Below are 125,471 nucleotides of genomic sequence, written 5' to 3' on the forward strand. Positions count from 1 at the left end.
ATTGCCGGGGTTCGTGGAGTAACGCGCTAACCGCTGCGCCACCGCTCCCCGACCCACAAAGACACACACGCGTACGCACACGCACACGTGGAACACACACACGGAACACGTGTGCACACGTACGTGGAACACGTGTACACATACACGTGGAACACGTGTCCACACACACACGCCCACTGGGATGATATCTTTACGGGAATCATGACGCTCGTAGCGAGTTGAAATGGGTACGCCAGAGTCGTCACGGGAGTCGATCGGCGAAGTCGCGTTTGGTAGCGTAAAGCGTGGGCACCCCCCCTACCCCCCACTCCCCCCCCACTCCCCCCACCCCACCCCAGCGTGGAAGAGACGGCCCGACACGACTCAGCACGAGCGGGGCCTCCCCTCTAAGCGGACGCCCTCCCGGCAGCAGTGAAGCGGGCGAGGAATCGCAGCGCTGCGAGTCGCAAATTGAGCTCCGGCACCACCGCGCTCCCTGTGAATAAATACAAAGGTGGGGGGGGGGGCATGAGGGGCGGGTGTGGTACGAATCTGTGCCACAAGGGGCCGTGTTTTTTGTGGGTGGGAGATGTGGGGGGGGGGGGGGAAGAGGTGGTGGTGGTGGGGGGGAGCCACCTGTGTTTACGCAGCGCGAGAAGAGAAGAGGGAGGCGTTTTTTTTAATGCGCATGAAAATACCTCTCGCTCTCATCTCGTTCATGCTCACACCGCCACAGATCCGCGCGCGGTCCTCCCTGCGATGCACGCGCCACGAGCAGTGAGCGGGCCGACCACTCGCCACACATTCACACATTCACACGTGCACACCACGCACAGGCAGGGATCCACCATGTCCCCCCACACACCCATCCATCCCCCCGTGAAGCCTGTAACACACAAGCGGTGTTCGCGAAGGGGTGGGTGGCCATCGGCTTTGTCTCGTCAGTGCTGATGTTCTGCTACACACCCGGGTCCAGGTACTCATTTATGGCTGAGTAGTTCTAGGAGGGGCCCAGGACTGATTAAGATGCTGGGTTTGTTTTTGTGTCACTGGTGTTGGGCCTTGAGCGGGAATCGAAATCGGGTGACCGCTACCCCACACACAAACGTACTGACACACCATCAGCACCATCAGCATCATCATCAGCATCATCAGCACCATCAGCAGCATCATCATCAGCCGTGATCTGTCCACTGCTGCATACAAACCACGACACACCGACGTCATGCATACACACACACACACCTGTGGGTTGTATGTATACACTACTCGGTGTGTACACACACACCTGTGGGTTGTGTGTATACACTACTCGGTGTGTACACACACACACCTGTGGGCTGTGTGTATACACTACTCGGTGTGTACACACACACACCTGTGGGTTGTGTGTATACACTACTCGCTGTGTACACACACACTTGTGGGTTATATGTATACACTACTCGGTGTGTACACACACACACACCTGTGGGTTGTGTGTATACACTACTCGGTGTGTACACACACACACCTGTGGGTTGTGTGTATACACTACTCGCTGTGTACACACACACCTGTGGGTTGTATGTATACACTACTCGGTGTGTACACACACACACACCTGTGGGTTGTGTGTATACACTACTCGGTGTGTACACACACACACCTGTGGGCTGTATGTATACACTACTCGGTGCGTACACACACACACACCTGTGGGTTGTGTGTATACACTACTCGGTGTGTACACACACACACCTGTGGGCTGTGTGTATACACTACTCGGTGTGTACACACACACACCTGTGGGTTGTGTGTATACACTACTCGCTGTGTACACACACACTTGTGGGTTATATGTATACACTACTCGGTGTGTACACACACACACACACACCTGTGGGTTGTGTGTATACACTACTCGGTGCGTACACACACACACACCTGTGGGTTGTGTGTATACACTACTCGGTGTGTACACACACACACGTGTGGGTTGTGTGTATACACTACTCGGTGTGTACACACACACACGCTATCATCATTCACACTCCCTCTAACAAAGACAAAGGCCCCCCGAATAGCCTTCACGGGTCATTGGGTCAAGTGCTGTTAGCGAGCACCTTTCAAGACCGACACTCCACACAAGGTTGGTGGTGCTGGCAGCACCACAGCCGGCCGTATTTGTCTCCCCAGTGCTGACGCTTACACACCGGGTAGAGTACTCACTTGAGGCTGAGCCCACCTAGGGGAGGCCCAGGACGGGTTCAGATGTTCGTGACCGATATTGACCGTGAGCGGGAATCGAACTCGGGTTGCACATTGATACAAAGACAACCCCCCCTCCCGGTGTAGACTTAACAAACTGTTGGAGCAAGTGCTTTTAGCTAGCACCTATAAAGAGCTGCACATACACACAGCGCTCTAAACACAGCGCTATGAACACACACACAGGCGCTACACACACACAGCGCTATATACACACACATAGAGTTATTTAAACATACGCACCCAGCACTACGGGTTCATATAGTCGCCACTGATGTATCGCAATGTGCTAAGCATTAGGCTGCTGTACACCACACACATACAAACACACATACATACAAACACACACATACACACACAGAACAAAGACCCCCCGTATAGCCTTAACAGACTGTAGGGGCAAGTGCTGTTAGCGAGCACCTCCATACATACACACAAAAAGACAAAGATCCCCCGTATAGCCTTAACAGACTGTAGGGGCAAGTGCTGTTAGCGAGCATCTATGAAGGCCGGAACGGTACACGAGGGGGTGGATAGCCAGCACCACGCCCGACCGCCTTTGTCTCCCTAGTGGCGATATTTACACACCGCACCAGGTACTCACTTGAGGCCGAGTCGACCTAGGGGATGCCCGGGACCGGTTCAGGTAATCGTCACTGGTGTTGGCCGTGAGCGGGAAACGAACCCGGGTCGCCAGGTTCATAGCGCAGCGCGCTAACCGCTACACTACCGCTCCCCACACACACTTACACACACACATACACACACATACATACACATACATACACACATACACATATACACACACATACACATACACACATATACAACAACAACAACAACAACCGCCACACACACATACACACACACACACATACACACACATACATACACACATACATACACACACACACATACACACATATACACACATACACACACATACACACACACATACATACACACGCACTCTCGCGCGGTCCGCTCTGTCCCCCCTCCCCCCCAGGTGAGTGTCTCTGCACCTGGGCACGCCTCGCCTGCGGCGCACGTGAACAATACGGGGGGCTCACGACCCCCCACACCTGCGCCGCTACCCCCTGGCCCGTGATTGGCATTGTTTGGGGGATTTAAGGAATTATGGGGGTGGAGGCGTGGGTGGGGTGGGGGGCTACACAGGTGTGAGACGCGCAGGGGGGGGGGGGGGGCTAGGGGGAGACTCGGCATTGCAAACACGCGGAGTTCACGAGATTCGTGTTAACTTTGTGTGTCGGTTGAGATTTGGGGAATTATCATCATCATCATCGGCTTAAAGATTGTTCTCAACATCAGCAGCAGCATTGCCATCATCAGCATCATCACCAGCGTCATTCTCAACATCATTAGAAAGAACGTAATAAAATAATAATCATCAGCAGCAGCATTATCTCACCGACTCATAAGGAATTCCATCATCATCAGAAGGCTTTACATCATAATCCACATCAGCATGCCCTTTGTTATTGCAAAGCTGGGCGCATATAGAGAGCAGATGGTTGTTTGTTAAGAGAGGCTTGGACAGAGACTCAAGGTTTTGCCAATTACTTTTTCATCATTATCAACGTGAACATCATCAATTATCATAATCATTATCAATAACCATTATTATCAATGTATCATCATCAACAACCGTCAATGATCATTGTCTCCATCATCAATCATCATCATCTATAACACATCGTCACCCCAATGATATCTACCCCGAATGATTATACATCAAAATCAATCAATCAGTCATCCTCCCCCACAGCTCAACGCGATTTCATCCAAAGTCACCCCCCTCCCTTCCCTCTATCTGCCCCCCCGCCTCCCACCTCACCCCTCTCCTCCCCCACCCCTCCCCCCACCCCCGCCCCTACCACCCTCCCCCCTCCCGCCCCGAACCTCGAGGGTAGCGGAGCGCGGCCCCCTCCGCGAACCGGTCCCCGTGTCCCGAGGCAAGGACCGGCTGGAGCCGAGACACCTGGGGGATGTGGGGGGGGGGGTGGAGGGGGGTGAGAGGGGGGTGAGAGGGGGTTGGGGAGGTGAAGGGGGGGTGGAGGGGGGGTGAAGGGGGGTGGAGAGGGGGTGGAGGGGGGGTCACACCCCCCCCCTTCCACCCTGCCAGGTCTCCCGGATTGTAGGGGCGCATTGTGTCGTGTGAGGGCATGGCGTGCAGAGGGGATACCCACACACAATGACAAAGACAAAGGCCCCCTACCCCACCCACTCCACCCACCCCACCCACCCCACCTGGATGGCCTTTAACAGACTGTTGGGGCAAGTGCTGTTCGCGAGCAGCTATGAAGGCCGACACGGCACACGAGGGGTCGGTTGGCCAACACCACGCTCGGTCGCCTTTGTGTCTTTCCATGTTTTGCTACAGACCCCAGCGGGTCCTCATTGGAGTCGATCCAGCGGAGGCCGAGGGCACGGTTCCAATACTCGGGTTCGCCCGGGTTCGTAGTTCTGTGCGCTAACCAATGCACCACCGCTCCTCACACACAGTATACACACAGTGTACACTGTCATAAATTATAGACTTAACGGATTTTTGGGGCAAGTGCTGCTAGCGAGCACCTATGAAGGCTGACATAACACACGAGGGGGTGGGTAGCCAACACCACGCCCGGCCGCCTTTGTCTCCCCAGTGGCGATCTTTACACGTCACACCAGGTACTCATTTCACGCTGAGTCAACCTAGGGGAGGCCCAGGACCGATTCAGATATAATCGTCACTGGTGTTGGCCGTGGGCGGGAATCGAACCCGGGTTTGTAGCGCAGCGCCCTAAATACTGCGCCACTGCTGCCCACGAACAGGCACACACACACAGACACACACACACATACAGACACACACACAGACACACATATACATACACACACATACACACACATACACACACACATACACACAGTACTACACACACACAGTACTACACACACAGTACTACACACATACACAGTACTACACACACATACACACAGTACTACACACACGCACATACACACACAGTACTACACACACACAGTGCTACACACACACAGTACACAACACACACACAGTACTACACACACAGTACTACACACACAGTACTATACACACACAGTACTACACACACGCACATACACACCGTACTACACACACAGTACTAAACACACACACAGTACTACACACACACACAGTACTACACACACACATACACACAGACACACACACAGTACTACACACACGCACATACAACAACCGCCATTCGCTACTAAGTGGCGGTGACGTTATCACGACGCTTGTGCCAGACTATGTGCACCTTGAGGCCACGTGAAGTGTGGAACGACCGCTGGCACGAGGTCACGGGCAAACCCAGCAGGTGCCACGGGTCGACTGACTGAGATGACTGGCTGATGCACCACCTGTGCCCCCTACTGTGCCAACTTGCTGTGCTTTAGCCACCCGGCGCTCCCCTCGTTGTTGTGAGCGTCACTCCTCCCCCCTCCGTTGTTGTTGGAGGGCGAATGCCTCCAACTGCCTAGTAGCGTCCTTCACAAGCCTCCTCCACAGAGGCCGATCTTGACACCGCTGATACCAGTCATTGGGCAAGTCCACTCAGCTCCGCATCCTCCTGTACCACATAACTACATCTCTTCTCTAGCCCGTGCCGCGCCCGTTTAGCCACCTCTATCTGGCCGAACAAAAGCTGTTTAGGCATGCGGTAGCTGGGCATGCGAGCTACGTGACCCAGCCAACGCAGCCTTGCCTGCCGGAGAAGCTCACCGATGGGACTTTGTCCAGATCTTTCAAGGATTTGTGAGCTCCTCACACAATCCAGCCTGGTTAAACCCAGGATGGATCGTAGGCAGGCCAGTCTAAATGTTTCTAACCGGCGAAGATGTTCCATTAGGGGTGTCCACGTTTCGCAAGCGTAGAGAAGGGAGAGAATGACCGTGGTCGAGAAGACCTGAAGCGTCGTGCGGAGCAACAAACCAGGTAGCTTCCACACAGCGTACGCAACCGATGAAAATATGCCGCTCGACTAAATTGGAGCCGAAACGTGGACCCCCCCTAATGGAACATCTTCGCCGGTTAGAACCATTTAGGCTAGCCTGCCTACGATCCATACTGGGTTTAACCAGACTGGATTGTGTGAGGAGCTCACAAATCCTTGAAAGATCTGGGCAAGGTCCCATCGGTGAGCTCCTCCGGCAGGCAAGGCTGCGTTGGCTGGGTCATGTAGCCCGCATGCCCAGCCACCGCATGCCGAAACAGCTTTTGTTCGGCCGGATCGAGGAGGCTAAACGGGCGCGGCACGGGCTAGAGAAGAGATGGAGTGATGTGGTACAGGAGGACGTGGAGCTGAGTGGACTTGCCGATGACTGGTACCAGCGGTGTCAAGATCGGCCTCTGTGGAGGAGGCTCGTGAAGGACGCTACTGGTCAGTTGGAGGCAGTCGCCCTCCAACAACAACGGACGAGCGATGCTCACAACAACGAGCGGAGCGTCGGGTGGCTAAAGCACAGCAGGTTGGCACAGTAGGGGGCACAGGTGGTGCATCAGCCAGTCATCTCAGTCATCTTAGTCAGTCGACCCGTGGCACTTGGGTCTGCCCCGTGACCTCCTGCCAGCGGGCGTTCGACACTTCACGCACAAGTACTACACACACACAGTACTACACACACACAGTACTACACACACAGTACTACACACACACAGTACTACACACACACAGTACTACACACACACAGTACTACACACACACAGTACTACACACACACAGTACTACACACACACAGTACTACACACACACAGTACTACACACACGCACAGGCACACGACGTGCGCTCTCTCCGGTCTCTGAACCCGCGCGGATTTTCGGAATGAATTCTCTCCAAAGGGAAAAACAAAATCTTGCCAACTCAAGCAGAACTCCCAGCCACGTGGGGGGAGGGCGGGGGTGGGGGCTACAGAGGGGGGAGCGGTAGGGGAGGGGTGAGGGGGGGTCACAATTGGGCCTCTGGGGTGGGGAGGAGGGGTCACACGCCACCGTGACCCCGTGAAAGGTGAGGCTTAGGTCATGGCCGATAAAAAAAGGTCAGTTTCACCCAACTCACCTGACGCTCACCTGAAACTCAAATTAGAACTCACCTGACTCACCTGCGGACTCGCCAGAGACTCGCCTGCATCACCCTGCACGTGCGTGCGGACGCGTGCGAGCGAGCGCATGTGCACGTGCATATACGCGTGTTGATCAATGAGGCGACAGCAGTGAAGGCTGTGTCGTGCGGTACGTGTTGTGTCTGTGTTGGGGAAGAGGTTTAGCGCCGTTCGTGGGGAGCGGTGGGGTAAGCGGTTAGCGCGCTGCGCTGCGATGTAAACCCTCGCTACCCGAGTTCGATTCCCCGCTCACGGCCAACACCAGTGGACGATTATCTGAACCGGTCCTGGGCCTCACCCGAGGTCGACTCGGCCTCAAGCGAGAGTACCTGTTGCGACGTCTAAAACATCGCCACTGGGGAGATAAAGGCGGCCGGGCGTGGTTGCTGGCCGCCCACCCCCTCGTGCGTCATGCCAGGATTTATAGGTGCTCGCTAACAGCCGCTTGCCCCGAGTCTGTTAAGGCTATACGGGAGCCCTATGGTTTTTCTTTGTTACTGTGTGTGTATCTATGTACGTGTGTGTGTATGTACGTGTGTGTATATCTACGTGTGTGTGTATCTATGTACGTGTGTGTGTATCTACGTGTGTATCTATGTGCGTGTGTGTGTATCTACGTGTGTGTATCTATGTACGTGTGTGTGTATCTACGTGTGTGTATCTATGTACGTGTGTGTGTATGTACGTGTGTGTATCTACAGGGAGGGAAAAAAGTATTTGATCCCCTGCTGATTTTGTACGTTTGCCCACTGACAAAGAAATTATCAGTCTATAATTCTAATGGTAGGTTTATTTGAACAGTGAGAGACAGAATAACAGCAAAAAATCCAGAAAAACGCATGTCAAAAATGTTATACGTTGATTTGCATTTTAATGAGGGAAATAAGTATTTGACCCCTCTGCAAAACATGACTTAGTACTTGGTGGCAAAACCCTTGTTGGCAATCACAGAGGTCAGACGTTTCTTGTAGTTGGCCACCAGGTTTGCACACATCTCAGGAGGGATTTTGTCCCACTCCTCTTTGCAGATCTTCTCCAAGTCATTAAGGTTTCGAGGCTGACGTTTGACAACTCGAACCTTCAGCTCCCTCCATAGATTTTCTATGGGATTAAGGTCTGGAGACTGGCTAGGCCACTCCAGGACCTTAATGTGCTTCTTCTTGAGCCACTCCTTTATTGCCTTGGCCGTGTGTTTTGGGTCATTGTCATGCTGGGATACCCATCCACGACCCATTTTAAATGCCCTGGCTGAGGGAAGGAGGTTCTCACCCAAGATTTGACGGTACATGGCCCCGACCATCGTCCCTTTGATGCGATGAGATTGTCCTGTCCCCTTAGCAGAAAAACACCCCCAAAGCATAATGTTTCCACCTCCATGATTGACGGTGGGGATGGTGTTCTTGGGGTCATAGGCAGCATTCCTCCTCCTCCAAACACGGCGAGTTGAGTTGATGCCAAAGAGCTCCATTTTGGTCTCATTTGACCACAACACTTTCACCCAGTTGTCCTCTGAATCATTCGGATGTTCATTAGCAAACTTTAGACGGGCATGTATATGTGCTTTCTTGAGCAGGGGGACCTTGCGGGCGCTGCAGGATTTCAGCCCTTCACGGCGTAGTGTGTTACCAATTGTTTTCTTGGTGAATATGGTCCCAGCTGCCTTGAGATCATTGACAAGATCCTCCCGTGTAGTTTTGGGCTGATTCCTCACCGTTCTCATGATCATTGCAACTCCACGAGGTGAGATCTTGCATGGAGCCCCAGGCCGAGGGAGATTGACAGTTCTTTTGTGTTTCTTCCATTTGCAAATAATCGCACCAACTGTGTCACCTTCTCACCAAGCTGCTTGGCAATGGTCTTGTAGCCCATTCCAGCCTTGTGTAGGTCTACAATCTTGTTCCTGACATCCTTGGAGAGCTCTTTGGTCTTGGCCATGGTGGAGAGTTGGGAATCTGATTGATTGATTGCTTCTGTGGACAGGTGTCTTTTATACAGGTAACAAGCTGAGATTAGGAGCACTCCCTTTAAGAGTGTGCTCCTAATCTCAGCTCGTTACCTTATAAAAGACACCTGGGAGCCAGAAATCTTTCTGATTGAGAGGGGGTCAAATGCTTTTTTCCCTCATTAAAATGCAAATCAATTTATAACATTTTTGACATGCGTTTTTCTGGATTTTCTTGTTGTTATTCTGTCTCTCACTGTTCAAATAACCTACCATTAAAATTATAGACTGATCATTTCTTTGTCAGTGGGCAAGCGTACAAAATCAGCAGGGGATCAAATACTTTTTTCCCTCACTGTATGTACGTGTGTGTATCTGTGTGTGTATATATGTACGTGTGTGTGTATCTACGTACGTGTGTGTATCTATGTACGTCTATGTGTGTATCTATGTACGTGTGTGTATCTATGTACGTGTGTGTATCTATGTACGTGTGTGTATCTATGTACGTGGATGTGTGTGTATCTATGTTCGAACGCTCACTGCGGAGGAGAGGCTGCCACTCCTCTGTCGGGAGCTGGACCGGTACCGCCTGGATCTCTGTGGCATTCAGGAGGTCCGGTGGACCGGTTCTGGCTCCTGCCATCATGAGGGGTGGACAGTCCTCTACTCGGGGCAGCAGACTTCCAAACAACAGGGTGTGGCTCTTCTTTTGAACAAAAGAATGAAGGGGCGTGGGAGCGTGGCGGTAAGGTGTGGGAAGCTGTAAGCCCCAAGCTACTTTGGGCTCGCCGTCCCATCAACCGGAGGCGAGGAGTGGTGGTCGTGGTTACTTATGCCCCCACCAAAGACGAACATTCGTGGAGGGATGCAGGCAAAGCGGATGAGTCAGATACCTTCTATGACCTCCTGTCACAGGTGCTGGCTAAAGTGGCCCCTCGGGATAGAGTGATCTTGTTGGGTGACTTCAATGCCCGAGTTGGTCATGATGCTGGCACCTGGTCTGGAGTGATTGGAGGGCATGGGCCAATAAAGCTCAATAACAACGGTAGGAGGCTGCTAGATTTTTGTGCAGCCCATGAGCTTGTAATTACCAACACGCTGTTCCGGCATCGGCACATCCACACAACATCATGGATGCATGCCGGGTCCAAGCAAGAACATCTGCTGGACTACATTGTGACGGACCAGCGGATGCGAGCCCATGTCCTTGACACCAGGACCTACCGTGGAGCTGATCTGCCCTCTGACCATCGACTAGTCACCTGTAAGATGCACCTGCCATTCTTACACTCCGTGGTGGGTGTACACCCAGGACCCCATTCCAACCTAAAGTGGCCTGGTCTCAGTTATCTGATAAAAGTTGCAAGCGAGAATTTCATCATCGCTTGCGGCTGGGGTTGGCATCGTCCCTCACTCCTCCTGATGTCGAGGGTAAATGGGCGAGGTTTAGGACTGTGACTCATGCAGCTGCAATGGCTGCTTTGGGTACGCGGTCCAGACCTCATCAGAGACCCTGGCTGACAGAGGAGGTGTTCAGGATTGTTGAGAAAAAGCGACAGGCCCACCGTCATCGGCTACAGAATCCCACGTCAGAGAATGAGTCTGAGAACAGGAAACGCAGCGGGCAGAGATGATCTCCCAAGCGAAATGCTAAGGGAGGGTGGCGTTTGTGCACAGACTGCCATATATGACATCATAACAACAATCTGGACCACTGAACGGGTTCCGCAGGATTGGAAGGATGCCCTGGTGGTCCCCCTCTTTAAGAAGGGGGACCGCACAGACTCTAACAACTACAGGGGCATCTCACTCCTTAGTGTGCCGGGAACGGTCCTGGCAAGGATTATTCAACATCGTCTTGCCAGGCACGCTGAGGAGAGGCTTGCAGAGCCCCATTGCGGTTTCAGGAAAGGGCGGTCCTGCACAGATGCCATATTTTCTGTCCATCTGCTACAGCAGAGGTGTAGGGAATTCCAGCAAGACCTACATCTCTGCTTTATTGACCTGGTCAAGGAATATGATACCATCAGTAGGCCTGGGCTCTGGGTTGTTCTTCGTGCTTTCGGAGTACCTGACCCTCTGCTCACGATCATTAAGAACCTTCATGATGGTGAGCGGGCCCGGGTAAAACTACGTGGCCGGGAGTCAGAGCCATTCCCTGTACACCTTGGGGTGCGACAGGGATGTCCTCTGGCCCCCACATTATTTAACATCTATTTTGACCACGTAGTTCGTGAAGCCTTCAATAGCTGTACTGGGGGAATCTCTATTTGGTACAGATATAATGGGAGGCTGATAGATGCCCGGGTGCGGTCAAGGGATGGCTCCCTATTGCTCAACCACGTTATGTATGCCGATGATTTGGTAATAGCTGCTCATTCAGAAGAGGAGTTGGAGACGCTGCTTCTGAGACTGGAGCGTGCCACTAAGAGATGGGGCCTTACCATCAGCCCCACCAAAACTAAGCACCTGCCTGGGTATTTTGTACCATCGGACAATCCACCCCCACAACTCCCAATCGGTGATGGGGCAGTTGTGGAGAGAGTGGAGAGTTTCCCATACCTGGGCAGTGTGCTTATGACCGGCTCCAATTTAACAGCAGAGGTCTCACTCTGAATCAGTCGAGCGGCAACATATTTTCATCGGTTGTGTACGCTGTGTGGAAGATACCTGGTCTGTTGCTCCGCACTAAGCTTCAGGTCTTTTCGGCCACGGTCATTCCCTCCCTTCTCTACGCTTGCGAAACGTGGACCCCCCTAATGGAACATCTTCGCCGGTTAGAAATATTTAGGCTAGCCTGCCTACGATCCATCCCAGGTTTAACCAGGCTAGATTGTGTGAGGAGCTCACAAATCCTTGAAATATCTGGGCAAGGTCCCATCGGTGAGCTCCTCCGGCAGGCAAGGCTGCGATGGCTGGGTCATGTAGCCCGGATGCCCAGCCACCGCATGTCGAAACAGTATTTGTTCGGCCGGATCGAGGGGGCTAAACGGGCGCGTTACGGGCTAGAGAAGAGATGGAGTGATGTGGTACAGGAGGACGTGGAGCGGAGTGGACTTGCTGATGACTGGTACCAGCGGTGTCAAGATCGGCCTCTGTGGAGGAGGCTCGTGAAGGACGCTACTGGGCAGTTGGAGGTAGTCGCTCTCCAACAACAACGGAGGGCGGAGGAGCCACGCTCACAACAACGAGCGGAGCGCCGGGTGGCTAAAGCACAGCAGGTTGGCACAGTAGGGGGCACAAGTGGTGCATCACCCAGTCATCTCAGTCATCTTAGTCAGTCGACCCGTGGCACTTGGGTCTGCCCCGTGATCTGCCAGCGGGCGTTCGACACTTCACGTGGCCTCAAGGTGCACATGGCCTGGCACAAGCGTCGTGGTGACGTCAACGCCACTTAGTGGCGAATGGCGGTTGTTGCTGTGTGTATCTATGTACGTGTGTATCTATGTACGTGTGTATATCTATGTACGTGTGTATCTACGTACGTGTGTATCTATGTACGTGTGTGTGTATCTATGTACGTGTGTGTATCTATGTACGTGTGTGTATATCTATGTACGTGTGTGTATATCTATGTACGTGTGTGTATCAATGTACGTGTGTGTGTGTATCTATGTTCGTGTGTGTATCTATGTACGTGTGTGTATCTATGTACGTATGTGTGTGTATCAAAGTACGTGTGTGTATCAATGTACGTGTGTGTGTATAGCTATGTACGTGTGTGTGTATCTGTGTACGTGTGTGTATCAATGTACGTGTGTGTGTATCTATGTACGTGTGTGTATCTATGTACGTGTGTGTATCTATGTACGTGTATGTGTGTATCTATGTACGTGTGTGTATCTATGTACGTGTATGTGTGTATCTATGTACGTGTGTGTATCTATGTACGTGTGTGTATCAGTGTACGTGTGTGTGTATATCTATGTACGTGTGTGTGTGCGCGTGTGTGTGACCTCACCCGTCCGCGTGGATGTCAGAGGGAACACGTGTTCCCCTCCAGGGGTGGGGGAGACCCCGCTCGCTCCCTCCCCTCTACAAAGGCCCCCCCCACCCCCCACCGAGCCCCTCCCCTCACCCCCCGCCCCTTCCTCCCCACGTGTGCGCATGGCTAGCTCGAGAGGCAGAGAGCCGCGCTACCATCCCCACCATCCCCACCATCACCACCAACATCACCACCATCACCAGCATCACCACCAACATCACCACCAACATCACCACCATCACCACCAACATCACCACCAACATCACCACAATCATCACCACCATCAACAATCATCAACACCATCATTACCACCACCATCACCACCAACATCACCCAATTTCATCCCCACCATCACCACCAACATCACCACCATCACCACCAACATCACCAACATCACCAACATCCCCACCATCACCACCAACATCCCCACCATCACCACCAACATCCCCACCATCACCACCAACATCACCACCAACATCACCCAATTTCATCACCACCTTCACCACCAACATCACCATCACCACCAACATCCCCACCATCACCACCAACATCCCCACCATCACCACCAACATCACCACCAACATCACCCAATTTCATCACCACCTTCACCACCAACATCACCATCACCACCAACATCACCCAATTTCATCACCACCTTCACCACCAACATCATCACCACCATCACCACTACCACCACCATCACGACCACCATCATCCCCACCAACGTCACCACCACCATCAACCATCATCACCACAAAAATCACCACCATCATCGCCACCATCAACAATCATCAGCACCATCATTACCACCACCATCAACCATCATCACCACCAACATCACCACTATCAACACCACCATCATCGCCACCACCAACATCACCATCATCATCACCAACATCACCACCATCAACCATAATCACCACCACCACCACCACCACAAAAATCACCACCACCACCACCACCATCAAGCATCATCACCACCAACATCACCACCACCATCATCACCATCATCACCACTATCATTACCACCATCAACCATCATCACAACCAACATCACCACCAACATCACTACCATCACCACTACCATCACCACCACCAACATCACTACCATCATCACCACCAACATCACCATCATCACCACCATCACCACCAACATCACCACCATCACCACCATCATCACCATCATCACCACTACCATGACTACCACCAACATCACCACCATCATCACTAGTAGGAGTACAGTACAATGCGAGTACGGAACATACTTGCTGATGCGATAATTAATTATTCCTTTTCTTTTTTAAAATAATGTTTACCGTCTGTATTATTAGCGCTCTTACCGACACCCCAATTAAGCCCCCATACTGCTCATACGTCAGGAAAAACGCATCCCCATATACACAATGGTAGTGTGGATTCGATTATCGCTCACTTCTCCAGGAACGCATCTTGAGCGCAAAGCGAGGTCTGTCTGTATACTTGCGACAAGGTAGAGGGGTGAAGGCGCAGCCCCTGCAATAGCTCGCTCACGTCACTGCTTGCAGAAGAGCCTCCGCCACCGAAGCGAGATCTAGAGGGACACTTGGCCTACTCTTCCACGTTCACCAGACGCGTTGGAAGACGTGGCCGTAACCACACTTCATGCCCACCACTCGCAACCTGCCGATCGACTTAACCAGGGTGTGTGGTGTGGTTGAGGGGGGGGGGGGGGGGGTGCATTTGTGGGGAGCGGTGGCGCAGCGGTTAGCGCGTTGCGCTACGAACCCGGTGACCCCCAGTTCTATTCCCACTCACGGCCAACACCAGTGACGACTATCTGCACCAGTCCTGGGCCTCCCTTAGGTCGACTCAGCGTCAAACGAGTGCTAAGTACGGTGTCTAAACATCGCCCACTAGGGAGACAAAGGCGGCCGAGCGTGAAGCTGGCCACCCGCGCCCCCATGTGCCGCGACAGCCGTCATAAGTTGCTGCTCGCTAACAACACTTGCCCCAACAGTCTGTTGAGGCTATACGGGGGAGGGGGGGGGGGTTCTTTGTCTTTAAGACACGTGCCCCATTGCTTCACCCCTGCGACAGCTCCCGGCATCCCTCAGTTGTCGAGAGTGTGACCACGTGCACGAAACGCTCATTAGCTAAGCGACATTTTACACACGTGGCAAAGCGGGTTTGTTTAAAGCGGTTTTTTTTTAAATTTGTTTACAATATAGGTCACCGGTAATACAAAATAACCCACCCCCACCTCCACATGTTGTTGTTGTAACAACTCTTATCTAACAGGGTGGGGGGGGGGCTATCAGTAGTTGCGCTAACTGCTGCGCCACCGCTCCGCGGCTCTGTAAACACGACGGGCGATTGACGCGCCCCCAACCCCCTTCCTGGGGGGGGGGGGCGATTGACGCCCCCCCCAACCCCCTTCCTGGGGGGGGAGGGTGGGGGGGGGGCGATTCGCGAAAATTCGCACTCGCGCCGGGCACCGCAGCGGCGGAGTCTCCGTGGGGTCTGATTGATGGGGGGCTGACGATGGGGAGTAGGAGGGAGGGGGGTAGTGAGGGGTGGTGGGGGGGGGGCTAGCGGGGTGAAGGAATTGAAATCCTCTGGCCCATAAATGCTTCGTCAGCAGCGGCTCGGGGTGAAGAGGTCGCGGGAAGGGACCCTAGCAGGTGTTGGCATTGCCCCCCCCTCCTCCTCCTCCTCCTCCATACCCCCACCTCACTTACCCCTCCTACTCCCACCCCATCGCTTCCATGGGAATCGGAATTTCTCCTCTCACGTTCCTTTTTACCGTAAAATATAAATTACGTGGGGGTGGGGGGGGGGTGTTGTAGGGGGGAGGGGGGGCGCGGGGTGTGGGGGGCGGGGCTGTCCACGCGAGTGTGAACGTCCGGCGTGAGTGAGCGGCTCCCGGGAGAGGGACACAGCCCACCAGAGCGGTGGGCGCCGTGCTGGTGGTGAGCGCTGTTGGTGAAGGTCGCGGTGGAGTTCTTGGCGTACAGGCGACAGCGGCACCATCATTGTCATCACCATCATCATCATCATTATTGTCATCACCATCATTGTCATCACCATTATAATTGTCATCACCATCATCACCATTATTGTCATCACCATCATTGTCATCACCAGCATCATCACCATTATTATCATCACCATCATCATCATCACCATCATCATCATCACCATCATCACCATTATTATCATCACCATCATCATCACCATCATCATCACCATCATCATCACCATCATCACCATCATCATCACCATCATCATCACCATCATCACCAGCATCATCACCATCATCATCACCATCATCACCAGCATCATCACCATTATTATCATCACCATCATAATTGTCATCACCATCATCATCACCGGCATCATCACCATTATTGTCACCACCATCATCATTGCCATCACCATCATAATTGCCATCACTATCATCATCGCCAGCATCATCACCATCACTGTCATCACCACCATCATTATCGCTACCACCTCCATCATCATCGTTGTCATCACCACCATCATCACTATCAACCATCATCATCACATCACTATCATCATAGTCATCGCCACCACCACCATCATCATCATCCCAGCCGGATCGTTAACGGAGTACAGCAGCGGTTGTGCTCTGGATGTCCTGCGCCCGCCATGGGAACGTGGCCAGGAGTCGAACCCGGGCCTCGCGCTGTGTTTTTTTGTTGCTGGAGACCCCAGTTAGTACGGGGGACCAGTCAGCTTCCACGAGGGGGGTGGGAGGGGACCCCCATCTCAAATCTCAAACCCCCTCGCCACGGGACCACAGACCCCGGTTCGGGAATAACGGCGGGCAGGAACCCCTAATTTATTACTCTCATAAGGCGGGGGGAGGGGGCAGGGGGGAGGGGGCAGGGGGGAGGGGGCAGGGGGGAGAGTCCTGGGCAGCATCCCCCCCCCCCCCCGCCTTCTATGACCCCCGCATGGGGCAGCCCCGCCCGGTGTTGTCATGGGAACGCGGACAGCCACTGCCAAGCCCGAGGAGTGTGAGCAGGGAGAGAGGGAGCAGGGAGAGGGGAGCAGGGAGAGGGGAGCAGGGAGAGAGGGGAGAGGGAGCAGGGAGAGGGAGCAGGGGGCAGGGAGAGGGGAGCAGGGAGAGGGGAGCAGGGAGCAGGGAGAGGGGAGCAGGGAGAGGGGAGAGGGGAGCAGGGAGCAGGGAGCAGGGAGAGGGGAGAGGGGGCAGGGAGCAGGTCGCGGTTGTGGCATCAGGGGTAGGTGAAGTGGGGCCATGGAGGTTGGTTGAGCCGGGTTCAATTTCCAACCTCATCCTCACCTCCTCGCACAGCCCCGAGGCGATGCTGCGCCAGCTACAGCCGCGGGGGGCAAGGGGAGATTGTGAGTTACGTGGGGGGAGGGAGCGGGGCGACCCCTCCCCCCTCCCCCTACCGCCACCTCGAGTCACCCCGAGGCGCTCCCACCAATCCTTTCACTCTCCTCGTCTCACCTGCAACGAGGGACGAAGCGGGAGGCGGTGAGGAGGTGGAGGATGAAGATGAAGACGCAAAGACGAGAGGGGGAAACAAGAGGAGGAAGAGAGAGGGGGGGGGGGTGTAAGCGTGGAGAGGAGGAGTGAGACATGGGGAGCAGAAGTGAGACACACGGAGAAAAATGAAGACACGGGAAGAATAGAGACGTAGGGAGGAGGAAGTAGACACGGGGCGAAGGGACGTGGAGGGCGACACGGGGAGAAGGGAGACACGGACAGGAGAGCGATGCGGGGAGGTGCGGGAGGCACGTGGAGAAGAGAGACGTGGAGAGGAGAGTGACATGGAGAGAGACGTGGACAGAGAGAGAGACATGGAGAGGAGAGACATTGGGGGGTGGGAGCAGGGAGACACGGGGTAAAAGGAGATACGGGGCGGAGGAGGAGGGAGATACGGGGAGAAGGAATACACGAGGAGGAGATGGTGGAGGAGGAGGACGCGGGGACTATAGGGAGGGAGGCGGGGGGGGGTCGAGGGGAGGTTTCGTGGCTCGAGTTGCGCGGAGTCGGTGTCATGGTCCAATGTTTGACTCTTTCAAGTCGTCTTTTCTGCAGAGATTCCCGTGATTTATTCATAATCGGGATTGGACGTCCACTGTGACCGCGTTTTACTGCTCAGTCAAGGACGCGTGCAGGACACACACAAAGAACACAGACACACGCACACACACTATGCACAGACACAGATCCCCCGTATAGCCTTAACAGACTGTTGGGAAAGTGCTGTGAGCGAGCACCTTTTGGAGGCCAAAGAGGGACATTAAGGGGTAGAGTAGCTGGCATCACGCCCGGCCGCCTTTGTATCCCCAATGGTCATGTTTACACACGGCACCAGGATACTCATTTAAGGCTGAGTTGTTCTAGGGGGGAGACCCATGACCGGTTCAGATATTTGTCAGTGATGTTGGCCGTGAACGGGAGTCGAACTCCAGTCGCCGGGGCCGTAGCGCAGTGCGCTAAGCACACACACATTGAACAACACTCGCCTCCATTCGCAACTCAGTGGCGGTGGCGTCACCACAGCGCGTGTGCCAGGCTAGGTGCACCTTGGGGCCACGTGAAGTGTCGAAGACTCGCTGGCAGCAGGTCACAAGGCAGACCCAGGTGCCATCGGTCGACCGACTGAAACGACTGGCAGATGCACCACCTGTGCCCCCTACTGTGCCAGGCTAGGTGCACCACCTGCGCTCCCCACCGTGCCAACTCGATGCGTTTTATCCGTCAGGCGCCTCCGCTCGTTGTTGTGAGCGTCGCTCCTCCGCCCTCCGTTGTTGTTGGAGGGCGACTGCCTCCAACTGCCCAGCAGCAGCAGCAGCGTCCTTCACGAGCCTCCTCCACAGAGGCCGATCTTGACACCCACTGGTGCCGGTCATCAGCAAGTCCAATCAACTCCACATCCTTCTGTACCGCATCATTCCATCTCTTGTCTAAGCCGTGCCGCGCCCGTTTATCCTCCTCTATCCGACCAAAAGGAAGCTTCTTGGGTATGCAGTGGGTGGGCGTGCGGGCTACATGGCCCAGCCAAGGCAGCCTCTCCTGCTGGGGGAGCTCACAAATGGGACTATGTACAGATTTTTTTTTCGATTTAAAGCTTTCGTGACTGCAATGATTCATCTTCTTTGGTTCTTTCGGTAAAGTCACAATATTATTGTGTTATTTTATTTTATCAATTTATTATTTTATTCTCATTCTACGTATGTACAGATCGTTTCAATGATCTGTTAGCTCCTCACACAATCCAGCCTGGTTAAACCCAGGATGGATAGTAGGCAGGCCAGCCTGGATGTTTCAAGCCAGCGCGGATGTTCGTTCAGACGGGTCCACATTTTGCAGACTTAGAGAAGGGAGGGCATAACTGTGGCCGAGAAGACTCGAAGCTTTTTGTGGAGCGATAGGGCAGGTAGCTTCCACGCAGAACGTTACGCGGCTGATGAAAAGGCAATGCCGCTACACTGATTTTAAGTGAGACCTCTGCTGTAACTCTAGAGCTGGTCATAAGAACACTCATGATCAGCACACCACTCTGACCACAGCTGTCCCATCACTCATTTGGGAGTTGAGGGGGGCGTGGAGTATTTGATGACATAAATTACCCACACAGGTGCCTTGGTTTTCGTGGGGCCGATGGTAATGCCCGAACTTCTGAGTGGCATGCTCGAGGTTTGGCAGAAGAGTCTCCTCCAACTCCTTCTCAGCGTAGCGTTCGCCAGATCATCAGCAAATGTAACATTGTATCGATCGGCCTCCCGTTGTATCTGTACCAGATGTTAAATATCCTGTGGTGCAGCCATGGGAAGCTTCTCGAACGACGGCACGCTGAGAGACATCCCAGTGGCAATCAGCGTGGTCCCCGTTCGTAAAAAGGGTCACCAGGGCACTCTTCAAATCCTGCGAACTACGCCCTGTGGACTAGACGGTTGAAATAATGTTGCATAGGGCAGCCCGCATACGTTCGCCACACACCTCCCATTCGCACGGTTGGCTGCGTACGGTGCGAAAGAAGTTCAGCGTGTGAGGTCATCTCTGCCCGGCGCTTTACGTGGACTCGGACTCTGGATCGCTCGGCGCACTTTCTGAGCAGGTGGGACGTCAGCCAACCACGCAGAGCGGGTGGCTACTTCCTCAAATACTCCAGCCACGGGGCAACCGCACATTGCCCCATGATGTTATCTGGGCCGAAGGGCTTCCCCTCATCCAAGATCTCACAGAAATTCCCAGCAAAATCTGAAAACCTATTTGGAATGGTTATAAGGTGCGGGCGCCGCAAGTTGCCTTTTGACGGCATTAAAAATAAGTAATTTGTGATAGCGAGCTGCATCATGAAAGACAGAGATCACCCGTATAGCTTTAGACTTTGAGGGCAAGTGTTGTTTGCGAGCACCTATGAAGGCCAGTGGGGCACACGAGAGAGTGGACGGCCAGCACCACGCCAGGCCACCTTTTTATCGCCCCCGTCGCTGGCGTTCACACACCGCACCAGATTTACATTTGAAGCCGAGGCGACCTTGTCAGAGCCCAGCACCGGTTCAAATATCCGTCACAGGCGCTGGCCATGAACGGGAATCGAACTCGGCGTGCCGGGTTCGTAGCGCAGGGCGCTCCCCACCCACCCACCACGCGTTCCTCACCAGCACTCCGGCTATAAATTCTATGCGCGGTCATTACTGCGCGGAGGGGGTGGGGGTTATTGGGTGGGGGTTATTGGGGGGGGAAGTCCCTGAGCAATGGGGGTGTGGGGCTTGCGAGGAGACCCCCAAACCCCCCCCCCAGCACCCCCACCCCCACGACTACCCCCCCCCCCACCCAGCCCCTACGACCCCTGTGCCCCCCTTACTAAGAAGCAGCTCCTCGCGGCGGCTATGGGAGCCAGGCTCGGGAAGTAAAGAGCACAACGTGGCCACCACCACCACCACAACGACCCGCTAAATATAGGACCATTGTCCGAAACGTCGTTCACCAAAGACATTTTATCGTAAGTGCCACGCACGCACGCACGCGCACGTCGCGTGTGCGTGCGATCCCAGCGTGGCTCCGCTAAGACGTTCGCTAATCGTGGGCCCGGCGTCGGGAGAGTTCTGCAAGCATCTTCCTAGGGGAAGGGGGGGGGGGTGCGTCTTATAATCCGAGAATGTGGTACACAGCGGCCCCCCACCCCTAGAATTGTGGGAGTAGGCGGGGGTGGGGGGGTCCTGGAATCTGGGATCCATGGGAGTAAGGGTCACAAGGTGCCCTTTAACCCCCTAGACTCCCCCTCGAACCAGAACCGTGCACTGGGGTCATATCCCCTGCGCTCTCCGAGAAGAGGTGACACTTGTGGGGGGGGGGACGGATAGTGGGGGGCCCGGGGAAGGGGAGGGTGGGCGAAAGGGGGAGCTCCCAGGGAGTGGAAGCAGAGGGGCAGCAGGAGGAAGGGGGCATGAAAGAGGGAGACAGGGGGCAGGAGTCGGGGGGAGGGGGATGAGGAGGGGCGGGGATGTGGGGGTCCTGCCCCCGCCCCGCCCCCCCGCGCCTCGTTCTCTCCGAGGCCGCTTCTATTTTCACAGCTGCGCTCAAAGGCGAAGGGGAGGGGGCGCGGGGGATGGGGGGTGGAGGGGAGGGGCGCGGGAGGGGGGGGAGAAAAACACGTGCACGGATTCCTGAGCCCGAGAGGGAGAGCAGATTTACTCTCCTCCACCATTCTCCCTTTACTCTCACCTCACTCTCCCTCCACTCACCCTCCAATCTCCCTCCACGCTCAACTCGCTCTTCCGTGGTGCAAGGTGTGAACTCCTCCGTCGTTGTGAACAATGACCGTGCTGGTAGCGATGGAAGAGTGAGTGACAATGAAGGGACGGAGCGATGGAGTGAGTGCGTAAACCGAGTCAACACCCTGGGGTTTTGTTACCCCGATTTTTCTATCGGAATCGCTGTCGCCAGGCACAAAAAAAAAAATCCATTCCGAAATCTCGCAGTCGAGCAGTGTGAAGAGAACGACCCGCGGAAGCGGATATCACAGAGCCACGTCGGAGATCTCTCCTTCCAGTGGCCTCTGATCTTCCACAAGCCCAGCCAGAGAGAGTGGTGTTTGTCCCATGACAAAGCAAAAACTCAGAGCTGTAATTTGATCCAAATTAAATGCAAACTCAGATTTAATGTCACTCTTTTGTTAGCAGGGTCTTGCATTGAGGTTTAAAAAAAAATGTTTTCAGCCAAATAATGACGATTGTTGCTTATACGCGTGGGAGGAAACCGGAGCAGCCGGAGAAAAGTCACGCAGTCGAGGGGGCAACGCTATATCCCCCCGCATAAGATGGACACAGGTGACATTAGTCCGCACTCCGCCGTACCGCCTTTTCCTGGCGAGGCCAGGCGATGCGTGGCTCCTCCTCGACGCCCACGACAAGGAAGTCTCACGACACCTCATCCGTATGTGATTCACCAACCCTCGCTACCGACTCCACGGCCCTGCAGGCGATGCAGGTGACCACACGGCGTCTTCGCTGCAGGCGGCGACGCTGCCGGTGCGAGCGGCGCGAGAAGCGAACGCGCTCTCGTGCTGCAGGACGATGTTTTGGGGACCCGGTTTCATCCGGGGACCCGGTTTCATCCACGGACGGCCGCCTGGATTCGAACCCAGCGTCCCAGTGGTGGCGGCTCAGCGTCCCTGACCTCTGAGCCGCCTCTTCCCAAGCTGCTTCGCACTATACACATCACGTGGCAGCGAGTGCTGCCCCTTTGTACATCACGTGGCAGCGAGTGCTGCCCCTCTGTTCATCACGTGCATCCCCTGCCACCACTCTGTTGCAGCGCGCAGCAACACACGCCCGGGAGGAGCGAGAGGGAGATAGGGGGAGGAGGGAGAATAAGAGGTGGGGGGGGGTACGGGGGGAGTATGGGGTGGGTGGGTGGGGGGGGAGTATGGGGTGGGTGGGTGGGGGGGCAGCTCCACCAAGCAGGGGGTCAAGGCGCGTCGTGGTGGGGGAGGCGGTGATAATGAAACGGGCGGGATCTTGGCATCTGCATCTCCCTCACCACCCCGTGCCTCCGCAGGCGAACGCCATCAATCCGCCTCCTTAGCTGGGAATAGGAGCCCCCTGAGACCCCCTTGTTCCCACCTCCCCACCCCCAGCTTGCCCCCCCCCTCCTCCTCCCCCCCAACTCCACTCCCCCATGCACCCTTGACGCTTCTTAGCGCGATTCGAGCGAGAAGCGCCACGTGGTGAGCGCGCGCCATCCAACACGGCACTCTCTCACTCAACCCCCCAGCATCATCATCATCATCAGAAAGATCAACATCAGTAAGTGCATCAACATCATGGGCATCACCAGCAGCAGCATAAGCACCAAAACAATGCATCACTATCACCATTGGTAAGCTAATCATGAGCACGATGATCGCCAGCATCAGCAAGATCTTCGTCAGCCTTCGTGAGATTGTCATCGGCATTCGTAAGGTTGCCGCCAGCATGGGCGAAAGTCATTGATCAGATAGCGACGGCGCCATCTGAAGCAGCATCATGAGCACCATCCAACGAGATGGCGCTGTGCACCGAAGTCGCGCGTGCGATTGCACTCAATACTCAGTGACCCCCCCCCCGCCCCGGTCGGGTGAATTATGCTTCCTGATGCTGCTCGTGATAATGCTGACGCTGCTCGTGATAATGCTGACGCTGCTCGTGATAATGCTGACGCTGCTCGTGATAATGCTGACGCTGCTCGTGATAATGCTGACGCTGTTCGTGATAATGCTGACGCTGCTGCCGATGACGCCGACGTCACTGATGCCGTTTGGTTTCACTCGGGACTCCGGCAGGCACCTCACAGGAGAGAGAACTCGCGAACTCGGAAACCGAAAGTCAAACGCACGCAACACCGGCCGCCAATCTCCGCTCGGTGGCGGTCAGGTCACCGCAGCGCTTGTGCCAGGCCAGGTGCACTTTGAGGCTATCGGGTTAAGTGTGGAAGGTTTGGCTGCTCCTGGCGGGAGGTCACGGGACAGACGCGGGTGCCATGGGTTGACCGACTGCGATGCGTGACAGATTCACAAATATGCCAGCTAGCTGCGTTTGATCCGCCCGGCTAAAACGCATTCAAAGATCCCCCGTGTAGCCTTAACAGACGTTTGGGGCAAGTGCTGTTAGCGAGCGCCTATGAAGGCTGACACGAGACACGAGGGAGTCGGCTGGCCAACACTACGCCCGACCACCTTTGTCTCCCTTGTGGTGATGTTTACACACCGCTGTTAATTTGAGGCAGTCGACATCGGGGAGGCCCAAGACCTGTTCATAAAGTCGCTACTTGTGTTGGCCGTGAGCGGGAATCGAAGTCGAGTCGTACTCGCACCCCACTCACACACGGACCCCACTCGCACACGGACCCCACTCGCACACGGACACCACTCGCACACGGACACCACTCGCACACGGACACCACTCGCACACGGACACCACTCGCACACGGACACCACTCGCGCACGGACACCACTCGCGCACGGACCCCACTCACGCACGGACCCCACTCACGCACGGACCCCACTCACACACGGACCCCACTCACACACGGACCCCACTCACACACGGACCCCACTCACACACGGACACCACTCACACACGGACCCCACTCACACACGGACCCCACTCACACACGGACACCACTCACACACGGACACCACTCACACACTGACTCCACTCACACACGGACCCCACTCACACACGGACCCCACTCACACACGGACCCCACTCACACACGGACACCACTCACACACAGACACCACTCACACACGGACCCCACTCACACACGGACACCACTCACACACGGACCCCACTCACACACGGACCCCACTCACACACGGACCCCACTCACACACGGACCCCACTCACACACGGACCCCACTCACACACGGACACCACTCACACACGGACCCCACTCACACACGGACACCACTCACACACGGACACCACTCACACACGGACACCACTCACACACGGACACCACTCACACACGGACACCACTCACACCCCACTCAACAACCAAGCGAGGGGGTAGAATGGGTGTAGACATCGGAAGGGGGGGGGGGGCAAATGGGAGATGGTGCCGGTCTGGTGGAGCGAGGGATTGAGGGGCTGCGACGAGAAACGGCGCTAGAAAGGAATGGGAGGAGTGTGTGGAGGGAGAGATGGAGGGAAGGGAGTTAGGGATGGCGGGATGGGGGGAGAGCCAGATGGAGGGAAGGAGGAGGGAGTGAGGGATGGAGGGAAGGGGGGAATGAGGGATGGAGGGAGTGAGAGATGGAGTGAGATGGAGGGAAGGAGTGATGGAAAGAGATGGAGGGAAGGTGGGAGAAATGGAAGGAAAATGGGAGGGATGGAGGGAGAGATGGAGGGAAGGAGTGAAGGAAAGAGATGGAGGGAAGGGGGGAGGGAGAAATGGAAAAAAAGTGGGGAGTGAGGGATGGAGAGAGATGGAGGGAAGGGGGGAGTGAGATGAAGGGAAGGAGTGATGGTAAGAGATGGAGGGCAGGGGGGAGTGAGGGACGGAGGGAGAAATGGAGAGAAGGGGGAGTGAGGAAAGCAGCGAAGTGGGGGCGGGTGGGGGAGGTTAGAGGGAGAAATGAAAAGGTAGAGGAAGGGCCGAGGGCAGGGTGGATTAGGCGTGCGGGATGGAGTGCGGGAGGGATGGGGTGAAGGAGTGCGGAGGGGGGAAAGTAGGGAGGGGGGGGGGCTGAGGACCCGGGTGGGAGGGAGGGAGGGAGCGGGGTGGACTCGCACAAACACGCACGCACCTGTGTACACACCGCGCCGACCCGGCCGCTCCGTAATGAATAACAGCGCTGTGCACAGCTCGCCTTCCCCCCACCCCACCTTAGAGATTGCGGGGGGATCAATGGGGGGGGGGGGGGGCGCACCGCGTGGGTCCGGGACGAAGGAGAGCGAGGCAGGGAGGGGGGGGGGGGGTCCAGGTGTCCTGCTCCCGGTGTCATCAACACCCGCACCCATCGTCAACGGCGTCAACGCTGCACGCAGCAACCGCCATCAACGTAAACACCAGCACCGGAATAACACCACAACACCATGGGCATCATCACCACCACCGCCGCCGCCACCGCCTCCCAACGATTGTGATCAGCGTCCAAGAGTGGACCACGTGGCCAGTCGTTCTTAGCCTGGGGTGCGAGATGCCCTTCCTGAGAACCGAAGGGGTGCAAGGGCTGTAGCAAAGGTTCTAAGAATCCACTGCTCTAGGCCCTAGAGTTTTGCTCGAGCGGAGGCTATTCCGCCCGCAGTGGCACGAGTAGGGAGTTGCAGGGCCGCGCCTGTACCTTCACACCGCCCTCGGAACATCGCGCCCCCCCCCCCAATCCCCCGCACATGCACGCGCGCTGGGTAAACGCGCGGCGCCCGGGAGCGCACGAGAGAGTGACGAGCGGGGGGGGGTTAAGAGGAGAGAATGGAGATGAAGGTTGAGAAAGGGGAGAGATGGAGAGCTGCATGAGGAGAGTAGGATTAGACGGGGGGGGGATGAAAATAGGGGATGGGCGTTGGATCGGGATGAGAAGGGGGGGGGGGGGTGCAGAATGATATGTAGAAAGGTGAGAGGGAGTCAAACCTGGGCGATCAGGGTTCGCGGCTCCATGCACACGCGGGCGCGCGTTCGGCCACCGTAAACATCGCGGTGACACAAACACATGGGGGAGGGGAGGCGGCGGCGGCTTGACACGAGGGTGGCTTTCATGGGGGGGGGGGGGGGGGTAGGTTGGTCAGGGTGCGTTGGACGGAAGCAGAGAGGAGAGCAGAGACGGTGACTGCAGGTGCCCCACGTGATCCACGTGACTCCAGGCACGACCCACGTGATCCACGTGACTCCAGGCACGACCCACGTGATCCACGTGACTCCAGGCACGACCACTCCAGTACACCGCGTGCCTTTCCGTCATAATCCCCTATTGTAACCACCTCCCACCCTCCCCCACCCCCGATATTCCTCTAATCCTACGGCACACCCTGGGCACTGCGGACACCTGGCCGTGGCACGGCGTGACCCCGCCATGGCACAGCACCCCAGACACGGGCATCGCGGCCGCAAGCCGTCACGGTGAAAACTCCTCCCACGCGCTCCGCGGGACCCACACGAGGCTCCCGAGTGAGCCGGGAGTGAAGCCGCCCCCCCCCCCTCCCCTCCCGATCGACTCCCACCCAGACGGACGAGTTTGCGAGTGCGTGCGTGGAGAGTTCACCGTGGTGAGCGAGGTGAGCAGGAGACAATGTGGCAGCACCAACATCATCACCACCAACATCATCACCAACATCACCATCATCATCACCACCAACATCATCACCAACATCACCACCAACATCACAAGCCACGATCCACTGCTGAACAAAGCCCCCACCCCAAAGCTGGCACCATCGCTCTCGGTTTCAGGATGCAACAATCCGTGTAGCTCCTGCACACGAGGTGTTTTCAGCGCTCCATCTCCACGGTGCACCTCCTGTCCCCTCCACTGGCTGCCACTCTTTCGTGAAGTCTCGAGCGCCAGTCATCACCGTCACTGTCGTCATCATCGTCGCATTTATTTCATCGCGCGCAATTCACACAACACGGCTCTCTACGCGCGCAAGCCCGGGAGAAAATTGGGGGGGGCGACGCTACGAGTCGTCGATTCAAGTCGAATCGGGGTGGAACGCATCACGGGGGAACGCGAAGGCAATCGGAGCAAGCGGGAAATGAGGCGAGGAAAGAACCGAGTCGGGAAGGGGATCGCGGCCGAGCTGTGGCGATCCAACGAACGTCTCGGGGGGGAGGGGAGGGTGCGGTCACACAAAGGGTGCCCACACGGCACCCTGCACGCCACGCACACTGCACACACGCACGCACGCACACACGCACGCTGCACACACACGGACGCACGCTGCACACGCGGACGCACGCTGCACACACACACACGCTGCACACACACACGCACGCTGCACACACGGACGCACGCACGCACACACACGCACAAACACAAAGATCCTCCGTATAGACTTAACCAGACTATTGAGGCACGTGCTGTTAGCGAGCACCTATGAAGGCCTACACAGCACACGAGGGGTTGGGTGGCCAGCTTCGCGCCCGGCCGCCTTTGTCTCCCCAGTGGCGATGTTGACACACCGCACCAGGTACTCATTTGAGGCTGAGTGGACCTAGGGGAGGCCCGGGACCGGTTCAGATAATCGTCACTTGGTGTTGGCAGTGAGCGGGTATCGGACTCGGGTCGCCGGGTTCGTAGCGCAGCGTAGCGCTAACCGTTCCACAACCGCTCCCCACGCTTGCACGCACATGCCACCCACATGCCACGCACACACAGGCGGACACAGGCGGACACACACTTCCCCCGCTGGCGCCACCGTTCTAACGCACGACGCGGCACCCGGGCTCGTGCGTGGGGTGGGGGGGGGGCATGACAGTGCACCCGCTCACGGCAATTCGTTTGCTCACCCACTCGTTTGCACACCCAATTTTCCGATTACCCACTTGCTCACCCACCCGGATGAGGAGGTGAGTGCGTAAGGGCGAGAGTGAAGGTGAGCTGGTGACTGAGTAAGGGGTAGGGTGAGTAGATGAGGGTGAGTGGGTGAAAGCGAGTGGCTGAGTGGGTGAGAGTGAGTGGGAAAGTGTGAGTTTGTGAGTGAGTAAGGCTTATGGTGAGTGGACGAGCGCGAGTGGGTATGTGGTTGACAGTGAGCGAGTTGGTGACTCGGCGAGGGTGAGTTGGTAAGGATCAGGGGTGAGAGCGAGTCGGTGAGTGGGTAAGGGTGGGTGAGTGAATTGGTGAGTGGATGGATGAGTGAGCTGGTGAGTGGGTGAGTTGGTGAGTGGATGGGTGAGCGAGTTGGTGAGTGGGGCGGGTCTCAGGGCCCAACCTCCACCACGGGTCGCAGGTCCTCCAGGATCCCGCTCATCTCCTTCTCCAGCGTGAAGATGAGACCTGCGCACACACACACACACCACCGTCATCTCTCACAATCACCTATCCATTGCTGGATGAAGCCCCGAGTCGTCTCCATCCCTCACAGCAACAACCGTCATTCGTCACTAAGTGGCGGTTACGTCACCGCTTGTGCCAGGCTAGGTGGACTCGGAGGCCACGTGAAGTGTCGAAGGCTCGCAGCTGGCAGGAGGTCACGGGACAGCCCCAGGTGCCATGGGTTGAATATAACATGTGGGGCTTTCACAACCAATATTTAGATTCATAATAGATTTTGCAGTCCGGTCGTATAAATGAGATGTATGTTGTACACCCTCCTCCACCTGGGTTAACACTTAAGACGTAACCACACACACAGAGTGTGCAAAACCCTGCAACACCAAGGCTGGCACGGCACATGCGGGGGTGGTTGGCCTGCATCACAACCGGAGTCATTTGAGGCTGAGCCGACCTAAGGGAGGACCAGGACCAATTCGAATAATCGTCATTGTCGTTTTGACGTGAGCGGGAATCGAACTCGGGTCGCCGAGTTCGTAGCACTGCATGCTAACTGCTACAGTACCACTTCCAACACCCTGTGTACACCCGTACACACAAACAAATCCAAAGATCTCCCAGTATAGCCTTAACAGACCGTTGGGGCAAGTGCTGTTAGCTTGCACTTATGAAGGGCAGCACATGAGGGAGTGGGTGGCCAGTACCATGCCCGGCCGCCTTTGTCTCCCCAGTGGCGATGTTTAGACACCGCACCATGTACTTATTTGAGGCTGAATCGACCTAGGGGAGGCCCAGGACCAGTTGGGATAATCGTTACTGGTGTTGGCCGTGAGCGGGAATTGAACCCGGGTTCGTCAGGTTCATAGCGGGGCGCGCTAACCGTTACACTACCCGTAACACAAACACACTCATGCGCGCGCGTACACACACCCACTCACGGCACCTCCGCCCTTGTTTGATGGGGCCGGCATCAAACAGCGGCACCAGCAAAAACATCCGGGCTCCGCCACCATTACCACCCACACTTTCACCTGCACCTTGACAACAACCGCTCACAGCCACGATTTGGTTCAGCACCGGCCTGACCCCCCCCCCCCCCCCGATTCAAAAGGGGCCGGGGGTTGGTGGACAGACGGTGGGGAGGGGGGGGGGTAGTGATGGTGGCGAGTGGGGGGGGGGGTGGCAGCCGTGAGCTCGGAGTGAGAGGGAGGAAGACCACCACAGTGCTCCCGCATGGTTCCGTTGCGAGTAACAATCCTCGTCTTCCTCCGCCCGGCGTCACGCTCAGGCGGCCTCTGTCAATGGCCGGAGCGGAGTGAGGTGTGGTGTGGTGGGGGGGGGGGGGGGGCGGCCCAGCGGGCTTGCTCGCCCCAAACTGGTTTGGTGGTGGAGCTGCGCCAGGGCCACCCCGGAGCCGGCGCCCTCACCTGTGTTGGCGGCGCTGCTCGCCACGAAGCTCACCACCAGCGGCAGGCGGTTGAAGTGAACCACCTGGGCCACACACGCGGTGACGGCGGTAGGGTGGTGGGGGGGGGGGTGTCAGTTAGCAAGGAAAATAGGGACGTACGTACGCGCGCACGCACGTGTGTGAATGGACAAACGCGCGCTCCGTACGCGCGCGTTGACGCACGCGTGCGTGTGCGCAAAGACAATGATCCCCGCTGTGCAGCCCACACAGGATGTTGGGGCGAGCGCCGTTAGCGAGTGGCTATGAAGGCCCGGCACGGCACACGTGGGGCACGGGCGGCCAACACAGCACCTGCCCGGCCGCCTGTCGCTGTCTCCGCACCAGGTACTCGTTGAAGGCTGAGTCGACCTAGAGGAGGGCCCAGGACCAGTTAAAAAGAATCGCTATTTGGTATTGGAGACGAGCAGGAATTGAACTCTGGTTGCCAGGGTTCGTGCATGGTGTAGCGGTAAGCAGCGCTTGCACACACACGAACACGTGCGAACACACAAACACACGTGTGTGTAAACACGCGCGTGCGAACACATAAACACACGTGCACGGGGCAGGGTGTAAGTCTGTGAGGAGGGCAGACACAAAGACAAAGATCCCCCATGTAGCCTACATAGGCTGTTGGGCAAGTGCTGTTAGCAAGCACCTATTAAGGCCGGCACGGTACACCAGGGGGTGAGTGGCCAGCACCATGCCTGGCCACGTTTACACACCGCACCAGGTACTAATTTAATGCCGAGTCGACCTACAGGAGGCCCAGACTGACGTTGCCTGTGAGCGGGAATCGAACCTGGGTATCAGGGTTCGCAGCGCAGTGGTTAGCGCACTGCGCTACAAACCCGCTCCCCACATGCAGATACACGCACGCACTCTCTCACACATGCACGCTCACACACACACACGCACCTCGGTCACTGCCGGAAAGATCGCCGGAGGAAGGTCTCTCGCGGAGCGTGAAGGTAAACACGGCCTTCAAAGCGGCGCGCTCATTAAATCATTCGCGCGTGCGGCCCCCTGGGCCCATCGCCAAACACGCGGCCCACAGCCGGGCCGTGCGGCCCCCTGTCCCGCACACAAAAGACCTGTGTCTTGATGGCCTCTTACTTTCCCCGCACAGGTGCACTCACGTTAATTGGTAAGCTGCCCACACAGGCACGCCCGCCGCGATTACCAAGTTACCCACACAGGTGCACCCACTGTGATTAGCAAGCTGCCCACAGGCACAAACCACCGTGATTGGTAAGCTGTCCAAACAGGCACGCTCACCGATTGGAAAGCTGCCCACACAGGCACGCCCGCTGTCATTGGTAAGCTGCCCACACAGGTTCACCCACTATGATTAGTAAGCTGCCGGGAAAAAAAGTGTAAACAAAAAGTCTCTCCATAGGACAACCACTGTTGACTTCCCCACAAAGTGGTGATCATCGTATCAACCCGGAAGGGATGATGGGCTGAGTCAACTTCCCCAACCATAATTCGAACTCGCGACCATGCGAGCCGCTTGCTCTTCTGCTGAGCCACCTGTGCAGTGGTTAGTGCTGCATTCAGCACAAGACACTTGGTTGTAGAGCTGTCCAAAATAACTAAACACACACTTCAACCCCTTCACGCAAATGTCTCTACACATACAATATAAAATACATTTTGAAAAAGGGTACCACACATCCCATTGGCTACACAAGGCCTTCTGGGTGCTCATCATTTCAGCAGCATTGATTCGACACAAGCAAAACTCTGGACCGGCTTCAACCTTCGGTGTCTCATCAGGAATCAGGCTTGCTTGCTTGAACCGATGCTGGAAACCTGGCAGATGTTTATAGGCAAGGACCCTCTCTCTTTTTGATTTAAAGCTTTCGTGACTGCAGGGATTCATATGCTTTGTTCTTTCGGTAAAGTCACATAGAAGGGAAACAATAAAATAATAAAAAATATAAAACATAAAAATTATCACGACGTTTCGACTGCAACACAAGCAATCATCATCAGGTGTGAAAACCACTTTTTTTCAAAATTTTCCTGCTGTGGTTTTCACACCTGATGATGATTTGCTTGTGTTGCAGTCGAAACGTCGTGAGAATTTTAACGTTTTATATTTTTATTATTTTGTTTCCCTTCTACGTGACTTTACCGAAAGAACCAAGAATATGACCCTCTCTCTGTTAAGATGTGGGTCCCAGTTCGATGCACAACTCGACAGTGTACAACAAAAACTAATCACTAGCGTCGCTGCAGAGAGAACACCGTCGCTGCAGAGAGAACACCGTCGCTGACTGGGAAGCGTAGGGAGCCCTAGGCGGTCGATTTGTGGCGAATTTGGCGTTTGCTGGTGTTGTGTGAAGACTTCGACGTAAGTGCTGCCCCACAGGGAGATGGAGCGGGCAAAGTGTGGGGGCGAGAGGGGGAACTCGCGGATGACTCTACTGCCTCCTGGCAGCCACGTCTCCGCATTGCAGGCTCACGGCCCCACAGACTTCAGTGTGCATATGTGTGTGGGTTATAGCACGCTGCGCTACGAACCCGGCGGCTCGAGTTCGACTCCCGCTCACGGCCAACTCTGGTGACAATTATTGGAACTGGTCCTGGGCCTCCCCAAGGTCGACACATAGTCACATAGTCACTTTAAGATGTTTTCTTGTTAATGTTTTTGTTTGTTGCGGTTGCACCCGATTCAAGAGCCGAATGGCTCACAGGGCTATGCCAAATAAATGAAACTGAAAACTGAAACTGACTCAGCCTCAAATGAGTACCTGGTGCGATGTGTAGTAAACATCGCAACTGGGGTGACAAAGGCGGTCGGGCGTGGTGCTGGCCACCCACCCCCTCGTGTGTCGTGCTGGCCTTAATGGATGCTCAGTAACAGCACTTGCCCCAACAGTCTGTTCAATCTATACAGGGGATATGAGTCCTTTATGTATCTACAGGGAGCAGTGGTGCAGTATTTTGAGGACAAAGCCAAAGACCCCGCTTCTCGCCTTAACAGACTTTTGCAGCCAGTGCTGTTAGCGAGCACCTGTGAAGGCCGGCACGGAACACAATGGGGTGGGTGGCCAGCACCACGCCCCGGGCACCTTTGTCTACCCAGTGCCGATGTTTGACACGCCATATCAGGTTCTCATTTGAGGCCGAGTCGACTTAGGGGGTGAAAATCATCACTGGTGTTGGCCGTGAGCGGGAATCGAACGTAGGTCGCCGAGTTTGTAGCGGAAGCGTGCTAACTGCTACACTACCGCTCCCCATGGTTACACATCCAATACCCGCCATTTGCCACTAATTGACGGTGCTGTCACCACGGCGCATGTGCCAGGCGCACTTTGAGGCGACGTGAAGTGTCGAGGGCTCGCTGACAGGCGGTGACAGGACAGACCCAGTGTGGCACGTTCTGTTTACGTGACAAACCTCACTAATCGGCTGCGTCGGGTGGTGGCGGGTTTAACGACACATTTATACATTTACTCGATCTAACCCCAAAAAAAAAAACCTCTTATTACGGATGACCGAGATCGCTGGCAGATGCACCTGGCGCGCCCCCACTACTGTGCCAACATTACACCGCGCAGATGTGTGCGTCCTGCGTCGTGAAGGCACCTGGAAGGAGCTGTAGTAGCACACGATGCTCTTGTTCTTGGACAGGCCGAGCTTGCTGCCTTGATCCGTGGCGAGGGCGAACGTGCCCAGGAAGCTGGGACGCAGAGCCGTTTCTGGCGCGTTCTCCGTGGCCACTGAAGGGGCAACAAGGTGGGGCGGGGGGGGGGGGGAGCAAGGGGAGGGGGTAGAGAAGGCAGCCAATATTAAGGATTCATGATAGATTTTTGGGTGAGGACACGTAATGATTTGGCCAGTAGAGAAGGCAGCCAATATTACGGATTCATGATAGATTTTTGGGTGAGGACACGTAATGATTTGGCCAGTAGAGAAGGCAGCCAATATTAAGGATTCATGATAGATTTTTGGGTGAGGACACGTAATGATTTGGCCAGTAGAGAAGGCAGCCAATATTAAGGATTCATGATAGATTTTTGGGTGAGGACACTTAATGATTTGGCCAGTAGAGAAGGCAGCCAATATTAAGGATTCATGACAGATTGTTGGGTGAGGACACGTAATGATTTGGCCAGTAGAGAAGGCAGCCAATATTAAGGATTCATGATAGATTTTTGGGTGAGGACACGTAATGATTTGGCCAGTAGAGAAGGCAGCCAATATTAAGGATTCATGATAGATTTTTGGGTGAGGACACGTAATGATTTGGCCAGTAGAGAAGGCAGCCAATATTAAGGATTCATGATAGATTTTTGGGTGAGGACACGTAATGATTTGACCAGATTTCTGCAGTCAGACCCTTCACCACCCAACACGACATAGCCGAACAAATTAAGCTGTCACAAGAGTAAGAGTTGAATGCGCAAATTATTTGTTGATTCAGCTCACTCACCGGTGAGCTGAATAACAATTCTCACACCCCAATCTTGCGACGCGACACGATGTTTTAACTTCAAATTGTGCCTCGCATCTTCAGGATAATCTCGTGAGAATGTAATCCAGAAACCCACTGTAATATGTATGCGTTCCAAAGTTTCAGATTAATTTTTTTTTTCTAAATCAGCCCGAGGAGCGTGGTGAAGCACGATGAAGCATGGTCAAGAGTGGTGAAGCGCAGTGAAGCGTGATAAAGCGCGATGATGAGCGGTGAAGCGTGGTGAGGCACAGTGAAGCGTGGTGATGCACTGTGAAGCGTGGTGATGCACTGTGAAGCATGAAACGTGGAGAAGCGTGGTGAAGCGTGAAGCACTGTGAAGCCTGGTGAAGCGAAGTGAAGCGTGGTGAAGCGTGGTCAAGCGTGTTCATGCACGGTGAAGCATGAAACGTGGAGAAGCGCGGTGAAGCGTGAAGCACTGTGAAGCGTGAAGCACTGTGAAGCGAAGTGAAGCGCGCGGTGAAGAGCAGTGAAGCATGGTGAAGTGTGAAGCGTGGCGAGGCACTGTGAAGCGTGGTCATGCACGGTGAAACATGAAACGTGGAGAAGCGCGGTGAAGCGTGAAGCACTGTGAAGCATGGTGAAGCGAAGTGAAGCGCGGTGAAGAGCAGTGAAGCGTGTTGAAGCACAATGAAGCGCGGTGAAGCGTGAAGCACAGTGAAGCACAGTGAAGCACGGTGAAGTGTGAAGCGCGGTGAAGAGCAGTGAAGCGTGAAGCACAGTGAAGCACAGTGAGGCGTGGTGAAGTGTGAAGCGCGGTGAAGCGAAGTGAAGCGCGGTGAAGAGCAGTGAAGCGTGAAGCACAATGAAGCGCAGTGAAGCGTGAAGCACAGTGAAGCGCGGTGAAGCGAAGTGAAGCACGGTGAAGCGTGAAGCACGGTGAAGCACGGTGAAGCGTGGTGAAGCACGGTCAAGCGTGGTGAAGCACGGTGAAGCGTGGTGAAGCGTGGTGAAGCATGGTGAAGCGTGGTGAAGCGTGGTGAAGCCAAGTGAAGCGTGGCACCTTTGATGATGGGCACGCCGTCGCGATCCGAGATGACGATGGCGTGGAGCCCGTCCACCCTGAGCAGAGCAGAGCAGACACGGGACAGAGATCACATGACACACGGCGACCAACCACAGCTCACCGTAACCCATGCAAGCGCGTGATCACATGAATCGGAAGCCCAATCGCAGTTCAAATTATGATTTTGGTTGAAAATTCATGAATTTAGACCAATGTGAAGAAAGATTACTTTGTAGAAGGGAAAAAGGAAGATTTGACAAAGTTACTTACTTCACCAGTTGCTTATACAGGTACCTCTTGAGATCCTGTAACACAAAGATGTAGGGCAAATAAACCACGGCCTCCCGTTTACCAGGACACCTCAAAATCACACACACACATACCTACATATACCACAAGGGCACACACACACAACACACGCGCCAAAATACATGTAACACTACAAACATGCATCACACTCACACACCGCACACAGACGTCTGCAATTACCATGACAACACGTACACACCACACACACACTCACAGATATCTCCCCGGTTACCATGAACATACATTTTAGGTGGTACGCCATCCACCCTCCCCCCCACCCTTACCGTCCCCGTTTTCTGTTTCCAAGAAGTGAGGGCGCTTTGCATAGGAGGGGAGAGCGAGGTGAGCGGTAGAAGAGAGTGCACGGAGAGTAAGGGAATGCGTAGAGTGGAGAGACTGGTGGAGGGGCAGAATCAGAATCTGTATTTATATTGGAGGAATCCGATGAGCTATAAAGCTCTTTTTCACAGGCAGTCAGGGGAGAGTGAGGCCCTGTGATTGACGCCACCTGGGCGCCTCTGCCATGAGGGGATGAGTGCGCAAACACACGGCAGCACAGCAAGTAGCATCCATCGACCCCTGGGGGTCAGACGTGTGTGGCGGAAGTCGTCGTCTCTCACCTCCGCCATGGCGAGGCCGGACCACCAGAGGCTCGGCTCGGACTCGCAGAGGGTGGAGGGAGGAGGCCCCGGGAGAAACGTCTGCAGTGAGTGCAAGGATTATAATAAACCACAGTGAGAAAATATATAAACAGTTCTACCATATATCTCCGGATTATGAGACGCTCTGGAAAGTACACACACACACACGCAACACCCCAAGTTTTGATTATAAACAAAAGTGGCGCAGTGCGTTTTATAATCAGGAGACTAGTTTAGCCAATTTCTCATCATTGTGTAATCTCTGCGCGCCCTGGTCAAAGCCGAGGAGCTCACGATAAACTACTGGCGCACGATGGCACGAGATACGGCTCACCAGTCAGCAGTGACGGGGCCATGAACCGACTTGCCGTGCTAGAATGTAGCTCAACATGGGCTCTGTGATGGTACAGTGAATGTGGCGAATCCGTAACAATAACACTGTATGTACTCTGTTCTTTACTTACTCAGGATAACCTTACCGCGTAATGAGATTCCTGCTACATTATAAAGTGTGGGTTAACTCCAACCTTTTCCAAAAACTCCAGCGTGGAAGAGTAGGCCAATGTACCTTCTAGAGGGCTTTCTTGAGCTCTAGTCGAGGGCCCCTTCCGCCAGTAGTGGCGTGAGCGAGCTATTGCAGAGCTGCGCCTTTATACTTTTACCAAGAGACTCGGCGAGGTTCTCCTGGGTGAACAAGCGTCCTTATAGCAAGAGCCTGCTACCAATCGCGCACGTTAGACCAACTCCATTATTTGTAAGAGTTTAGCTTCGTATTGGGAGACTTCTGACTCACGGTTTCCCCTTCCCTCACCTCTCATTTTAACCTCGCTAACCCGCTTCCCCAGATCTACCTCCCTAAACCTCCGTCACCTCCACCTCCTCCATCCCCGGAGTCCCCCGTCTCACAACCGCCTTCAAACCCCCTCTCCTCCCCCCATGGGAGACCGACTCAGCCAGCGCCCCCCCCCCTCCACCCCACGCGCCGGGCCGGGCCCGCCTTTCTCGGTAGGGTCTCTAGGCAAGAGAGGTGGAGACCAGGCCGCAACCCGAAGATCCACGGGGAAGCGAGGGCCCCCCTCCCCACCTTGCCCCGCTCGTCCTATCGCCGCGACGTGAGCGAGTCGAGTGTCCCCGACGATGAGGTTGGCAGGGGAGATGAAGCGGGGAGCGGTACACTCACCCCGGGAGAGGGAGTAGACGAGGCGAGAGGAAGAGCCGAGGCGACCGCGAATGCAACACAAGCGACGGCACGTGACCCGACCGACTCACGTGGTCACAACCCGACCCACGTGACCCCAGCCTTCACAATGGTGTGGTGGGGGGGTGGTAGATTTCGTGATTATTTTAGGCGATTCAACCCACACAAAAAATAACATTTATTGCGGATAATATTGGTCGCGAAAGCCTACGTGATGAAACTAAACTTTTTTTTTAATTTCCCCAGGTAAGGCCCACCAAGGTTTTCGCTTTTTGTTCACAAGAGACCGATTACACTATTATGTAACACGATGTAATGTCCCTGGGTCGTGTTATTTACTAATTGCTTATGCCTCAAAAGTACAGACAATTGCTATTATTCCCCACAAACGTTGCTTTTGTGACCAGGACTTTATGTTAAGGAATGACACAAATTCACACGTTTTCTCATTGAAAATAGGTACATTGCAAAATATCACTGTTCTGGTCACAAAAGCAACGTTTATAACAAAAATAAGCTATTTTCTGTACTTTTGAGGCATAAGCAATTAGGAAATAACACTTATTACCCAGGAACAAATTAATAAATTTGTTATCGTGTTAATGGAGTGGATTATTAACTTTGCTTTTGTGTCCTGGTCAAAAAAGCAAAGTTTGTGGGGAATAGCCACTTTCTGTACTTTTCAGGCATAAGCAATTGGAAAATAACACTACCCAGGAACAAAACAAAAAAAATTGTTACAGTGTTATCACAAATAATAGCCATCGAAAACAAAAAGCGATGCAGAGAAAGAAAAAAAGAGTCCAAACCTTTAGGATGCACTTACCTGCTGGTGGTCCATTCCCACCTATTTTCATTCAGTTGTTGTTGATGCGTGGAGGGTTTAGTTCAGCACCTCCCTGGGTTGCACGGCAAAAGAATGAGCATCTCGCCATTGGCGACATACATTTCTGGATGTGAATGGGGCGTGGGGGGGGAGGCGTTTACTCAGCCCCATTGTCCCTCCTGGGGGGTCGATACAAAAAAAGAAACGAGTAACGCCTCACTTTTTGGTTATTTCGGTAAAGTCACGTAGAAAGAAAAAAATGTAATAGTACAATACGTCTCGATTGCAACACAAGCAATCATCATCAGGTACGAATGAATGAGAAAAAAACAAACCTAGTAAACTTATAAATATAATGCAATACAACACAGAGAGTCGGCGAACATAAGTCAACACCCTACCTGGTTGATTACGTTCTTCCAAAGATTGCTACATTTGAGAGACAAAACACAGACACGGAGGCATAATTCCTGCAGTCACGAAAGCTCAAAATTAAGTTTAAACCACCTCTACAAAAAGGATTTAAGTTAGTTTTATATCTCTGTGTTGTCTCTCTCTGCTTGTGTCTGTCTTTGTGTCTCCGTGGCTGTCTTGTCGCTCTCTCAAATATCACACTTAACTTTTAATTTAGCAATCTTTGGAAGAACGTAATCAACCAGGCTATGCGTTGAGTTGACCGACTGTGTTGCATTGCATTACTTTCCCAAATTTTACTAAGTTTTTTAATTAAGTTTATTTTCTCTGAGTCTCTGTGTTGTCTCTTTAGTAATTCCTACAGTCACGAAAGCTCCAAATCTCTCATTGACATGCTAATTTCTCTACCCCCCCCCTCTCTCTATTTAAAGCCTAGACACAGAGGCGTTGTTTCTCTGTGTGCCTATGTGTCTGTGTTGTCCCTCTGCTTAGGTGTCTGTCTATGTCTCCGTGTCTGTGTTTTGTCTCTCTCAAATGTAGCAATCTTTGGAAGAACGTTATCAACCAGGTAGGGTGTTTTGAATGTTATGTTAGCCGAATCTCTGTGTTGTATTGCATTATCTTTCTAAGTTTACTAGGTTTTTTTCCTCATTCATTCGTACCTGATGATGATCGCTTGTGTTGCAATCGAAACGTCGGATTCTATTATTTCATTTATTTTCTTTCTACGTGACTTTACCGAAAGAACCAAAAAGTTATTCCTGCAGTCACGAAAGCTCCAAATCATGAGCAACGCCTTGTAGTGGGAAGTCAAGTGGTTGTCCTCTGGATAGACTTCACCGCGTCACGGAAATGCAGAATTTACAGTTTCAGAGCTCTGAACAGTTGAGCAGCACCTCAATGCTCATCTTGAGCCATAAACGCAATAACTTTTGTTTAACTTAAGGGTTTGGTTTTAGCATTTTGTGCTAGGGGCATGGGGTGAGTGATTGGAGGCTTAGTGGTTAGGTATATTAGGGGTATGTAGTGGTTTAGGGTTAATCGTTGGGTGTTTATTGTGATTCGGGGTTCAGTGTTGGTAGTTTCGAGTTTGGGGACTAGAGCTGGTAGTTAGGATTAAGGTCAAGGGCGGTCTCGGCCGTTTCCCTAGCATCTTGAGATGCGGCTGCATTTAGACGCTTATACGGAAAAAATACAACCACATTTTGCCTTTTGTGAAGTCTCCATCCCTGAAGATTTATGAAGCAATTACATCATATTATCACACGAATCAATCAACTCGTGTATGCACGATGGAATCTCAATCGTCATGTTTTAATTGGTGAATCGATGCATCGACACTTGCCTAATCCAGCACCTGACACTTTTAGGAAATGTATTTCCCTTTATCCGGTCACTCAATTGTTCAGTCGCTTATTGCTACCTTAGCTACTATAATGGATCTCTGTACCCATTAAGTTCCAACACTTTCATTAATGAGTGTTTACCTTCCCAGCTGACCCTAACCACTCTGAAACTATTCTCCGACATTCCGATTTCCTGGTTTTTGACCTGAAGGTGCTTGACGCAGTTTCCAGCGAAACGTCACGTATCCAATTTCAAAATCTGGCAGCGAGAATTGTTCTCCCGCTCACTGGCGTGAAGGAAAGCAATCGAAATTGGCGCATTGTTAAAACGCTTGTCCACCACGCGACATTTTTTATTTGCTTTGAATTGTCGAGTGGTGGAGGGCTCCACACAAAAATCACGGCCAGATCGTAAATTATGAATCACCTGGGGGACTCGCTGGGCATCATCCCTTGACGTTATTGTTCCTGCGCCTTCTCCCAGCGTCGCTGTCAATTCCCACGTTGCCTTCCCTGTTTCACCTTCTTCCCCGATGCTGTCCCTCCACTCGCGTAATGCGTGTCGAGATGCGGACGCATACATTTTAGACGCGAGAGATTTAAATTTAAAACATCGGCATTTCCCAGCCAATGTTACGATTCTTAAATAAAACATTTATTGGTCAGACCACGTAACGATCTGGCCACAATTTGTTTTTGTCATGAAACCCTCCACCGGCCCGGCGAAGCCAAAGAAATCAAACTTGCATGGGTACAGGCGTTTAACACGTCGATTATAAACATTTCAGCTAATCGCTAAATTTGCAAGGACCTTGCCGAAAAAAATAACAAATGCTGCGTCGCTGCACGCTTGTACACGCGACAAATGAATTTGGTTGCCCAAGTTAGGTGGCGGAGGATTACACGACACACATTTGGCCATATCATTAGGCGACCTAACCCACATTATGAATTTTTCATCGTTGCTGCTGCTCCTGTGGGCGTCCCCGGGCACCGCTGTCGTGCGGCGTGTGGCACCATGCACGCGGTTCATCTGTAAAACTTTATTCTTAATTTATTTTGCAGGCAGTGCCGAACCGTACATTTTTCTTTTTTACAAAATCCTCATCGTCGTCCAAAGGTGTTCGCCTCTTTCCCAGCCCCCAACGCACCGCGGTCCCGCACAGACTCTCATTGCAACACTCCCCTCCCCCCCCAACATTAGAGCTTTCACATTATAACTTAAGTCTCTCTACATTCACGTAATATACAGTTTATATGTATATGCCATTATGTTACGAGTGGTGAGAGCGGTGAGAAGGGGGTAGCGGGCGGGTGCGTTGTTTGAGTTGGGGAGGGTGGGGGGCCGCTCCGAGCCAGGGGAAGGCGAGGTTTTCCACGTGGTTGGTGCGAGTGAGTTGGGTCCCCCCCGCACCACCGCCGGAGCCTGTAGTACACAGAGAAGCGCTTGCGGGAGCGCAAGGAGTGAGGAGTCAGGGGTGTTCCGTCGACGGCAAGCGAACGAGAGGAGAGGAGCACCGTCGATGGTGATTCGGATGCAATGGCGGGCCGCCGCCAATGAAATCCAGCCGCAGAACTTAAAAGATCGAAATTAACGATGGGAAAGATGGGCTAACAGCTTGGGGGTGAGGCTCACCAGCTAATGAAAGACATGCTCGCCTTAATCAAACAACCAACCAGACATTAGTACTAGTCCTACCCCTGACCCTTGCCATCTAGCCAACCAGGCAATAGTATTAACCTTCTGGCTCACCTTAACTCTACCCCTAACCAATTTCCAGACACAACACGAGCATTACACCCCTTCTCCTGACCAACCAAACACTAGCACCCGGCCTTTCATTCACGCTAACTCTCACCAACTATCCAACCAGACACTCGTACAAGGCCTCACAATGAGCCTCACTTTAACCCTAATCAATTTAGCCGACCAGACACCAACCCTAGTCCTGACCCTAGCCTCACCCCTGTTGCTTCATCGGGTGCCTTGACGTCGTGTTCACTTCTCTGCGTTGGCGATCTCAGCTTCTCTCATCAGTTCCATCCTCTACCTGGGTCGTGTGCCGCCCCCCGGGCTAAAGCCACAACCGTAAAATTACGCTGCTTCAGAAGGTACAATTAAAACGCATTAGACGTGAACAGACGCAACACGTGAGTCTTGATTAAAGTGACAAAGCCGCCACTCGGATACGACTGGGGACTAAACACACACGCATTCGCAATAAACTTGTGTACACCTATCCACAGTTATGGTATTGTACAATAATATTTCAACACAAATATTTTCCAGTATTTTTAAAGTCCTACAAATCACGCAAAATAGTTTTCCTTCCAGAGGTTACCCTCCATCAGACTATACAGAACGGTAACTGGTTTCGAGCTTAAATATAAATAGGCGTTTGTTATTAATTAATGTGCACGCTGGGCCGATCCTGACTGGGCTCTGCCAGCCGTACGAGGCACCTACACACCGAGAGATCTCCGTGCCGCCCATTCTTCGGACACTGCCCAGAGACGGCTCGGAGATGAAGGACCGTAGCCAAACAAAAACCCGGACTGGATTCTCTACGGGGTGGCCGGCCGGGCAGCCACAGGGCACCATGCAAGTCGCGGCACGGCTCTCGTGCTGCGCGGTTGCAGGGGAGCAAGGGGATGGGGGTTGTGGGGGAGAGGAGGTGGTGGTGGTGGGGAGAGGTGCGGATGGGGGCAGCGGCTGGGCGGAGGTGTCACACAGCAGGGAGTGTGCAGAGGAGGGAGGGGTGGGGGGTGTGGAGCAGCACAGAGACCGCAGTTGTGCGTGGGATCGGCCGTGTGCGGCACCGAGCGCCGTGGCGCAATGTCGCGCGAGTCCGAGACAGCGCGCGCCGGGGCCACGAGCGGCAAAGACGGGCTGCGGCGAAGAGACGGGCTGCGGCGGAGGGCCACGAGAACCCTGCCATAGCCGGCACGGAAACGACGGGGGGGGCACCGGTGCGGAGGTCGCGGGTGACGTGCGGTTGCGGACCTCGGCCACGGTCGTGGTCACGAGCAGCCGGTGTCGCAGCGCTGGGCTCGTGTCACTTGCGGGAATGTGGTTTTACGTTTCTCCGGTTGAGCCGCGGACGCGTATAGAGGTGACCAAGATTTAAAATCAAATCGGCCCCAACGTTTGAGTCGACTGAAGGACAGGCACGAGCAGGTGAGGGAGGGAGTGATAAAATGACCGATCTCGAGACACGAGGCAGCATTGAGATGAGCGCGTCGAGACATTTACACTGCTCCTGCACACTGGAGCGCCAGGCTGCAGGAGATAGCGTTGAGAGTAGTGGGTAACCGCACGGAGAGTGGAGAAGCAGTGGGAGGGCAGCAGAAGTGATAGCAGCGGTGATATCATCGACAGCGGGAGAGACTGGGAGAGAGCGCAGCAGTGATATTGACAGTGGTAGAGAGCAGTAGTGACAGAGAAGGAGAGACAGTGGGAGGGAGCACAGCAGTGATGGGACTGATATCGGGAGAAGCAACGGGAGACACCATTAACAGTGGTAGTGAGAGCATCGGTGATATCATTGACAGCCGGAGAGACTGGGCGAGAGCGAAGGAGTGATATCCCTGACAGTGGGAGAATCAGGGGGGAGAGACAGCATTGATGGCTGAAGTGATAGCAGGAACGGCAGCATTGACACGGAGAGGAGACGCAGCGGAAGCAGCGGCAGAGGGACGGCGGGCGTGTTCGTGGCGTCGCGGAGAGAGGAGCCGAGCGCGGGCGAGGCGAGTGGCGGATCACTCGGCACAGCGCAGGACTCTCCTCCTCTTTCTCCTCATCCTCTTCCTCCTCCCAGAAACGAACGACCACAGTTTCCCCACAGCTTCTCACACATGGGGAAGCAGAAGGGGGCACACGAGGCACCTCCCTCCGTCCCTATCTGCATTCCACCACTTTCCCCATGCCCAGTGTCCTCCCACGCACGCTTCCGGTTCCTGACGGAAGGGGAACAACGCACGCACACACACACACACCTCGTTACAACTCGACGTGCAGGTGGGGGCCTTGTATAGGCTCTCACCCTCAGGGTCAGAATAAAACAGTGATTTCCCTGCTCAAATGCACATGGAGGTAGTGATCATCTCCCATGTACTGCCCTGAGCCATTGGTGGAAGTGCTACATTCCTAGGGTGGGAGCGAGTGTATCCATAGGGAAACCCACTCACGTTTGTTACTCATTTTATCAACCTGGCAGGGATGACGGAGTTCAGTGATTGAGTGAGTTAACGTGGTCCCTGTATGCGTGGTCTGGGCAAATGTGTTTCTGGCGAGCGTGGCAGGTGAGCGTGTGGGCCTCACCAGCCACGGTAAGTGCACTCACGGTAAGCAAGCGTGCCTTACCGGTGTGCACGTGCGATGGATTTCCGGTGTGCGAGTGAGCGAGTGTGTGGGTGAGCGAGTGTGTGGGTGAGCGAGTGTGTGGGTGAGCGAGTGTGTGGGTGAGCGAGTGTGTGGGTGAGCGAGTGTGTGGGTGAGCGAGTGTGTGGGTGAGCGAGTGTGTGGGTGAGCGAGTGTGTGGGTGAGCGAGTGTGTGGGTGAGCGAGTGTGTGGGTGAGCGAGTGTGTGGGTGAGCGAGTGTGTGGGTGAGCGAGTGTGTGGGTGAGCGAGTGTGTGGGTGAGCGAGTGTGTGGGTGAGCGAGTGTGTGGGTGAGCGAGTGTGTGGGTGAGCGAGTGTGTGGGTGAGCGAGTGTGTGGGTGAGCGAGTGTGTGGGTGAGCGAGTGTGTGGGTGAGCGAGTGTGTGGGTGAGCGAGTGTGTGGACGAGAAGAGGGCCTCACCCGTGTGCCGGAGCGGGTGAGTGCGGCGCTCCCGCCGGGCCGCTATCCGGCGCGGGCCTGCAGCTCGTTGAGCCGCGCGCAGCTGGGCGTCGCCATGTTCTGCGCCTTGTGGTAGAGCGTGCTGTCTCCGAAGTAGCGCGCCCTGTAGATCATGTTCTCCTCTGGCCCGGCACACGGCGCACGGTACACACGGCAAAGGCGCGGTGCGTTCAGCGCGGCGACCGAAAAAAGCGTGCGTTAACGCCGCTTGCTCTCGGCGCGTTCGGAAGCCCGACAGCGAGCGGCGGCGATTGTGAGACTCGGATCGCGAGTCGAGTCGCGACCGCCCACGGCGATTCGGCCTCGTGATGCCACGTGAGCGCCGGCTACGGTACGATTCGAGAGGCGACGCCGTGTCTTCTGGTTTCCACCGTCCCCGTTTGTATCGTTGTTTGGGATTACCCATCCCGACCGTTGGCCCCTCTCCTGGCGGACGTGCAGGCTGGTGCCGGGTTACCTTGTGTCGTAGCACAGGGGCAGCTGCCGCTCGGGGTCCCCCCCCCCCCCTTTAAATGGTTGAGATGAGGTAGGAGGTGCTTACTCAAGCACCACTCTATACATGCCAAGATGAGTATTGTTGTTGTTTCCACAAAGTTCTTCGCTCAGCGTTTTGCGCATAACCGCTGTGAATGCGGTAGCTTGAGGGGTGAGGGTGTAGCTCAAAGGGAGGGGGGGGGGGGTGAGGTGTCGGTGAGGGAGGATCTTGGGAGTGGAGTGGGGGGGTGTGGATCTCGGGAGGGGTGAAGGTGTAACTCGGGGGGGGGGGGGGTGAGGGAAGATCACGGGGGGGGGTGGATCCCGGGGGGGTGAGGATGGAGCCCAGGAGGGTGAGGGAGGAGCCCACGGGGGTGGGGGGAGGGTAAGGGGGGAATTCGGTGGGGTTGGAGCTCACTCTGTTGTCGCTCCTTCCAGCAGTTGTTGCGAAGGTTGGCGACGTAGTCGTCCTCCACGCTGCGCTCCACGCGCTCCAGGCCCTGCCCCTTGTTGTCTCGCGCAAAGTCCTTGTCCACGTAATAGGGCACGCCCAGCTGCATGGTGTGCCGCGCCTCCGTGTGGCCCAGGCCCCTGCAGTGACGAACACAGCAGTGACACATGGTACACAGTGACAGCGACACGCACAGCGGTGACACGCACAGCAGTGAAACAGTGACTCCCGGTGACAAACACAGCAGTGGCACATGGTAGTGACACAGTAGTGACACAGTGACACGCAGTGCAGTGACACACTGTGCAACACAGTACCCATTGACAGTGACATAGTGACACAGTACAAAGGGAGGGACACACATTGATACAGGGACACAGCAACTGACAGCAGGAACACATTGACACATTGAGCTGGGACAAAGATTTGTGATTTGCAAAATAGTCACACAGAACAGTGACAAGAATCAGCGACAAGCTCACTCACTTACACACACACATACGGGCAGTAGATAAGGCTGTAGGGCGAGTTGTGAATTATTTGTGTGAGCGAGTCGGTAAGCAGGTAATCGAATGAACGGGCGAGCGAATGGGCGAGTGAGTGGGTGAGTGAGCGAGCGAGTAGACACTAGGGTCGTAGTTGAGGCTACAGCACAGGATTGTAAATTATTTGCGTCATTCGGTGAGCGGGAAAGTGAGTGAACGAGCCAGTGGGTGGGCGAGTGGGTGGGTGGACTTACGGGCGATAGCTGAAGCTGTAGGGCAGATTGTGAATGCTTTGCGCGAGTCATGAGCAGGTGAGTGAGTGAAGGGGTGAGTGGGTGGGTGAGTGAGTGGGTGGGTGAGTGGGTGGGTGAGTGAGCGGGCAGACAACTGTAGTAGCTGAGGCTGCAACGCAGGTTGTGAATGGTTTGTGTGAATGAGTTGGTGAGTGGGCGAGTGAGTGAATGAGCGAGCGGGTGGGCGAGTGGGTGGGTGGACTCACGGGCGGTAGCTGAGGCTGTAGGGCGGGTTGGACACCATGAGCTGGCTGATGATGGATACGATCACCAGGATGAAGATGGGCAGCAGCTGTACGAACATCGTAAACCCACCCTGCTGAGACAGCGAGGAAACCGCGCCGTAACTCAACACACGTGGTCACGCGGATAGATGCTCACAAAGGGGCGGCGGAGGACGACACCACTGAAAGCAATTCGTGTTTTATCATCTGAATGTAACTGCACAGTAAAACCTCTCGGAGACGGACTCGAGGAAGCCAGAATTTGGGATAAGCCAGGAAAGGATACCAAAATAAATATACACCAGCTTAGTGTTCATGTGCTAATGAACACTTTCCCATTCTGAGATGTCTGCAAGTTGCAGGCTGCATGCCGTTCACCTTTTGTGTGTGAGTGTGTGTGCGTGCAAAGTCCTCACATCGCCATGCTGATGGTCTGGCCGAGTGTTGCGCTGCTGGTGGTATGTGTAGCGCGCCTGTCCGTTGCTGTACACATGTACATTGGCTGCAACACACACAAAGCATGCACCACGTTTCATCATCACCAACGATGTCATTAGGTTCAGAGCTTTAAATATTTACATGTATTTGTTTAACCGGGTGAGATGCACTCAAAGACACTAGGAGGGGAGTAGCATTTGCCAAGAGCGACCTGGGTCACCAAAATGACAGAAATAAAGTAAAGCATTGGAGCAAATAGCAATCAGTGCAAAAACAATTGCGTCACGTGAGAAACTGAACATATGGTACAAACACGAATCAATGCTAAATAAATAAATAGAATGGCTGTAGCGCGTGTCGGCATGTGTCCCCGTGTATATATGCTGAACTTCTTTCGCACTGCACCTAGCCAACCGTGCTAATCGGAGGTGCGGATCCCATGTCCCCGTGTCCCTATATCTACGTGTCCCCGTGACCCGTGTCTCGGTGTCCCCGTGTCCCCTGCTCACAGCTGGGGAAGCCGCCCCCAAAGAACATGTTGAAGAGGTCCTCGGGGGAGATGTCGGCCTCAAAATCGCGGGAGTGCTCGTGCGCCGAGCGCCGGCCCCGTGGCGCCGCCGCCTGCTCGTCACCGTACTGGTCATAGCGCCGCCGCTTCTCGGGGTTACTCAGCACCGCGTACGCGTTCCCTATGCCTGCATGGTCACATCATCATCAGAGTCACCACATTGTCATCGTGATCATTGCCGTCATAACCATGAGCATCGTTATAAAAAAAATCATGAGCATCATAACAATTGCCGATGACACTGATGATCACACAGACCCTCTCGCACGCACTTCCATCACACACACACAGGGCTCAGTGAGCGACCAAGCATGCAAGTGAATGGAAGAGTGAGTGAGGGAGGGAGCGAGCGAGCAAGCTATTGAATGAATGATTGAGCGACCGAGTGATTGAGTGAGCGGGTGGGTGAGTGAGTGGGTGTTTGAGCAGATAGGTGAGTGAGTGAGCAGGTAGGTGAGTGAGTGAGTGAGCGAGGGAGCAGCGAATGAGCGACTAGAACAAGTGAGCGGGTGAGCATGTGAGCGAGTGGGTGGGTGGGAGTCTCCTCACCCTTGAAGGCCTCGGTGGCACCAGGAGCGTGGTTCTTGTCTGGGTGGAACTTGAGTGCCAGCTTGCGGTAAGACTTCTTCAACTCCTCCTCCTGCGCATCTTTGGCCACGCCCAGGATCTCGTAGTAATCCTTGCAGCGCTTTATCCTTCAGGGGCAAGAGGAGGCGGAGATCACGATGGGAGGGAGGGAGGGAGGGGAGGGGAGGGATGGGAGGAGAGGGACCCTCTCTGCTGGCACCAGGCACAGTGCCAGTCGCCAGGAACATGTACACTCTGACCTCATGTCAAAAGAAAATAGAACCCATTTGAAACTCTCACAGTGAGCAGTGCATCACCCCGAGTGTGAGTGACCTGCTGAAGAGAGACACTTCATTAATTTCCAGTGACCTCTTTACCAAAATTAAACACATTATTTGAAGCTGCTGCATCGGCAGCGGTGCAAGGGCACAATTAACAAAATATAACTCAACACGTTCATCAGTGACACTGTGTGGCCTTGAAAGGAACAATATACAATCGGCGACGTTTCAAGCAATGGCCCTTCTTCAAGTGCAGTATGCACTGTACACCACTGTGCAACGTGCAGTATCCCAGCTCGTATCCACTCCTCTGGCCTCTCTATTTATGGTCTTTTTCCAGACTCGGGACTCTGCACTTTCCCAGATGTCCTGTTGTCACGATGTTTGCAGCATGGCAGTCAAATCAAATGTTTTATTCTCTGGGTTGGAAGTTTGCCAAATAGGTGACAAACCGGAATTCATATGATAGGGTTTTTTTCTGTAGTGTGCAGTCATTGAATTATATAAGAACATGGACTCCCAACACTTGAGAACCCGGTTTAGTCACGAGCGGCTGAAACCCAAGTTTCAGCCTAGGATCTCAGCGGTGTTGGCCAAGTGCTCTGAACCCTGAGCCACCCGGCCTCACTAGAACCGCCACTACTGTCTGGAACTCGATTCCCCCAGCCACCTGTGCTGTTGACTCCCTAACCCCTAATCAAGTCCAGGCTCAATACTTTTCTGTATTGCCCTCTGCCTATGACTGCCTGCCTCTCGCTTTCAAACAACTATGCCCGCTCTTTCTATACAGCATATTCATATGGGATTGTATATAAATCCAAACTGTATTTACTAGCACAGAGACCCACAGACTCACACAGAAACTGACAAATTGTATATATGCATGTTGAATTTATTTCACGTAGCCAACCGTGCAAATGGGAGTGGTGGTGCTGGAGACCATGGCGGGCCCTCACCTCTTCACCGCCTCCACCTGCTCCTGAGTGTAGCTCTTGGCCGTCTCAGTGGAACCGGCGGGCCCCTTGGCGTCGCCCGCTTCTGATCGGCGGCGCATTTGCGGTGAGCCCGGCGCCTCGGCCTGCCCGTTTTGTCCCGCGCTGCTCCCATTGCGAGAGATTACGTCGATCAGGGCTGTGTGGGAGGGAGGGGGGGGGAGTGCACGGGGATACATTGGCAACATCAGTCATTAGCGCCTAGCCCTGCCAATTGACCAACCAACCGGCCGGCTAATAATCCGGCCGGCACAATTCCACGCCGAGTTCACGCCGTATGTACTCCTCTACAGCTGATTTGGTTTGCACAACCGATTGTTCAGGTGTAAACATGGCTTTAAAGGAAGACAACCTTAGTGATATATGCTAACCCTGTAATGACGCGCCGATTCACATCGAGTCTTACACTGACGATACTTAAATACAAGAATACGTGACATCTCGTCACCCATGACCGCTCCACTGCCAGATGAAGGCCTCCTCAAGTCGTTGCAATCTCACTGGGTCACGCAATGCAACGACACAAAGCTCATGCACATGAGCTGACTTAATTGCTTCATCTCCATGGTAGACGCCTTCTCGGGCATGTTCCATCATTTGTCTTGACTACCAGCCATCAGCACTGATCAGCGTGGTGAAGTATAGCCAAGCAATGCAGAAATCAAAACTAGACTTAAACCAGCATTGACTTGACAAATGGCTATAAACGAGATGCAAGGTGCTATGAATTGGCAAGGCATTGCAACCACTATCTGGCTCTTTTTGTATGGGAGTGTTTTGGGTGCGTTTGTATGAACGTTGCTTTGTGAGCGATGTCCGTTGGAAACTCGCGGTGTCTCCACCACGACGGTGGGGTTATGATCTGGGTGACGTATACGGCTCGGACTCATTTGCAGAAGGGTGATGAGCTACAGCCGTTTTGGTGGTCAGCCAGGGCCCCGGTGCTCATGGCGACGCCCAAGGGCCTTGTCTCCTGGCTTGGTGTGAAGGGACGGCACCCCCCCCCCCCCGAGGATAAAAATAACGCCGGAACACAGTGTTTCGGTATCCTGGCGTCCGGGGTTCCGGTGTCCACACCGCACGGTGTGTGGTATCGGACACGGTGAGAGCATACGTGACCCGGTATAAAGGGGAGGCTCCATCGGTTACTCCAGCACTAGCTTCACCAGGCTAGCACCAGCCACGCGGCGCTAACGGCCAGCTACAGCCCCCCGGCGCGAGATACAGCACAAGCACAAGCCTAATTCGGAGCCTTGGCTGCGGTCCAAACACAAGCTTAGCACGTCGGTCCTGACACCACCCCCGAAACAAATACTAGCCCTGACGCCAGCTCTATCCCTAATGCCACATCAAACTAAAGTACTAGTCCTGACACCCACACCCCCCCTGAACCCAAAAACAAGCCCTAACACCAGCATGAACCAAAACACTAGCTAGCCCCTATCAAACCAACAGCCCTACCAACAAGCCCTGATGGCACTTTTAACCCAAACACGAGCCCTGATAAAAGCAATATCCCTAACACGGACCCTGACTCAGCCGAGTCCAATTCACCAGCTGATAAAACAGCACAAGAGGAGTAACGGCAGCAGCATCGCTACGCTGTGGCGTACAATGACATTACGCCACTTTTATCCAACGTTCATCAGACCCCTGCGAGCGATGTACTGTGCACGCGAAGGAGTCTACAGTATTCTTTAGCGACGGGCAATGCACGCAAAAGCCTAATCCGCAAGTGGAGCTAAGAAGAGACAGCCTCAGCTTGAGCGGCAAATGCGTGCACAGCATATTGACGCGTACACAAAGGGCTTCGCATACATGAGTGTACAGCTTCATATGCACAGCGTGTATGCATGTATAATACACACACAGCTGTATATACACAGCAAGTACTGTATATGTGTACACACAGCTGCACTTAAGAGGATATAGACAGCATGTACCTATGATGCACTGCATGTATGAGATGCGTATGCTGAGCACGCACACGGACAGTTTAGAATGCTGCCATAGTTAGCTCACTGGACTTGCAATCCAGAGGTAGCTGGATCAATCTCCCAGCACAGCAGTTGAAACAATGGTGCAAGTTCTCTAAATTACTCACAACCCACCCCCAAACACCTCCGTCCACCCGGAAGTAGAGACGGGTACGCCAGTTAATGGACTCTGCGGGTCAACGTGTGGTGGGTGGGGTAAAATGTGGCTACTCCCACCTCTTCCATAACGTCTAGAGGGATTCTACAGAGCTCCCTCAGTCAGTATTGCCGTGCAGTCGGCAACACTGATGAAACTTTACCGCTTTTAATAATCGATTCATAATATTCATGAACGGCACTTTACTTCAATTGACATTCACGCCATTGTCACAGCGGCAAAGTTACGTTTCAAAGTCTGCGGCGGTTTCGCGGAAGGCGGGCGATGTCACGATGTCATCCCAATAGAGTAACTTGCAGGCCATTTGTATTTTATTTTTTGTCGAACTGGACCATGAAGCCGGCACACGATGGCCCACGGCTCGTTCCGAATGACGTCGGGGGATCTTTAACGTCTGCTCCGAAGCAGGCGGTGCACATTCTCTGCCCAATACGGTACAGCAGCCGCATGCATTTGAGCCGTGAACCTCCCCAGCAACCGCTAACCACGTCGCCACCCTATATACTACACCTTTATGCGCACAGTGAACGCACAACTTTATTTATGTAGCATGCATCAGAACTGGAGTCAATTATAATTACAATTGTAGCACCACCAATGGGGGGGGGGGGGGGGTTCCAAATTACATTCTCGCTACAATTCATTAGGAATATTACGAGTACAAAATATTCGACACCAGGTCTGGAATGTGGATGCACACAACTTCATGTACACATCATGTACGCCTACATCATGTGCCCATACAGTATAGAGCTTAATGTACACAGAGCACGTACACATACAGCATGAACACGCAGCTTCAGGTACACAGCATGAAATGATACAGCATGTAACAACACAGCTTCATCCACACGGCAAGCAAACATATAGCAGATACACAGCATGGATTTATACAGCATGTAACAACACCGCTTCATCCACACGGCAAGTACACATATAGCAGGTACACAGCATGGAATTATACAGCATGTAACAACACAGCTTCATCCACACGGCAAGTACACATATAGCAGGTACACAGCATGGAATTATACAGCATGTAACAACACAGCTTCATCCACACGGCAAGTACACATATAGCAGGTACACAGCATGGAATTATACAGCATGTAACAACACCGCTTCATCCACACGGCAAGTACACATATAGCAGGGTACACATATAGCGTGGAAAGAACTTCATATACGCAAAGAGATGCATGTTCCACATACAAGACAACGATCCCCTGTGTAGCCTTAACAGACTGTTGGGGCAAGTGCTGTTAGCGAGCACCTATGAAGGCCGGAACGGTACACGAGGGGGTAGGTGACTAGAGCACCACGCCCGACCGCCTTTGTGTCCCTCGTGGCGACGTTTACACACCATACCAGGTAATCGTTTGAGGCTAAATATACGTGGCACATACATATCACGGGCTAGCAGTGGCACCTTGTGATCCAGTGTTTTGGAGGCAAGAGTCGGCGGATAACAAACATTCACGAAAAGCTCAAGCCCACAAAGGCTGCGAGGTGCCCACGGTGTAAGCAGCACAGCAACTGCGTTCTGAAATCCATGTGTGTGAGCTTTTAAGTGTTTTCACCCGATATATGTGTCCCCATGGGGTTGCTCCGAGTTCTCCACTTTCTTTCCATATGCAAAGTAACGAGCAAATGGAAACGATCAAACGTCTGAATTCAGAACCCTCCTGAAAAAAGTCTTGAGACTCAGTGAGGGCTTTTCTGGTTAAAAGTACATTATATATGCATTATCCTGATTGGATTACGCATGCAGGGACCCTAATGGGGGCAACTAGAGCCGCTCTTATACTCTAGTACATGTATGTTATACTATACACGTATGCACGTATGTTGAACCTCTTTCGCGCCGTACGTAGCCAACCGTGATAATTAATCGGAGGTGCAGCAGGACATCAAAATATACAGTCAGAATCAAAGTGAGTTCCTGGTCAAATGAGCATTTAGGTCGTGCTCATGTTTCCCGTTTGAAGCCCTGAGCCAGCGATGACAATTCCATATTTCTATGGCGGGTGGTGAGTATAGGACAACCACTTTTGACTTTACACCCACAAAAGTGGTAAATTGTTTTATCCGCGCAGGAGGAATGACGGGCTGAGTCATCATCACCTGGCCGCGGCATTTAACATAAACAGAACGTGGGCACGTACAGGGTAGTAGCACCAGCAGAAATACCAAACGAGGTGAGCAGTTACACTGACCGGTTGTACACATACTGACCATGCAGACAGACACACTCAAAGACGCATGCACGCATATATTACCGGGTATCTATACCGTTAAACAGCCCAGCATATAGACCGAGATCGGTGGACTCATTTGTTTGACAGAACGACCGGCAGGTTTATTATAACATATCGACAGGGATATCATCCGGTCGACACACTAACGGTAACCATATTTACCTTCACTAATGCTCGATATACCGACCGTAATACCGCTAGACTCATCAACTATTGAGACTAGTATCAGACCGCAGAGTAAACCGCTGTAGTTTTGCGCTCCTTCAACGGAGGAATAGCAAAACTACACCAACTCTATCTTGCCCAACTCTCTCCCGAAGCCCTCTCCGTCGTGGCTACCAGATTTTACTCGACATTGGCATTTTAGCTCCTGGACGCAAGAATGGAAACCAGTATCGTACCGACCGTATGAAACGCCGACTGTAATATCGGAAACCACTTAACCGATATAGAAGTTTACGCGCCACATACCAACAGCTCGGTTGACACATTCAGTCGGTTGTCATACCGCCCCTAACAGCGGCACACGCTCGCTCATCACCCGCTAGAAAACAAGCGGCAAACGTACTGGAACCCCCGACCTATGCACAACACCGACAGTTTGATCAGCAAACGCACACGGTCGGTCCCGGTTGACACACTGGCCCAACAGACAAACCATCAGTCACGGTGGACACAAGTGGCGTGGAGCAGCAATACCAAGAGGCACTGAACCGGCCAGCATGACACCGACCCGGAATCACACCGACCCGTCTGGTACACCCCGACCCGTCTGATACACACCGACTAGTCGTAGAAACACCGACCCGTCTGGTACACCCCGACCCGTCTGATACACACCGACTAGTCGTGGAAACACCGACCCGTCTGGTACACACCGACCCGTCTGGTACACACCGACCCGTCTGGTACACACCGACCCGTCTGGTACACACCGACCCGTCTGGTACACACCGACCCGTCTGGTACACACCGACCCGTCTGGTACAGACCGACCCGTCTGGTACACACCGACCCGTCTGGTACACACCGACCCGTCTGGTACACACCGACCCGTCTGGTACACACCGACCCGTCTGGTACACACCGACCCGTCTGGTACACACCGACCCGTCGCAGACACACCGACCCGTCGCAGACACACCGACCCGTCGCAGACGCACCGACCCGTCGCAGACGCACCGACCCGTCGCAGACGCACCGACCCGTCGGAGACGCACCGACCCGTCGGAGACGCACCGACCCGTCTGGTACACACCGACCCGTCTGGTACACACCGACCCGTCTGGTACACACCGACTCGTCTGGTACACCCCGACCCGTCGTAGACACACCGACCCGTCGTAGACGCACCGACCCGTCGCAGACGCACCGACCCGTCGGAGACGCACCGACCCGTCTGGTACACACCGACCCGTCTGGTACACACCGACCCGTCTGGTACACACCGACCCGTCTGGTACACACCGACCCGTCTGATACACACCGACCCGTCTGATACACCCCGACCCGTCTGATACACCCCGACCCGTCTGATACACACCGAGTCGTCGTAGACATACCGGGAAGCATACCGACAGGCAGACTGCCCAGTGTGTAAACTGACCGGCAGGCATACCGAGGAACCGGTAGGACACCGACTCACAGACACGACCGCCATAACCAGTCTCGGGCAGCACGAACCCGCCCTGCCTCGCTATCGCTAGGCCCGAGGCGGGCCAACCCCGCCGCTCGGATAGTTTCCCTGCCGGGCGCGGCGAGGGTGAAGCCGCCCGGGGAGGGCTCAGCCTGAGACGCGGCTAGCGCTAGGCCCGATTCGCGGCGCGAGCGGGCGCGCGACACGGACGCATCGGCGGCCGCCACCTTTGGCCTTGTCGGTGGGGAAGAGCTTCTCGGCCTTTTGCAGGAACTTGAGCGCCTTGTCGCGCTCTCCCGCGCGCAGCGAGCGCTCGGCGATATCCACGCAGCGCGCCGCCTCGTCCCGATTGCCGTCCATCTTCCCGCAGCGTCACGTACCCGCAGCGCGCATGCGCGACACGAGCCCCCACCTCCCCTACAGCAGATCACGCGAGTCACGTGACTCCCCCCCCCCCACCACCGCCTTCCCCCCCCCCACCACCGCCTTCCCCCCCCCCACCACCGCCTTCCCCCCCCACCACCGCCTTCCCCCCCCCCACCACCGCCTTCCCCCCCCCACCACCGCCTTCCCCCCCCACCACCGCCTTCCCCCCCCCCACCACCGCCTTCCCCCACAACGGTGGCGAGATGTTAACTACCTCGCCTGGTATACAGGAAGTGGGTTCAATCCCGACCTTAACGCCTGCTGTATATTTGGAGTTTGCAGTCTCTCTCCCCATGTTCGCGTGGATTTCCCCTCCACACTTAGAATCAATATGCGCTTAAAGTATTTAGCGGCTATAATTTTACACATAAGCCACTTTGGTGAGTTTTAATTTGTGGCCAGGTTGCTTCTGAAAAAAAGATAGATAGCTCAGTGGGCCTTACCTGGTAAAATATAAGTTCAGTGAAATGGTTCGCTAAACCGTTGTGGATACGAATTAAATAACCAGACAATCCGCCTTCTTCACACAACTGTCGCTCCACATTTAAACTTGTTTTTTACACATCCCACCGGCTACATAAAACTCAGGGTGGCAACATTATTTCAGAAGCATTGACTTGACGCACGGTGCGTGAAGCTTCCAAAATTGCTGGACTGCAAAGTGTCCATTAGATGGCAGTACATCAAGACTGTCAACACGCCTGTACGAGTGTTATCCCCTTGTGTGGGTGGGTTTTGCCCCCCAAATGCTGCAGTGTACTCATCAAGTGTCCTGCCACACGTGAAACACTGAAATAAGGAGATTGTCCAAATAGACAATACAAGGCTCTCCGAAAAGTCAGTTTGACACGGAGGTTTTCCCGATAATAAAGTTTTTTTTTTATTTGGGTTAGCTCGCGTAAATGACTATCGTCAAAACCGCCTCCACCCGAAACAGCCAATTAGTAAGTTTCGTCACGTAAACAAAACATGGCAATTCGTTACTAGTCCAGCACACCACGTGTGTTGGAGAGTAAACCTATAAATGATTGAACACGCATCAATCCTCTTCATTAGTGTCCAGACGCCAAGCGAGGCTCTTGAATAGGCGAATGTCGTTGTTGCCATCGTTGCATGCTCAACGACTCCACGCGCGCACACACAAAACACGCCGCGCCCAACACACGCACGCACACACAGGCGCAGAGGCAACTTTATCACACAGCTTTATTGCTTGCATTCTGACCTCCGCGGAGAGAGGGGGGGGGGCAACAACAGGCAGACCCGCGGTGGATGGCACCGCCCAGCCCGATCCGGCCCGGCCCGACCCGACCCCCACGAACTCAAGACGAAGGCTCCAGGCTCTCGCATGCAGCCATGGGGCCATGAGCACCAAACCACCAGAGCAGGGGACCGAAGTGGACTTCAGCATGAATACTCTTGCAGTATTACACCGCACGCAACGCACTCTTAGCCACGCAAACGCCACGGGCGAGCTCCGTGCCGTCCAACAGATGTTTCACAGAGCAGCGGTTTAATATAAAGACTGCTTCGTTGAACAATGGTGATGCGACCAACTGCTAGCCTTTACCCGAACACTACCCATCCTCATGGTCCCCAGTTATGGGCAAACCCAATACCACGCCTCGTCAGTCAATGAACCAAATAATTGGCTGCGCAAGTATTATTCACGTAAGCATTTTCACAACTCATTCACTCCTGATGACCCACCCGGCTCGCAATTCCACGCGTAGCATCGCCAGCGCAAGTCCTTTTTTAGACAAATAAAACATTTTAACCCAACCGTTTCAACTTAAAACTTTTTTTATGAAGTCAACTGCGTGAGATGGGTTATAATTTGTAGAAAGGGTCTGGTCTTAGATCAAGTTGGTCTCACACAAACGGTGTATTCACAATGGTGGCACAACCAGCGGCATAAATTTTGATTTAAAGCTTTCGTGACTGCAGTGATTCATATTCTTGGTTCTTTCGGTAAAGCGGCATGTTTCCCGTTGGTCTTTTCTTTACACGACTTTGCGGTAGCGCTCAGCTGCAGTGCCGACGAGACTGGATAAAAAGGGGCTCTCAAGGATCAAGGTGGGATGGCCCATGTGGGTGGTGGACGTGCGAGAGTCCACGTGATCCGATCATCAACCACATAAAACACCTAATGTGGATATTTCACCCGGTCACTTCAAGTAGTGCAAGGGTAGAACATTCACGTCAGGTGCCCTCGTGCATTGGGCCAGTGACACCTGCAGGGCCAGCACCAATGTGCCTGGGCAGAGGTGTTCGGGGTCATAAGGATTCATCCATTACCATTCATTATTACACTCACGATACCCGCATGGAATCGTGCGTGAAGGAATGGATTATTTATCATTCATGCAAAATACATGCCAAAGAGCGAATGGGACGATTCGAGACGGAACGAGGCAGCCAGTACACGTAGGACTTGACAATGCAAACAAAGCAGTACGAACAAGACAGCCAATACGCACACTTCAAACCAGTACAGATGAGACAAAAAAATCAGTTCTTGAATTTAATACCGATTCCAAATAGTGAAAAATCGCTGAGGGTGGTATTGAATCATTACATGCCCAATGGATGTCATCACTGGGATCCACACGTCCTCCCTAAATATGCACACACCACCGCAGTCCCACTCTTGGCAATGGCAACTGCAGCAAGGCCACAGCCTCTACGCATATGCAAAACGCATCAGTATTTCCAGATGCACCATCAGCATTGTTTTACACACAGAAGCTGTTGCTTCAAACATGTCGGGTGTTATTTGAAAGCTACGGGTTTCCGGCCTGCACTTATTCCATTACGATTGTGTTTCCCCATAATTTACGACAGATTGGACCATCTTTTAGCAACGACAGTTGAGACAACTCCCATTTACACAAGATAAAGACTTCGGAGTGAAACAATTTTGACTAATTATGTATACTTTTTTAAAACTAGTTCCTTTCAGTTGGGCCGTGATGAACTAAATGTGAGCATTTCAATTCTATGGGACTAGTTTGGTAAGTAATCAAACCCAATGAACGGATATTGGCCTCGCAAAAGAGGGTTTCATTTTTCTCAATGGGATCATTCATCTCCAAGGTTGAAGGATATCACCTGATTGACATTAGTTGCCCTAAACCGGTTTGATTGAAACATTGAACTCAAAATTCGGTAACACCAAACTGGTTTTTAGCCAAAGATTGTCATATCGGTTTCACCAACGTAGATTTACAAGTGTAGTCAATTATGTTGCACTAAACCGGTTTACTGTCCTTCGTGCAAACAAAGCTCTCATGTTGCACAACGCAAAGCCCACTGGCGTGAAGAACGACGCTTCTCAACGCATGCAGCTCAAGGTAAACTCGAGTCCACGGTCCCAAACCAGTGGCCAGTGCACATACATCACCCTAAAAATCACAGCGCCCACAATACGAGCCGAGCCGCAGCTCGTTCCGAGCAAGATAAGACACCGAGACAGTGTCCCTTGAGCTGCCCAACACGGGTCTAAAGCAAACTAGCTCAGTGGTAAGCTAGTAGGGCAGTTTGGTTTCTGGGTTGTAATTTTCTTGTTCTCTTTTAAAGCAAAATTCAATTAATGAATTTCATGCAGCATGCAACAAACAAAATCACTTGGAGTTCTAGGGTGGGAAAACATTGTTACTATTTTGACAGATAAAAAAAGCACAAATATTGATGAACAATTAGTTTACCAATTCTCTTTCATGGATCATAGAGAAATGGGTAGGTTTAGCCATCTCTAGTGGTGCTATAATCCTGTTTTGGCCCATGGACCTATCACCACGGCTCATGATTGAACCTGCCCATGGTAAAAGTGGTCCTGGAAACAATAAAGTGAAGTGAACAGGGGTCCTCTGGTGACGCACGGAAGGTGGGGTTGAGTAGGGATAGTCGGCGGGTTTTATACTAGTGGCTAGTTGGTTCAGGTAATGGGCCATCATTTCGTATCCATCATGCCAACTTAGATCAATAACCAGCAATTGTGGGCAAAGTCCCACGGCAGTCAGTGATGGCAGGGTTGTTGCTGTTGCTATGTAAGGTTTTAAGAGGAATTGCAGATTACGAGTAATCTGGCAAGGCCTGCGAAAAGCACGCTTTCTCCGTCAGTGTAAGGCTAGAATTTGGTTGGCTAGTGTGTTCTGCCCACATCCTGAGTGCATCTTACACAAAAGCCCTTTTCAGAGATTGCCATTTATGGTTGTTAACGTTACATGAACACTCCTGTCCAGCTGTGCAATCACGCGGCACGTGCAGTTATAAGGTTTATTTGTTCCCATTGGTCACCGCAGTCGAGCGTGAACACACATGCGAGGCTTAAAACAAAATAGTAATTTGGGGTTGCAGCTACCCCTGTCGAGACCACACACACGAGCCTACATTTGTGGCCCAAGCGTGGCCAGTAGGCCAGTAGCGCATGACCAAGGTGACTCGCAGACCAGTCTAGCAGCAAGAGCCGCGGGTAGTTCCTCCAACCAAAGACACCTTCAAGTGCTCACAGCAGCAGCGGCCAAGACAGCTCAAAGCATCACAGAAACGTGTAGAGGGAGCGCGAGGCCGAAACCACTTGACTTCAGTGCTTCGGAGGGAAATAAATTGTATTTCTTCATTTGTGATACAAACCTCGAAGGCCCCGCATCATCATCATCTCCCGTAATCAATGACACTGGGAACAAGAGGCAGGGCCGTACCACTGGTGGCTTCCTGGTGGTTAAACCCTGGGGGCGACTGGTTCGTGGGGAAGGTCTAGCTGCTATAGGGTCAGTGCGGTGGATAGCGCCATGAAGGCCCCACCGCTCATGGGGATCTTCCTACCATCAGCTCTGCACAGCACAGGTACCGTCACCACCATCACCCACAACCAGATCCAGAAGATCGCGGTGGACGTGACTTCTCGCAGGTGTCACATGACCTCCGTTCTGCCGTGCAGGGCTGAGGGCAAGGCGTTAGCCCTGCCAGAGTAACCGTACCACTCAAATCCAGACGGCTACTTCGGGTAATTTATCTCTCCCTCTCACTCATTCGGTGGGGTCGACAGTGGAGGGGTCTGCGGTGGTGTGGGCACCCACCGAGGGAGCGGGGCAGTGCCGTGCAAGCGAAAAGCGGCCTTAAGACTTAAACGCAAAGGGGGACAGGGGCCGAAACTTGGATGACTAAGCCGAGCTGCAATTTGAATCGCATTAAAATACTTTGGTTGCGGCAAAGTGGTCGCGAGTGAGGGGGCGGATGGGTGGGGGCCGGGGGAGACATGATCGCAGGCCACCTTGCTCTGATACAAACTTCCACAGCAGATCTCACAGTAAAACAATTAAAAAGCGTACGTATTTAGCCTTTAACATTATCTTTGACCTCTGAAATAGAGGCAAAAACGTTTTGAAGCCTGAAGACAGCTTCATCCCAGCCCTGTTAATCAATAAAAATAGACATTCAGCAGAGAGAACGAATACAAACAAAATATAGAATGTTAAAGAGAGAATCAATCAAGTGTGAATGTATGGATTTCTCTGAAACCCCCAGAACTCCTTCCCACACTTCAGCAGTAGTCACAAGCACAAGTGGATTCCTAACAGTGTCTGCACTTATTTTGTTCATGCGGAATACCGATGGATGGTAGCATTTGCGTGTTTTTCCAAACGAACGGACTGCATTGAAATTGATCGTTCCTTATGAACAACGTCGAAGTAAAGTGCTCCAAAAGGACTTCACAGCAACGTCGTTAAAATGTAGCCTGCCGTCGTGTGGATCGTAAAAAGGCGTACTGCCGTGTTCCACTGACTGAAGTGTGGGCGGGGAGCGTCGGCGATCGTCGTTAAGATGAGGTTGACGCTTATAAAACAAGAGCGGTCCCGCGAGGGGACAGTGAGACAAGGGTTGAGCTCCACTGAAAACGGTTTGCGACGCGGACGGAGGCCCTTGCCCTGCGGACGGAGGCCCTTGCCCTGCGACGCAGGAAGAGCTTCTGGCGCCATTACAGGAAGTAGTCGGGGGTGCGGCGAGTGACGTGAGGTTCCCCTCGCCGAGGGGCTGGGTCAAACTGCAGGCTGTGGGGGGGGGGGGGCGGACACCAGGCAAATATAAAAACACTCCCCCCCCCCCCCACCACCTAGTCTCTCTCGCAAGTGCCGCTCAACCAACCACACTCTCGCCGTGATATCATCGTCGCTTTGTGCACTTCAGCCGGTTATGCGGTTGAGATGAGAACATTTAAGTTATTGATGCATATCACATTCATCATTGATTTAAGTACCATTATTATGAATATTAATGGCGTCGAGAGCAATATTTAGAATCGCTTATACTTTTTGCTAAAAACATTTGGGCAAGTGGTCTTGAACAAGGGTCCCCGGTTATTCAAATCTTGCCACACACGTACCCCATATTTTGCGGGTTACGAAACGCAAGCTTTTGACGTGTGCATGCAACCTGCGTGCGAGTAACCTGTGTGTGTGCGCGAGTAACCTGTGTGTGTGTGCGCGCGTAACCTGTGTGTGTGTGCGCGTAATCTGTGTGCGCGTAATCTGTGTGCGTGCGCAACGGATGACTCACAAAGAGTACTTGAGAGTGTCATCGAGCTCCATGATGGCCGCCTGATTGCCGCAGCGGTAGCAGTAGTTGGGCGCGCTGAAGATGGTGACAACGTTGCGATCGTGGCACCAGTTGTAACCCTGTGGAGCAAAGCGCACGCCGTCACCGAGCAGCGGAGGATATGCACGTGGTCTGTAATCCAGCAATGCGGATGCGAGGGGTTGGTGGATCGTGTAAATGTTCCGAACGTACATTCCCGCGGGCATCGAGGTGCCATGCTGTGGCTTTCCAGAAGGTAGTACACACAAGTGGACTAATCGCCATATTTTTTCATCAGTGGGTTTTCACCCACAAGTGTAAACACTCGCGATTAATTGGCCGAAAACATCATAAAAGTAAAATCCAGTGTAGCAGAACACTCCTGATAAAACATAAAGAGTCCTTGGACAATGTAGCTCTCTCGGACAAATAAATAAATAATGCTCGGGTAAGGGTGCCGTGATATGTTGCGTGATGCGTTATATATCAAGATTTCTCAATGACACGACGTCTAATTTCACAATACGTCGAATGCTGCTTATTGTCAGTGTCCCCTATTTTACTCTTCATTGTCTTGCTTTTTTGCTTTGTACAAATAAACCATGCTTAAACAGATCTTTAATCGCAGTTCACTTTATGCTAATCTGTAATAGCTTTGTTTTGGATGACCCCAGGAAAATATGTAACCGATTGAGGTCACGACCCAACATTGCGTACATTCACGCTATTGCCGTGTAGATTGCCGCTATTGCCAAATGTGTTGCAGGGTTCACGTTTATGACATCACTTCTGAGCTGTTCCCACAAAAAAACGTGCCGTCACGCGCATCGGGTGACATCACTTTTGTTGCCATGAACACAAGTTAAATGATTACACACGTTAATGAACCGTGAAAATCTGAAATTCCAAACAACGAACTGCAATTGTCCATAAAAAAGCATGTGAATGTTTTGAAATCGGAAAGTCATCCTCAACTTCTACATTGACAGACCGACTGTTGTCTGCATATTGGTTCTCAACCTACGCGGTTCGGCACTCTACCGCCCCTCAAAAGCCTTTTATCAAGGCTGCGGCCAAGATACCGTGCAGGGGAAATATCAAACGTATACAGCGATCGTCAGTGCCACATTATGACAACACGCTAAACACAACACAAAATAAATGCATAATTATCACCGCATTGACTAAGAGGCATGGACATGTGATCTCTCTCTGTATTCTGGGCTAAGTGAACTGGGCAAGGGGGTGGGGGGGGGGTTAGGCACTGGGGGGGCTGCCACACCAAAATGGTTGATAAGCACCATTTGAACATATCAGATAAAAATGGAACTGGTCAAATTTTCCAATGTAGCAGGACCCTCCTGATCGTGAGTCTTGAGTCTCGGCGTGGCTGTGTAGGATCAACAAATGAATGGAGGATGGCATGGCACCGCAAGCGGTGGGGGGGGTGGGCGAAGGAGGGAGGCACGGGGCACAGGAAGCGGGTAGTGACCTCCATGACGAGCTGGTGGGCACGTGACACAAGTGTCAGCCCGTTGCTGTGGTTGAACGTTTCGGAGATGTCCTGGCCGAATGTGTAGCCGGCGCCGCGCGGGGAGATGCCCCAGCCTCCACGGTCGTCAGGGTCCGACCACAGCAGGTCACACATGGGGCCCTACGCCACATACATACACACAACAATCAACATTCATACATACACAACATACAACAGTCAAAAAACCGTGCACCCAAAAGATACAACATTTACGCACAAAATACACAATATACGCAATAAACACAACACGCATCATGCAGACAAACACGATGTTCAACATTCAGACAAAGACATTTCCTCCCGTATAGTTTTTGGCAGACTATTCCTTTTAGCGAGCACTTATGAAGGCCAGCACGGGGCACAAAGGGGTGGGTGACCACTATCACACACGGCCGCCTTTGTATCCCCAGTGATGACTTTTACACAGCACACGAGGTATTTAAAGCTGAGTCGACCTAGGGGAGACCCATGACAGGTTCAGATTTTCTTAACTTTTGCTGGTAATGAACGTGAATCGTACTTGGGTCGCCGTTTCGCAGCAGTGCGTCAATCGCTACACTACCGCTCCCGAGTGTAAACCACACAGTAACATGCACATATTATAGACACGCCACAAATACATGCACTCCACACGCATGTGCAGCTCACATAGCATAACCTGTGGTTTAACATTCTTCACCTAATTTGAGTAATCATAGCTCATATTAAGTCTGCAAGCCTCTTAAATCATAAACAAGGAATATGGAATATTCAAATGTTTTTTTCTTCTTCTTCTTCTTCTATGCAGGCTATGTTGGCCTGAATGGAGGCCAATTCCAGTTTAGTAGAGGCTCAGGTGGCCAAGTAGCACAGCGAACGGCTCGTAATCGAAAGTTCAAATCCTGGTTGGGGTTTGACTCAGCCCATCGTCCCTTCCAGGGTCAAAAATCAGAATATGTATTTATACTGGAGGAATCCGATGAGCTATAAATCTCTTTTTCACAGATGACAATAACTTAAGTGCCACTTTGCTGTGGTTGCCATATGAATATACTTGCTCTCATCATAGGAATGTGGAAGTTTCGCCACAAGCTCAGCGGCTGTTCAAGAGGATAGGAGCACCAATGACCTCAATACTTGGAATATCGCTTTGGCAATGCCTTCCTGAAAGCGAGCCTCGAGCAAAGATGAGCCTTTAGAGAATAAACAATTTTTTTTGGTATTTTACCAGGTGAGGCCAAGTTATTGAGCTCTTTTTCAGAAGCGACCTGGCCACAAATGATAACTCAAACACAACGGAATATGGTGTGGTGCAGTATACCATGGCAGGTGGCCAGCCAGAGGGGGGGACAAAGAGAGCCGGCAGCAGTCACCACCTTTGACTTTGTCCAAGTTTCTCGTGAAGGGGGATGGGGGGGAAGGGGGAAGGGGTATCCGTACCTCATGAGGGACCTCTTGCAGACGGTCGAGAGCTCGGATGTGGTCCAGCGTGTCGATGGAGGGGGAGAGGCCTCCGTGCAGGCAGAAAATCTACACGGCACACGTGCGCCACCACACACCATCATCAACCAATCCCACCGGGCGGCGCATCCCGGCAGTGCCAACTCATTCCTTCGCAGAGGAATTGTTGTACTTGTGAGAATCAATCAGTGAGGAATGCAGGCTGCAGCATGGATACCATGCAGGAGAAATTTCAAATGTGCGCGGGCCACATCAGCGTGGTGTTACGGCCAAAAACACACTTAATACACGACATGAAACAAATACCTATCACCGCACTCGAGCTGTGGATGTGTGACCTTTCTGGATTGTGGCCTTGTAGCCTTGTGCGGGGGATGGGGGGGCATGCGGGAAGACCACTGATTAAACATTTATGCAAATGTTTCTCCAATGTTACCTTTGCGACAAATGGGACAAAAGACAGGTGAACCAAAGCAAGCAGAACAATGAGAGGTTACACACAAGACCAAACCATGACCTCGAACCATAACAATTCCTCTTATAGCACACGGGCAAGAATTGTTAGAGAGATAATCACCGCAGCCAACTAAAACCAAGTGCCAATTTCCACTGAGAAAGAACGCCCCCCCCCCCCCAATGTGAGATCCAGCAAGGGCCAGTCTCTACATCCGGACCCCTGCTGCACACGTTTTGAGCCCACCAGAGCAGAACAGCAGCGCCGGCTACACCGGAGGCGTGCAAGCGAGCTCTCGCGTTCAAATGATGTCAACTCAATTACGATTGCGCAACATCCGATCTGGCGCCACGCACAGACGCCCAGAGCGAGCGCTGCTGGCCGTCCACTGCGGCAAACAGCCGTGCTTTCATGGTTGTGGTTTGTTTTTCTTCTCTTTTGAGAGTCCTTGAAAATTACGTTTAAAATTCGAAAAGAAATCCAAACGGTCGGACGATGGGGCCGGCCACACAGCGCCCATCATTACCGACTGCGTACTAACAGGGAAGTGATATGAGGATGAAGTTTCAGGAAATGACCCCGACTTGAGGTTTCCGTTTGTGTGCGACTGGCAATCAATGCAGGTCAGAACAGAGAATATTTTTGTTGAAGCTTTAAAATATAACACGCGTTAAGCGACTTACATCACATCTCAAACACTTATAAGAGCACCCACCTCCCCAAGGGGCAGCTGTCCCTGTGTGGCACAATGTATACTTGGCATCTGGTCTGCAACCGGATTATTCCTCTACCAGTGGGGGAAGGGGACCAGGCAATGACTGCCATATATAATCTCAATGGAGTCATTTTTAATGAGTACACGCAAAACTCTATAATTTGTTTGATTTCCTATTAAGACTATAAAAAAGTGGACAATTATAGGAGGCAGCAGGACACACTGCTAAATTCTACACTACCCAGTGGCTCTTACCTGGCACTGATCAAAGGCGCACAACAGCGTGAAATGAAAACGTATTTCTTTAGAACTGCTTTCAGCGTTCAGTTTGTCACCCTTACCCGGCACCTCCGATTAGCGCAGTTGGCTCGGCACGGTGCGAAAGAAGTTCAACATCGCACACACACCAGATCCGGCACCGCGCTCGTACCTGTCTGTCGACGAGCGCTGTGAGGGGGAGGAAGTCGAAGAGGTCGGTGAAGTACTTCCACACGTTGGCGTTGCCGTACTTTCGCAGGCACTCGTCGTAGAAGCCGTAGACCTGCGTGATCTGTCGCGACTCGTGGTTCCCGCGCAGGATCGTGATGCGTTCGCGGTAGCGCACCTGCCGGGCAGGGGCGCGCACAAACGCCGCGTCACACTCGGCGCACACTCGGCACGCACTCGCGGCAACCCACGTTGCGAGCGTTGCGCGTTTTTAATTGTCATTTATGACCGCGAAACAAACGCGTTCGTCACACTTGCGCCATTTAACTATTTTTAACTTTTTATTTTACCAGGCAAGGCTCAATGAGCTATGTAGCTCTTTTTTAGAAGCGACCGACCGCAAATGATGGCTCAAAGAAGTAGCTTATGTTGACGATTATAGCATACATACATAGCAGTCAAAAATCCACACCACCACGGGGAGAACATCCAAACTCCAAATATACAGTAGGCGACAGGGTCGGGATTGAACCCATGACCTCCTGCATACCCGACGAGGTAGTTAATATTAACAGTCAACAGTCTTTGCCTATAAACACATCATGGTGATGCACTGCATGTCGACACCAGTCTAGTGCTTGCTTGTGCTGAATAAATGCTGCTGGGATTATTTACCCCCAAAAGGCCATGTGTTATAGGTTATATTTGCCCGTTTCTAAATGTAACTTACTCACTGCCGCGAAGAGAACGTGGTTGTCACACTCGCGCCATGAGTAAAAAGTCAGAGCGATTTCCGGCTCGCATGAGATATTGAGGTGCTGCTCAACGCTGAGCCAGTGGTGGAAATTCCACGTTCCTATGGTGGGGGGCGAGTCTATCTATAGGGCAACCAACGTTGACTTCCCAATTAGGCTCCCGCCTGGTTAATGGTCATGGAACTGACGGCAAAACTAAAACAAATTCACAGTCCATCAGTCACACACGGCTACAAGGAGTGCATAATTTAAGCAGCGTTGTATCACAAGCAAACTACATTTAGGGCCATCGTGCTATTGACGAATGTGTTGAGTATGTCTTGCGTGCGTGTGCAACACTGACAACGCAACACCACCAAAAATACTTGTTTGACACACGTTGAAAATTCACATATTTCATTTAACCAGGCGAGAACTCAAGGGACAGGAATAATGCGACAAGGCTAAGGACAAATGTAGTCTCATTGAAAGAGTGACCCTGGGTCAGTGGCTTCTGCTTCCAACTAAGGGGTACCGCGGTGGCAAGATGTTAACTACCTCGCCTGGTATAAAGGAGGTCGTGAGTTCTATCCCGACCTTAACATCTGTATATTTGGAGTTTGCATAGTCTCCCCATGGTCGCGTAGATTTTTCTCCGGATACTCCGGGTTTTTCCCTCCACATTTAGAAACATGCGTTTTAAAGTATTTGGCTGCAATACATGTCCACATGATAAACCACTTCATTGGGCTATCATTTGTGATAGCCAGGTCGCTCCTGAAAGAGCTATATAGTATAGTAAAATATTTTTTTTTAATAGTTTTTATAGTTTGTCGCCCCATCTCTACCTTGAGCGCAACGAGCAGCGACACAGTCTCCACCGAGTAATATCCCCGGTCCACGTAGTCGCCCATGAAGAGGTAGTTGGTGTCCGGGGACTTCCCGCCGATGTTGAAGAGCTCGATGAGGTCATGGAACTGGCCGTGGACGTCCCCGCACACAGTGACGGGGCAGCGCACCTCCTGCACATTCGACTCCTTCGTCAGGATCTCCTTGGCCTGAGAGAGGGTGGGGGGGGGAGATGGTGAGCGAGATTCGCAGCCAACGCATGGCACCATCAGCACCTCTCGCTCATTTACTCAAATATTAAAACATAAATATGCTCGCTCACACCATTGCTGGGGTAAGGTCCTCCAGTAGAGAGTTCGAGAGAGTCCTTTAGAGAATATTTAGCCACCCGGACCAAGGGTCCACCCTATATCGTCCGATTTTACTGTATCCACATTTTGCCACACCACATGGAACATGTCAATCAACTGGGTGGTTTCCTTAACAGACAAATTACAACAAAAATGTGTAAATTATTGAAATGTATACACTCAGATGCGGTCTTGATCTTGGGCTATTAGTGAATCGTGGCTTGCTGGGCGACAGGGCTCAGCAGGTATGTTCTATTTTTTACGCATTTGCCGAGCAGACGCAATGGTTCCTACATGTTGAGTGGCCAGCGACACACGGCAGTGCGATCAGAGTTAAAATAGACAAGTGTTAACCTTTCTTGAATTGAGCAAGGATAAAAAAAAAGCTTGGGAAAGAGACAAGGGGGAAGAGGGGGGAAATAGACGAGGTGAGGAATTCCAGGCTGCAGCAATGCAGAGAAAGAAGCAGAAAGAGAAGTGAGGTAACTTGCAATTTGGTGAGTCGATGAGTATGTATGTATGTATGTTGAACGTCTTTTTCACCATAGTAGCCAACCATGCGAATCGGAGGTGCAATGAGTGTGGTATGTATAGTATAGAGGCTCAACACAGCCCGGGACGGTACTAAAAATGGATCAATCCGAGCATGTGGATGGAACATGTACTCTGAATAACAATGCTATACACGTCCGCTCGTTCTTTTGGCCGGTACCGCTCCAACCGTTATATATAACTCAAAGCCAGTAGTGTCGAATGAAATGTCCATGACAGGAGGACGAGTTGCACAAAAGACACTGCTGCTGCTATGATACGGCCGTGATGGGAATGATTTAAATGCCGACTTGTTCCGTTCTGTGTTCTACGGGTTATTCGTATCACCATGGCCAGTTCCGTATAACTTTAGTCGCAATTGTATTTCACACGTATCCTCGTCTCTTTACATACCGAGTGTAATTTATCCTGAGCAGGGTTTTGTTACAGGAAATACATTTGAGTTTGATTTATTTGTGCGTGCGCAGTTGTTTCAGTCAAATTTTTTTATTGATATTATTTAGTGCAGTCTTCATCAGTGCTGGTCCATTTGGAATATTCTGTTACGTATTGACATTTAGTTATGACGGCTGTGCGATTCTCAATTTAAATTATTAATGCTGTACACCGTAGCAATAACGCCTATGTCATTGAGACTATGTATCAATACTGTATACAGTGACAATTCACATTGTCACTGTTAAACTGACAGTGATAATGTCTGGGTATAAATTCTATTCACAGCAGCTATGTCTAGGTATCAATATTACATAGTAGTTATGTCTATGCTATGGACACTAATTAACGTAGTATGCAGTCACGCTGTTGATACTGTAACATTTGTTATTACAATTGTTTATTCAGGAAATCCTCTGCGAGTCTCAAGACTATTTTTCAGGAGGGTCCCTCCTTTATTGAGCTATCATTTGTGGCCAGGTTGCGTCTGAAAATAAGTTTATACCCCAGTGGGTTTTAACGAGTAAGATGGGGATGGTTTAGTTTTATTTGTATGTGTTTTGGTGATTCGTTTACCTTTCATGTACTTTGCACTACTATCATGTTTTTGTATTGTTTGTTGTAACGTTCTTACCCGCCACACTGGACATCTGTTAAGAGCTTTAGAGCTCATCGGATTCCTCCAGTATAAATACATATTCTAATTGCTGGGTGTTTCCCAATTAAGTTATTTCAGTTTTTTTTTATTTGACCAAGACGCCAGCACACAATGGCCTACTTTTTCATGAATGATGTTAGGGGATTTTTAACATCTACGGTTAAGCAAACAGTACAACATATGTTATGGTTGTCACACCCAGGGTGTAACCAGGGCGGCCTGTACAATACGAACCTCTGCAAACAAACCTCTGCAAACAATGCTGTACAACACAGTAACTGTTTATCAATTAAAGTTAAGTAAATTTTGTTTATCCAAGTGAAAACTCGAGAGACCAGTTAAAATATCAGTTGCAAGAGCGACCAGGGTGACCAAAATACAATTTACTTAATAAAAAAATAAAATAAGGTATAACAATGGAGCAAATATAAATTAATACAACCAATTGTGTCGCATGAGAAATTGGAAATATTTAATAAACAACCCAGTTTTCATTAATACATTATCTGTAGCACAATTCGGCTCGGGCAGATCTTTTTAGTCCGATCATGGCACAATTAGAATTGTTACAGAATCACATGCAAGTCGACAAGGATATGTCAAAGTCAATTGAAGTTATCAAAGAATCGACAGTTTAGCATCGCGTTGTTATTCATAATTGGATAGTAGCCAAGGACATTCTTGAAGTGACGGAACACCATGAGCTTGGGGCATAAACAGAAAAAGAGTGAAACCCGTGAGAGATTCCTTCTGTCTTGGTAAAGTGAACACGGTATTGTGGGCTTCTACGTTCGAGGGTTTTGGTCATGAATAAACGCTTGGGATTGGTAAGGGGTCGAGTTATGTTTGTATGGATAAAAAAAATAATCATGCACCCAATGAATCTCCCTGCCAGTTGAAAGGGCATGATAAATGGTCTTAGATTAAAAATACGAGCGGAATACCGTAGTTTGTAAGATAAACAGTTTGGCAGAATGAGATATAAGGTTTGGCTAATCCAATGGTCCAATACTCTTTGGTTCTATTCGGTAAAGTCACGTAGGTAAAAAATAAAACAAAAATCACGACGTTTCGGCCACAACACAAGTGGTGTAATTGTTTGATTTGCATGACACCAGCAGAGTCTATGACATGTATAGAGGTAGCATCTATCAAATGTTTTAGCTAAAGATCTTTCGTTTCTTTACAAATTTCCCATCGTCATTTTCATTACTTCCTTAAATACTTTTGACGAGGATTGAAGTTGAGATGAGAATCAAGCCAGATGCCAAGATAGTAGATGTGGAAGGAAAGATGTTCAAGTGCTGTGCGACAGAGTGGTTATGGGCAAATTGCATTGGCTCGGAGCTTTCGTAGAGCAGGGGGCTCAGAGGAACAAGCTTGGTCTTGTTTGCACTAAGGTGACATTAAAGCGATAACATTTTTTGAATGGTTATAAAATCGTCTTGTTTTAGTTGTACATGAATGTAGATGGCTGGCGTATAATCATGTCATCGGCATAAAGTTGAACTTCAGAATGAGCTATAGTTGAAGCTATTACTCTATGTTGAACGTCTTTCGCACCATAATACAACCGTGCTAATCGGAGGTGCGTTGGAAGGACAACAATCTTAAACACAAGCAGCAATTTTCTTACTGAATGAGAATAGGACCGAGCACAAAATTCCGTGGAACACGTTTGGTGAGTGAAATCAGAAGGTTGACCATGGTAGTTGGGTTGGGGAAGGAAATCCAGGTTACGGGGCAAGTAGAGAATCAGCGACTTCCGGCTATGCAGATATTCACGGAGGGTTTTGAGAGGCCATTGCCAATTTGAGCACAGAACAATGTGGGGGGGTGGCTGGGATTGGATTGTGAGTCAGTGGATCCCGAGTACTAGGGGGTGATGTGCCTTCGTTTACAATGCTGTAAACAGTAACAAATGCATGAAAACTAAGAACAAATTTTACCCTTTCTGGCAATAAAACAGGAGGCGTTAAGATAGAAATCTTTTGCAAGGAATAGTCTGCATTAACCACACACGCCACTTGTGGTGAACATGAAAACAAACATGCTCTGATAATATATGATGCATTGTTTTCAAAACCTATTGGTCTACACCTTGTTTAGGGCCTTGTCTCACTAGCGTCATACCTGAGAACGCTAAAAGGCGAACAGTACAAAGACAATCCACAATCAGAGCATTCACAGCTTGGGGTGAGCAGCTACAAAATGGGATACCTTTATCCAGTACCAAAGCATTAAAAGGAGAAACCTATTCTTATTTTTTTCATACTTTGATACTGGCAAAAAGGCCCATTTAGTAAAAATAGTATTGTTATGATGCGTATCTGTTCAAATCCCCGCAACAAGTCAACATTTGCGCACAAGGTGGAGAACAAGGGTCGGCCAAACATAATAACATGAGCCATGATTTTTTTCGGATTTCATAAAACAACTCGATATTTCAAGAGCCGCAATGCAATGTGAATACGAGAGGGATCTTTAGAAAATAACGCAACACAAAGCGGTCGTAAAGAGCCGCAGGTTGCCGACCCCTGGTCGAGAACTCCCAATCGCCCACCCCGTCTCTCCCCATCGCAATGCGTTGTCGACTCCCCGTTAGGGGGGTCATCCATTTAGTACGTACGCATGGAGGGGGCAGGGTTAACCCAAATGCCTACGCTTGTGTATGGAGGTCTACTGACAATGTACGTACGCATAGTAAACGGGGGAGGGGGTGAAGCCTCGATAATTTGTCTACATTGGCCTTCAAATGAGTTAGTCCGGCGAGGTGTAAAAAGTACGCGTGCGTACGGGGGGGGGGGGGGGTCAAGTTGACATTTTTGCGTAGGTACTAAATCGATGCCCCCTTACTGTTCAAGTCCAGGCTCACATCCCCGTCTCTTTGTTCCTTTCGTTTTGGTCTGCCCGCCCGTTCGGAAATATCCATCAATAACATTGGCCTGCATTGGCAACGTATCGGGAAAATGGTCCGTCATGGTTGTAATTCAGGGTCCTTTATGCATGAACGCGTCACCCATTATGTATTTTGTTCACCATAATTGCACGTTCCATTTTTGAGTTTCGCGAGTGCCATTTGATGTACAATCGCATCCAATCCGTACGTTAATGTACGAGTCCACACAATAAAACCCATTGTATGCGGGGCACGGTATAATATCCGCCCACGTTATTTCGAGGCCCCCCGCTACCCACCCACCAACACTGCGCTCCGCGAGTCCCCAGGGTACTGAATGGGGGGGAGGGAGCCGGTCTCAGAGAGCGAGCGGCGACCGCGCGCCGCGCCCTCGGCCAATAGCAAGCGGCGACACTGCAGGCCGCCGCGACCTCGGCCAATGGGGGGGGACGCGGAGCGCCGCGGACTCGCGGACCTCTGCACCAATGGCAGCGCCCGACAGAGGAGGCCCGCCGCGCCCTCGGCAAATGGAGAAGGGCGGCAAAGAAAAATTCGGTGGGGCCCCCCCACCCCGGAGGCCTCCTGCCCAATGGGAGTGCCCGACACGGAGAGCGCCGGGGCTGCCGGAGCCTCCCCGAGCCGAGTCTCCCGCCTTACCCGTTATGGCGCCGCCTCTACACCCCAACACAAACCCACCCTGCCGTGCTGGAGCCGGTAAAGGAATGGAGGAGACAAGGGGTATATGGGAAGGGGGAGGCAATGCGAGCCCCGGTTCCCGCGTTCTCACGAACACCCCCGCGCGCACTCGCTCGCTTTGCCCGAGGCCCGAGACCCGAGGCCTCCGCCCATCCCGCTCGCTCGCCCGCCCGGTCACCCACCTTCTCGCATAGCGTCTTGACTTGGCCCTCGGACAGCTGCTTGCACTCGGACAACTGCTCGATCCACTGATCCAGTTCCTTCACCGAGGACTTTTCCTCCATGGTCGATTTTCACCGCGCGGCGGTTCGTGTGCGAGCGGGCGCCGGTTCCTCGCCTCCACTCAGCAGCTCCGCCGTTTCTCGCCCCTTCTTCTCCCTACCGCGCAATGGCGGCCAGAGACACGTGACGTCACCGCCTTCCTGTCGTGGAACGTCACGGCCCGCCTTCTCGTGACGTCACCGCACCCCCCCCTGACTCGAATATTAGGTACCGCCTCTAGATGACGTCACCAACTGCCCACCCCGTTTTGGATAACACGCCCCCTGGCCTTCTCGTGACGTCACGCGGGAAAATCAGGGTCCCTCCTCTGTAAAACTTCAGCACCCGACCCCCTCCCCTTCATCTGAAAATAAGGCCACGCCTCTTTGTGACGTCACACGAGGAGGCGTCGCTTGATGACGTCACGACCACCCCGCCCACTACTCCAGTCAAGTGACGTCACGCGGCCTGCAGGGGAGAAGGAAGGCCGCGCGTTCGCCGTGCCGCTCGCCGCATCTCCCTCGTCCCTTCCCCCCGCGCCGCCATGAATTTCCTCCGCGGTGTCATGGGTAGCCATGCCGCGGGGCCGCAGCCCACGGACGCCGAGACGGTGAGAGGCGGCCGCGCGCAACGCGCTTACACGGGGTGGAAGGGTGGGCATGGGCGAGGCCGTGTGGTGCTAGTGGCCTCTGCCCGGCGCGGGGCGCGCCGAACCCGCGGAATGAGCAGGCGAGGCCGTTGCTCGAGTGCAGGCCGCGGCCTCGGATGTTGACGTGTCAGACCCCGTCGCAGGGAGCCGCGCCCCGGGCGCTTCTCGAGGTCCCCGTGCCCCGGGGTCCCCTCTCCCCTGGCTCACGACGCACAGAGCTCTGCTGTCCTGGCTCGCCTTCGCTGCATTCCCCTCTCTGGGTCTCTCTTACCCTTATTTTCACTTTCCTGATCGATGTTTTCCCTTGGTCTCTCCTGCGTCTTCTTCATTGCATTGCCCTTCCTGGTCGTCCTCACCCTGGTTGAACTGCCCTCCCAGCTCCTCGTTAAACTTGACATCACTTTTCCACGTCTCGCTTCCCTTGGTTGGACTCTCAACGTCTTCTGACATTCCGTGGATTTCCCTGAATCTACATTCTCTTGGTTTCACCTCCTACTCTCTGGGTCCTGATTGATTTCCCAACCCTTCCTTGGAATTCTAACCCTTGGCATCCACATATTCCTTCGTCTCCTCCAAGGAATGCTTTCCAGCTGTCTCCTAACACTGGTTGGACTGCCCCCCCCCCCTCCCGCACTGGTCCCTGGACCCTGAGCGCTTATGTGGGGCCCCGGAGTTTGTGACACGTCATTGGTGCGGACGCGTTCAGAGTTTACTCCGAGCGCCTGCGACAACTTAATCCTTCTTTGCCTGTCTGCCGTTCCGCGTCAGTGTCAGATTGTAATCGGGTTCATTGTCACGCGCATCGACGATGCATATGCACGAGAGCCACAAAACCTCTCTTTGCATATAGTTCTTATGGCTACGCGCCGTGAATACCGCCTCTTAGCAGATCCACAGTGGAGTCGTGGCCCAGTGGTTAGTGCACTGTGCTACGAACCCGCTGACCCGAGTTAAGAGTCCATGCGTGGCTTAAATCGATGGCGAGTGATGGTCTAAACCGGTTCAGTTTCAGTTTATTTCTTTTGCTATAGCCCTGTGAGCCATTCGGCTCTTGAATCGGGTGCAACCACAACAAACAAAAAAACACGAACAAGAAAACATCTTAAAGTGACTATGTGACTGTGAAAACAGAAAATCCATGAAAAAAAAACAGCTAAATATTCCTGAAAAAAAGCACCGTACACCAACGCTGTGTGCAAAAAAATCCCAGTGGGATGCAAGTCAAATAACAACCACAAGAAAACTTCGATAAAGGCCATCAGTCTAACTCCGTACCACAACAAAACAAACATGTCCAAAACCAAAATACGTTTTTGAAATCACCAAAAAATAAAGCCATAATAGCAACGTAACAGTGATCATAGGGACTGCGACCGAATTTTTACAATAAACTACACTCCGAACATCTACCCCCCCCTCTCCCCGCAACCTTCACCAGCCCGCACGTACCAAATTGTATGGTCGAACAACTCCCATAGCGGACAACGTGGAGAGGTCTTCAACCAACAGTGGATTCACAAAATGCTGTTTTGTAATTATATTTAAAACGGATGCAAGCATGGTAGCGACACTTAATTAAACAAATAACATCACCACATTTGTCATTAACACTACCACATTACAGAAAACATCCCCGACATTTATGTCAACGGAGAAAGGTCAGAACGAGTACAGTACCTTGTATTTGAATACTGCATTGTATTTAGCTATGTTAAACCAAGTGATTTCTCATAAGCAAAACATTTTACAACTGCAGAGTCTTAAGGTCCTTTGAAGTAGGATTGTTAAGTTTTTGGGTTTTTTCCGTTACCAGTAACCGGTTGAGAAAAAAAACTTGGCAGTTTACCGCACTTTAGAAATGTCTAGAGCAATAATCATAACATGTGTTGACCTTCTCAACTTAGAATGGAAGGGTACTACCGAAGTGTAATGGTTAGTGCACTGGACTTGCAATCTACGAGGTGGCGTTCACCCTAGGAGGTCGACTTTAGCCTCGCCACACCACACACGGGAAGGGCTTTGTGAAATCGACGTGCTGTGCATGCCGTGTTGATATTTCTACAAGTGTTACCGAGTGGACGTTTCTGTACCGAGAGATATTTGGTCATGTTGCGCGGCATTAGTGTTGTTTCTTTCTCATTTGCGAGAGACCCGCTGTGTCTGTCGCATTCCTGTGATGCACCACGCAGTCTGTTCTAGTTTGGGTTTTTGGTAAATAGCTGCCATTCACACCGTATCGGCGGCCGTGATAGACCGATTGTAATAAATACGTTATGTGTTCCGAGCAGTATTTGTGTTTATTATTTGTAGCAAAGAAAACACGACGTGAATGTTGTTGTTTGATTAACAAAAAAATGTGATCTCAACCGCAGGGACAAAGTACAAGGACTGTAGTCCAGACTTATCGCTTCTATTTGGCAAATGACACAATCCTGCATGGTAAAAAAACACGCAGCACATTTGCGGACTGGAGATGTCAAGGCAGGCTGAGCGTCAGTGCAGATACCTTTGGTGAATAAATAAAATAGGGTAAGCAGACAGTATACCTACCCCGTTTATCTGTCCCTCCACATCAAAAATTAAAATGTCTTTTACTCATCCTATCAGCCGCATTATTTTGTGATGGTGTATACATTCAGCTGCATTGGTTCAACACAAGCAAAACTCTGGGTTGGTTTTGATATTCAGTTTCTCACGCGCTGAGTCGGGCCATGAACCAACCTAGTGAACTGCCAGATGATTATATACACAGGGACCTCTGTTAGATATGGATCCTAGGTTGATTAAAAAAACCGAAATAAAATGTAACACAAAGTAACCACACTGACGCTAATCATAACCCAGATGCAGGCAAGGTGGATCAAGGTGACCCAGGTGAGGGATCTATTGGTACTGAGCCCTGTGTGTGTCTGCGTGTGTGCGGGGAGCAGGTGCAGAAGTTGTGTGACCGCGTCGCGTCCTCCACACTGATCGAGGACCGGAGGGGTGCCGTGAGGGCTCTCAAATCGCTCTCCAAGGTTAGGAGAGCACTCCTCCATTGAACAAGCGCATGGGATTGATTTCCATGTGTATTGTATACACATACACTTACAAAGTATATACTGAATTCATCACAGCAATGCTAATAGTGATCAGTCACATTTTGTATAATATGTGGTAGATTCACCCAAGGTGCCCTTATAATAACCTTAATTTTAGTAGCTGGAATGGATGACATGAAACTATTACCATATTTTCAGGATAATAAGGTGCTCTAGAAAGTAAGGCACATCCCACACTTAGTGCCAGTATCAATAAGTTGATACGAATCTGGCCACACACACCCAGTAACACTCACACACACCTACCGGATTATAATATGCATCCTCGACTCTTCCTTTAAACTACAGGTGGAGAAAATGTCTCAATCTAGACATTACGGTAATCATGCAGCATTCAGTAATTTACCACGCTTGCTACTTCTCAAGCCTCACAATAGAGTGCATCGCACGTCACCATAGCACACTTAAACGCGTGTCATGCTGCGGTCATTTTTAATATGCCTTACCAAAGAGCCATGGTGTGACAGCCTTAACTTAAAATCAGACAAAGAAAGACGTGCTCCAATTTGTGCCGTTATTTTTGCAGCGATGTCGGCGCTAATTTGACACGTGCTCTGTCCCCCGGCGCGAGCCACATGGCTCAACAGAGACCACCAGGAGAAGCCAGCTTGCCGATCATCGTGGTTGGGGTTATTGGGGGTAATGAGCTGTATGAGATGAGTTCCCCGTCAAGACCCCTGAGTGTTGCCTTGCATCAGGCTTGCTGTTCTCAGCTGATTCGTAGCAGAACTAATTAACCATTGTGTTCAATTAGATATTACCATCATCCTTTGTATTCTTCGTGTCCTTCCCAGCAGCGATTAAATCGACGACCACGTTGCGCTCTGTGCCGTGCAGCTAGAAACACAATGTCTCTCCCAAGCGTGCTTCTAAGCCTGATTGTTGACATCATGTATGCTCGCCGGGATGTTTGCTATTATAAGCTCTGTAAAAAGAGATGGGCTTAATTAGTGTCCCAGACTACAGCCGACATCACGCTGGCCTTGTGTGTGCGTGTGTGCTCTGCTCTCCCGCTCACGACAAATAAAAGTGACGAATATCTTAACCTGTTCTGGGCTTCCTCTAGTTTGACTCAACCTTAAATGAGTACCTGGTGCTGTGTGTAAATATCAGCACTGGGGAGACAAAGGCGGCCGGCGTGGTGCTAGCCACCCACCCTCTCGTGTGCCATGCCTGCCTGAATAGGCGCTCGCGAACAGCATTTTCCCAAACAGCTAAGGCTATATGGGGGACATTTGTTATTGTTTAATCCCTGAGCTTAACGGTTTTGCTCACTGTAGAAATACCGCATGGAGGTCGGCACGCAAGGCATGGAACACCTTCTGCACGTCCTGCAGACTGACCGGTACGCACACACCCCTGTGTGTCACTGCTCTGCTCACCAGGAGCCTGGCTGCACAGCTGCACACGTGCATTTGCATCATAGATGCAAAGATAGGGACATACGTTTCCTATGCGAGGTTCCAGCGCAGTGCCCGGACACTCCACTCCTGTCTTTCCACGTGTCTACCACTCACGCCAGCTGCACATCCTCATACAAACACACGAGTGGATTTTTTTTTTACTTTCCACAGTTACTGAGCATAGCGGCCAGCAACAAACAGCACTGTAGAATTCTTACAAAAGATTAGATTTCACATGTTCCTTGATTTGGGCAAGGTTATTTTCTAAGAGCTCTGGAAAAGAGATGGTCTGGAGGGAATTCCAAAGTGGAGCAGGGCGAGGGAAGAATCAGTAAGAGAAGTGAGGTGACTTGGAGCGTGGTGAGTGGACAAGGGAATGGATGGGTGAGCAACTGATTGAGTGGGTAACTGAATGAATTGGTGGGTGAGGGAGTGAATGAGTGTTGGTGGGTGAGTGTGTTGCTGTGACCTCTGGTGCAGGGATTTAACACAAGGGTTGTGAATGAGAGGAAATCGTGTCCGGTAGAGAGTCCTCTAAGCGGGCGGGGAGGGATCGATGAAGACGTGGCCATAGGAAGCTGGGCCAGATTAGGTGCCCACATAGCCAAGAGTAAAATATCCCCAGTGCAGGGTTTCACCTTCACCTTTCGAACTGAGAGGCGAGGGCAAATGAACCACGTGGTGTCTCGGGCCACTGTGCCGTTTGTACGTTCACACGAGCAATCAGTGCTCTCGTTACTCGCACTTCACTTTAAACGGTGACCGGTTCCTGATTTTAGGAACTGGTAAACGGTTCCCAATACGCTAAATGGTTAACGGGATGTCATTTTGTAAATTCTGGTTTTATGACGATGACATAACAGACGCAGCTGGCCATGGTCTCTCTTACTATCCACATGTCTCTCGTCACTCAGGTCCGACGCGGAGATCACGGCCTTCGCGTTGGACACGCTGTGCAACATCGTCTCGAACGACGTGGGTGAGGAAGAAGGTAATTTGCGCTCACAGCGCCGCTGTCCCCCACGCCCTTTCACCGTTTCTGCTGCCGCCGCTGCCGCCGTCGTCGTTGAGTTGAGTTGCGGGGAGTGGCGTGCGAAGCCGGCTGACGGTGGCCCGTGTGTTCCGTTCATGCTCTCTTCTCTGTGTCCCCCCTTGCATTCGCCGGATGTCAGAGGACGCAGAAGGTAAACGATGTGACGTTACGCCCGCTTGTGGGAGGAGGCTTGCCTGCATGCCGCACTAACACACGTGGTGTTGCTGCGTGCCCCCGCGATACTTGGAATGCCTCTAACTCTTTATCGGCTGCGCACGCGGGACCTTAACGGATGGATTTAAGGCTCTGTTTAACCTCTCGGATGGCTTCGTTTTGGGATAAATTTCACTCGAGCACGCAGAACGGCGCTGCTGCCCACGACGTTGATAACACCGCACACGTGGTGGTGCTGCTGTGGTGTAATAATGGCTTTTCACGCTGGTCGCCGATTTGATTCCCACCAGCGCGGCAGTCAAACAACGGTGGCAAGTTTCTTAAATCGTACCCGCCTCTGTCCACCCAGCAGCAAGCATGGGCACACCACAGCAGGTCAATGAGCAGGTTACTGGCCATGGTGGAAGAGTAGGCCAAAGTACCCTCTGGAGGGGCTATCTAGAACCCCTTTTGCGTGAGCAAGCAATAGCAGGGCTGCTACCTTGCATTTTAAACGTAATTGACAAAGGTAAAAGGCATTGTTGTCACAATCCTGCCTAAAATTCCACGTATATTTTGTCATCGTAATGCATTGGAGGAAGAGGTTGGTGGGGAGCTCGGGTTGGGTGGTGGTGTTGTGACTCGAGTGCTGCCGGGGGATTGCGTATGGTGCGGCGGTCTGAATGCCGTGCGCGAATCACCGCTTGTCGCCGCTGGGCGGTGTGAGGGTGCCGGGTACGAGAGGCGGTGCGGCCCCAACGTGCGGGTCGGCTCTTATCTGGTAGTTGCATCGAAGGTTATAAACGCTCGTTTTGAAAGTGGAGTCGGCCCAAACGTCCTGATGTAGGACCACAGAGCTTAGGGGAACATTTTTTGGCAGCGCCAGTTGTGGCTGCGGTTTTCCCGCGCACGCCTTCGTGTGATGGCTGCGCACGTCACGAATTTGTTCCTGCAGTGTGCACGAATGGCACTCTGTAAGAATAGAACGTTACGTTATTATTGTAAAAAATATTACTCTTCGGGTTATAAGATGCTCCAGACAGTGAGACGCACCCCACACTGATGCCTGGTGTCAATATAGTTACACAAACTGAGTCACGAAGCCAAAGGACCCCCTGTTTAGCCTTAATGGACTGTTGTATCAAACGCTGTTAGCGAGCACCTATGAAGGCTGCCACGGCACACGAGGGGGCGGGTGGCCAGAATCACGCCCGATCGCCTTTGTCTCCCCAGTGACGATGATAACACACCGCACCAGCTACTAATTTGAGGCTGAGTCGACCTAGTGGAGGCCCAGGATAGGTTCAGATAATCGTCGCAAGCTGGAATCGATCTCGGTTCCCGGGTACTTAGCGCGGTGTGCGCTCTAACCACTACACCACCGCTCCCCACAAACCTAGTGACACACATACTGTGACACACATGCAGCTACTGGATTTTAAAACAAACTCGCCCTTCCCCCAAACTTTTATCTTAAAATACAGGGTGAAAAGGTGCGTCTTATGATCTGAGGTTGTCGTAAAACATTAAACAATAAACAGCAAAACAAACAACGAACGAATATGCACGAACAATAGAAGCAATAAATTGACCACAATATGAACAATAACCAACGATACAATCAACTACAATACAAATAACATAAACCATTAAAACAATACAAACACAACAAAAGAAACAATACAATAAACAATCTGAACAAAGCACTTGGCTTTCATGTAGTCGTCTTCGTGCAGAGCACATCAAGCCGCTTTACAATAAATAAACAAATAACAAAATCACGTGGTCAACTCAAAGAAATTATAAATAACAAAAGAAATACGTCCGCTTGCCTTACATGCGAGACAGTACCATATACGATACAGTACTATATACTGCACTGCGGCGTTTCCGCAGAGGGGGAACGGCAGCTGCCGTGGGCCACTTGCAGAGTGAACAAGTTTGACACTGGGACGTTGAACAGTCACGTTCCGACCACTAATGAGCCCAGGTGCACAGTTTAAGTTTTTCAGTTTCATTTATTTGGTATAGCCCTGTGAGCCGTTCGGCTCTTGAATCGGGTGCAACTGCAACAAACAAAAAACAAAAACATGAACAAGAAAACATCCTTTAAGTGACTGTGACTGTGCAAACAGAAAATCCAGGAAAAAACAGCAACATATTCCAGAAAGAGCACTGTACACCAACGCTGTGTGCAAAAATCCCAGTGGGATGCAAGTCAAACAACAACAACAACCACAAGACAACTTAGATTAAGGCCATCAGTCTAACTCCGTACTCCGAGATAAGAGCTGCCCTTGCACGTGTGTGGGCGTTATAGGGCGCGTCTGGGCTTAACATCTCACCGCGGTGGTGAAATGTTAACTACCTTGTCTGGTTTGTAGGAGGTCATGGGTTCGATCCCGACCCTGCCGCCTGTATATTTGGAGTTTTGCATGTCTCTCTCCCCGTGGTCACATGGATTTTTCACCGGTTCCTCTGGTTTTTCCCTCCACTTTTAGAATCAATGTGCGTTTTAGAGTATTGAGCTGTCATTTGTGGCCAGTTCACTTTTAAAAAACAGCTTTATAGCTCAGTGGGCCTTACCTGGTAGATAAAAAAAATAGTTTAATAGTTTTAATCGTTTAATGGTGCGAGGTCATAACATTCGCTTGTCCCATGCGGTTGTCACCGCGACACGCACCGTGACCTCCCCCTCCGCAGAGGAACAGCACCACCAGCAGCAGCAGCAGAAGACGGCCGCAGAGGAGGACCTGGGCGCCCAGTTCACCGACGTCATCATCCAGAAGCAGGAGAACGTGTCGCTGCTGCTCTCCTTCCTCGAGGTATCCCGAGTCTCGACCCCGTCGAACGTACACGCGCACGAACGAGCGACACGCTCTGTGCAGTGTCACTGCACTGACTCCCCCCGCCTCCCCGTATGTACATATTTATGTTAAACTTCTTTTGCACCATAAGTAGCCAACCGTGCTCATCGGAGATGCGCGGGAAGGATAACAAAAATATAATACAGCTATTGGCTTCACGTGATGTCACTCCACGGTACCGCTCTGATGCGATGTTGCACCACCACCACCATGTCACAGCACGTGATTTCACTCCATGTGATCCCTTCACGACGATGTCACTCGATCGAATGTGATCAACGTTCGTAGTCGCGTCCCTTTCAGCTGGCGACTGGGCAGGAGGCCGCGTGTGTGTGATCGTGTGTGGTGCGGTGCGGTAGTGTAGTGGTTAGCGCCCTGCGCTATGAACCCGGTAACCCGGGTTCGATTCCCGCTCACGGCCAACATCAGTGACGATTATCTGAACCGGTCCTGGGCCTCCCCTAGGTCGACTCAGCCTGAAATGAGTACCTGTTGCGGTGTGTAAACATCGCCACTGGGGAGACAGGTGGTCAGGCATGGTGCCGGCCACCCACCCCCTCGTGTACCGTTCTGGTCTTCATAGGTGCTCGCTAACAGCACTTGCCCCTACAGTCTAAGGCTATACGGGGGATCTTTGTCTTTTTTTGTGAATAAGTGTGTGTGTTAATGTGTGTGTGTGTTTCGCCCACAGGAGTTTGAGTTCCCCGTGCGATGGGCGACTGTGAAGCTGCTCACGGTACTCTTGAAGAACCGAGGACCGGCCGTGCACCAGATCATCCTTGTCACGCCCACAGGTCAGCCTCTACCGATCCTCGTCCCCACCCTGCCCTGTGTCACCCTGACCCATCTTTACCTAACCTTTTCTAGCCCGACTCACCCTACCCCAACCCATCCTTACTCGAGCTCTGTACCACCCAGTCCTCTCCCACGACCACCTTCCTCGCTTAACTCACTCTTTGAATCACCCACCCACTCTTGCAAATGAGACTCATCCTAGTCTCTTTGAGTTCTCAGCTGGTCGCGTGTGGCCGCATGGGCCAGCCGTCGCGTGGAAACACGGGGGCGGTGGGGGGTGGTGTTTGCCGACGGAAGCGGTGCCGGCCGTGACGGACGACGCTGTCACGGTCGACCCTCCGCGTCCCGTGTCGTCCCTTGTGGGGCCCCCCACTGTTGTTGTCGTAGCTGCCCTCACTGGCCCCTTTGTCCCCTTCCCGCCACCCCCGCAGGAGTGTCGCGCATGATGGACCTGCTGGTGGACACCAGGGAGGTGATCCGAAATGACGTGAGTGGCATCGGGGTCGGGGGGGGTGGCGGGTTGACACAGCACGGTGTGGTGTGGGGGGCAGAGGGAACAAACAGCACGCTGCTGCTATAGTGTGGGGGGCAGAGGGAACACACAGCACGCTGCTGCTATAGTGTGGGGGGCAGAGGGAACACACAGCACGCTGCTGCTATTGTGTGGGGGGCAGAGGGAACACACAGCACGCCGCTGCTATAGTGTGGGGGGCAGAGGGAACACACAGCACGCTGCTGCTATAGTGTGGGGGGCAGATGGAACACAGCACGCTGCTGCTATTGTGTGGGGGGCAGAGGGAACACACAGCACGCTGCTGCTATTGTGTGGGGGGCAGAGGGAACACACAGCACGCTGCTGCTATTGTGTGGGGGGCAGAGGGAACACACAGCATGCTGCTGCTATTGTGTGGGGGGCAGATGGAACACACAGCACGCTGCTGCTATAGTGTGGGGGGCAGAGGGAACACACAGCATGCTGCTGCTATTGTGTGGGGGGCAGATGGAACACACAGCACGCTGCTGCTATTGTGTGGGGGGCAGATGGAACACACAGCACGCTGCTGCTATAGTGTGGGGGGCAGAGGGAACACACAGCACGCTGCTGCTATAGTGTGGGGGGCAGAGGGAACACACAGCACGCTGCTGCTATTGAGTGGGGGGCAAAGGGAACACACAGCACGCTGCTGCTATTGAGTGGGGGGCAAAGGGAACACACAGCACGCTGCTGCTATTGTGTGGGGGGCAGAGGGAACACACAGCACGCTGCTGCTATTGAGTGGGGGGCAAAGGGAACACACAGCACGCTGCTGCTATTGTGTGGGGGGCAGAGGGAACACACAGCACGCTGCTGCTATTGTGTGGGGGGCAGAGGGAACACACAGCACGCTGCTGCTATTGTGTGGGGGGCAGAGGGAACACACAGCACGCTGCTGCTATAGTGTGGGGGGCAGAGGGAACACACAGCACGCTGCTGCTATAGTGTGGGGGGCAGAGGGAACACACAGCACGCTGCTGCTATAGTGTGGGGGGCAGAGGGAACACACAGCACGCTGCTGCTATAGTGTGGGGGGCAGAGGAAACACACAGAACGCTGCTGCTATTGTGTGGGGGGCAGAGGGAACACACAGCACGCTGCTGCTATTGTGTGGGGGGCAGAGGGAACACACAGCTGCTGTGCATGGAGGAGCCACCCTGGCGTGGGGAGCCGTGCTGGTCGCCGCGAACACGAACGTTTGCCGTGTACCGCGGTGCGCAGGGGCTGCTGCTGCTGCAGCAGCTGACCAAGGGGAACGCGGCGATCCAGAAGATCGTGGCCTTCGAGAACGCCTTCGAGAGGCTGCTCGACATCGTCTCCGAGGAGGGGCACAGCGACGGAGGTAACCGCCGCCGCCACTGCCGCTCTGATGCGCCTCCCCAGCGGGCACAGTCGCCTGTCGAGACGCACGTGGGGCGAGACGTGGGCAGGCGACGTGGTGACCTTGCTCAACGTCGAGACACGTAATGACTCTGTGTCCCCCGCTGCCTCCCCCCTTCCCCCCCCCCCCTCCCCTATTCCACTCCTTCCCCAGGTTTCCCTCATTAGGTTGGTTGTTCTCCTGCTTCCCCAGTTCCCCCCCCCTCCTCCCTCCATTTAAATTTTCATCCTCTCCCCGACAGGATGTCCCCACTTGGCTGTGGCAGTTGGCTCGGTTTGTCTCACCTTTGACCCCCCCCCCCTCTTGTATATGGTTCAGTTGCGTTGGGACTGTCCTCCGTAAATTGTGACGCCTGGTTGAGTGAGCTGTGCGGCGCGCTGTACCGAGCTCTTGTTTTGTTCCAACAACAACAACAACAAAAACATTAACTTTGTCCATCGCTGCCGCGAGAAGTGCCGGTTTGTCGCTTGCTTCATGGGCGTTTTCGCGCCTGTGAGAGTGCCGTGGTTTGTGCCGGGGTCGGCAGGGATCGTGGTGGAGGACTGCCTGCTGCTCCTGCAGAACCTTCTCAAGAACAACAACTCCAACCAGAACTTCTTCAAGGAGGGCTCCTACGTGCAGCGCATGAAACCCTGGTTCGAGGTGACCGAGGAGAGCGCTGGCTGGTCGGCGCAGAAGGTCACCAACCTGCACCTCATGCTGCAGGTCGGCGCCAGCGGTGGGCACGCACGTGGCCGCCCCCGGGGGCCGTTTTGAATCGCCGGGAGCAAATACAAGAATTCCTCGTTTTTTTTACACGCTCGATGCGTCCCTGAAAGTTGGCGCGCAAAGCGAAAAACCGCGTTTAAGCGAGCGATATGCCGAGTTACTGAATCACGTTAGCGCTTTCAAATCGGCCTAAAGTCGGTCATCCCACGGCGGTAGAAAGAACGAGGGTGCGTCGCCGAGTACTGTATCACTCCACGCGCTGTATCGTTCAGCGTACTGTATCATACTGCCCAGCCACGTGGCTCAAGAAAAGTAGTTTGTCGTCAACCGCTCGGAAACCGCGTTTATAACAGTGCGTGCTCGTTTTACCCAGGAAAGCCTCGCCCCGGTACGGCTCTTGCTTAAATGCCTCGGCAAATGCATCGCGTCTACAACGTTCGAAGGGCACCCCCAGCGGCAGCTCTCCCTGTGCAGCGCAAGGATCTCTCGGCACCGGCCTGCGAGTGGGCATTTGCCTGCTGCCAGGAGGGGGGGGGGCGATTTTACCCCGGGTATTTCAAATTGAGTCATTTATCTGCTGTGTGAGTTTTCATCAAATTACAGCGCCCCCTACTGCGAAATACTTGGCGGTACCCTGCTGCCAAAAGGGTCTTTACGCTTAGTGAGGCTTTCCGGGGTGATCAAGCATAACAATATTAATAATGGTGGTAATAAGGCATGTTTTCTGACGAATGTTGTGAGTGTGTTTATTTGTGTGTTTGTGTACCATGCCGGCCTTCATTTTTTGGCTGTTCTCTCCTCCCTGCGCCCAATCTCGCTTTCGCTCCTTACCTCTGTTTGCCCCCTTACTCTGGAACAAACTCCCTCTCCACATCCGACTCTCCCTTTCGCTCTCCTCTTATACCCACCACCCTCGGGTCCTATCTGTTTTCTCTACTCCGCCTTTCCCCTTCCTTTTTCCGCCACCCCTACCAGCACCGCCTAACGCCCCTCCACTGCCGCAGCCTCCACCTCGCTGCCTCCTCCCTCGCCACTACCCGATCCTCCCCATCCCCTTATCTAGCCATTTTGTCCTGTAGTCGGCAAGCATTGTCAAGCGCCTTGGTGAAAGGCGCTTTATAAAACCAAAATTGAATAGAATCGGTGCTCGCTAACAGCACTTGCCCCAACAGTCTGTTTAGGCTATAGGGGGGATCTTTGTCTAACCGCGCGTGCACGGGTAACACTGCGTGTGTCTCCATGTGCCGCCACCGCCCCTCATCCCCCCGCACCCGTCCCGCCCCACGACCGCAGCTTGTGCGGACGCTGGTGTCTCCGGCGAATCCGGCGGGCGCCGTGGCGGCGTGCCAGAAGGCCATGTTCCAGTGCGGCCTCCTCCAGCAGCTGTGCGCCATCCTCATGGCCACCGGCGTCCCGGCGGACATACTAACCGAGGCAAGGGCCCCCGGAGGCAGCCTCCCCATCGCACCGCGTCCCCGGCGCCCGGTGTCTCGTCCCGTCACCCGACACTCCACGCGGACCGCTGTGGAGGACGCGTGCGCTCGCTGACGCGTGTGTCCGTGTTGCGCGCTGTTGTCTCAGACGATCAACACGGTGTCGGAGGTGATCCGAGGGTGCCAGACGAACCAGGAGTACTTTTCGGCGGTCAGCGCTCCCTCCACGCCGCCGAGGTGCTTGCCGCCCACCCCCACCTTGGTTCCCTCTCCCCACCCTGCCACCCCCCGCCCCCTTCGTGTGTGTGTGTGGGGTATTTTACATGTTCGCGGGGGGGGGGGGGGGGGTCTGCGGTTGTTAACGGTGGTGCTTTGTTGTTGCGCTTGTGCATCATTTGTGGTTGATTGTGGCGTGTGCACGATTGGTTCTTGTGGTTTGTACCGTCGCAGTAGGTTCTGTCTGTGGGACCTTCTTGCCAGTATCAAAGTATGAAAAATAACAATAGGTTTCGCCCTTTCTGGTGTTAAAATATTCAAACGCCAAATAGATACCTTTTTGCATTAATCACACAGAGTACTTGTGGCAAAAAAAAAAAACACACTTGCGGTGTGCGATTGGTAGTTGTGATTGTTGTGACCGTGCGCCGTGGTTGCCCGTGGGGGTGGCGTGCAGGCCGGCGCTGGTGGTGCTGCTCATGTCGATGGTGAATGAGCGGCAGCCGTTTGTGCTGCGCTGCGCCGTGCTCTACTGCTTCCAGAGCTTCCTCTACCGCAACCCCGGGGGGCAGGGCCAGATCGTTGCCACGCTGCTCCCCTCCACCATCGACGGTGCCGCCCCACGCCCACCCCCACACGATGCGCACAGTCCATGGAGGGGGGGACGACCACCAACGCCAACCCCCACGCAATCCTCCTAACCGCTCACCCTCGCCGGTTTCACCAAAACCACCCTCATCTCACCAACCTCACCCCCTATCTAACCAACCCTGCCCCCACACCTGCTGTTGAGGCATGCGCTCTTAGCGAGCGCCTGTTAAGGCGGACATTGCGCAACGAAGGGGCGGTGTGGACAGCACCACGGCCAGCCACCTTTGTCCCACAAGCGCTGATGTTTTATACACGATACGAGGTGATGAAGATTATGATGATGAAAAAGGTTATCGTGGTGGTGGTGGTGGGAGTGATCACGTTGATAGGGGATAGGGGTGTGTAAGAACAGTTGTCTTGGTGTGTCAATAATGATGATGATGATGATAGCGATAGTGATTATAATCACCACTGTGAAAGTATTGCGTGATAGCGGTAGTATTGGTGGTGGTAGTGATGTTGGTGTAGTGTATCGTGTGTGTGATAGTGATTGTGGTGGTGGTGCTTATGATGATGATGGCGGCGGCGATGATGTTGACCAGGGTGCGTGGGTGCGTGTGTTTGCGCGTGCGTGCTGGCACAGCCAGCGCCATCTCTGCGGGACAGCTGCTGTGCGGGGGGCTGTTCTCGGGCGACGCTCTCTCCAACTGGTGCGCCGCCGTGGCGCTGGCGCACGCCCTCATCGGCAACGCCGCCCAGAAGGAGCAGCTGCTGCGCGTGCAGCTCGCCACGTCGCTGGGCAACCCGCCCGTGTCGCTCCTGCAGCAGTGCACCAGCATCCTGTCGCAGGTGCTCGCCGCAAACAACTTCACCGCCCACGAGTAAACGAGGCGTGTGGGCGCTCCCACCTCTTGGCCCGGCGTGGAAGGAGAGGCCAAGTACCCTCTAGAGGGGCTCCCCCCTCGAGCTGCCTATTGTGCGAGGCCCTTATTTGTCAGCATTTGTCAGCAAGCAATTGCAGGGGCTGCACCTCTGTCTTTTATATGGAGGCTGTACACTAGGCGAGGTGGGGTGGGGGGGGGGGGAGCATTGTCTTGACTCGCGGATGGATAAATGTCATTGTCGAGTGAATTTCTGCGCAAATTGCCATTGAGGAATTGTCGCTCATCTCCTGTTTCCAGCAGCCCTCAGCCATTGGTGGTAATTGCACATTCCCAAGGCATGGCCGAGTTTATCCACAGCAAAATCACTGTTGACTTCCATGCAAAGTGGTATTAATTTTATCACCCCCCTCCCCCTGCCCGGAGTGCGGGATGATGGGTCGAGTCAACCCTCACAACCCGGATTCGAACTCACAACTTCCCCATTACGAGCCGCTAGCTCCACCATTGAGCCACCTGGCCGGGTCGCAATGCAGCGCGGGCAGCTGCACCTCAACGCGCACACCCCCAGTCGCTTGGGGCACTGCAAGGCGTCCGTGTGGCGACAGCAGTGACTCAGCACGGGCAAGGCAATTAGAAACGCTTCGCCGCTGCCATGCCGGAGATATCACCCACTGGTACCCGATTGGTGTTGCTAAGACGCTTGCGGTGCGGGTGAACGACTAAAGAACCGCCTGCATGTTTTGTCCTCTCTACGATGCGCTCCAGCGTTGGTGGGGGGTGGGGGGGGGCGGCCATCTGAGACGACCTGCACGACCCTAACGTCAGTGCTTACGGGCCCCCTCCCGCCCCCCCACTCCCCGCACCACCGCTCTCCTACCTGTATCTCACCCCACTCTGCTCCCTTCCTCCTCCCCGTGTGCCCGTTACGGAAACAGGGCGACAAGCTGGTGAGACGGGTAAGTGTGGCTCGCGTCCTACCCCCACCTCCACCACAGGGGGCGCCGGAGGCACCTAATTTCCCACCCCCCCCTCGCCAACCCCTCCCATCGACTAACCCCCTTTTCCTGTTTAACTCACGTCGTCTGCTCACCTGTGGCTCACCTGTGGCTTACCTATGAGCCTGTGTCATTGCTGTGGGTTTTTACCAATAACGTCTTCATGTCCTATTACCGCTAAACCGGGGCTATTAATGCTTTTGTGGTTGCATTGTCCTTGCACTGGTTCGCCTTTTGGTGGTCTTTTCTTTAGCACTGGTGAAACATTTCCGCAAAAGGAGGCTGTTTCGTGCAGGCCAATGAGTTTCAAGGACGGTGCATACTCTATAAAAGCATATTTGTTTGCGTTGTTTCCCTACCACAAGTGTGTGTGTGGTTATGCAGACATGGTGCCGTGTCATTGGCGTCTATTTGGTGTTTGGACACCTTAACATCCGTGTTCACGCCGGACAGGACAAAGCCCCTTTTTTTATTGGCGAGATGGGTGCCGTAGTTTTCACGTCTTTAGGCGGTGGGGGTGTCCCAACGCCAGCGCCGTTGGGCCCCGATTGCTGTCTGCGTGTGGGTTGCGGGTGGGTGCCTGCGGAGACGGAGTTGGGGGTGTGCCTAACAACTTTGTTGTCCTAACAACTGTGTCCCAGGGCTTGTGTCGGAGTTTGTGTTGGCGTTTGCGGTTTCTTCTAATCGTGTCTCACGCCACTGCCCTCACTCTGCACCCATGCTCTGCACAGCCTGCCGTGATGTTTAATTGATTGGTTACCACCTCAGCCCCGGTGCGGCTTGGAGCGGCTGTCACTGCTCCCCAGTCTCCTCCGTTCAAACACAGATCGAGTTGTTACGTGCTGCACGCGACCGATTATTGGTAACCTCCTCCCGCGTGATGTTGACAGCGCAAATTTGAATGGGACACAGACAAAGGTGCCCCTGCATGGCCTCTAACAAGCTGTTGGGGACAGGTGCCGTTATTGAGCACCGATGAAGATCATCGGTGTGGCACACGGAAAGGGGGTTGGTGGCCAGCACCACGCCCGGTGGCCTTTTTCTACAAAGTGCAGATCTATACACACGAGTGTTTACACACTGCACCCAGGTACTCATTTAGGGCTGAGTTCACCTAGGGTGGTGCCTGTAAGCTATTGTTATTTCTCTGGGATGCACACCTATGCACACAGCACACAAGCACAATAGCTCTATCTCAATGTTAATCATCGCTCTGTACGTCCAGTGGGGATGTCTTTGCCAATCGTCAGGCGCATGGAGCGTGTGTTTTAACCATTGAATGGAGACGAGTGTTAAATCGTTCACTAACATCTCGCAGTGCGCACGACTGGGTGACCCCCCACCGTAAAGTGGTACAACTTGCCCTCCAGTGCGAGCGAGCAAACGTAGGTCCGTGCACCTGTAAGCGCCGCGAGAGAGCCCGTGTTGGCTGTGCGGGTTTGGCAGTGGTTGGCAGGGGATGGTGGTGGTGGGAATGGGGGAGCGGGGTAGTGGGGGCGTGGTAGGTGAGGCGGGGGTGGGGGGGGGGGCTGCGTGTATGGAGCGAGTGCCGTTCGCTGCAGTGCTCGAGTCCACCGCTCTCGGCACGATGATCGCCGGGATGTTTGGGCAAGGCTGCTCTGCCGGATACGCGGACAGATGTCCGGCCGCGTTCTCCTTCGGACGTTCGCTCGCTCGCACGGGTGCTCCGTCTGCCGGATGTTCGTCCGGATTTTTTGGCCAGGCGCCTCAGCTGGATGCTCGGGCAGATATTTGGCCGGATATTTCGAGCAGACGTGAAGCCAGATTGTTTGGCCAGAGTTTTTTTTGTGGGACGCTCGGCCAGGTTATTGCTCGGATATCCGCGCAGATATTTGTCCGTATTGTCATCTGGATAATTGGCCAAATTGTCGGTCAGATATATGGCCGACTGTTCGACCAGATATTTAACTGGATTGATGTCTGCATTTTTAGCAGTATGCTCAACCCGGTTATTGGCTAGATAGTCGGCTGGATATTTGGCCTGATCCATCGTCTGGCCGCTTGGCGGGTTGCCCAGTTGGATGCTTGATGGATCACGCTGGCGCCCTTGCTGGCTCCAATGGCGACGGCCGATGGTGTGCGCCCCGCGTTGGTGAAGGGGGCGGTACTTCAGAGAGGCGGTGTCCTGTGTGCGTGTGTGCTCCGCTCGTGCAGGGCAACAAGGTGCAGACGCGCGTGGGCCTGCTCATCCTGCTCTGCACGTGGCTCACGGACTGCCCCATCGCAGTCACGCACTTCCTGCACAACCCCGCCAACGTGCCTTTCGTATCCTGCCGTCAGGGAGGAGGGGTTGGAGTCTTCTAGTCAAACAAAAAAAAACTACGGCTGGGCGTTGGAATGATCTTACTGTCACGGTACATGCATCGATTGAAAATCACTAGATTATAAAACGTTCACAATGCCACTGTATATTCACACCACTGTAGTTTTTATATGTTCACATCATATAGGTTTTGATCACTAGATTCACGACATTCACACCAGTATAGATTCTATAGATTGACACCGCATAGACTTGCACCAATGTAGATTCAACCCCGACGTGGCGTCTCTGCTCCACAAGGGCAAATACAGAAAGACAGACAAGCAGGTACACAGACAGATGGGCAGGCACACACAGACAGGCACGCAGACAGACAAACGGGCAGACAGACAGTTGGACACATCGCGGTCGTTGCGCTGCTGGTCTTTGCACTGGCCCTTGACGGCGCTCGCTGCAGCTCACGGGACAGATCTCGGAGAACCTGGGCGAGGAGGAGCAGCTGGTGCAGGGCTTGTCGGCGCTGCTCATCGGCATCTGCATCTTCTACAACGACAACTCGCTCGACAGCCACACGAGGTGCCGCTACCCAGGAAGGCTTCACCGAGCCTCAAGACTCATTAAGTGTTTCACAGTATGGAGTGGGACGTTGCTGTTGCGTGTAATCCCAATTGAGTAATTTTTACAGGTCATTTTTCAGCATTGGGTTTTTGGCAAATACCGGTTACATTGCATGGGTTTATATATTTTTTGGCTTGCTATGGGAGGAAATCCGGAGAACCCGGAGGATATCCATGCCCCCTGTGATCAGTGTGTTACACCTTTGTTGTGACCTGTGCGTCACAACACTCACTCTGCGTGGGACCTCCTTTGCCCCCCCCCGCCCTTAAACCACTGGCTGCGGATGGCTCAGACCGAAGCTGAAGCAGCTTGTGGAGAAGCGAATCGGCAAGGAGAACTTCCTGGAGAAGCTGGCGGCCGTCTCCAAGCACGACCTCTACTCCAAGGCGTCGCAGAAGCCCCAGCCGGCGTTCCCCGGGCCCGAGCAGGTGTTCTTCGACCACGAGTTCACGCAGATGGTCCGCGAGATTGAGGGTGCGTTGTCCGCCTGTCTGCCTGTCCACATCTCCATCTGTTCATCTGTCTGTCTGCTTGACTGCCTGTCCCTCTGTTCATCTGTCTGTCTGCTTGACTGCCTCTGTTCACCTGACAGATGAACGGTTCGTCTGTTTGTCTGCTTGCGTGTCTACATGTGTGTTTGTCGCTCTGTGTCTCTCGGACAGATGAACAGAGACAGAGAAAGATGACAGTCGGTCTCTGTGTTGATTCATCTGTCCTTAAATGTCTGCCTGTCACTCTGTCTACCTGTCTGTATGCCTGCCTTCCAACCTGTCCTGTCTTATCTTCATACTCACACTTGTAAGCCAGCATTGTCTCCTCCGTCTCTCCAGTAGTCCATCTGTCAGGTCGACTGCCCCATCCGTCTGTCATCTTCTCCGTCCGTCGGTTTGTTTGAGCGAGTGGTGGGGTTGTGACAAGACCGCCTTTCATTGCGCCCCCTCCCTCCCCCCGCGCGCGTGGCGAACCCAGGCTCCATCGTGAAGGCCGTGCAGAAGTCAGCGGAGGAGGACCGCAAGGAGGAGGAGGTGCACAAGGCCATGCAGCAGCACGACAGCGTCATGGCGCAGTACAAGGAGCTCATTCGCGAGCAGGTGAGAGGCTCGGCCCACCCCTCCGTGTGGACTGGAGTGGGGGCGTGGGTGCGGAGTGGGGGCTCGGTGGTGGCAGAACGATGTGTGGCGCTGTCCCGTGTACTGCACACTCGGATTTGGGGGAGGGGTGGGAGGGAGTGGTAGCTCGTGATCTGTACTGGTATCGGTGTACGGGACGCTCGGATCGGGTGATGGTAGACTCGCACGTGTATCGGTATTGATTGGGCCACGGTGATGAATAATATAACACTTAGTTCGGCGCGGTGGTGGGGCATCGTAATGCGCGTGATGGAGGTGGTGTTACGTGACGCGCGTGGTACAGGACACTCAGATCGGGGAGTTGAAGAAACAGGTGGCGTCGCTGGGCATGCAGCTGGAGCAGGCGCAGGCCACCGTGAGCCAGCAGGCGGCGCACGTACAGCAGCTCAAGGACCAGTACAACCTGCTCAAGGTTCAGGCCGGTAAGTCGCACTCGCACGCACAGGGCACACAAAGACAAAGGATATGGACGGACGGAGAGACGGAGCTAATCTATGTATGTATGTTGAACTCCTATCGCACTGTATGTAATCAACCGTGCTAATCGGAGGTGCTTATGTATAAACTTGTTGAACATTCGTTGGAAAGGGTTAAGAACAAACAACGACAGCCGCCATTCGCCGCTAAGTGGTGGTGGTGGTGGTGGCATATCACCACAGCACTTGTGCCAGGCTAAGTGCACTTTGAGGCCACATGAGATGTCAAAGGCTCGCTGGCAGGAGGAGGTAACTGGACAGACCCAGGTACCATGGGTTGGCTCACTGAGATGACTCACTGATAATTAATTACTGGCAGATGCCAATAGACATACAAGATAACACAGATCCCCTTTAAAGTCTTAACAGACTGTTGGGGCAAGTGGTGTTCGCGAGCACCTATGAAGGCCGGCACGGCACACGAGGGGGTGGGTGGCCAACACCACGCCCGACCGCCTTTGTCTCCCGAATGGAGATGTATACACACCGCCAGGTACTCATTTTAAGCCGAGTCAACCTAGGGGAGGCCCAGGACAGGTTCAGATAATCGTCACTGGCATTGGTGGCCGTGAGCAGGAACCGAGTCACCAGAGTGCGGCGCGCTAACCGCTGCGCAACCGCATACGTACACGGCACGCACGCACAAAGGCGCGCACGCGCGCAGGACCTCTGGCGACGAGTGTTGACGTTGCCATTGGCTGCGCCGGGCAGGAAAGGACGGGCCGCAGGCCGCTCACGTGGAGGTGAACGGGCTGGGCGCCGGGGCCGACGGGGACGAGGCCGCCGAGCAGCTGCAGAGGCTGCGTGCCGAGCTGGAGGAGCAGAGGACGCGTGCCGCTCACGCCCTCGGCCTGCTCGCCGAGAGGGAGGCGCAGCTCGGCGCGCTGGTGACTCGCCTACGCACACACGCAAAGACAAAGATCCCCCTTATAGCCTTGACAGACTGGAGGAGCAAGTGCTGTTCGCGAGCACCTATTAAGGCCGGCATGGCACACGATGGGGTGGGTGGCCAGCAACACGCCCAGCCGCCGTTGATTCCCCAATGTTGATGTTTACACGCAGCACCAGGTTATTACGGAAGGCTCTGTTGAACGAGGGGGAGGCCCAGGACTGGTTTAGATATTCGTCACTGGTTTTTGATGTGAGCAGGAATCGAACGCTGGTCGAACTTGCCGGGTTCGGAGCGCAGTGCGCTTACAACTGCGCCACCACTCTCACGCATTCGCAGCAACATCAAACCCCATTCGCCACTAAGTGGCGGTGACGTCACCACGGCGCTTGTGCCAGGCTATGTGCACTTTCAGGCCACGTGAAGTGTCGAACGCCCGCTCGCAGGAGGTCCACGGGACATACTCGGGTGCCATGAGTTGACTGACTGAGATGACGGGCAGCTGCACCACCTGTGCACACGCACACATATACGCATACACGCACGCACCGTGAGCAAACCACAAAGCCAACACCTCGACCCGCACGTGGACACTCACGCCTTCGCCTGTGACGCCCCCACCCCCTCCCTCCACCGCGCGTGTCATCTTCGGCAGAAGTCGGGGGTCGCGGTGTCGGGAGACAGCGACCACGCAGACGCCCCCGGCAACCAGGTACCACGGCGGGGCCTGCCGGGCGCCATCGCCGGTCATCCCCCCCTCCCCCCTCTCCCACCTCTCCCCCTTGGGCCGTCGCCGGGCGAGGTACCGAGCGTCGACGGGAAGCGGCCGAGCAAAGCGAGCCGTCACACGGGTAGTCGGTCGTGGTGACGAAGCTGCATCCTGCGGGACGTTGTGACGTCACAACGTCCCACGTGCCGGCGACTTCCCTGTGACAGACAGTAACTTGATACGGACACGAGAGTGGTGTGTAGTGGTCTCACCGCTGTGTGGTGGTGTGTGTGGTGGTGTCGCTGCTGTGTGGTCTTGTGTGTGGTGGTATCAACGGTGTGTCGTGGTGTGGGTGGGTGGTGGTATCACCGGTGTGTCGTGGTGTGTGTGTGGTGGTATCACCCGCTGTGAGGTCTTGTGTGTGTGTAGTGGTCTCACCGCTGTGTGGTGGTGTGTGTGGTGGTGTCACTGCTGTGTGGTCTTGTGTATGGTGGTATCACCGGTGTGTCGTGGTGTGGGTGGTGGTATCACCGCTTTGAGGTCTTGTGTGTGTGTGGTGGTATCACCGGTGTGTCGTGGTGTGGTGGTGGTATCACCGCTGTGAGGTCTTGTGTGTGGTTGTATCACCGCTGTGTCGTAGTGTGTGTGGTGGTGTCACCACTGTGTGGTGGTGTCACTTGGTGTGGTGGGACCACAGGAGGTGGAGGCCCTAAGGAGCCGGGTGTCGGCCCAGGAGAAGGAGCTGGAGCAACTGAAGGGCGAGCGGAGTGACCTGCAGGAGCGACTTCAAGCCGCAGTACGTCCACAACGTCACCGTATCCACCGACTCCACCTCCGCATCCACCATCGTCACCCTCACCACCTCGACCCTCACCACATTCACCACCCACCTTCATCATGACCACTGTTTCAAAATCACGGTTGCCATCTTCAGGATCCGCAATTGATTTGCCCCTGCGCAATTGATTTGCCTCTCATCCCACTACTCCCCTCCACTCTCCTACCTCTAATCTCACTCTACTCCCCTCCACTCTCCTACCTCTCACCCCACTATTCCCTCCACTCTCCTACCTCTCATCCCACTACTCCCCTCCACTCTCCTACCTCTCACCCCACTACTCCCCTCCACTCTCCTACCTCTCACCCCACTACTCCCCTCCACTCTCCTACCTCTCACCCCACTACTCCCCTCCACTCTCCTACCTCTCATCCCACTACTCCCCTCCACTCTCCTACCTCTCATCCCACTACTCCCCTCCACTCTCCTACCTCTCATCCCACTACTCCCCTCCACTCTCCTACCTCTCATCCCACTACTCCCCTCCACTCTCCTACCTCTCATCACTCTACTCTCCTACCTCTCATCTCACTCTACTCCCCTCCACTCTCCTACCTCTCATCCCACTACTCCCCTCCACTCTCCTACCTCTCATCCCACTACTCCCCTCCACTCTCCTACCTCTCATCCCACTACTCCCCTCCACTCTCCTACCTCTCATCCCACTACTCCCCTCCACTCTCCTACCTCTCATCCCACTACTCCCCTCCACTCTCTCCTACCTCTCCGCCCACTACTCCCCTCCACTCTCCTACCTCTCATCCCACTACTCCCCTCCACTCTCCTACCTCTCATCTCACTCTACTCCCCTCCACTCTCCTACCTCTCATCTCACTACTCCCCTCCACTCTCCTACCTCTCACCCCACTCTACTCCCCTCCACTCTCCTACCTCTCATCCCACTCTACTCCCCTCCACTCTCTCCTACCTCTCATCCCACCCTACTCCCCTCCACTCTCCTACCTCTCATCTCACTCTACTCCCCTCCACTCTCCTACCTCTCATCCCACTACTCCCCTCCACTCTCCTACCTCTCATCCCACTACTCCCCTCCACTCTCCTACCTCTCATCACTCTACTCTCCTACCTCTCATCTCACTCTACTCCCCTCCACTCTCCTACCTCTCATCCCACTACTCCCCTCCACTCTCCTACCTCTCATCCCACTACTCCCCTTTACTCTCCTACCTCTCATCCCACTACTCCCCTCCACTCTCCTACCTCTCATCCCACTCTACTCCCGATTCACATAGAGGCTCACAGACACGCAAAGATTCACACAGAGACGCACAGATTCACACAGAGACATATCGCCTCACATAGAGTCCCCAGAGCCTCATATAGAGACCATGGTTGAGCGTGTTTATAAATCAGGCACGTCCTCGCTCTTCACGGCGCCTGTAGAGGCTACAGAACTTGACCACCTGCGCCACTCATGCCTCTGGTGTTCTCCGCCCCCCCACCCCCCCCGTACCCCCCGCCCCCGCCCCACAGGATGCACGGGCGTCCGCCCCCGGGCTGGCGCTGGCCCCTGGCGACGGCGACGCGGCGAGTGGTGGCGCCGCGGCGAAGCTGGGGGAGCTGGAGTCGCACGCCTCCGCTCTCGAGCAGGAGAACGAGCAGCTCAAGGTGGGGGGCGCCGCCTGGCACAGCCGGCCCCGGCAGCGCCAGGGAGCCCGTCCGCGCACAGCTTTCTCGTGGACGACCGTGATGATGATGAGGATGATGATGACCGTATTTTGCGTCCGAACTCAGACATTGGGTATTTTGACACAGACGTCGGATGGACAACTGCAGGAAAATTAAAAGGTGCGGTGTCCGGAAAAATGTAAGGAACTGGAAAGGGAGGGGGGGAATACCTCGCCGAGAATGGCTTGACGACCACAAAAGAGATCGGCGCCTGAGAGATGTCGTGATACTTGAGCATAATGGCACAAGACAGGGGAAAGTGGAAACAAAATGACGAAATGTGCCGTGGACACCTGTGGGCAATCTGCCCATGGATCATGATGATGACGGTAGGACATTCGATCTGGCAGAGAGAGGGGGGGGGCTTTCCTATGGATTTCTGGCAGTCCACCAGTGTTGGCTCAAGTAGTCCCTGACACATGAGACCGTGTATCCAAATACGGTCCAGGGTTGTGCTTGTGTTCAACCATTGCTGCTGAAATGTATGCACTCCCAGAAGGCCGTGCCACTGATGGGATGAGTAAAGAAAAATGGACATGTATGTGAAAGGGGCGTATTATCCGCTTATCTATTGCTAATCACGAATGGTGGTGGTGACAGTTGTGAAAGTGGTTGCTACGGTGGTGATGGTCGTCGTTTTGGTGATGAAAGTGTTCATGGAGTTGATGGTGGTCGTGGCGTTCGTGGTGGTCATGGCGATGATGGCGGTAGACTTGGTGGTGGTGGTGATGATAATGTTGTTAACTATGAACGTGCTGGTGGTGGCGGTGGTGGTGACGTTGGCTGCGTCTCTGCCCAGGACACGGTGCGGCTGCTCACGGAGGAGAAGCTGGCACTGGCGGAGAGCGCGGGCGAGACCGCGCGCCTGCGCTTGGAGGTGGTGCGCCTCAACAAGGAGGCGGGCGACACGAGGAAGGAGCAGGACGACCTGCTAGTGCTGCTCGCCGACCAGGACCAGAAGATCATCGCGCTCAAGGGCCGCCTGCGCGAGCTGGGACACGCGGTGAGACGCGCACCGCACGCACCGCAAATACCGCGAACACAACGGCGCTTGACGCGGCTGTTTTGGCACCGATTCATGTCTGGCTTCATTTTGCCTTGTGCTTGATTTTGTTTTTTTTTCGCTCTGGTAGTTTCAGTGGGCCAGGTCACGCCCTCTCTTGAGTTGGCACCTGGTTACACAACATCGACTGTGACACGTGGCTCTGTGGGAAGTGTGGGGGTTCCACGTGCTATGACACGGGCTCTGTGGCATGGGATGCACTGCGGCACAAACTGCGTTGATGCCGGGTCGGTACTGTGGCACGTGCGTTGTGGCACACCGACGTAACGAATGGTGGCACGTTCAGTCGAGTTGACCGACACGCCGAGCGTGGTGTCGTGGTGACACTTCGGTACGTCGAGTTGTCGTGACGGCCGTGGCTCGTTGTGCCGTAGCCGCCTTGAACCGCTCGCTCGTGCCGTGGCAGGTGGAGAACGACGAGGACGATGATGACGATGAAGATGACGACATCTCGGAGGGCGGAGATGACGAGGGTGCGGGGGGCGACTCCCCGGATGAGTAGAGAGGGTCGCGCTGCGCGTCACGCGTCGCCGGCGACCCCCCCCCACACACACAGAGAGAGAGAGGAGGAACGGCGCAACCGTGACCAGAAGGACGTCGCACGTCCCCCCAGCCACCTTCCTCTCGCTCCCCAGCCACTGCCTTCGTCGTCCCGCTCCCCGCCTTCATCTCCCGCTCGCTCCCTTACCTTCATCTCCAACTCTGATCTCCCACCCTCCCCAACCCCCATCCCCCCTTTGTCTTCAATCTCCCTGCTCCGCTTCGAGGCGACGACGCGCGGCACCGGTAACGTTCACCCTCGTGCAGAAAACCGCTGCCTGGAGCGGACAGGGGTGAGGGTTGGGAGGGGGGGGGGGAGATGTGCGGAGGGGGGCCGGCCCCCTAGTGGGGGGCACCCCAGGGTTGTCCCTTTAGTCGCCGCACCCATCCCTCCAATCGCCGTGCCCCCCGCCACCGGCGCTGAGATGCCTCCCGCAGGACGGTTTGTTCACGAAACCCAGTAGAACAATAGAAGTGTTCCGGGGGCGAGATTGTCCACACGGTGTTCACGAGTTGACTGACGACGGCGGCGGCGGTGACAGCGGCAGCGGCGACCGTGTACTGCGATGTATACAAAGTATACTCTACTAGAGAGACGACGCGTGCGTAACGAAGAGGGGCGCGGCCGTGCGGGGCGCGCTGGCACTTGCTGCCGTGCGGGGCTCGCTGCCGTGCGGGGCTCGCTGCCGTGCGGGGCTCGCTGCCGTGCGGGGCTCGCTGCCGTGCGGGGCTCGCTGCCGTGCGGGGCTCGCTGCCGTGCGGGGCTCGCTGCCGTGCGGGGCTCGCTGCCGTGCGGGGCTCGCTGCCGTGCGGGGCTCGCTGCCGTGCGGGGCTCGCTGCCGTGCGGGGCTCGCTGCCGTGCGGGGCTCGCTGCCGTGCGGGGCTCGCTGCCGTGCGGGGCTCGCTGCCGTGCGGGGCTCGCTGCCGCTGCCCCAACGCACCGGAGTCAGGCCGCGAGCTGAGCGCGTCGTCGGTTGCGAGCGACGGGGGAATTCCGCTTGTCCCGTCGAGAGCGGCGGCGTGGTGGCCCAACTGGTTGCTCGGCTGTGGTGGACCCCCCCCTCCGCTCCCCCGGCATTCATGGGCACGGGAACAAGGGATTGATGAGTGTCAGCATTATGCAGAGTTGTTTTAGCAGGGCTTGTGGTTAGGCTTAGGAATGAAGGATTAGGGTTGTGGTTTTGATGTAGAGTTGGGAACAGTGCCCGGGCTTAGCCTTTGGGATAGGGTCTGATCTTGCATTTTAGATATTATTGAAATTATGGATAGAATTCTGGATAAGGTTGAGGCTTAGCGTGTTTGGGTTAGGGTTATGCGTAGGGTTGGGGTTAACGATAGGGTTTGGAGTTGGGGGCCCGGTCGAGGGACAGAGATGGAGTTGGTCTCAAGGGCTGTGATGGGCAGCTGCACTGCCTCTACCAGGGCAGCTGCACTGCCTGAACCAGGGCAGCTGCACTGCCTGAACCAGGGCAGCAGTGCTCCTCCACGCCCTGCTGGCCTGCAGCGCTCCCAGTGGCACGTGGTGGGGAGGAGGGGCCCTGGGCCATAGGCCCCCCCGAGGCGGGTGCCGTGGTAGTATTTAAGACGTGCGTCCACGTTGGTGCATATAGAGAATGTGTGTTGGATCGCAAGAAGAAGATATTTTAGGTTTCATCGATTTACTCGGTCTGGAGGCTGCCCTTCCCCCCCCCCCCCAGCCACTGGCTGTTGGTTTCGTATGTGATTCATAAAGCCGTTCCTACGACAAACTATTCTGCTGCTGTTGATTCTGGTGCCGCTGCTGCTTCTGACGGTGGCTAGGAGATGTTAACTCCGTTGCCTGGTATGGAGGAGGTGGTGGGTTCGATCCCGACCCCGACGCCTGCTGCTGTATATTTGGTGTTTGCGTGTCTCTCTCCCCGTGGATTTTTCTCCGGGGTCCTCCGGTTTTTCCCCTCCACATTTATAAACACGCGTTTAGGGCATTTGGCTGCTGTAAATTTCCACGTGATGAGCCACTTCATTGCGCTACCCCATTTGTGACCAGGTAGCTTCTGAAAAAAGTGGTTTATATAGCTCAGTGGGCCTCACCTGGTACAATACACAAAATAGACTTGGGAGTGACTGTTTAGACTCCTCAACCCAGAGACTATATACTCCAGCCACAGACTTGTATATAAAACACAACCCCTGCATAACAGTCGACCAGCAACAACACACACAGCCATACTTACTAAGATTTATTCATCATGCAGTGGTTACAGTTATCTCCATTAACACGTGTTACAGGTTAGTATAAGAAAAGCACCTGCAGGGGATAGGATGGACGAGGTTATCGAGTGTAGGGCTATGAATGCAAGCACACCGCTAGTGTTACAGTGAGGTACTCCTCTACAGTGTTACATAACCACAGTGAGGTACGCCTCTATAGTGTTACATAACCACAGTGAGGCACACCTCTATAGTGTTACATAACCACAGTGAGGTACACCTCTATAGTGTTACATAACCACAGTGAGGGACACCTCTATAGTGTTACATAACCACAGTGAGGCACACCTCTATAGTGTTACATAACCACAGCGAGGGACACCTCTATAGTGTTACATAACCACAGTGAGGTACACCTCTATAGTGTTACATAACCACAGTGAGGTACACCTCTATAGTGTTACATAACCACAGTGAGGCACACCTCTATAGTGTTACATAACCACAATGAGGTACACCTCTATAGTGTTACATAACCACAGTGAGGTACACCTCTATAGTGTTACATAACCACAGTGAGGTACACCTCTATAGTGTTACATAACCAGAGTGGTACACCTCTATAGTGTTGAACAGAGTGGTACACCTCTACAGTGTTGAACATCCAGAGTGGTACACCTCTACAGTGTTGAACATCCAGAGTGGTACACCTCTACAGTGTTGAACAGAGGGGCACACCTCTACAGTGTTGAACAGAGTGGTACACATCTACAGTGTTGAACATCGAGAGTGGTACACCTCTACAGTGTTGAACAGAGTGGTACACCTCTACAGTGTTGAACAATCAGAGTGGTACACATCTATAGTGTTGCACTACCAGAGTGGTACACCTCATCAGTGGTGAACAGAGTGGTACACCTCATCAGTGGTGAACAGAGTGGTACACCTCTACAGTGTTGAACAATCAAGAGTGACACACCTCTATAGTGTTGAACAATCAGAGTGGTACACCTCATCAGTGGTGAACAGAGTGGTACACCTCTACAGTGTTGCACTACCAGAGTGGTACACCTCATCAGTGGTGAACAGAGTGGTACACCTCTACAGTGTTGCACTACCAGAGTGGTACACCTCTACAGTGTTGAACATCCAGAGTGGTACACCTCTACAGTGTTGAACAGAGTGGCACACCTCTACAGTGTTGAACAGAGTGGTACACATCTACAGTGTTGAACATCGAGAGTGGTACACCTCTACAGTGTTGAACAGAGTGGTACACCTCTACAGTGTTGCACTACCAGTGCGAGTGGTCTCCGTGGTAGGCCGGCCGGGTTCCCCGCGTGTCTCCATCGCAACACGGCGCCTCAAACCCCCCCCCATGCCCCCGGCGCGTTCGCTGTTTACGCGAGAGGCCCTCGGTCCGCGACCGACCGACCGATCTATCGATTGAATCGGGGAAGCCGTAGCACAACCGTGAGAGGGAGACAGCCTCCTCCCCCCCCTCCCCCTTTGCTTTCACGGCAGTTGAAAGAGAAAAGGCGGCGAGGCTCGCAGTGGCCCCAGGGGGTGCAGACCCGCGCGCCACATTCCCTGGTGTGGTTCCCCCCCCGCCGCTCTAACGTCAACCGCTATGTGTGTATAAAAAAACAAAACCTTAGAGCCGCCCTATCGTGTGGCCAACGGAGGCCGCGAGGAGTTAATTGGTTTTAAATCGTGGCGGTGGTGGCGAGGGGACCACGCGCTATAAGCCGGTGCGCAAACACGTGCCCCGACGTTGCCCCCCCGAAACGTTGGGGCACGTGGCTGGTCCCTTCGTTGAGCCAGCAGCGTTCCATGTTTACGGAGGGGGGTTGCTGGGACTGCGGTGACCTTGAAGGCAGGAAGGGGGGAGGCATCTTTAGGCGGAGCTGTGATCGTGTTCATATCATCACCGTCGTCACCACCGATGACATCAACGTCACCACCGTGATGCCATCGTCACCATCGGCCACCTTGAAATCAAGCAATGTCCTCGCCACCATGTTACTACCGTGAATGCATCCTCGTGATATACCAGCACCATTACCGGTCAGCGTAGCGGCGGCGTAACTATCGCCAACGCTGACAAGATCACCATAGAAATATCACCGTCGCCATCATCGCCGACGGCATCATCACAGGCACCATCATCGGCAACTTGACCAGCAACGTTCATTCATCACCACCCATTATTTCATCATCGTCGTCGTCATTCACCCCGACATGATCACCATCGCTACAAATTAATAATCGGCATCATTACAGAAACCTTGTAGCTGATGGGCTGTCATTGTGCATGACGAGGTGAAGGCATGTGGTGGGGTTGCTGCACGTGTTGTTGTTGTTGCGGGGCAGGGGGCGGAAGGGAGGGTGGAGGTGCTTAGAAGAGCAGAGCCTCGTCCACGTCGTCTGTAAAACAAAGAGATCATCAGCACCACGAGTAACATCACCATCATTAACATCACATCACTGACGATCATCAATATCACCACCATCGATGTCGTCATCTCCACCATGGTCCCATTGGGTCTCCCTGGTCCCCCCCCCCCCCCCGGGTCCCACCAAGTCCCCACTGGGGGCCCACGTACCGGGCAGGAGGCCGAAGCAGGCGCCCCACTCGGGCAGGGAGATGAGGCGGTCTCCGTCGGCGTCGCAACGCAGGAAGAAGCGCGTGGTGCAGTGCTCCATGGGCACCAGCGGGGCCCGCAGCGGGGACAGCTCCGAGTGGGACAGGTACCTGGAGCGCGCCCAGCACACCGGGTGAGTGGGACAGGTACTTACACAGGTACCTGGAGCGCGCCCAGCACACCGGGTGAGTGGGACAGGTACTTACACAGGTACCTGGAGCGTGCCCAGCACACCGGGTGAGTGGGACAGGTACTTACACAGGTACCTGGAGCGTGCCCAGCACACCGGGTGAGTAGGACAGGTACTTACACAGGTACCTAGAGGGTGCCCAGCACACCGGGTGAGTGGGACAGGGACTTACAGAGGTACCTGGAGCGTGCCCAGCACACCGGGTGAGTGGGACAGGTACTTACACAGGTACCTGGAGCATGCCCAGCACACCGGGTGAGTGGGACAGGTACTTACACAGGTACCTGGAGCGCGCCCAGCACACCGGGTGAGTGGGACAGGTACTTATACAGGTACCTGGAGCGCGCCCAGCACACCGGGTGAGTGGGACAGGTACTTACACAGGTACCTGGAGCGCGCCCAGCACACTGGGTGAGTGGGACAGGTACTTACACAGGTACCTGGAGCGCGCCCAGCACACTGGGTGAGTGGGACAGGTACTTACACAGGTACCTGGAGCGCGCCCAGCACACTGGGTGAGTGGAACAGGTACTTACACAGGTACCTGGAGCGTGCCCAGCACACCGGGTGAGTGGGACAGGTACTTACACAGGTACCTGGAGGGTGCCCAGCACACCGGGTGAGTGGGACAGGCACCTACAAGGCGTAGAGATGCTCATCGTGCAGGGTGCTGGTATCCTGTGGGGGGTACGTGTTGTATGCCCATGTGCTGGCACCATGTACGGACACTCCGCGGTGGTTGCTACGCGGCGGTTGCCACGCGGCGGTTGCTACGCGGCGGTTGCTAAGTGCCGGTGCCGCGCGCCGTCGTCTTGCCTGTCGGCCGGGCGTGAGTCGAGCTGGGCGAACTGCCAGTGCACCGGGTAGATGTACATGCGGTAGTTCTTGACGAAGTCACGTTGCAGCAGCTCGCGCGTGTGGTCACCCTGCCGCAGGCGCCGCTCGTCGCTCACGATCTTCCGCAACTGCGGAAGCCAAACGCCGCCCCCCCACGCCCCGCCCGACGTGGTTAGCGCAGCGAGCAATTCACACGTGTACGGGCAACACGGCAACCGGGCCAATCGGTCGTCAAGTAACAACGCCGTTGTTCAACGCGCCCCACGGCTTTCTGCTCCCTCTCGGACAGAGCGAGAGCCGGAGAGCGATCCAGAGGCGCGGGAAACCACGGACGAGCGGGGAAGACAGCTAGAACCGCCCCCCGTCCAACCAACAATTGCCCAAGCTCTGTGGTCCTACATCGAGATGTTCGGCCAACTCCGTTTTACGTACAAAGACAAAGATCCCCGGTATAGCCTGAACAGACTGCTGGGGCAAGTGCTGTTAAGTGAGCACCTATGAAGGGCGGCACGGCACACGAGGCAGTGGGGAGGCCAACACCACGCCCGGCCGCCTTTGTCTCCCCAGGGGTGATGGTAACACACCACACCAGGTAGTCATTTTAGGCTGAGGCGACCTAGGGGGAGGCCCATGACCGATTCATATAATCGTCACTGGTGTTGGTGGCCGTGAGCAAGAATCGAACTCGGGTTGCCGGGTTCGGAGCGTAGCGTGCTCACCGCTACGCTACCGCTCTTTGTTTTTTATTTTTCGTACACACACACACACACGTATACTGTACTTGCACAACAACCCACGTCGCTGTGTTTGATGATGCGGGCATAGCCCGCGGCAGTTATCGTGGTGCGGGGCGATGTTGCCAAATGTTTTTTATTTTATTTTACCCAGTCCAGTAATCCGCGGTGTAATTTGGCAAATTCGGACCGTGGCGCCGGCACACGACGGCCGAACATTCTTGTTCAGGTGACTTCATGGCAGGGGGGTGGGGGGCGGTGGGACTATCCTATATCGTTCACCGTGAAACGTACGGGCACATGGTATTTTCACGGTTGACAGCGCACCGGCAGTATTAACCGGGACGGGCTGTGCGACTCGAAGCACGGACGTCGAACCCAACCCGCGAGAGCGCCACCGCTCAGCCGGGTGACCGCCCAGCCAGCCTGTGAGTCGGTCTGCCAGTCAGTCAGACTCCCCGACGCTTAACGAGTCAGACAGGCAGTCGGTCAGTCAGTCAGCCAATGAGCCCCGGCCCTGTCTCCGTACACGAGGTTTGTCACAAGCGCCCATAAACACAATCATACCGCCCCTTGCCCACCCCACTCACCCCGTACCCTCCGTATAACGCCCCACCCCCTCGTACCCCCTCGTTCTACCCGTGCTTCCACAGCACCCCCCCCCTTGTACCCCCCCATATACCCCCCTACTTACCGCTCTTGCCCCCCACCCCCCACCCCCGTGTCTCCTGTACCCCCCTGCCCCCCTTGCACCCCCCCCCCGTGCCGTGCCTTGCGCCTCTGCTTGTCGGTGAGCAGCTCTCCGCGCTCCTCATCCCTCTCGTACATCTGCACGACGACGTTCTTGAGCCAGTCGCGCATCCGCAGGGGAAACTCGGTCAGCTCCACGTCCAGGCACGGCGTGATCTCTGTGCCCCGGGTGGGGGGAGGTGGGGGGTGGGGGGACGTGGGGGGAGGTGGGGTAGGGAGGGCAGTGACATCAGAGCAGCATCACAGAGAGCACGACGGAGGACGTCACCGGACGTCACTGGAGACACCCGTTTGACGCACGCGCCATCACACCGCGCGCCGCGCTACAAACCCGGTGACCCGAGTTCGATTCCTGCTCACAGCCAACACCGGTGACGATTATCTGAATCGGTCCTGGGCCCCCACTAGGTCGACTCGGCCTCAAGTGAGTATCTGATGCGGTGTGCAAACACCGCCACTCGGGAGACAACGGCGGCCGGGCGTGATGCTGGCCACCCGCCCTCTCGTGTGCCGTGCCGGCCTTCATAGGTGCTGCTCACGCTAACCGCACTTGCCCCAACAGCCTGTTGAGGCTATGCGGGGGATCTTTGTCTTTGCATACCCTTGCAGGGCCCGATGTAGTCGAGGTGCAGGTGCCGCCCCTTCTTGGTGCCATCGAGGGCGCAGCGGTGGGCATCCAGATGGCAGCGCGACGGATATGTGTGGTTGTCCGTGCCACACAGCTGCACCACCACCATCAACACCATCATCGTCATTAACCATCAACGGCATCATCATTGCATCTCCGATTTGCACGTTTGGCCATGTACATTGCAGAAAGTTCAACATACATACCTATCATCGACACCACCACTATCATCATCATCGTCATGAATATCACCAACAATACCACCATCATCACCATCATTGAGCATGTGTGCCTATCCGTGCTGCAGAACTGCACGACCACAATCAACATCAACAACATTATCATCAGCATCATTAAGTGGATGTGGTTATAAGTGCCGTACAGCTGCACCACAATCTAGACGACCATAGACATCAATAAGAACAGCACCACCCCTATCATCACCACCATCAACAACATCCGCACTGACCTGGATCATTCCAGGATAAATCTTTTTGCAGATGACACGATACTGATTACTGCTGACCTCTCTCCGGATGACGTGATTGCTAAGCTACAGGGTGATTTCAACAAACTACAACATCAGCTAGTTGCTCTTAAACTAGTTCTGAATACCTCCAAAACCAAGGTGCTATGCTTCTCACCAGGACTAAAGCAGGAAGTTATTTTTCCCCAATTTCATTCCTTAAATAATTATCAAATAGAGCAAGTCAAGATCTATACGTATCTTGGGGTCATCCTGGATTCAAAACTGAATTTTGAAGATCACATTGATTATATTGGTAAAAAGACAAAAATATAAATTGGTTTTCTGTATCGACATAAGCACTGCTTCCCCCCAATGTTCCGTTTGGAATTGATAAAAGCTACCATACTGCCTCTACTTGACTACTGTGACATCGTGTATAAATCAGCCCCAAGTACTGTACTGAAGAAGCTTGATTCCATCTATCACTCGGCCTTAAGATTTACATTGAACTGCCCATATAGGACTCACCACTGTGATCTCTACATTGGGTCAAACTTAACATCTCTTAATGTTCGACGGCTTGTACACCAGATCTTATTTATTCACGATGTACTTACGAAAAGATCCGCAGACTACCTGCTGGATCTCCTCTCTGTTTCGAAGAACAAATTTGACCTCAGGCCTTCGCTCATTTAACAGCTTCACATTCCCTATTGCCGTACAAAAACTGGAGGAAGGGCCTTTGCTATTGATGCCCCCAGGGTCTGGAATGCTATTGCCAATAAACTGCAACTTGAATCGCTACCAATGAGATCTTCTCTCAAAACTGCTCTAGAGGAGTTGTACACCCCTAGCTGCCACTGCTATTCATTGGCGTAAAATAAAATGTTTCGCTCCGGATGACGCTGCAAAGTATTATCTGTATTTTGATTTAGCGTGCTGATCTTAAAGGTGCGTTGAAAAATTTGATACTCCGACTGATGCTTCTGTTGTTGTGGAGTAACTCATGCAGCCAGCTATGGCTCTAGGATTTGGTGTTACATGTTATTTATGTAGTTTTTTGTAAAAATTCGGTCACAGTCCCTATGATCACTGTTACATTGCAATTATGGCTTTATTTTTTGGTGATTTCGAAAAGTTTTTTGGTTTGGACATGTTTGTTTTGTTGTAGTACGGAGTTAGACTGACGTCCTTAATCTAAGTTTTCTTGTGGTTGTTGTTGTTTGACTTGCATACCACTGGGATTTTTTGCACACAGCGTTGGTGTACAGTGCTTTTTTCAGGAATATTTTGATGTTTTTTTCATGGAGTTTCTGTTTGCACAGTCGCACTTTAAGATGTTTTTCTTGTTTGTGTTTTTATTTTTTTGTTTGTTGTGGTTGCACCCGATTCAAGAGCCGAATGGCTCACAGGACTATACCAAAATAACAAACTGAAAGTGAATCAACAATAGCACCGCTACCATCACCACCTATCGACATCAACAGCACGATGTTGCTGCCGATGGTGGTACGGTTGTTGTTGTTAGTTTCATAAAAAAAGGCCTTTCACCAGCATGGAGCTGAGCTCTTGTGAACAGGCGATGATGGTGGACGTCATAAGCCAGCGAAACCTCGGATAGACAATCGTCAACATTTTGTTCGCTTCTCAACACCCCTCCTCCTCCCCCCTTGCTCCCCCTTCCCCCCATCCCCATCCTTCTCTGGTATGGCAGAGAAATCAAATCACTTGGCGTGTGAGCACACTGACGTAGCAACTTGATTTGGTTGGCTCTGTCGCTGGGTGGTGGAGGGGAACTGCTAAACGTTTTACATGATACCTACGACACGATTTAACCCAACAGAAACTAATTGCGGATAATTGTTATTGTTGGCTGCGATGACGATGTTGATGTTGCCGTTAATGTTGACAATGTTGACGACGATGATGACGATGGTGGCGTTGACGATGAAGGCATCACCCACCATGGTGTCAACACTGCTGCTTGACTCGCAGGTGTCGGCGCTCTGGCAGATGCAGACAGGACGCGACTCCACGTCCACCTCGCACACACGGCCCGGCTTGCAGGCGAACCCCAGGCACGGGTCTATACCGAGACACGGAGACGTGGGATCACGGGGTCATTGAGACACAGGGACACGGGGTCATGGGGACGTGGAGACACGGGGTGACGGGGACACGGGATCACGGGGTCAATGAGATGCGGGGTTATGGGGTCATTGAGAAACGGGGTCATTGAGACACGGGGGCATGGGGACATGGGGACATTGAGACACGGGGATACGGTGATGCGGAGACACGGGGTCACAGGTAATTGAGACACATGGACATGGGGTCATTGAGACACGGGGACATGGAGTCACGGGGTCATTGAGATATGGGGTCACGGGGACATTGAGACATGGGGTCACGGGAACATTGAGGTATGGAGACACAAAGACACCGAGACAATGAGACACCACGGGAACGCAGGGTCATGGGGACATTAAGACATGGAGATGTGCAGTCACGGGGACACGGGGACATTCAGAAACGGGGACATGCCAGCCGGCCCGACTTACAATTGAACCCCAGGCAAGGGTCTACACAGAGACAAGGGGTTATGGGGACATGGGGACATTGAGACACGGAGACGAGGATAACGTGAGGAGGTTGATGCATATACACATGGGATCACAGATACATGGGAACATGGAGACACAGGGATGCGGAGACAAAGGGACAGGGAGACAAGAGCACGTGAGGACGTGAGGACTTACTGATGAGGGGGGTCTCTTCCTCCTCCTCTTCCGACTCCTGTTGGAAGAGAAGGACACGCGTTAGACACGACTAGAGCAGGAGTGAGGCCTGTGTGAGTCTCCATTACGCTAGAGCAGGCATGAGGCCTGTGTCATGCTCTGATACTCTAGAGCAGGAGTGAGGCCTGTGTGAGTCTCCATTACGCTAGAGCAGGAGTGAGTCCTGTGTGAGGGTCCTTGACTTAAGCAGGAGTGAGGCCTGTGTGAGAATCCGTTACTCTAGAGCAGGAGTGAGGCGTGTGTGAATTCAGTTCATACCTCAATCACCACCTCCTCCTCTACCACTGGAGTTTCCTCCACCACCACCGCGTCCTACGGGCACAGAGATACACTCTTCATGTGTAGCCCTAACCAGAACCCATAACCCTCATTCTAACCCATAACCTAAACCCTAAACCAAATCCAGAGCCTAACCTAAACCCTAACCATAACCTTAACCCAAACCAAATCCTAACGCTTAACCTAAACCCTATGTGTTGACTCTAGCACTAACCCATAACCCCAACTTAACCTTAATTCTAACCCCTTACCCGTAACCCCTTAACCTAACTATAACTTTAACGCATCCTTAAATGGAGCCCATAAGCCTCACCCTAACTGAGAGGTTGGCAACCAAATTTCGTAAAAGTTAAATAGGCCTAGTGCCGAAATGTACTGTGGTGAATACGAAACGGAGGTCCATAATCGATAACGTCACGAAGCAGTCCTTAAAGAGCTGCAGGTTGCTGACCCCTGCCCATGGTAAACTGGACTCCCATGGTAAACTGGACCTCCATTGTAAATTGGGACTCCCATGGTAAACTGTACTTCCATTGTAAACTGGACCTCCATTGTAAATTGGGACTCCCATGGTAAACTGTACTTCCATTGTAAACTGGACTTCCATTGTAAACTGGACTTATATGGTAAACTGGACTCCCATGGTAAACTGGACTTCCATTGTAAGCTGGACTTCAATGGTAAACTGGACTCCCATTGTAAACTGGACTTTCATTGCAAGCTGGACTTTCATTGTAAGCTGGACTTATATGGTAAATTGGACTCCATTGTAAACTGCACTTCTATGGTAAACTGGACTTCCATTGTAAGCTGGACTTCAATGGTAAATTGCACTTCTATGGTAAACTGGACTTCCATTGTAATATGGACTCCCATGGTAAACTGCACTTCTATGGTAAACTGGACTCTCATTGTAAGCTGGACTTCTATGGTAAACTGGACTTCCATTGTAAGCTGCACTCCCATGGTAAACTGCACTTCTATGGTAAACTGGACTCCCATGGTAAACTGCACTTCTATGGTAAACTGGACTCTCATTGTAAGCTGGACTTCTATGGTAAACTTGACTTCCATTGTAAACTTGACTCCCATGGTCAGGGGTCGTCAACCAAAAATAACAAAAGCTGATTTTTTTTTTAGAATTCGGAGAAACCCCCCCCCCCCCTCAATATTTAAAGAGCCGCGTTCGGCTCCGGAGCCACAGGTTTACCGAGCCCTGCCCTAACCCACATTTCATGACCCCCACAGAGTTACTCACACCCTGAGTCTCTTCCTGCATCTCTTCCTCTCCGGTCTCATCCTGGACCTCTTCCTGCGCCTCCTCCTCCCCCCCAGTCTCCTCTCCCGCGGTCTCCTCCTGGATCTCCACGTCTCCGTCGTACTCCTGCACCTGATGGGAGAGCACGTGGGGACCCCCACTGTCGACTCCTGTTCTAACCCCCCGCAACAGCCCCCCTCTCTCCCTCCCCCCCCCCACAAAATTCCAGCCCCCGATTGGCGAGCGCCTATTAAGGCCGGCGCGTGTCCAGCGTTGGACGACTGTTGTGCAGGAGTCTCCGCGGTGATCAAAGTGTTCGTCCTGGTTCCTCGTGGTCGTGCTGCGTGCGTGTGTCCGTTTGTAGTACGTGTCGAGTGGGGAGTGGTGGCGCAGTCGCTAGCGCACTGCGCTACGAGCCTGGCGACCCGAGTTCGATTCTCGCCAACGGCGACAAACACCCGTGACGATTATCTAAACCGTTCCTGGGCCTCACCTAGGTCGACTCGCCACTTGGGGAGACAAAGGTGGCCAGGCGTGGCGATGGCCGCCCGGCCCCTCATAGGTGCTCGCTAACAGCACTTGCCCCAACAGTCTGTTAAAGGCTTTACAGGGGATGTTTGTGTGCACACATGCGCCTAGCCTGGCACCAGCGTAGTGGTGACTTCAGGGCTCTTTAGCGGTGAAGGACAGTGGTTGCACGTGTCTTTTGGTTTGCGCCCTAGCAGTCTGTCGAGGATAGCCAGGGGATCTTTGTCTGCGTGTGTGATGGGGAATTTACTCCGGGCGGGTTCCAGGCGTCGTCATCGCCGGTCCGGACATCTGCTTCGTACTCATCCATCGCCTGCAAATGCCAAGACAGCAGCCCAGGTGAGACCACAGTGACCCAGCTGAGACCACAGTGACCCAGGTGAGACCACAGTGACCCAGGTGAGATGACAGCAGCCCAGGTGAGACCACAGCGGCCCAGGTGAGACCACAGTGGCCCAGGTGAGACCACAGTGGCCCAGGTGAGACCACAGTGGCCCAGGTGAGACAACAGTGGCCCAGGTGAGACAACAGTGGCCCAGGTGAGACCACAGTGGCCCAGGTGAGACCACAGTGGCCCAGGTGAGACGATAGTGGCCCAGGTGAGACCACAGTGGCCCAGGTGAGACCACAGTGGCCCAGGTGAGACCACAGTGGCCCAGGTGAGACCACAGTGGCCCAGGTGAGACGATAGTGGCCCAGGTGAGACCACAGTGGTCCAGGTGAGACCACAGTGGTCCAGGTGAGACCACAGTGGTACAGGTGAGACGACAGTGGCCCAGGTGAGACCACAGTGGTCCAGTTGAGACCACAGTGGCCCAGGTGAGACCACAGTGGCCCAGGTGAGATGACAACGGCCCAGGTGAGACGACAGTGGCCCAGGTGAGCCTGGGTGTGCACTAACAGCGAGCAGGTTTGTACTGTGATTTCCCAGATGTGTGAAAGGAGTGCCCATGTGTGCAGGGACTCACGGGGACGGCCAGGGCTGACCCTGCCAGACCAAGCAGCAGCAGCAGTGCCCACAGCTTCATGGTGACAGCTCTGATGGGAGACACACTGATACACAAAAACAAGACAAAGATCCCCAATATAGCCTTAACAGACTGTGGGGCAAGTACTATTAGCGAGCACCTATGAAGGCCGGTACGGTACACGAGGGGGTGGGTGGCCAGCACCACGCCCGGCCGCCTTTGTCTCCCCAGTGGCGATGTTTACACACCGCACCAGGTACTCATTTGAGGCTGAGTAGACCCAAGGGAGGCCCATGACCAGTTCAGATAATCGCAAACGGTATTGGCCGTGAGTGGGAATCGAACTCGGGTCACCGGGTTAGTAGCACTAGCCACTACACTACCGCTCCCCGCACACATAGATACAAAGACAAAGATCCCCCATATAGGCCTTAACATACTTTTGGGGCAAGTGCTTTTTGTGTGAGCACACACGGATAAGTTCGTGCACAAATGCGTTGGCTTTGTTTACCACTCATTTTCCACACCTCACCCACCTTCACCAGCCCCACCCTCACTCACCCACCCTCACCTGGACCGCCCTCACCCTGCCTCACCAGCCCTCACCCACCCATCCTTAACCAACCTCACCAGGGCTACCTTCACACGAACCTCGTCAGGGCCGTCCATAAATGACGTGACGCGATTTTTGACCCCCCCCCTCGTCACACATCGTCACAAATGTCTGACCCCCCCCTCCTCCCTAGTTGCGTGACGTCATTTATGGACGGCCCCACACCAACCTCACCAACCTCGCGCAGCTTCACTCGTCCGTGATCGCAAGCGGTCATTTGATGGAGCTCTGGGCTCAGACCCAGTTCCCTCGGAGTCCCCGAACACCACATCCCAGAAGTTATTCCCAGGACCCCACGACAGGATGTCCTGGGAACCCGCTTCCCAGGCCCCCTGTACACAGCTCTCTCCTGGGACCTGACTCCTCTTTAGGGACCCCGTCTTCCCCCACGGCCCCGACTCCCAGGACCCCTCTCTAACGCCCCTCTACAAAACTCTCTTCCCTCTGGAACCCCATTCCCCGGGACCCCTCGTCCCAGAATCCCTGTACAAGACCCCCCCACCACCACCAGACCCCCCCCCACCACCAGACCCCGCCCCACCAGACCCCCCCACCAGATCCCCCCCAAAAGACCCCCCCCTCCACCAGACCCCCCCCCTCCACCAGACCCCCCCCTCCACCAGACCCCCCCCCACCACCAGACCCCGCCCCACCAGACCCCCCCACCACCAGACCCCCCCACCAGACCCCCCCCATCAGACCCCCCCCCACCCGACCCCCCCCCATCAGACCCCCCCCACCCGACCCCCCCACCGACCAGACCCCCCCACCCACCAGACCCCCCCCCCACCAGACCCCCCCCCCACCACCAGACCCCTCTCCCCCCCGGCCAGAACTCCGCCTCTCCGCCGCCCCCACCGAGACCGCGGTGGGACCCGGCTCGGCGGCCGCGTGACCTGGGCCAGAACAGAACCACAGAGAACCACGGAGAACCACGGAGAACCACAGAGAACCACAGAGCCACAGAGAACCACACAGAACCACAGAACCACAGAGAACCACAGAGCCACACAGAACCACACAGAACCACACAGAACCACAGAGAACTACACAGAACCACAGAACCACAGAGAACCACAGAACCACACAGAACCACAGAGCCACACAGAACCACAGAGAACCACAGAACCACAGAGAACCACACAGAACCACACAGAACCACAGAGCCACACAGAACCACAGAGAACCACAGAACCACAGAGAACCACACAGAACCACAGAGCCACACAGAACCACAGAGAACCACACAGAACCACAGAGAACCACACAGAACCACGGAGAACCACAGAACCACACAGAACCACACAGAGAACCACATTGAGAACCACAGAACCACAGACGACCACAGAACCACAGAGAACCACACAGAACCACAGAGAGAACCACAGAACCACAGAGCCACAGACGACCACAGAACCACAGAACCACATTGAGAACCACAGAACCACAGACGACCACAGAGAGAACCACAGAACCACATTGAGAACCACATTGAGAACCACAGAACCACATTCAGAACCACAGACGACCACAGAACCACAGACGACCACAGGACGTGCCCGCCGCGCCTGGCTCGGTGTGCCCGCACGAGCAGACGGGACAATGCCGCACGCTGTTGCTGGGTGAAATGTCCTGGGACCCCTCCCACGCTCTGCGGCGCTCACAAAAGCCTCTTTATTTGGGTTCGGGTTTCCAGGGCGCGCGGGGTCTCTGGTGGAGACCGTACAGTGCGAGTGGGGAAGGGCAGCTTCGTGGATTCCATTCTGACTGACATCACCAGCGGCAGCAGTGAGCGGCTGCGTTGGCGTTCGCAACGCAGCCGCTAACGCAGCAGCAGCAGCAGTAGTTCTGATCGGCAGTTGTGATCAGCTATCACAATCGGCAGCAGATATGTCATCATCGGTAGCAGACGGAGTTGCCGCCTGTCCTGGTTTTCCCGGGACGTTCTCTTGTTAGCAGTTGCATAGCAGCAGAAGCATTACACGATGTAGCACCATATTTGTTCCTGGGTGCTGATTGTTATGTTTTAATTGCTTATGCTTTTCAGACCAGGACTTCATGTGAACAGAAGGCACACATGCACACGTTTTCTCACTGAAAATAAAAAAATATATATCACTGACCTGCTCACAAAAGCAAAGTTTGTGGGGAATAATATCCATTTTCTGTACTTTTGAGGCGTAAGCAATTAGGAAATAACACTACCCAGGAACACGTTTTTTTTGTTACACAGCGAATTATCAGGAGTGTGCGTCAGCTTCGCCATCAGCAGCAGAGTTACGTCAGGATCATCATCAGCAGCGAGAAGTTGCCACTTGTCCTGAGTGAGGCAGCAGCTGTCCTTGGGGAGTGTTGCTTAATATCGAGTTCTGGTTCTTGCCACTAACGTAGCGATGACAAACAACAGTGATCCACTACTCGAGACGACGCATCCACCCGGCTCTCTCCTCTCTTCCGCTAGCGTGAGAAGTTTCCCTCCCCGTTCCCCACGATAACCTGCCGGTTTTTTTTGTGTAACTCGGAGGTGGCAACCTGATCCCTCAGCAACAGCTGTAATAATAACATCAACATAGTCAACGCCATTATCATTATCCGAGCTCTGGTTGGCTAAACCTAAATTCTGAAACCCGATCCTCAACATCCACCTGCAATTGAATCCACCTATTTCTAACCCTACCTTTTGTACAGTCAGGCTGTCCTTGAATCCACCCATCTGAGTCTACGCGATCTACAATCCTGATCAACAATCCGCCGAACTGATTTACAAACCACCTGATTTATAATCCACCTGATTTACAAACCACCTGATTTACAAACCACCTGATTTATAATCCACCTGATTAATAATCCACCTGATTTCTAATCCACCTGTCCAAGATATGTCAGCCCAGCCTTGACACCAATTCCCCTGATTAAGAATCCACATAATTCACAATCCAGGTGGATTTTAAATCAGGTTAGTTCTAATCTTAGGTGGATTCTAAATGAGGTGGATTATAATCCAATAAATTAAGTTGATATAGAATGCAATGGATTTATCTTCCACCAGGTGTACAGTCCACCGATTTACACTCCACCTGGACTAGAATCCACCATTATTTACAATCCACCTAGACTGGAATCTACCTTTATTTACAATCCACCTGGACTAGAATCCAACTTTATTTACAATCCACCCGGGCTAGAATACACCTTTATTTACAATCCACCTGGACTAGAATCCACCTTTATTTACAATCCACCTGGACTAGAATCCACCTTTATTTACAATCCACCTGGACTAGAATCCACCTTTATTTACAATCCACCTGGACTGGAATCTACCTTTATTTGCAATCCACCTGGACTAGAATCCACCTTTATGTACAATCCACCTGGCCTAGAATCCACCTTTATGTACAATCCACCTGGACTAGAATCCATCTTTACTTACAATCCACCTGTGCCAGGTGTTATCAGCCCAGGTATTTGGCACAAACACGAAACCAGGCGCCGCGTTCGAATTGTTTTGCCCAATCGGCCCAAAACGGATCGCACTGCACGGGGAGCTGTCCCCATTGTAAGCGACGGAGATAAGGGTTTCGTTTCGTCAAAACATCTCTCCAGACGAGGGGACATTCTGCCAACAATGCGCCGAGCTGAACCTTTGACGTTTGGAACGCCACCACAAGCAGTTGAAAGTAAAAATAACATTTGTATTTGACCAGGTGAAGCCCGCTGAGCGATGTGGTTCTTTTTCAGAAGCGGCCTGGCTATCGCAAATGATAGTCGGACAAAGTGTGGCTTATCGTGTGAACATTTAAAGCAGCCAAATACTGTAAACGCATGTTTTTAAATGTGGAGGGGGGAAACCGGAGGACCCGGAGAAAAATCCACGTGACCACGGGCAGAGAGACCACGCAAACTCCAAATATACGGCAGCAGCAGGCGTCAAGGTCGGGATCGAACCCACAACCTCCTGTATACCAGGCGAGGTAGTTAACGTCTCACTGCCGTTTCACCAAGAGTAAGCTGGCCCACCTCGCGATGGGTTGTAGCCGGGCTGGCCTAGAACCCCCTCCTAATGGTCTTAAGAAGGAGCCTCAAAGAGTCCATGCCGTCAAGGGGAACTCGAGAGACAAGAAGAGTGTGATGGCGGTGCTGATCGTGGTGGTGATTAAGGTTATTGGGGTGATGTGGTGGCGTTGATAGTGTTTGCGATGGTGGGGGGGGGGGCTAAGAAGGCTTTGTTCATGGTTGGTAGTGAAAAGTGGTCGGTGTGGTTGTGTTAGTTATGTTGGAGATGGTGTTAGTGTTGGTGATAGTGATGGTGCTAATGGTATTCACGGTAGTGGCGATGGTGAAAGTTAAGGTGGTGATGGTGACTGCTGAATATGAGAGGATTGCGTGAGCACCCTAGATATCCTCGAATGATCTGGACACAATCCCATCAGTGAATTCCTCCAGAAGGCGAGGCTGCGTTGGCTGGGTCATGTCGCCCTCATACCCAGCCACCTGGATTCAGCTTCTGGATACAGGTTTCTAGACGGGCACAGCAAAGGCTCGAGATGAGATGCGGTGCAGGAGGATGTGGAGCTGAGTGGACTCGCCGATGACTGGTACCAGTGGTGTCAAGATCGGCCTCTGTGGAGGACGCTACTGGGCAGCTGGAGGCAGTCGCCCTCCACCAACCATGGAGTGAAGAGGAGGGACGCTCACAACAACGAACGGAGCGCCGGGTGTATAAAACGTCAGTGGGATGGAGCACAGGTGGTGCATCTGCCAGTCATCTCAGTCAACGCGTGGCACATGGGTCTCTCCCGTGACCTCCTCCTGTCAGCAGCGAGCCTTGCAAACGTCTCGCGTGATCGCCTCAAGGCGCACCTAGCCCAGCACAAGCGCCGTGATAAAGCCAATCGATGCCACTGCGGTTGGAGCCGATGGCGATCGTTGTCGTAGAGATGGTGGCGATAGTACTTAGGTGGTGGCAGCTCTGTGGACAAAATGAACCACTCGCGAACCCATCGCCAGCGAGCTGTGCGGTCCTGGTGGCCGCGGTGCCGTCCTGGCAACTGGACTGAACAAAAATCTATTAACAAATGTTTTTGTTTTAAATTTTGATTTAAAGCTTTCGTTACTGCAGGGATTCATATTCTTGGTTCTTTTGGTAAAGTCACGTAGAAGGGAAACAATTAAATAATAAAAATATAAAACAATTAAATTCTCACGACGTTTCGACTGCAACACAAGCAATCATCATCAGGTGTGAAACCCACAGCAAGAAAATTTGACAAAAGTGGCGGTTTTTTTAACGTTAGCACCACGGAGAGCGATTTGACAGTTTGTTCAGATGGACGAGTCCATCTATGTTCGGAAAAGAGGAGGGGGGACGAAAATAATAGATGCGGTCTGAAAGCCACCGTAAGCGTGAACAAAGCCGTCCCTTGGTGTGGACCAATCAGTTTCAAGGACAATACATATATTATCATAGTATGTTTTTTGTTTGCATTTTTACTACAGGTATTGTGGTTAATGCAGACATGAATCCTTATAAAAAGGTTTCAGTTTTGTTGCCAGAAAAAAGGGGAAAACCTTATTATTACATTTTGGTACTGGCAAAGGAGGTCTAATGATGACGTGAACAATCAATTAAGACCCAAAATGGTTTATCAAATCCTTCCAATTGTGTTTTATCAGATAAAGGTCCACTGAGCTGTAAACTCTTTTTCAGAAGAGACTTGGTCTATCACAAATGGTAGTTCAGCGAAGTGGCTTTTCGTGTGGACATTTATCGCAGCAGCCAAATACTCGGAGCGCGTGATGTCGATTCTCTCAACCGTCCACGATGAGAGAGAGAGACACGCGAATCCCAATCACACGACAGACGTCACGGTCGGGATCGAACCCAACAACCTCCTGCATACCAGGCGAGGTAGTTAGCATCTCATAGCCACCGTGGCGAGATGTTCTACCGTGGGAATCCGGACCGGGGCCCCACACCTGCCCAGCTCAGAGGCCAGACCGGGCCCGGCCGCGCTCGCAAGGTGGTCGTGGGAACGCCGCATGGGAGACGGTTGCATACCTGTGGTGGCTGATCCCATCTCTGAGAATGTGCCGCTGGTCAGGAAGGCGAGGCGCGCGCGCGGTGGAGGAGGAATGCGTTGCAGCCCCAGGCGGGGAGTCGGGGGGAGGTGGAGGGACGGGCCCGGTGGGATTCCGTGGGGGTTGGGGGCGCTGTTTAGGGGCGCCCACTAGTACCGTGTCGAGGATCCATGGAGTCCCTGTTGTGCTGGTGGTGGTTGTTGTGGTGGTGGTGGTTGTTGTTGTGGGGTAGTGTTGCGGTGAGCGCGCTGCACTACGGGCCTCCCGTAGGTCGACTCAGTCTCAAATCGAGTAGCTGGTGCGGTGTGTAAACATCGGCACGAGAGAGACAAAGGTGGCCGTGCGTGGTGCTGGCCATCCACCCCCTCGTGTGCCGTGCTGGGTGTCATAGGTGCTCGCTAACAGCACTTGCCCCCACAGTCTGTTCAGGCTATACGGGGGATCTTTGTCTTTGATGGTGTTATTAGTGGGGGAAATGGTGTCAGTTATGATGTGAGTTATGTTGCGAGTCATTGTGATATTGATGATGTTAGTGATGGTGATAGTGATGTTATTGGTAATGTTGGTGATGTTAGTGATGGTGATAATGATGTTAATTGTGGGGGTGATGATAATGTTGGTGATAGAGGCGATGGAGTTAGTGATGGTGGTGGTGGTTGTTATGGTGATTGTGGTTTTCAGTGATTGTGGTGGTATTGGTGATGGTGTTAGAGTTGGTGATGGGTCTTGGTGATGTTTGTGATGGTGGTGATGTTAGTGACGGTGATAGTGGCTGTCTCGTCGAGAACTGTGACCGGTTCCTTAAATATCTCTGCATATTCAAGCGCGCAGTCGAAAGCGGCAGTCTATAATTAGTCTACAATATATATAGTACCGTCTATATAAATATACTGTATATACACAGCACATGTGTGGGTGTGCTGACCAATTGGGGGCCTTTGACAAAAGTTTTATACACCCCCCCCCCTTGTGAGATAATAGCGGAGATACAGACACGGGAGAGACTGTTGAAAATGGTAAAGGCGCAGACCCGCAATTACTCGCTCACGCCACTGGGGGGGGGGGATCTGCTCGACTCTCCCACGCCGAGTAGAATTATCGCATGTACCCCTCCACGTACCCCTCCACGTACCCCTGCATGTACCCCTCCACAGCCACGTGCCCATCGACCGTGGCCGGTCCCCGCTTACAAAGACGCAGATCGCCCGGCGTAGCCTTAACGGACTGTTGGGGCAAGTGCTGTTCGCGGGCACCTGATGAAGGCCGGCACGGCACACCACGGGGAGGGGGATGGGTGACCAGCCAGCAACCCACGCCCGACCGCCTTTGTCTCCCCCAGCGGAGACGTTTACACACCGCGCCCAGGGTGACTCATTCGAGGCGGAGTCGACCTAGGGGAAGGAGGCCCAGGACCGGTTCAGAGAACCGAACTCGCCTCCACTGCTGCGTGGACAGAGACAGCCGGGGGGGGGGGGGGCTGAGCTGACAGACTTTACCCCCCCCTCCCCCCCACTGAACGCAACTGCCGCGCCCGGAGATCGAATCGCCCTCTGGATTTCGAGTCCAGCGGCGTGACGCCACCGCGACCGTCTTTGCCTTCTCAGTGTCAAGAGCTCAAGACGAGGATGGCGTGAATAAATCAGTACGACAGTGATCATCACTGCGCGCACCTCGCCCTGATGGGAACTGTAACAGGGGCCGCGCCATAAACCAAACCACAGCGTTGCGGGCACTGAGAGCCGAGGGGGCCTCTTAGAGACCCAAACCCCCAAACCTCGCAGTCGCAAAACGACGCAAATCGGTGCTCAGCCGGTTTTGTGTTTGTTGTAAACCGGTGTCTTCACGCGGTTACCGGTTTACGCAAAAACAATTTTTAAAAAGATGCACGTGAACAACCCTGC

The 125,471-nt window shown here is 53.4% G+C and overlaps 5 protein-coding genes across 11 annotated transcripts; 1 reads left to right on the forward strand and 4 right to left on the reverse strand.

Moving 5' to 3' along the window:
• Positions 1-27,870: 27,870 nt before the first annotated feature.
• Positions 27,871-39,559, reverse strand: LAMTOR3 (late endosomal/lysosomal adaptor, MAPK and MTOR activator 3). Of its 3 annotated transcripts, XR_012946505.1 has the most exons (8): positions 39,199-39,559; positions 37,154-37,234; positions 36,495-36,529; positions 36,222-36,280; positions 34,330-34,463; positions 31,651-31,806; positions 30,713-30,776; positions 29,237-29,288 (listed from the first exon to the last, which is right to left on the reverse strand). XR_012946505.1 is itself a non-coding variant. In XM_032969165.2 (7 exons), the coding sequence occupies exons 1-7, from the start codon at positions 39,211-39,213 to the stop codon at positions 29,212-29,214; spliced, it is 465 nt and encodes a 154-aa protein (XP_032825056.1). In that variant the 5' UTR covers positions 39,214-39,354; the 3' UTR covers positions 27,871-29,211. The 3 variants fall into 3 exon arrangements, 2 of the variants coding, with proteins under 2 accessions (XP_032825056.1, XP_032825058.1); XM_032969165.2 differs by lacking the exon at positions 31,651-31,806 and having other exon boundaries at positions 27,871-29,288; positions 39,199-39,354; XM_032969167.2 differs by lacking the exons at positions 31,651-31,806; positions 39,199-39,559 and adding an exon at positions 38,355-38,491 and having other exon boundaries at positions 27,871-29,288.
• A 1,348-nt stretch (positions 39,560-40,907) lies between these two features.
• Positions 40,908-57,027, reverse strand: LOC116950883 (dnaJ homolog subfamily B member 12-like). 2 transcript variants are annotated; one of them, XM_032969017.2, is made up of 9 exons: positions 56,845-57,027; positions 50,534-50,708; positions 49,279-49,424; positions 48,671-48,856; positions 48,140-48,225; positions 47,706-47,815; positions 46,689-46,861; positions 45,758-45,918; positions 40,908-44,915 (listed from the first exon to the last, which is right to left on the reverse strand). In XM_032969017.2, the coding sequence occupies exons 1-8, from the start codon at positions 56,975-56,977 to the stop codon at positions 45,800-45,802; spliced, it is 1,128 nt and encodes a 375-aa protein (XP_032824908.1). In that variant the 5' UTR covers positions 56,978-57,027; the 3' UTR covers positions 40,908-44,915; positions 45,758-45,799. The 2 variants fall into 2 exon arrangements, with proteins under 2 accessions (XP_032824908.1, XP_032824907.1); XM_032969016.2 differs by having other exon boundaries at positions 47,706-47,818.
• A 1,204-nt stretch (positions 57,028-58,231) lies between these two features.
• LOC116950968 (serine/threonine-protein phosphatase 2A catalytic subunit alpha isoform-like) lies at positions 58,232-75,835 on the reverse strand. The gene is made up of 7 exons (XM_032969189.2): positions 75,544-75,835; positions 69,771-69,980; positions 68,193-68,366; positions 66,573-66,662; positions 65,112-65,273; positions 63,602-63,720; positions 58,232-63,096 (listed from the first exon to the last, which is right to left on the reverse strand). The coding sequence occupies exons 1-7, from the start codon at positions 75,643-75,645 to the stop codon at positions 63,024-63,026; spliced, it is 930 nt and encodes a 309-aa protein (XP_032825080.1). The 5' UTR covers positions 75,646-75,835; the 3' UTR covers positions 58,232-63,023.
• A 196-nt stretch (positions 75,836-76,031) lies between these two features.
• USO1 (USO1 vesicle transport factor) lies at positions 76,032-104,350 on the forward strand. Of its 3 annotated transcripts, XM_032969186.2 has the most exons (26): positions 76,032-76,232; positions 79,202-79,288; positions 80,653-80,717; positions 81,690-81,766; positions 81,948-81,959; positions 84,665-84,786; positions 85,520-85,622; positions 86,055-86,110; positions 87,380-87,500; positions 88,066-88,244; positions 89,541-89,681; positions 89,829-89,917; positions 90,354-90,508; positions 91,131-91,336; positions 92,307-92,327; positions 94,542-94,652; positions 95,108-95,226; positions 95,561-95,742; positions 96,238-96,359; positions 96,682-96,820; positions 97,586-97,761; positions 98,419-98,475; positions 99,170-99,268; positions 100,805-100,939; positions 101,799-102,002; positions 102,469-104,350. In XM_032969186.2, the coding sequence occupies exons 1-26, from the start codon at positions 76,167-76,169 to the stop codon at positions 102,562-102,564; spliced, it is 2,940 nt and encodes a 979-aa protein (XP_032825077.1). In that variant the 5' UTR covers positions 76,032-76,166; the 3' UTR covers positions 102,565-104,350. The 3 variants fall into 3 exon arrangements, with proteins under 3 accessions (XP_032825077.1, XP_032825079.1, XP_032825078.1); XM_032969188.2 differs by lacking the exon at positions 92,307-92,327 and having other exon boundaries at positions 76,033-76,232; XM_032969187.2 differs by lacking the exon at positions 81,948-81,959 and having other exon boundaries at positions 76,033-76,232.
• A 458-nt stretch (positions 104,351-104,808) lies between these two features.
• Positions 104,809-119,073, reverse strand: LOC116951084 (SPARC). Of its 2 annotated transcripts, XM_076073249.1 has the most exons (12): positions 119,049-119,073; positions 116,877-116,961; positions 116,159-116,221; positions 115,381-115,512; positions 114,102-114,155; positions 113,805-113,841; positions 113,010-113,131; positions 110,550-110,670; positions 109,970-110,106; positions 108,444-108,592; positions 107,399-107,547; positions 104,809-107,219 (listed from the first exon to the last, which is right to left on the reverse strand). In XM_076073249.1, the coding sequence occupies exons 2-12, from the start codon at positions 116,934-116,936 to the stop codon at positions 107,191-107,193; spliced, it is 1,053 nt and encodes a 350-aa protein (XP_075929364.1). In that variant the 5' UTR covers positions 116,937-116,961; positions 119,049-119,073; the 3' UTR covers positions 104,809-107,190. The 2 variants fall into 2 exon arrangements, with proteins under 2 accessions (XP_075929364.1, XP_075929365.1); XM_076073250.1 differs by lacking the exon at positions 119,049-119,073.
• Positions 119,074-125,471: the final 6,398 nt, after the last annotated feature.

This window comes from Petromyzon marinus, chromosome 41 (genome assembly GCF_048934315.1).
Source record: "Petromyzon marinus isolate PM22_M1 ecotype Great Lakes invasive population chromosome 41, UKy_Petmar_22M1.pri1.0, whole genome shotgun sequence".
NCBI lineage: Eukaryota > Metazoa > Chordata > Hyperoartia > Petromyzontiformes > Petromyzontidae > Petromyzon > Petromyzon marinus.

Excerpts from the sequence above, each read along its gene's own strand:
- USO1 (XM_032969186.2), top strand. The coding sequence starts at position 76,167 with ATGAATTTCCTCCGCGGTGTCATGGGTAGCCATGCCGCGGGGCCGCAG. Across the intron at positions 76,233-79,201 it reads AGCCCACGGACGCCGAGACG|GTGCAGAAGTTGTGTGACCG; the intron begins GTGAGAGGCGGC and ends TGCGGGGAGCAG. Across the intron at positions 96,360-96,681 it reads AGGAGCTCATTCGCGAGCAG|GACACTCAGATCGGGGAGTT; the intron begins GTGAGAGGCTCG and ends CGCGTGGTACAG.
- LOC116951084 (XM_076073249.1), bottom strand. The coding sequence starts at position 116,936 with ATGAAGCTGTGGGCACTGCTGCTGCTGCTTGGTCTGGCAGGGTCAGCC. Across the intron at positions 113,842-114,101 it reads AGGAGGAGGTGGTGATTGAG|GAGTCGGAAGAGGAGGAGGA; the intron begins GTATGAACTGAA and ends CTCTTCCAACAG. Across the intron at positions 113,132-113,804 it reads GGAAGAGACCCCCCTCATCA|ACCCGTGCCTGGGGTTCGCC; the intron begins GTAAGTCCTCAC and ends GTCTCGGTATAG.
- LOC116950968 (XM_032969189.2), bottom strand. The coding sequence starts at position 75,645 with ATGGAGGAAAAGTCCTCGGTGAAGGAACTGGATCAGTGGATCGAGCAG. Across the intron at positions 66,663-68,192 it reads CAGCGCTCGTCGACAGACAG|ATTTTCTGCCTGCACGGAGG; the intron begins GTACGAGCGCGG and ends TGTGCCGTGTAG. Across the intron at positions 65,274-66,572 it reads TGCAAGAGGTCCCTCATGAG|GGCCCCATGTGTGACCTGCT; the intron begins GTACGGATACCC and ends TATGTGGCGTAG.
- LOC116950883 (XM_032969016.2), bottom strand. The coding sequence starts at position 56,977 with ATGGACGGCAATCGGGACGAGGCGGCGCGCTGCGTGGATATCGCCGAG. Across the intron at positions 47,819-48,139 it reads CAGACCATCAGCATGGCGAT|CAGGGTGGGTTTACGATGTT; the intron begins GTGAGGACTTTG and ends TCGCTGTCTCAG. Across the intron at positions 46,862-47,705 it reads TACAGCCTCAGCTACCGCCC|GGGCCTGGGCCACACGGAGG; the intron begins GTGAGTCCACCC and ends TCGTCACTGCAG.
- LAMTOR3 (XM_032969165.2), bottom strand. Across the intron at positions 36,530-37,153 it reads CCGGCCTCGCCATGGCGGAG|GATCTCAAGAGGTACCTGTA; the intron begins GTGAGAGACGAC and ends TTTGTGTTACAG. Across the intron at positions 30,777-34,329 it reads GCTACTACAGCTCCTTCCAG|GTGGTTCACTTCAACCGCCT; the intron begins GTGCCTTCACGA and ends TGTGTGGCCCAG.